The sequence below is a fragment of the Dasypus novemcinctus genome, chromosome 19, assembly GCF_030445035.2.
Source record: "Dasypus novemcinctus isolate mDasNov1 chromosome 19, mDasNov1.1.hap2, whole genome shotgun sequence".
NCBI lineage: Eukaryota > Metazoa > Chordata > Mammalia > Cingulata > Dasypodidae > Dasypus > Dasypus novemcinctus.
The window spans coordinates 79,414,274-79,558,452 of NC_080691.1; the positions used below are offsets into that span (position 1 = coordinate 79,414,274).

Here is a 144,179-nt window from a genome sequence, read left to right on the forward strand (position 1 = left end):
ACAAAGAACAATTTGACCCTTCCTCTCTATAAAAGGAACTCAAAATCCTTGTTCAGGGCTTGGGTTTGAAACAGAAAGGTCCCGAGTCTGGCCAGCCATCAATAAACCATTTTTCCTTTTCAAAATCATTCCTGAGTCCTGGCCTTTCTATATACAAATAATTGAACCTCTCTCAACTTCTGCAACATTTTGGGGGGCTCTCCTGGGATTGCAAACAAAGGGCAGAGACAGTAGCATTTTGTTGCCCCTTCCAAATCCCCAAGGAAGCTGTGAGGACTTGGGTGAACCCCAAATCTGGGCACCCCTGGATTAAATTTAATCCAGAAAAGATGTGGGCTCCACTAGAATCATCCTGATGAAAATCGAGGACAATGGAAGGTCTGAAGAGAAAGATTCTGGGAATGAAAAAGAACTTCAAACATGGAAGAAGGTAAGACTCCCCGAGGGAGCACAGTCTGGTGAACCCTAGCTTTAATTGCTAGGGAGGAAGGCTGATCACCTCCCAAGAGAACCCTGGTAGCCCCAGAAAATTGGGGGGAAGCCATTCTCTCTGGGTCTGGAAAAAGGAGAAAAATGGAAAAAGCCTGGTTGTTTGGCTTTGTCTAACTGCATGTTGGAATCTGGTATGGGTCTTACATCCACTGGGGAGTGGAGGCTTGATTATAATAGGAAGGGATGTTTATAGGTTTGAGTCCTAACGTCCTGGAAATTGGTCTGAATTTTTAAAAACTTGGTTACAGTAATATGGATCAGCTTTTCTAGTGAAGCTTGGTCTGGGTGTAAAGTTAAACAGTGAAAAAGGTCTAGCTGGAATCTTTTGTTATGGAGTTGAATTGTGAATGAATTTGCTTTATACCAGATGTTAAGTGTTCTCTCTAAGGTGTGGGGCAGCCATGCTGGGGAAAATATATATATATATATATATATATATATATATAACTTGTGGGTCAGATTAGTGACCTTTGTGCTTCTGTCTGTGTCAGCTCAATGCTAGTGTTGGAGTTGTATGGTTATGTGAAGTAGAATTTAGTTGAGCTGGAAACTTCCCTTGCCATTGGCAAGGGGGTGAATTGATTATGGGGCAAAACTGCGGAGTCTGGATGTTTGTGCATGCTCTGCTGCCTCATCTCTGGTCTGCCCCTTTACTGAGGCTTGGAGGCTATCTGTGTCTTCACCCCACACCGGGTTTGTTGGAGCTATCCCAGTCAGGATGGCTGGGTCCCCGGGAGAGGTGCCAAATTTGAGTAGGTTCTGTCTGCCCATTTTGGCAGAAAGCTGGAAAGGGGGGAGTGGTTGCCCCTTTCCAGTGAGTCCACACCTTCTATTCATAAGCCACATTCCTATTTAATCGCTGTTCACCTGACTGCCTGGAAGGGGGAAGGTGAAGGGGATGAAAAACAGGATCAAAATAAATGCAGTAAAGTTCCCTCCCTAGGGTGTCAAAGGCCAAAGTGCATTTGCATTCTGCCCAGGTTCTTTTACTTTTCTGAATCTCTCTGTGAGACTTTAGAAATACTTTGAAATGTTTTAGAACTGTAAACTTGTCTGAAGAAAGGAGGCTATGGCTTGAAACAATAGACCGCTAATCACTTGATAGCCTTTTCAATGGCCTGACTGGGAACTTCAGGGTTGTAAGACTACAGAGGGAAAAGAAAAAAAAGGAAGGAAATGCCACTTTAAAATCTATGTTTGGCTTTTGTCAGTTGCTGTTGCCTAAGAATTCATGGTAAAAAGCTGAATATGTAGTTTAAAATGAATCTTTAAATGCCAATACTCTCTTGCTGGTAAATTAAATGCATAAGTTGCAGATGAGAATTTGTTCCATTACTAAGAAAAGGCAGGACTTCACAGAATTGTTACTAATAAAATTCTTGTAGCTTAATTAATAGTCTAGGGAAAGGCGGACTGGGGGACATCTCTGTCTCCTGTCCTACTGGTATTAGTAACCCTGCTTTCTCTCATGAATCCAAGAGAAAACTAAATTGCTGCCTGGTTGAATTCTTAGCCCTCAGGGTTAAACAACCACTGGAGTTTTCTTATCTCCAAGGACTGGGGGGCAGGGGGAAGGAAGTCTCCTGCCTTAACTGTCAGTGTTCTTAAGAATGGCAATTCATGAGAGAAACCAGTCTGTCTCCCTGAGGTTTCAAATAGCCTCAGTAAATATACATAGAATCAATCTTGTTGCTTATCCAAAATTCTGCTAAATTCAAGGTAAAATATAAGGTTCTGAAACAAAAGAAAATGGTACTAAAGCATTGGGAACATTTTGTTTACAAGCCATTAGTTAAGAAACACAACTCTTGTGCAAAACTACACAGTCATAGTGCAAATTAAGAAAAAGTTTCAGGAGTCTTTGAAATGTTTTGCAGTCACATTTATTTTTAAAAAATGGAAGTTTAAAGTAACTAAAGTTATGTTTTTGTGTCAAACTATTCATGTCTGCCTATTTGCTCAAATTGTTGAGGTTAAATATGCAGTTATAAAGTAATATATATTTCTGGAACCCAAATTAAGCTGAACAGTATATAAAATAATGCAAATTATAGGTAACATCAATGAGTCGTGTTTCTGTGTCTAACTATTTGTGTCTGCTCATTTGCTCAGTGTATGTCTTCATACATCAGGATGATAATATCAAATTAACAAATGAAAATTCTTGAAAGAGGTCTATTCAAATCGTTAAACATTAAATATGCATTATATATGTGAATAAATATTCTTGGAGCCCAAATTAAACCAAGCAGAATGGAAAGGTCATATAGGAATCTGATTATAGGAACTATTGAGAAAGGGCCTCCTCTTTGCAAGAGCTTTGCGGGCAGGACTAGGTGTAGCAGATTAAACTTATCTACTAGGCTGGGAAATTAAGAATCAGTTTGCCCTGTAATTTCCCAGTTTAAACCTTTTGACAGCCATAAAATAAGGTTAGTTAGTAGTTCTATTGACAAATTTCAGTAAGTAAAGAAAAGTCCATAAAAACTACGGAGAGATCATTCCTGGATTATGATTAAACAAATTATGTAATTGTGTAATGTGTTTTGAAACCTGGTAGTCAGCGTGCTTTTAAAAATTATTCATTTTCATAACTTAAACAAAGAAAAGTTTTACCTTCCTGCAAAGAAAAAAAAGAGAACATTCCTTGCATAAACTATAATGGTTTCAATTTTATTTAGCTTGGGTGTAATCTCCCTTAGTTTATAAAATACTCATTAAATAAATTAACATTATATGTACAAAATATTTAGAGTAATAAAAATCATAAGTTCACATTAATGAAATTAAGCTAAAGGAGAAAGATTGAAATATGCTCTCTTAAATGAATTTCTTTAGTAGTAATTGTAATTTAAGAAGTTTATTTAAACATAAAGTAAGTAGTCAATGTGGTTGTAGTCAATTATAAAGAGTTTGTAAAGCATCTTCCAAACTGAAAACATTTAAATAGTTCTAGTTCTAGAAGTCATTGTTAACTCTAAAAACTTGGATTAGTATTGGTGGCAAAGAATAACTTCGTAATAATAAAACCTGTCTGAAGGCCACCATAAGGTGCATATTTAAGTAAATAGTAATAAAAAATTATCTTGATTCTATTGGGAATCTTCTGTTTTCATTTTAACAATGAAAAATAGTTTTTTTCCCCCTCTATTACTAAAGTAAAATACCTACTATTATCTTCATGGTAAAACTGTATAAGTAAACAGTCATTTGATATATGATGTGTTGCATTAAATTGTTTAAAATATACATAAAAACGAGGAATAAACTTTAACATTGTCAAACTCTTTTGTGCATTCAAACCAGGCCTTGAATACATTACAGGTTGCCTCTCCATGTGAGTTATTGGCTAGGCTGGTCCCTGACCCCTCATTTAGAAATATTTGCTATATCAGCCTCTGGCTCTGCTCCTGAAATCGATGGAAACTATGTTGTAGTTTCAAGCTCCTGCTGCAGCCAATGATGACTCAGTATAGCCAAGTGTGCAATGGATATCACCTCCAGACTGGCACTGTTTCATAGTGCCAGAGAACGCTATGCACCAGGCTGGTAGAATACTGGAAACTCTCTTTATGATCAACAATGCTGTGACTTGCTCACTGAGTGAAGAACATGCTAAGTGGAGCCATGATACCAGCATACTGTAAGTCAAACTTAAACACAATTGGCATTATGGCCTGCTCCCATGGACAGATAACATGGACAGATATTACAAATCTGAAACTTAAAACTATTAATTGCAACTCTGAATCCTTATGCATTAAGTAATACATTAATTAATATTAAAGTGCTGTACTTTTATCCTGTACTAAATATATGCCTAATAATTATAATGTTATCTTTTCTATTCTGGATCAGGTACAAAAGTATATTAGACATGTTAAATTCCTGGTAACTTTGTTTTCTAAATAATTAATAAACATGTCTATAAAATAAGGCAACAGTCTTAGCCAGGCTCAGCCAACTTACTATTCTAGTGTACTCTACTGTGTAGCAAAAATGAGGCTTGCTTGCTAATAATGGGTCACCTATTAAACAGTCAAAATTACCAAATTGTACAATTAAAACCAAAATGTAAAAAACTTTATTCTGTAGTTCTGATCCACTCCCACAGCTAAAAACTAAGAAAATTTCCATCTTAGCACACTGATCCTGAAAGAAACCAACTGTCCAAAAGGTGCCAGTTCACCAGGAGCATCTAACAGAACACATGAGTGCCAATTATTAAACAGCCTGAAATGCATCTTCAAAACAAAGTGAAGTATCTATTGCAATTTCTCTCTGAAAATACCTTAGAGAAAATATATATATACTGTTCCCACCAGCTTTTAAAAAGGAGTGCCATCTTTATAAGCACCTAATCTTGTTTACCTCTATAATCCAATGTCCTCTTTTAAAAATGGTTATTACAAAATTTTAATTGTTTGTTTCTTTCAGAATGAACATCTTATTAACCATATGAAAACTTCATCCAACTTCGTACAGAATGCCAGATCCATCTTTCTCCAGTTAAAAGAAAATAAAAGTTTTACACCTTGTTAGGTAATGACTACAGCCCATGGCCAGCAGGAAGCAGTTACAGAAAAGAGATCATCTCCCTTTAGCACCCCTTTAAGATTAAAGGTGTAAACTCTTTCAGGGTAAAACAAAATTAATAGATGGATCTGGAGCCTGACTGAAAATCCGCGTGAGCACCGGTGGCCCCAAAATGACTGCGGGGGGCCCTGCCCCAGGATTCTGCTGTCCAGAATGAAAACTTCTGAACTTCTAAAAACAGGATCCTGGATGCTACACTCAAAAATTAATAAGTAAAGTAATCAATCAAAACAACAAACAATTTAGCTAGTAAGGGATCCTGACATTATATTGGGCTTCAATTTTCAGGAAGTTCTGGATCACAGAGTGGTTCAACAATGGCAATGGAGGAATACTGGTATAGGATACTATTGACAGGTGATATATGGCTGACAGGGAGCTATACAGGACATATGTCCAGGGTGCATGGTAATATTTGGATATACTCATAGTGGCAACAATTAAAAACTACAGCTGGGGGGGTACTGGGTTCCTGGCCGGTGGTGCTCTGTCGTGGTCCCTAGGGGAGCAGCAACAGTCTCCCAGGTGCAGCAGCAAGGACCGGGAAGGAATGAGGGGTTTGCTGGCCTGGCAGGGGAGCGGCCGCAGTAGGCCTAATTCCGCTGCCCCCATAATAGGGTGGTTGGTCGGGCCCACCGCCACCCCTGAAGGAAGCTCGGCATGGGCGCAGAGTGCCCTCAGGTCTCCCCTTCTCGGCAGCCATGCTTCCGTGGCCGCCCCTCCTCCCAGATGGCGCCACCCGATGCCTTGTGGGGCAGCACCCTTCTTCCTTCTCCCTGTGCAGGCGCAGGGCAGAAAATTCCAGTCTGCCCTTTTCCCCTCCCCCGACAGCAGCAACAGCCAGGCGTGGGCGGAGAAATCCAGTCTGCCCTTTTCCCCTCCCCCGACAGCAGCAACAGCCAGGTGTGGGCGGAAAAATCCAGCCCGCCCTTTTCCCTTCCCCCGACAGCAGCAACAGCCAGGTGTGGGCGGGAAACTCAAGTCTGCCCTCCACCCCAGCAACAGCAGCCACCAATCCCTAAACCCTGCCCCTTCCCCCAGCAACAGCGACAGCCGATCCCTAACCACCACCCCTCCCCCGTCCAGTACCGCCCACTGACCTTTCGCCAGCAACCAATCAGAACAGGGCATGGCTTCAACCAATCAGCCTTCCCCAGCCCCTATAAAACTGTTGCCTCTCCCTCAGTAAAGTGGACTTGCGTGTTTACCTTGTCTCCGCGGTAGTTTTTCTGCCGTGCGCCCTCCAGTCCTGAGAGCCCCCGACAAGGGCCTGGCCTCCCTTGTCCCCAGTTCGTCGCCTGCTTCTCCGGGTGACCCCTTCGTCGCCTGCTTCTCTGGGCGACCCCTTCGTTGCCGGCTTCGCCGGGCGACCCCTTCGTCGCCAGCTTCGCCGGACGACCCCGTCAGCCAAACCGCGCAACCCCTTGTGAGACCGATCCCTCGTCTGCTGCCGGACCGACCCCTCGTCCCAAGTGGGACCGACCCCTCGTCCCAAGCGGGACCGACCCCTCGTCCAGAGCTGGACCGACCCCTCGTCCGCAGCCAGACCCCACCTCTACCGACCGAGCAAGCCGTCGCAGTTGGCGCCCAACGTGGGGCAAAGCAACCCCACCACAGCACAACGTGGGGCAAGGCAACTCCACCACAGCCTCACTCCATAACCTTGCGGCCCCCCCCCTCCTTTCTTCTCACCTTGGGACTTCTCTCGTGCAACATTGCTGCTACCTGAGCCTTGGCTACCTCATACGATCCACGGCGGTCTGGGAGAATCGCTGGATGGCTTTCTCCTTCTATGTCGGGGGCTTATACCGACCCGCTATGATTAAGAGGAGCCTTGGATTTCTCGGGAGCGTGCGCTTGCATGTCTGAAGTAATCCTACCACAGCCCTACCCCCTCCTCTCTTCTCACCTTGGGACTTCTCTCGTGCAACATTGCTGCTACCTGAGCCTTGGCTACCTCATACGATCCACGGCGGTCTGGGAGAATCGCTGGATGGCTTTCTCCTTCCATGTCGGGGGCTTATACCGACCCGCTATGATTAAGAGGAGCCTTGGATTTCTCGGGAGCGTGCGCTTGCACATCTGAAGTAATCCTACCACAGCCCTACCCCCTCCTCTCTTCTCACCTTGGGACTTCTCTCGTGCAACATTGCTGCTACCTGAGCCTTGGCTACCTCATACGATCCACGGCGGTCTGGGAGAATCGCTGGATGGCTTTCTCCTTCCATGTCGGGGGCTTATACCGACCCACTATGATTAAGAGGAGCCTTGGATTTCTCGGGAGCGCGCGCTTGCACGTCTGAAGTAACCCTACCATAGCCCTACGCTCTCCTCTCTTCTCACCCCTATCTTTTCGCTCTGCATTGCTGCTCCTGAACCTTGGTGACCTCATATGATCCACGGCAGTCTGGGAGAATCGCTGGATGGCTTTCTCCTTCCATGTCGGGGGCTTCTACTGACCCGCTATGATTAAGAGGTGCCAATAAAACTCTCAGGAGCGCGTGCCTGAGCACCTCCACCCCTGCCTTCACCTCTGCCTCCTCCCCTCCGTGCTTGCTCCCCTTTGCCTTGCTCCACTGCTCATCGTCCCGCCCTCCCCTCGTCGGGGCCTTCTTTTGGCCCGCGACCACCGTCGGAGCCCCACCAGCTCCGACCCCTCGTCTCACCGCGCACCTCGGCTCCCATCGCCGCGCTCTCAAGGATGCCGCTCAGCCAATCTGGGTCTGGGGAGATACGTCAAACCCGCCACCTCAGCAGCGGATGTCCCGCAGGGCACGGCGCCAGATGCGAGTGATCCAGCACCAAATGAGCCAGCTCACCCTCCACCCCGAGAGGCAACCATCCAACCCTGAAGTCTGTTCACTGCTCGCACTCTACCATCAGTGCAGACACCGCAACCCTCGCCATGCTGCCGAGCCAATTAACATAGTCTCTCTCCTTCTCCTTATGCTCTCCCTCGCCACCTCTGGCCAAGCTAACCCCTCTCACCAGCCCCGCTAAACGGCCCGCAACCCGCTTTCCCCGGCCCGCAGCTTGTGGAGCTTCCTCCTGTCTCGACCTCACTCCTCTTCTCAGCCATCCAAAGCGTCCTTTCTCGTCCCCCGCCCCCCTCCTTTTTTTGCTTGAACCCCTACTGCATTGCAGATTGGGCCGCCCCATGTCGGCCCGCCCCATTAACATCGGCCTCTCTCGCGCCCGTGAAGACTTTGGCCTTCTTATTGTCCTCGCCTACGTCTCCACCACTCCCGACACTGCCGCCACCACCGTCGCTGGTGCCCTGACGCGACTTGTCCTCACCGCTGCGATCCTCCAGACCATCACACAGTCTGCCTCTACCGCTCATCGCCGCCAAGAAGAGATCAACTACCTGTAACGCGCTGTCATCCTGGACTTTTAACAAGCAGATGGACCTTATAGCCACCGAGATCAACAAGAATTGGACATTGGCCACCCTTGCTTGCAACGGCAAGATACTGCCCCCCAAATTGTACATTTGTATCCCTGTCATACTCACCTCCCTCTTCAGCCCCGCTTCCCTCATTGCTTACTGCCTCTTGGACCTCGGCTACTTGTTGCTGCTGCCATCCTGGCCCTTATTTGAAAAGAAGGGGGAAATGCGGTCACCCCTCGCGCTGAAGTGTGGTTTGCTGGCCTGGCAGGGGAGCAGCCGCGGTAGGCCTAATTCCGCTGCCCCCATAATAGGGTGGTTGGTCGGGCCCACCGCCACCCCTGAAGGAAGCTCGGCATGGGCGCAGAGTGCCCTCGGGTCTCCCCTTCTTGGCAGCCATGCTTCCGTGGCCGCCCCTCCTCCCAGATGGCGCCACCCGATGCCTTGTGGGGCGGCACCCTTCTTCTTCCTTCTCCCTGCGCAGGCGCAGGGCAGAAAATTCCAGTCTGCCCTTTTCCCCTCCCCCGACAGCAGCAACAGCCAGGCGTGGGCAGAGAAATCCAGTCTGCCCTTTTCCCCTCCCCCGACAGCAGCAACAGCCAGGTGTGGGCAGAAAAATCCAGCCCGCCCTTTTCCCTTCCCCCGACAGCAGCAACAGCCAGGCGTGGGCGGGAAACTCAAGTCTGCCCTCCACCCCAGCAACAGCAGCCACCAATCCCTAAACCCTGCCCCTTCCCCCAGCAACAGCGACAGCCAATCCCTAACCACCACCCCCCCATCCAGTACCGCCCACTGACCTTTCGCCAGCAACCAATCAGAACAGGGCATGGCTTCGACCAATCAGCCTTCCCCAGCCCCTATAAAACTGTTGCCTCTCCCTCAGTAAAGTGGACTTGCGTGTTTACCTTGTCTCCGCGGTAGTTTTTCTGCTGTGCGCCCTCCAGTCCTGAGAGCCCCCGACAAGGGCCTGGCCTCCCTTGTCCCCAGTTCGTCACCTGCTTCTCCGGGTGACCCCTTCGTCGCCTGCTTCTCCGGGCGACCCCTTCGTCGCCGGCTTCGCTGGGCGACCCCGTCAGCCGAACCGCGCAACCCCTTGTGAGACCGATCCCTCGTCTGCTGCCGGACCGACCCCTTGTCCCAAGTGGGACCGACCCCTCGTCCCAAGCAGGACCGACCCCTCGTCCAGAGCTGGACCGACCCCTCGTCCGCAGCCAGACCCCACCTCTACCGACCAAGCAAGCCGTCGCAGTGCTCTGTCGTGGTCCCTAGGGGAGCAGCAACAGTCTCCCAGGTGCAGCAGCAAGGACCGGGAAGGAATGAGGGTCCAACAGTGAGCCCCTGACATTCATGACTATGCTTGTGAGCTGATATGCCTGAAATAAGAACAAGGCCTAGAGCAGCATTGTGCCTGGGAATTTCCTCCTGAGAGCCTTCATGTTACTCAAATGTGGCCAGTCTCGAAGCCAAACTCAGCATGTAAATACAATGCCTTCCCCCCAGCGTGGGACATGACACCCGGGGATGAGCCTCCCTGGCACCGAGGGATCACTATCAACTACCAACTGATGATGCAACTGGAAAATGACCTGGAAAGGAAGGTTCAATGTGGATCAGCAGAATATCCCTGTCTACATAAAATAACATGACTTTAAAATGCTGTTTGACCTAATGTAAGGGGGAAATGGAAAGGAGAAATGAGTTTATATGGCTACGAGTCTCTAAAAAAAAAAGAGTCTGGAGGCTTTCAGAAGGATTGCCCTTATGCACAACTGAGCAGAGTCTAAGAGACAGATAAAGTAGATACAACCCCCAGGTATTGGTTCCTTTGAGGGCTAAAGAGATCCATGGGTGCTATGGTCATGGCAGATGGGGTTAACTGCAATGTCAGATGGCCCTTCTTTGGAGCTGGTGTTTATGCGTGATCAATCTGGACTCAGATGGGATCTCTCTTCATAAGACTTTCATGCTATTGTGCTGGAGTTGTAGTTGGTGTTGGGGTTTAAGATATATTTAGGGGATCTGAATCTCTGGACTGACAATGTGATAGCCAGGCCCTGAGCCTCAACAGACTCCAGCACCTACAATCTGATTTATTGGACTCATCTCACTCAGCTAAGATGGAGTTGAAGAAGGACAACCACCACACCATGGAGCCTAGAGTGCCTACAACTGAAAGCGGGAGGATTGCATCCAGTATCCATGTGGAATCTGAGCCTCCTCTTGACATAGAGGTGCAATGGACACAACCAATCCAATGTCCACAGAGAAAAGGTGGCATTGGAGTGGGAAAAGTGGACATGGTGGCTAATGGGTATGGGGAATGGCAGGAAGAGACGAGATGTGAAGGCGTCTTTGGGACTTGGAGCTGCCCTGGATGGTGCTTCAGGGGCAATCACTGGACATTGTAAATCCTCACAGGGCCCACTGGATGGAATGGGGGAGAGTATGGGCCATGATGTGGACCATTGACCATGAGGTGCAGAGGTGCCCAGAGATGTACTTACCAAATGCAATGGATGTGTCATGATGATGGGAGTGAGTGTTGCTGGGCGGGGAGTGGTGGGGTGGGGGTGGTGGGGTTGAATGGGTCCTCATATATTTTTTCTAATGTAATATTTTTACAGAATCAATAATAAGATAAATAAATTTAAAAAAAATAAAAAAGAAAAAAAGAAAAAAAACACATTGTGTAGGTGTAATAAAACAGTGTCCCACCTAGAGAAAAAAAAAAAAACAACAACAAACAGCCACCACCTCATAGCTCCAACAATAATTATGCCAAAGCTTAGCAAGTTAAGCTTCGGCATAAGGGGGGAAAATGATGTGGGCTATGGGTGGGAGGCTCTTTGTCCCTTCATAGATAACCTAAGCTGTCTGTCCTGACTTGTGGGTGTGGGATGGTAAGAGGCTGCAGTTCTGCCCTTGGTAACCATGGCAATGACGCCAGTCCTGGGAGGCAATTTAGCAAAGCAAACTCTATATACATACCAGTCAGTCCAGGGAAACTCTGATGGTGGTGATGCTGAAACTTAAGGGAACTTGGACTTGGCCTCAAATGGGAAATATAATATGCATAAATTCAAAATCATCTAATTCTGTATCCAAGTGTGCCCAGGCTCTAGAAATCCAGTTAAGTGATATGGGCTTTGAATGTTCAGAAAGGATGTAAGACTAAATGTGTATTCAAGGTTGCATCCAGATAGAATGTGGGCAAGATGCTAATTCAGGCTCACCTGAAATGTGGGCGATATGTTAATTCAAAACCTATCTGATACTTGGGCAAAGACTTAACTAACAAAGAAAGTAGTTTTCTTTGATAAAAGCACCATTTGACTCCCCACCCTGTATAAAAGGAACTTGAAAATCTTGTTTGAGGTTCAGGTTTGAAACAGAAAGCTCCTAAGTCTGGCCAGCCATCAATAAACCATTTTTCCTTCTCAAAATCATTCCTGAGTCCTGGCCTTTCTATATGCAAATAATTGAACCTCTCTCAAATTCTACAACACTGAGAGCCATTGACTGTACCCTTTGGATGGATTGTTTGGTATGTAAATAAAACTATTTTTATTTTTTAAATGTGGCATAATATACAGACATACATTTAATGACTAGTAAATCTTGTCCTATCCTTTAGATTAACAGTAATATGTAAAATGTTCAAATTGAAGAAAGACTGTTTTAGCAAAAATGCTTTTTTTCCCATTACATTACAGTGCACTGCAAGGAATTTTAGAAAGGGTTGAATTATGGGGGCAGTCTCCAATTTCCATCTTCATAAAGGAGGAATAAACAGGAAGACAGTGGAGAGAAGAGGATGCCAACATCTTTTTCCCAAATTTCACACATGCAAAAAAACTATTTCTGAAAGAAGTATTACTTGAAATTCTAGGAAAGAGTCAGTGTCCTTACATAGGCAAGTACCAAATCTCCCACACCCTTTAAAAAAAAAAATCAGTGATTGTTTCAGGTACTAGAATCACTGGAATCACTGCTACTCAGAGAAGAAAGATTGTTTAATCAATTTTTTTCTTTTTTTTTTTTGGTACTGGGGCCAGGGGATTGAAACCAGGACTTTGCATGTGGGAAGCCAGTGCTCAACCACTGAGCTACACCAGCTCCCGATTGCTTACTACTTTTAATTACACTTTAGAGTGCGTACAAGCCAGTTTTTATCCATGTCACTTATCTATGTATACTACACAACCTGTCAAATAAGTGTGCAAATCAGCAATAATAATTTCTAAGATTTCAGAATCTAATGCCAATTATAGGAGGCTCTCAGAACAGAAATTACAGTATATAATGGGAAGTTCCTAGCAAAGGAGGACAGAAGAGAACACTTGGCAGTTGATATTGGCAGTTGATATTGATGTTTGTACTTCCAAAGCTTTCCCTGAGAAATTGAAACTTAGCCTAGTATTATATATTGCCTATGAGTTACCTCCAGAAATCTTCCTCATTGCTAAAATGTGGTCTCTCTCTAAGCCAAACTAAGCATATAAATGCACTCCTTTTACCAAAGATGGGACATGACTCCCAGGGACGAGTCTTCCTGACACCAAAAGATGAATCTCTGGACTGACCATGTGATAGCCAGGCCCTGAGCCTCAACAGACTTGCAACTCCTACACTCTGGTTTATTGGACTTACCACACTCAGCTAACATGGAGGTAAAAAAGGTCAACCACCACACCAGGGAGCCAAGAGTGCCTACAACTGAAAGCAGGAGAATTGCATCCAGCATCTATGTGGAATCTAAGCCCCCTCTTGATATAGATGTGGAGTGGACACAACCATTCTAAGGTCCACAGGATGGAGGAATAGAGTATGGATTAGAGTGGACTTACTGATATTCTATTCATGAACTACTGTGATTAGTAATCGAAGAAAATGTGGCATTGGTGTGGAGAAAGTGGCCATGGTGGCTGCTGGGGGTAGGGAATGGGAGGAAGAGATGTGATGTGGGGGCATTTTCAGGGGCTGGAGTTGTCCTGGGTGGTGCTGCAGGGACAGTTACCGGACATTGTATGTCCTCCCATGGCCCACTTGGTGGACTGTGGGAGAGTGTGGGATAAGGTGTGGACCATTGACCATGAGGTGCAGCAGTGCTCAGAGATGTATTCACCAAGTGCAATGAAAGTCTCATGATGATGGAGGAGTTTGTTGTTATGGGGGGAGGAGTGGGGTGAGGGGGGTGGGGGGTATATGGGGACCTCATATTTTTTAAATGTAACATTAAACAAAAAATAAAGACAAAAAATAAAAATAAATAAAAATATTATTACCAAGAGCCAAATAGCTATGCATTTGGAAAAAGAAAAGGGGGAAACATTAAATACAAATGAGTTTTTACGGCTAAGAGATTTCCAAGTGAGATGGGAGGTCATTCCAGAGGTTATGCTTATGCACATCTCAGCAGGATCTCATTGACCACAGTAAACAATGCCTCAAACAGCAGGGCTCCTGAGGGCTCTAGAGACATCTAGACACTATAGGCAGGGCAGACAATCACAAGAATTTGGCACTCTGTCAGTGGCCTTACTCTGGAATATATGCCCCACAATGTAACAGAGTTAAACTTATTTATAATTTCCCTACACATGACTCTTCTGCCCCTTTTATTTGAACCTAAAAACCTAAATAAGTGAACCAGAATCATAAAACTCCAAGAAGAAAATGTAAGGAAACATCGTCAAAATCTTGTGGTAGGAGGTGGTTTCTTAACCTTACACTCAAAGCACAAACAACAAAAGAAAAAAACAGAAAAATGGGACCTCCTTAAACCGACTAATTTTGTGCTTCAAAGAACTTTTCCAAGAGGGTAAAAAGGCAGCCTACCCAATGGGAAAAAATATTTGGAAATCACACATCTAGTAAGGGTTTAATATCCCTAATATATAAGTAAATCCTGTAACTCAACAGTAAAAAAACAACACAATTAAAAAAATGGGAAAAAGACTTGAAGAGACATTTTTCTAAAGAGGAAATACAAATGGCTAAAAAGCACATGAAAATGTGTTAGACATCACTACCTATTAGGGAAATGCAAATCAAACACTTATTCACTGTTGATGGGAATGTAAAATGATATATCCACTGTGGGAGACAGTTTGGCTCAGGAAGCTAAGTATAGAATTACCATATGATCCTACAATCCCACTACTAAGTATTATACTTGGAAGAACTGAAAACAGGGATAAGCAGACATTTGTACACTGATGTTCACAGCAGCATTATTCACAATTGCCAAGAGATGGAAACAGCCCAAGTGTTCAGTTGTAATACATAGAAATAATATCTAGACTATAAGTCAACAGAAGATAGAATGGGGGTAGAGAATGGGGAGCCAATGTTTAATTTCTACAGAATTTGTAATAAGATTGATTATAAATGTTTGGAAGTAGATAGAAGTGATATCACATTATTGTGAGAGTAATTAACAGTGCTGATATGCGATTGAATGGGAAACTTTAGTCTTGGTATGTCACTAGAATGAAAGCTAGCAGATGAAACATGGGACTGTATATCTATAGTGGACCCTGTTGGAAGGATAAGTGTGAACAAAAGTCCTAATTTATAAGAATGTTCTTCCATGAATTAGAACAAATATAAGTTTCTATTATAGTTAATACTACAAGAGTAAGAATGTTCTTTCATGAACTAGAACAAATGCGTGACACTAATTCAAGGTGATAATAAGAAGATGGCTTATGAAATAAATACACCTAATGAAAACTGCGGATGGTAGTTAATAGTACTATTTAATAATCTTTCATCAGTAGTAACCAAGGTAACCACTTAAAAAATAATACAACTACCAAAAACTGCTATCATCAATTGTAACAAATATTCCACACCAATTTAAGGTGATGGTGGTGGGGTAGTATGTGGGTGTGAAGCAGGCTAGTGAGACAGTAATCAATAGATGGATCTGGAACCTGGCAGAGAGTTCATGTGAACATCAGTAACCCCAAGATGGCAGCTGGAAGACCCCCACCCCCAAAATTCTGCTATCCAGAACAAAGACAAAGCCAGGAAAAGCCCCGGATATTCCCCAAGGACTTTACAATTGGGTCCTCACTGGGGGATAGATAGGTGGAGTGATCAATCAAAACAGCAAACAGCTGGAACCCCTCCCCTGCCATTAGCAAAGGAGTGGAATTATTAATAGTTTAGAAAGCAGACTGTGATGCCTGAACGCTCTCTGATGGGTTCTCTTGCATGTGGACCAATTCTGCCATCAGCACACCACTCTCACTGTTTTTCCTTTGCCACATGGCCACGCAAGTAAACCTGGGCATTTATCATCTACAGTGGGGAATTGTAGCCTGTAAATCAGCCCACTTTATCACTTCTCACCCCCTTCCTCTCTACCTGGGACCCCTGAGCTGTTATTTTCTCCCATTTCTCTTCCCTCCCTACCTGAATAAATTACTGGCCTAACTCACCCGTTGTGCTCTTGAAATGCATTTCTCCAGCTTAAGTCAAAGAACCTAAATGAAATCCAATAACAGGTGTCCTGTACTTTATTCATGATTGTTTCATAAACCCACACTTCTCTAATCAAAAAACAAAAAAACAAACAAAAAAAAAAAACTGTGATTATTAACATACAAAACTATATTTTTGTCAACACAAAACTACATTTCTGTGTATTTCTTTAGGTTAGGACCCTACAATGCAATTATTGGGTCAAGGAGGAAGAACATTTTAAAGCTCTGGATACAAGTCATCAGAAAGCTCTCTAGAAAGTAACACTCCATTGACCACCTACTCTGAATTCTGCAGAGCACACACCGGATTTCAGTGCTTTTAAATTTATTAGACAAAAAAAAAATCATACATCACTTTAATTTAGCTTTATGATTTATTTTAGAGTTGTAATTATTTGTGTTGTTGAAGAGTTTTACACATATTCATAAGTTATGGGTATTTGTCCATACTCTTAGTTTTTCTTTGGGGATCTTTGTGATCTATTTTATTGATCTCATGGACTCTTTCATAGAATAATATTAAGGTTTTCCATATTTGTGTCAAGTTCTTTGTAATTTGTTCTTTGCCTTATAACTTTGTTTTTCTAACATTAAGATTTAAATATACATTTAAAAACATAAAATCCGATTTTCCTTTGTGCTTTCTTCCATTACTCGTGTGCTGACATTTTTTTCCCCTATCCACAGATTAAATATTCATCTAAATATAAAAACAAAACAAAAACCTGAATGAGGTTCTTCTTAATCTTACTCATCAAAAGGTCCCTCTGAAATGGACTAACTTTGAAAACACATGTTGTGGAATACCTACTTCTTCAAAACATCACAGGGAAACGGAAACAAAGAAAGAAAAAACAAAAAACAAACCCTCCGTGAATCCGAGTCTCTGAGGACTCCAAGAGGGGCGGTAGTCAGGGGTGCACCCAATGCACCCCAAAGAAGGTCTCGTCGCTGTTGCGCGAAGGCAGCAGCGGCAGCGTGAGGTTGGCGCAGAGCACGTCGCCCCGGGCCAGGGGCGTCAGGCGCTGCGAGGCGACGGTGCAGCCGCGGTGGAAGCTGAGCCGCAGGAGGCTGACGCTGCGCGCGGCCGGCGAGCAGACGCCCACCGTCAGGGCGGCCGGGCGGTGCGCGCCCATCCGCCGGGACGAGCAGTTGGCCAGCGTCACCTGGATGTGCAGCCTGTAGACGCCGGCGCGCTGGACACGCAGCTGCCCGTGGTCCAGCTCTGGTCCGTGAAGGAAGGAGCGGCCCAGCGCCGGGCTCCCCTCCCAGCGCAGCCGAGGGTCCTGCCGAGAGCCTAGAGGCAGAGGATTAGGAGCAAGGGAGGACGGGCAGTTAGGGAACCTGAGGGTCAGGGGCTCCAAGGGACAGTGGGATAGGGATATAGGGAGCAGGGGTGAAGGGACAGACGGCGGGAGATCCAAAAGACCAGAGAGAGAGGAAAGATCGGTGCTGGGGGTGGAGCGGACGTTAAAGAAAGAGGATTGAGAGGGCCAGAGGGCCAAAGGACCAGAGAGAAGCTGGGGGAAGGGGTCATAGAGACAGAGGGATAGAGGGTCAGGACCCAAAGGACCAGAGAAACTGGGGGAGGAGGTCATAGAGACAGAGGGATAGAGGGTCTGGATCCAAAAGAGCGAGAGAGACGGGGGGGGGAGGAGCCGAGAAAAGAGGTATAGTCAGTCTCAGAGATCCAAAGGACCAGAGAGAAACTGGAATGGGGGTGGGGGTCAAGATCCAAAGGACTAGAGAGAGAGAAACTGAGAGAGGGGGCTCATAGAGGCAGAGAGATAGAGGGTCAAAATTCAAAGGACCAGAGAGAAACTGAGGGGGGGGGGGGTCATAGAGGCAGAGGGATAGAGGGCCAGGACCCAAAGGACCAGATAGAGAAACTGAGGGGGGGGGGGGGGGCATAGAGGCTGAAGGATAGAAGGTCAGGATCCAAAGGACCAGAGAGACTGAGAGACGGGGGGGGGGGGGGGGGGGGGGGGGGGGGGGGTGTCATAGAGACAGAGGGATAGAGGGTCAGGACCAGAGAGAGAAACTGGGTGGTGATGGGGGTCAAAGGGATAGAAGGTCAGAATTCAAAGGACCCCAGAGAGACACACAGAGAGGGGGGGGCCATAGAGGCAGAGGGATAGAAGGTCAGGATTCAAAGGACCCCAGAGAGACACTGAGAGGTGGGGGTCATAGAGACAGAGGAATAGAGGGTCAGGATGAGAGAGAGAAACTGGGTGGTGGGGGGGTCATAGAGGCAGAGGGATTAAAGGTCGGGATCCAAAGGACCAGAGAGAGAAACTGAGAGAGGGGGTCATAGAGAGAGAGGGTGGAGATCCAAAGGACCAGAGAGAGAGAAACTGGAGGTGGGGGATCATAGAGACAGAGGGATAGAGGGTCAGAGATCCAAAGGTGCAGAGAGACACATTCAGGAGACAGAGGGAAGAGGAGGCTGAGGTCTCCTCCATTACCAAAGGAAATGAGCACAACTCTCAAACTTCCTGGGACTCTGATCTCTGGTTCTGGGTGTGAGAGAGAGGCGAGGAAGAGGACTAGCTAGAGGTCTTCAAGTCTTAGCTCCAGTTGTCACTTTCTCAAGGAAGCCTCTTCTGATGCCTCCATTTTAAATCGGCATGCCTACTCCCCCTCCCTTACTATATTTTTCTCCAAAACACACTATGTGCATGTTTTACTGTATTTGACACGTTAAATACTTGGCTTGTTTGCTTATTTTGGAGGGTCTGCCTTCCCTAAGTAGAAGGGAAGCTTCCCAAGGGCAGGGATTTTTGTCTGTCTTGTTCATTTATTGCGGCACTTAGAATAATGCCTGGCTTACAATAGATGCTCAATTAATGTTTGCTGAAGGAAAAAAGGAATGCTCGCCATTACTATTCGTTTTGATGTTTTCTGTTTTCAGCCCTTCCAGGGGAGAAGATAAAATGTGAAAGAATGAGAATAAGTCAGTCTACACCTAGAAACACGTTGCCTCCCATTTCTCTCCCCTCCCTCCCTTCCTTCCTTCTCTCCCTCTAACTCCTCCCCCCCCCCCCCCCCCCTTTTTCTCTTGCAGCTGCCCCGCGGTACCTGTGTGATTCAACTGGAGCTCAGCTATGTCCCACTGGAAGAAAAGAACAAAGTTTTAAGGGTCCGCGAAGTCAGGAAATCTTTTCTCTGCCCACCTTTATCTTCAGATCCCCTTCCACTGGACCTCTGTGTATGTGTGTGTGTTTGAAGCCCTCATAAAGAGGAAGTAGGTCTGAAACAGCAGGGAACAGAAGTGCAAAGGAACTTCCTAGTTTCCTGGAGCTGACAGGGGTGTGAAGACGCGCAAGCCAGTGCCTGCAGGCTCGATGGCTGTGCTTCCTGCAAAGCAAAGCCTCCAAAGTGGACCGCCGTGGTATGCGTCCGGGGCTCCCAGGTGAGCAGCTGCCTTTCGCCCTACCCTAGGAGACCCCAGAATCTCCACTCCCAGCTCTGTGAAGCCCCCAGCAGGCTCTGAGTCAGCCTGCCAGCCGGGGGAACACCAGCGACAGGTCATCATCTTCTAGGCTCACATCGGATGCACCTTTCCCAGCCTCCCAGCCGCATCCTCCCCACTATGGGATCCCCCTTTGCTTCCTGGGTCCTGAGACACGAATGACTGTACCCGAGCCCCGGGCAGCCTGGCCGCTGCCTTGCCCCTGCGCGGGTCTCTTTCTTGCCCTCTGCCTTCCCAAATCAGCTCCTCCTCTCTGGCATTTTTTTAAAAATCCATCGCCGTCTGATTGTGTGTGTGTGTGTGTGTGTGTGTGTGTGTGTGTGTGTGTGTCCTTAGTCCTTCCGTCTGCTCTGTAGCTCGACGCCCCTCTGCCTCTCTCCGTTTCTCTCCTGCATTGCCCTCCCCTCCTCCAGGCTGCGCCCCACCCGGAGCTCCCCCAGGCTCGGGAGAGCAGGTGGCAAATCCGCTTCTCGCGCCCACCCTCCCTGCCCGACTCACCCCCCGGTGACTCCAGCTGCTGCGTCTGCGGGAGGCGCTGGCTGCAGAGGATGCTGTAAATCACCACCGCGCCGACCGCGCCCGCGAGTAACGGGAGCAACACGCTGCGCAAAAGAGAAGCCCAAGCCAAGCGGGGCACGGCGCAGCCGGAGCCCTCCTCGGCCATAACGGAATTCGGCCAACCCCGCATCCACTGTAAGGTGGCGAGGCGAGGGTGGGAGGAGGCGGCAGGGGGCCCCGGGCGGCGAGGAAATCCCGGCTCTCCGCGAGTTCTCAGGCCCAGCCGGCCCGGGGACTAGCCCGCCCCGCTCTGGGGATGTCCGTGAGACACAAAGGCTCTTGAGCATGATGCTGGCGAAGGGCAGTGGGAAATCCCCTTCAACTCCTGCCAGGCCCCACCTCCCCATGGGTGGGGTGGGGCGGGGCCAGCGAGTTGCCCCCCACAGGGCGGGCGCAGGTTACTTCGGTTTGGGCAGTCCCCCACCTCACCTTCCTCTGCTTATTCATTCGCTCCAGCAGGTCTTTACTGAGCATCTACTGCGGACCGAGACTGTGCCCGGCAACAGAAATACCGAAAGCTGCTAGGGTTTGGGGCTGCGCCCCCAAACCAGTCTCAGTGCTGGTCCCAGTCTTTCTTGCCTCCCTGGCAGTCAGGTGGGGCTCAGCAACCGACCTGCCCAAAGGAAGGAGAATGGAAAGAACGAACCGTTATCTCTTTTTTTTTTAACTATCTTTTTTTTTTTCACATACGTAGATCACAAAAAAAAGTCACGTTAGAAAATGTAAGAGGTTCCCATATACCCCACACCTCATCCCACCCCACTCCTTCCACATCAACAACCTCTTTCATCATCCTCGGACATTCACTGCATGTGGTGAATACATTTCAGAGCACTGCAGCACCACATGGATAATGGTTTACATTATAGTTTACACTCTCCCCCAGTCCACCCAGTGGGCCATGGCAGGACATGCAATGTCCAGCATCTGTCCTTGCAATATCATTTAGGACAACTCCAAATCCCGAAAATGCCCCCACATCACATCTCTTCTTCCCTCTCCCTCCCACTTCCCCCAGGGTTCACAGGGTGGCAGAATAAAAGATGGATTAGTGTGGACTCACTGGTGTTCTACTATAGAACTGTTGTGACCCTTGCAGTGGAAGAAGTTGTAGCGTTGATGTGGAGACAGGAGTCAAGCCTGATTCTTATAAACGTCTCACATCATCCTTCAGTTCTCTCTTCCCCTGTGCCGTTGGAAACCACCTGTTCTTGGTCGCACAAAAGAAAGATCAGTCGTTTAACATGGGCCTGAGACAGGACTTGTCCCAGCGAGTCAAACCATTTGCTAGCTGTCAGTCTGTGACAAGTAGGCGTGGCTGTGTTCTAAGAAACGCTGAAATTTAGATTTCATGTCCCTTTTCGCATGTTTCAAAGTCTCCTTTCGATTTTATCCCCACCCCCACCCACTGCGCCATTTTCTTAAAATAAAAATGTAAAAGCTTTTTAGCTTGCGGGCCGTGCTAAAACAGGAGAGCCGAGTTTGGCTTGCACTTGGTTGGAGTTTGCTGGGCTCTGGATTATAAAACCAGGGGCACCAAGGGAGGGAGGGACATGAGAGACTCAACTGCCAGGAGGAGAAGCCGGCCACGGGAGGAGGGGGTGAAGCAAAGGCCCTGAGGTAGGAATGAGCTGGGCACGCTTAGGATTATTCTGAGAAGGTCTGTGCGATTGGGGTTTGACAGGAGGTCTCGTCAGACTCTGTAGGCTTAACGAGGAGTTTCGATCTTATTTTAAATGCTGTAGAAGGCCTCTGGGGAATGATGGGCTCTGACTAGTTTCTGGAACCCTGAGGCCGCTGGTGTAGGGGGGAGGGTCTAATAATTTCCAGTATCTGTATGAGATAACAGCAGAGATTTCCGAGCCGACAGCATTTGCTGACATGGGGGAGGGTGACGGAGAAAGGGGCATCAGAGGTGTCCGGAATCCCTGGGATCCTGGGATTTCCCAAAGGAATTTCCTTCTCGAAAACCCTAGGATCCTCTAAAACATCTTAAAAGAAAAAAGAAGTAAAAAATAAATTTAAAAATTATGTCATCTAAGACATCTTTTAAAATAAAGGAAAAATAGTAATAAAGTTATGTCCATCTAAAGCTCTTTAAAAATAAATTGGGAGTGGGTGTGGCTCTATCCATCTGGGTTGGGTTCCAGCACCTCCTAAAGAAGACAAGAAAATGTGGGAACCATGGGGGAAGGAGGGGAATAAATAAATACACCTTTAAGAAAAAAATAAAAATAGTAAAAAAATTAAGTTATGCGATCTAAAACTTCTTTTGAAAATAAAGAAAAAAATAGTAAAATATAAAATAAAATAAATAAAATAAAGCCCTAGGACCCCAGACCTGCAGCATCCCCAGAAGGAGCCTCCGCGGCCACCCCAAAGCTCCCAGGCACGGTGGCTGATCCTAGCACCTTTCCTAACCTTCTCGCTTGTCGTTTGACACCTCCATGTGTCCCATGGTCTAGCATTGCCCACTGCACCCATCTCCAGAATCTTCCAGTATCCACTCGGTCATGGTCCCCTCTCCAGACCTTGGATGGTTCCATGCAGCTCATGCAGTGTCTCTTTCCATCTCCATCGTAACCGGATTCTGTCCAGAGTAAAAATAGTTGCTACCGGGGAGCGGATGGAGCTCAGTGGTTGAGCACCTGCTTCCCACATCCAGGGTCCTGGGTTCAATCCCTGGAGCCTCCATAATAATAATGTAATACTAATAATTGCTATGGAGGACGGTTTGCCATCTACAGCAGTTTGATATGGTTGCGAATTCCAAAAACAGATACTGGGTTATGTATGTAATCTGGTCTGTGCCTGGGCCTGATCGAGTTATGATTAGGGCTTTGATTGGGCCACGTCATTAGAGCATTGAGTCCTCACCCCTTGCTGGGTGGAGAGTCACAGATAAAAGGCATGGCAAGGGACAGAGCTGAGGGTTTTTAATGTTGGAGTTTTGATGATGGAGTTTGATGCTGAAGTAGAGCCGCAGGGAGAGAGACAAAACCGTTCACCTGATAGTCTACAGCTGACCTTGTGGAGGAAACAGAGGCGCTGAGCCCAGAGGACCCAGGAAGCCTGAGCCCTCGCAGACGTCGGCAGCCGTCTTGCTCCAACACGTGGAAATAGACTTTGGTGAGGAGAGTAACTTACGCTTTATGGCCTGGCATCTGTAACTCCTACCCCAAATAAGTACCCTTTATAAAAACCAGCCAATTTCTGGTATTTTGCATTAGCACCCTTTTTCTGACTAATACACCATCCCTCAACTCACTTCAGTGCTGATCTCAGGAATGCTGCTCATTGCCAGGTTTGTTTTTGTTTTACATAGCCTCAAAATTTATTACACAAAAATTGACAGATACCACTTATAAGAGACGACAAGAAATACCAAATTAGAGAGAGAATAGATCAGGCGGTAGCGCCCAACTGGCCCAGGGCGGTAGTGGCAGGCGGGCGAGGTGAGCTGCGCGCTGGCTTGTTGGCAGCGGGCTTGTACATGGCAGTACAAGCAGGCCATGGAACCAGGTGCACCGGCCGGCCACCCGCACAAGGTCGTCCCCGAAGGGAGGAGCCGACCAGGTGAATGAGACAGGAGCGAGGAGGATACGGGGTCCTAGATCAAAGGGAAGTTAGGTTGGGTGACCATATCAGGAGCCCCTAAGAGGCCAAGCCGTGAAGAAAGATACTGAGAAGAAAAGCTTTCTGGGGGATCTGAATGCCGGAGGAGATTAGGCAGTATTTTGGTGAGTTTGGACAGGTTGATGCCCCTGAGCTTCCAATGGATCCAAAGTATAGCAAAGAACGAGCCTCTGTTTTCATCACCTTGAAATGTCCTGAGGAAGTCCCACACAGTCAGTGGAAGCAAGAGAACAGGTAATGAAAATGAGAACAATTAACACCACCCAAAAAAAGAAGGCTAAACGACTGTGTTATTTTAATGACAGATGGAAGGACACATACAAATGGAGTAGGGTGGCAAATAACCTAAACAGAGCACACTGCACAATAGGCAGAAAAGAATTTGGGATTGAGCATGGTGGAGAAGGGGATGTGAATGCACATACGGAGACTGAATCTCACAAATCCAGGAGACAAAGAGTTCTGAACCAAACAAAAGTGGAGTTTTTTTTGTTTGTTTTCCCAAAAGCCACCAGTGCTCAATCAAATACAAAGAGGACTTGGTTCATCTACCTGTATATTCGACAGATAGCACACATATGTAAATTTTAGCAAATTCCATTTGACTATAAACTTCTTAAGAAAATAAAAATACCAGTTCAGGGTAGTGCACACACTGTAAACAACACTATTAAAAGGTGTGATGAGCTTAATTGTGATATTGAGACTTTCATAATGAAAGTTTTTGGTTTTCAGTTTCTTCAAAATATACCAAAGCACTTAGTGATATTTTTTACTTTATAGAAATGGAAGGAGGTAACCTCTTTAGACATGCCTACAAGATGGTTGTGATTGCTGCTAGGCATAGAAAAGATGTTAAGATGTTGGCCTGCCATAAAATCATATTTTGAAAGTGTGGGACAAGAAAAATGTCCTTTTATTTGGAAATACATTGAGGATGAGAATGGAGAAAAGGATTACGGTAAAAGAGAAACTTACATGCTATTTCTCCAAAACTATTTGATGATCTTTGATGAGACCGTAGCAGTCTAGAAAAGAATGAATAAAGGGCGCCTGAGTTGTTTGATGTTATGTATAAGTTGAGACAAAAACTCTTACCGCGAAGAACTGACTCTTTTTTTCTGGAAATAAGGCCATTTCGGAACTAAAAAAATAATGCCACCAGAAAAAGGCAGCCAAGTTAAACGGGACTTCCTCCACTTCTTTACTAAAATTATAACTTATTTGGAATCCAGCTTCGATTTCACCAGGTCAAATTACCTCTTTTTTTTTTTAAATGATAAGTGAAACTTTATTTTTTAGAAAACAATGGACGAATAGTTCTGTTCTCATTAAAAGGAAGCATTTCTTTCAAAAAGTGATAACCTTAAAAAATAATAGGATGATAAATTTGACAACCTAAACTTAGCAACCTCTGTTCATTAAAACATGCCTTAAAGAAAGTGAAAAATATATAACACATGGGAGAAGCTATTTACAGCATATATAACCAAATAACGGATTAGATAATATCAATAGTGCATCGATTCCTATAAATCAATAAGAAAAACAATCAATAGAAAAATGGGAATATTACTTCTCTAGACATTTTGCAGAAAATGAAGCACAGGTAGTTAATAAACATAGGAAAAGATCAATAGCACTAGCTACCAGAGAAATGAAATTAAGGCCATTATGGCATTCACACCCTTTTGATAAGCATTTATTTAAGAATCTGGCAATACCAAGAATTGGAAGTGTATGAATAATGAGGTTCTCGTATATTGGTGATAAAGAAGACAATTGACACAAAAGTTTTGGCAGTGTTACAGTGTAGAACATTGACATACTCTAAAACTCGGGGCATGTATATCCAAGGTAACTTTTAACACATGAGTACCAGATAATATATAAAAAAGTACATTCAACAGCACAATTTTAACTTAAAAGCAACCTGAAACAAACCTAATGCCCATTTTCTGGAGAATAGATAAATAAATCATAATATATTCAGTATGAAATATATAACAGTGAAAAATGATGGGTAAAAGCTATAAGGACATATGTGGGCAAGTTTAGTAACACAATTTTGAGTGAATAAAGGAAGTTTCAAAAGGCATCCTAGAGTATCATAATGTCATGTCCCCCATGCGCAAGGAGCGCACCCCACAAGGAGAATCCCCCCACGTGAAAAAAGTGCAGCCCACCCAGGAGTGGCACCACACACATGGAGAGCTGACACAGCAAGATGACGCAACAAAAAAAGAGACACAGTTTCCCAGTGCTGCAGGATAATGCAAGCAGATGCAGAAGAACACACAGCGAATGGACACAGCAGACAATGGGGGGGAGGGGGCGAGGAAGGGGAGAGGAATAAATAAAATAAATCTTTAAAATAAAAAAATAAAATTTCTCATTTTCACTTTGTGCCATCTGGAGGTAAGTAAAGGGGAAAAAGAATGTAATGAAACTGCTGAAAACTTGACTTTGTTGAGAGAACAAGGTGAAAATGGGAGGAAGAGTAGTTTCAGTGGATGTGAGGAAGCAGAAAAAAAGAAAGCAGGAGCATTTATTCAGTGATGGTAATTTCAGTTTGATACCTAGAGGTAAATCCTTACTCCTTGTGGCACTGAAGGCAAGGATGTGGCTACACAAATAGGTGACTAAAAATATCTTTGAGCAGAAGAGGCTCAAGACACTTAATGGGTCATTATTGTAGATCCCAGAAATGTTTTGTTTTTGTTTTGTTTTAAAATAAAAACTGTGTTTATTTCCCATGAACCTTATTTCACAATCTTTTTAAAGAGCTTGTCTCAGAACTCTTAAAATCATTCTGTGGCTGTGTCTACCCATTTAATTGCTGTACACCAGTGTTCTCTTGCAGGTTGATCACTCCAGTCTTCAGTAGCAGACTGCTTAAAAGGCACAAAGGGAAGGAAACGGACTTGGCCCAGTGGTTAGGGCATCTGTCTACCACATGGGAGGTCCACGGTTCAAACCCCAGGCCTCCTCGACCCGTGTGCAGCTGGCCCATGTGCGGTGCTGATGCATGCAAGGAGTGCTGTGCTACGCAGGGGTGTCCCCCGCGTAGGGGAGCCCCACGTGCAAGGAGAGCACGCTGTAAGGAGAGTGGCCCAGTGCGAGAGAAAGTGCAGCCTGCCTAGGAATGGCACCGAACAGACGGAGAGCTGATGCAACAAGACAACGCAACAAAAAGAAACACAGATTTCTGGTGCCGCTGATAAGGATAAAAGTGGTCACAGAAGAACATGCAGCGAATGGACACAGAGAACAGATGGCTGGGGCGGGTAGAGAAATTTTTTTAAAAAGACACAAAGGGAAATCTGCACACCCATAGAAGAGACACAATCTTGGTTGAACAGTAGAAAATGCAAGATCTGGGGTTGTCCATTCATCCTGAAATTCCTCCTAGACACAGCATTTTCATCAGGAACCTGTTCTTCTTTTCCATTCTCTTACATAAAACTCTCCATGTAACCTAAAGTTAGGCATGACTTCCATGAATACTCACAGGGAGTGATTCCACATGTGACTCCTAAGCCGGCATTAACCACACTAGACCCACTGAGTGAGCTTCCCAGTTGTGAAGGATGGCAAGCCCCAAATACTATGGGAGTTTATGTTACTTAGACCAATGGTGGGAAGAGTGAAATAAGAAGTCTTTCTGCAGAAATCACTCTAGATTTGAATAGTGAAATTTTCGGAAGTGAAGCACCCAACCAACGTCAGTACAGCATGCTGGTCAACGTTCAGACCCTGATATCAGCTTGATTTTCGTGCCAACAATGGTCATACCACCAGCAGAAACTTCTCCCAGGTAGTCTTCATAGTTACAATGTAAATATCATTACTTTCCTTCAGGCAGTCAAAATTGTGCCACTTAAGCAAGTTTCTGCAGCAAGGTATATGAGGATATTCTTATTCTGTGGGAAATTAAAGGCTTCCATCATTAACCAAGAAAACCAAGCTATTGACCCATCTCTGGGTGATGTAGAAAAATTGTAAAGTTTTGAAATCTCGTACTCCCATCTTGTTCTCTACCTCCTTCACAAGTTTGCCCTCTTTACCCAATGATTAAAATTTATGAATCTCCAGTTCTTTCCCCTAAACCTTCATCTCTTTTTATTCTGTATTCCTCACCTAGGCAGTCTTGTTCATACTCATCGTTTCAACTGGTGTACCTAAGATGATGATTTTTATATTTGTGCATTTATCTCAGAACTCTAACTCACACATATAAATTAAATTGCCTACATGAAATTTCCACTTGGATGTTTCAGAATTGTCTTAGTTCCCTAAATCTGCCTTCACAAAGTACCACAGCCTTAGTGGCCTTAAACAACAGAAATTTATGGTCTCACAGTTCTTGGAACTAGAAGACTTAAACCCTTTCAGCAAAGTCGTGCTTCCTCTCAAGTCTGCAGGAGAGAATCTGTTCCATGTGTCTTCTGCTTCTGGTAGTGGCTTGTTGATAATCCATGGCATTCTCTGTCTCAGTTATCACATGGTGTTCTCCCCTATGTCTGGGTCGAATTACCTCTTTAAAAGTTTCCCCTGAGAAGGAGATGTTCAGCTTATGATGACATTCGGTGTGCTTCAGAGTGCTATAGTTTACATTGTGGTTTATACTTTGCACTGCACAGTTGTATAGGTTCTGACAAAATATATAATGGCCTATAACTGTCATTGCAATATCATGCAGGACAATTCCAATGTGCCATGTTACACCTATTCTTCCCACTCCCCCTTCTCAGAACCTCTGGTGACCTCTGTCTTTATATCAATGTTACAAGTTCTTCCATTACCAGAATAATAGTAAGTCTACTTGGTCCATAATTTCATTGCCCCCTCATGTTTGTTCATTCTTCGATCTTGAGGTTTTTGGAATGGTGATGCCCGCTCTACTTCCAATTGAGGTGGGGGCTTAGATCCCATAGGGCAGATGGATGGAACTGTCTTGTTTGCAGCTGTCGACACTCTGCTTTTTGGGGTGGGCATTGTTCAACATCACCCTTTTGGTTTTTTTAAAGATTTATTTATTTCTTTCCCCTTCCCCCCCACCCTGGTTGTCTGTTCTCTGTGTCCATTTGCTGCGTGTTCTTTGTCCGCTTCTGTTGTCGTCAGCGGCACAGGAATCCGTGTTTCTTCTTGTTTCGTCATCTTTCTGAGTCAGCTCTCCGTGTGCGGCATCTCTCCTGGGCAGGCTGCACTTTCTTTCGTGCTGGCCTGCTCTCCTCACAGGGCGCACTCCTTGCGCGTGGGGTTCCCTTATGCGGGGACACCCCTGCATGGCAGGGCACTCCTGTGTGGCAGGGCACTCCTTGCACGCATCAGCACTGCACATGGGCCAGCTCCACACGGGTCAAGGAGGCCTGGGGTTTGAACCACGGACCTCCCATGTGGTAGATGGACGCCCTAACCACTGGGCCAAGTCCGCCACCACCCTTTTGTTAGTTGTCCTGTGTGAGTCTGTTGAACTGGAGAGTAGCTATTGGCTGCAACTCTGCTGAGATTCAGGGCTCAACTGGCACATGAGTGAAGATTTAAGTCTCTGGGACATATATGGGTATAGTGCTAATTGTAGGTGCAAATAAAAGAGGCAGTAGAACCATTGGTAGAAAAATTACAAATGAGTCTAACTCCAATACACTGGGGAGACAGATTAACATATATTTCAAGGTAAGGCCCAGTGATGGGGCGCCAATTTCCTGGTGTTGTCTTCTCTGCCTGTAGTCTCTAGAGCTCTCAGATGCACCCCTACTTGAGGCTCTGTTTACTGTGGCAGTTAGTGACATCATCCTGAGATATGTATAAATGTAACCTCTGGAATGACCTCCCAACTCATTTTGAAATCTCTTAGTCACAGAGGTTGTTGATGTGGGAGGAGTGGGGGGGTGGTGGTGGAGAATGGGGGATATGGGAACCTATAAATTTTAATGTAACATTTTGTGTGATCTATGTATCTTTAAAAAAAAGACAATAAAAAATTTCTTTTTCAAAAAATAAAAACTCATTTGTATTTAATATTTTCCCCTTTTGGTCAAGGGTTTTTTTTTCCCAATTGCATTGCTAGTTGGCTTTTGGTAATAATCCCTTGGTGCCAGGGAGGCCCATCCCCGGAAGTCATGCCAAGGGGAAGCTCTGAGCTCAGGTGCTGAGTTTTGCTCAGAGAGAGGCCACATTTGAGCAAGAAGGGGGTTTTCAGAAGGTGTATTAGTCAGCGAAAGGGGTGCTGATACAAAATACCAGAAATGGGTTGGCATTTATAAAGGGTATTTACTTGGGGTAGGAGCTTATAGATACCAGATACAGATAAAGCATAAGTTACTTCCCTCACCAAAGTCTATTTCCATGTGTTGGAGCAAGATGGCTGCCGACGTCTGTGAGGGTTCAGGCTTCCTGGGTTCCTTCCTTCCAGGGTCTTGCTTCTCTCTGGGCTCAAGATTCCCTTCTTTCCAGGGCTTGCTTCTTCCTGGGGCTGGTTTCACTTTCCTCTGTGAGCTTACTACCCAGGGCTCCAGCTTAAGGCTCCATCATCAAACTCCAACAGCAAAATTCCAACAGCAAAAACCCTCAACTCTGTTCTTCACTATACCTTTTATCTGTGGGTGGGGACTCAACACCCTAAGCATAACTCAATGCCCAGGTACAGATCAGATTACAAACATAATCCAATATTTCTTTTTGGATTTCAGCAATAATATCAAACTGCTACAGAAGGTAACACTTAGATATTAGTTGTTATTAGGCTAAGTTTCACTTTTTTCATAAAGTACAAGCATTAATATTGAAGGCTTGGCATACTGGTTTGTTTTTTTAAAATTAGACACTGCCTATATACTCCAGTGATTTTAGCCACTCTATTTGAGAAAGTAGTAAGACTCCCCAGGAGGGGAGTTTAATATTTTATTGTTTATTGTGTGGGCCTTCACTTACTGAGGAAATACTCCATGACACATAAGCACTTGTTTTCATTTTTTTCATTTTCCATAGGGGTATGCCTCAGGTACAAACCTCCCCACTAGATAAAAGTTTTACATTGTTAAGCTATCACAGTTCTCTTGGGAACTGAACTTTTATTTCTGAGGCTTTGGAATTGACGTCGTATTTGACTTTTCATGTAGTTATTGACATGTGCATGTGCAATGATGTATTGCAATCTACCCCCCAATGCAAGCATAATGGATAAATTTTGCTTGTACACTTATATAATGAAATAGTAGTCATTTGTTGTTAAATTCCCATCCAACGAGAGTACCAGATTCATTTAGCTAAACTGATCAGAAAGGGTAGAAGTGCATTGATCTCAACCAATTGGAAAATGCTTCTTTTTTGTTTCTGCCTATGTTAAACACTGTTTACAATTTCATAAATGATCTGCTTTGAAAGTAAATTTGGCAGGCCTTGATATTTAAAAGGCAAACATGAAGGAGCAAAAAAATAATGTAAATCCAGTATTTGGTAAGTGAAGACTGGAACCTATCCTGCATTAAATTCTCAAAATCTTTGATTACTGGATTGATCCAAGATGGCGGCATAGAGAATGGCAAGCTACAGTCTTCCTCCAGAAACTGTGGGAAGGTGGGCAGGTTTACCTGGCAGAAGAGAAGTCAAGGGACAGCAGGGGCCATTAGAGAGGAAAGTCAGAGAGGGGTACCCATTTGGCCAGGGGGAAGGAAAACTATAGGATATAGGACACATAAGGCAGCACACAATTGGTTCAAAGGAAGAGGGAAGTTGGGGAAGTGATTTGACTGGAAGATCAGCACTCAGCCAGCTCCAAGAGTGAGGAAAACCCCAGGGGCACATCCCAATAGCCATCAGGCTATTGGGGGGTTGCTGCAGGGAAAACAGGTGTGGAGCAGGCACCCAGTCAGTTCAGGGGGTGAGAGAGTAAAGGGGAGGGGGAAAGAGCAGGCAGACCAAAAAGAAAAAAAGGAAAGAAGCCAACCATCTCTGAAGCAGCTCCAGGGAAAAGGGAGAGGAAGGCTGTCACACCCACCCACCATGGGAAAGAGAGGAACTGGGTCAGGAGAGAGAATAGCCCAGGAAAGAGAGAAGCTAGGAGAGACGGCCAGTCAAATATCCCAAGTCCAACTGCCCTGAGGGAAAAGTGGGTGGGAGAGAAGAAGACAAGCCCTCAGAAGCCCACCTAACTAGTGGAGCAAGTGTAACTGAGTGGTTGAACACCTGCTTCACGTATATGAGGTTCTGGGTTCAATCCACTATACCTCCGAAAAAGTTTAACTGGCCTGAGGAATAGGAGGGTGGAGAAAGGCAGCCCAGTTGCTGTAAGGTGACCAATTAGTGCTGAAGATAAGGAATCCAGAGAGTGATCCAGTTGGTTGTCGGTCACCCAGCCTAATGGGAATTAAGAGACAAATAGCCCTGAGATGAGAGCTTACAGACTGAGGGTTTGTTTTTGTTTGTTTGTTTGTTTCTAGTCTTTTTTTTTTTGTTATTTTATGTATGTTATTTTTTATGCTTAATTTTCTTCTCTACACCCAGGTGTCTTACCTGTGAAGGGAGGGCTGCAGGGTGATTGATAGGTGAGCACAAGCAGCCTGAGAGAGTTGCTAGTGTCCTAAGAGGGAAGTTTGTTTTTCCTGTTTTTATTTTCCTTTCTTTATTTTTCTTTTTTTCTTTTTACTTCTTCTTTCTCCTTAGTCTCTTTCTTTATTTTCTTCTTTAATTCCCCCTTCTCTTGTTTAGTCTTCATTTTCTTTCTTCTCATCTTTTTAGGCTTTTATTTTATTCAATTTTTTCCTGTTTCATTTTATTTGTTTATTCTTATTCCTTTGCATTTTTAAATGATTTTTCACTCTTATTAATTATGTTTTCTTTTATGGTTCCTTTTCCACTTTACTATTATTACTATTTTCCTCTTCTTTCCTTCCTTTCCTATGTCTTAATATGTTTTCAGGGGAACACAAACAACTAAAAGAATATAGAATAAGTAGAACTAAATGCCAAAGAGGGCCCTTAACACTAAATGAAATGAAATACAACCCCATAGTAGAAAGAGAAGCTAGCCAACTGAATAAGCCCATCAAGATAAACAGATGTCTAGACACCAGCAAAAAATTACAAGCCATACTAAGAAACAGGAAGACATGGCCGAGTCTAATGAACAAAGTAAAAACAGGAAGAGACACAGAGTGTGGAACAACTAATCAAGGATGTCCAAACAAATATCATGAATCAACTTAATGAAGTAAAGGAAGAGATAAAAGATATTAAGATGACCTGGGGGAATATATGGAAGATATTGTTAACATACATAAAATGATAACAGATCTGATGGTGATGAAATTCACAAGCAAGAAATTAAAAGTACCCTGGAAGCACATAACAGCAGACTTCAACAGGCAGATGAAAGAAATAGTGAACACATAGATGAAATCACACAGATAGTAGAACACATAGATGAAAAAGATAGAAAAAAATTCAGCAGGCACTCAGGGAATTAAATGACAACATGAAGCACACAAATATATGAATTATAGGCCTCCCAGGGGAGAAGAAAAGAGAAAGGGGGCAGAAGCAGTGTTGGAGGAAATAATGACTGAAAATCTCCCAACTCTTTTGAGGGACATGGATGTACATGTCTGGGAAGTGCAGTGCACTCCAAACAGTATATATCCTAACAGACCTATCCCAAGATACAAATTATCAAACACTCAAGACAAAGAGAGAATTCTGAAAGTAGCAAGAGAAAAGAGGTCCATGACACATGGGAAGTTTGATAAGATGATGTCCTGATTTCTCATCTGAAATGACAGAGATAAGAAAATAGTGGTATGACTTAGTTAAGGTGCTAAAAGAAAAAAATTCCAGGCAAGAATTCTGTATCCAGCAACACTGGCATTAAAAAATGAGGGAGAGTTTAAAATATTCACAGATAAACAGAAATTAAGAGAGTTTGTCAACAAGAGATCTTCAAGAAATACTAAAGGGAAGTCTGCAGGTTGAAAGGAAAAAATCAGGGGAGACAGGGTTGGAGGAGAGTGTAAAAAGGAAAATTATTAGAAAAAATAACTAAAAGAATAAAAAGGAAATAAAAACAATATATGACATATATAAACCTAAAGAAAAATTGGCTAATGTAAGTACTGCCTTGACTGTGATAACATTGAATGTTAATGGAATAAACTCTCCAATCAAAAGACACAGTTTATTAGAATGGACAAGGAAATATGACCCATCTATATCCTATCTACAAGAAACTCAACTTAGACCCAGGGATGCAAGAAGGTTGCAAGTGGAAGGTTGGAAAATGATTTTGCATGTATCCAATAACCAAAAAAAGTGCAGGAGTAGCTATAATAATATCAGACAAAATAGACTTTAATGCAATACTGTTGCAAGAGACAAAGAAGGACACTATATATAAATAAAAAGGATAATCTATCAAGAAGGAAAAACAATCATAAATATTTATGCACCTAACCATGGTGCCCCAAAATACATGAGGCAAAAAATGGTAAAACAATTATAGTGGGGGACTTTAATACACCATTATCACCATTAGACAGAACATCTCAACAGAGGGTTAATAAAAAAAAAAGAAACCTTGAATAATTCATTAAAGGATCTTGATCTAATAAAGATACACAGAATATTTCACCCAAATACAGCAGGATATACATTTTTCTCTAGCACACATGAATCATTTTCCAGGATAGACCACATGCTATGCCATAGAGCAAGTCTCAATGAATTTAGAAAGATTGAAATTATAAGAGTAATTTCTCTGACCACAATGGAATGAAGTTGGAAATTAATAAGGGTCAGAGAACCATAATAGGCACAAAAATATGGAAGTTAAAAAACACTTTTAAACAATCCATGGGTCAAGGAGGAAATTGCAAATGAAATTAGTAACTACCTTGAAATGAATGAAAATGAGAACATCATTTATCAAAATGTATGGGATGCAGCAAAAGCAGTTCTGAGGGAAATTTATAACCATAAATGCCTATATTAAAAAAAAAACAGAGCTAAAATCAAAGATGTAACTGCATACATGGAGGAACTAGGAAAAGAACAACAAACTAATACCAAAGCAAGCAGAAGAAAGGAAATAACAAAGAGAAGAATTAACTGAAATTAAGAATAAAGGAAAATAGTAGAAAATTTTAACAAAACCAAAAGCCAGTTTTTTGAGATGATTAACAAAATAGGCAAACCCTTAGCTAAACAAAGAAGAGGAAATATGCAAATAAATAAAATAAAAAATGAGAGAGGTGATATTACCACTGATCCCACAGAAATAAAGAGTATCATATGAGGATACTTCGGAAAATTGTATGTCAACAAGATGCATAACTTAGATGAAATGGAAAAATTTCTAGAAACACACAAGCCACCTCCATTGACAAAGAAGAAACTGATGAGCTTGACAGACCAATCACAAGTAATATTATTGAATTAGTAATCAAAAAGCTCCCAAACAAGAAAAACACAGGACCAGATGGCTTTACAGGTGAAGTCTATCAATCATTCTGGGGGGAAAAAAACTAATACCAATTCTGTTTAAACTCTTCCAAAAATAGAAGTCAAAGGCGCAGTGTCTAACTCATTCTATGATGCCAACATCACCCTAATACCAAAGCCATGTAAGGATGCCAGAAGAAAAAGAAAACTACAGACCAATATCTGTAATGAACTTAGATGTTAAAATCCTCAACAAAATATTTACAAATCATATTGAACAACACATAAAATGAATTATACACCATGATCAAGTGGATTTTATACCTGGTATGCAAGGATGATTCAACATAAGAAAATCAATGAAATACATCCTTTAATAGACTGAAAGGGAAAAAAATCATATGACCATCTCTATTGACATAGAAAAAGCATTTGACAAGATATAGCAGCCTTTTTTTTTTTAAGATTTATGTATTTATTACCACCACCACCCCATTGTTTTGCACTCACTCTCTGCTCTCTGTGTTCGTTCACTGTGTGTTCTGTGCCTGCTTGTCACTGGGAACTGATCCTGGGACCTTCTGGAGTGGGAGAGAGGTGCTCAGTCATTCGCATCACCTCAGCTCCATGGTCTGCTGCATCTCTTGTTGTCTCTCCTTTGTGTCTCTTTTTGTTGCCTCCTCTTGCCATGCCAGCTCTCCACAGGGGCCAGTATTCCAAGTGGGCCAGCTCTTCGCTTGGGCCAGCTTGCCATGCAGGCCAGCACTTCTGCATGGGCCAGTACTCCTATGCCGGCCAGCTCACTGTGTGGGCCAGCTTGCATTCACCTGGGAATTGAACCCTGGACCTCCTCTGTGGTCAACAGGAGCCCAATCGCTTGGCCACATCCACTTCCCTGGCATTCTTTCTTGATAAAAAATATTCAAAAGATAGGAAGAGAAGGAAACTTCTGCAACATGATAAAATGTATTTATGAAAAACCCACAGCTAACATTATACTCAATGGTGAAATCCTAAAGGCTTTCCCTCTAAGTTCTGGAATAAGACAAAATAGCCCACTGCCACCACTCTTATTTAAAATTGTGTTAGAAATACTATCTTGAGCACTTAGGCAAGAAAAAGAAATAAAACACATCCAAACTGGAAAGGAAGATATAAAATTTTCACTATTTGCAAATGACGTGATCCTATACATAGAAAGCCAACAAAAATCTACAACAAAGCTTGTAGACCTGATAAACAAGTTCAGTAAAGGGGCAGGATATAAGATCAACATGAAAAATCAGTAGCATTTCTGTACACTAATATTGAGCAATCTGAGGAAGAAAGCAAGAAAATAATTCCATTTACAATAGCAACTAAAAGAATCAAATATCTAAAAATAATCTTAACTAAAGATGTAAAGAACCTGTACACAGAAAACTACACAAGGTTGCTTAAGGAAAGTAAAGAAGAATAAATAAATGAAAGAATATTTCATGTTCTTGGATTGGAAGACTAAACATCATTAAGATGTGTCCTACCCAAATTGATTTACAGATTTAATGTAATCCCAATAAAAATTACAACAGTATTTTTTACTGAGTTGGAAAAGTCAGTTATGAAATTTATTTGGTAGGGCAAAAACATATGAAAAAGAAAAATGAAATTGGAGGAACCACACTACCTTATTTTAAAACATACTACAAAGCTGTAGTGGTCAAGACTGCATGTTATTGGCACAATAATAGACATACTGACCTACAGATCCAAATTGAGAATTTTGATATAGATTTTTGCATACACAGTCAGCTGATATTCAACAAGGCCACCAAACCCACTCAACTGGGACAGAATGGCCTCTTCAACAAATGGTGCTTGGAGAACTGGATATCCATATCCAAAAGAATGAGAGGGATCACCATCTCATACCCTATACAAAAATTAACTTAGGATGGATCAAAGACCTAAATATAAGAGCCCAGACCATAAGCTCCTAGAAGATAGTGTACAGAGACATCTACAAGATCTAATAGTAGGAAATGTTTTTTATAAACTTTATATCCAAAGCATGAGTAATGAAAGAAAAAATAAGTGGTACCTCCTCAAAAATAAAAACTTTTGCGCTTTGAAGGAGTTTGTCCAGAAAGTGAAAAGACAGCCTACTCAATGGGAGAAAATATTTGGGAACCACTTATCTAATAAGGGTTTACTATCCAGCACATATTTTTAAAATCCTACATCTCAAAATTAAGATGACAACCCATTTAAAAATGGACAAGAGATTTTAGGAAACACTTTTCCAAAGAGGAAATACAAATGACTAAAAAGATATGAAAAGGGAAGTGGCTGTGGCTCAAGGATTTGCACTCCCATTTACCATATGGAGGACCTGGACTTGATCCCCAGGACCTCCCAGTAAAAAAAGAAAATAGATGTCCCTGACCTGTGCGGAGATGTGCTGCATCATGACCCACGTGGCAAAGCGATGCACCAAAAAGATGATGCAACCAGAAAGAAAAATAAAGCATATGAAAAGATGGTCAAGATTACTAATTATTATGGAAATGCAAATCAAATCTACAATGAGAAATCATCTTCCATCTATTAGACTGGCAGCTATTAAAAAAAACAAGAGAACTGCATGTGTTGGAAAAGATGTGAAGTAATGGGAATACTCACCCATTGTTGGTTGGAATAAAGAATGGTGCAGCCATTGTGGAGAGCAGTTTGGCAGTTTCTCAGGAAGCTAACTACAGAATTGCCATAATATCCAGAAATCCCACTGATGGGTAGATATCCAAAAGAATTGAAAGCAGGAACACAAACAGACATACGTACACCAATGTTCATAGCAGCATTATTCACTATTGCCAAAAGTTGGAAGCAATCCATGTCCATCTGTAAAAAGGAATAAAGTATTTTTTTCTTTTGTTTTGTTTTTATATTTTTAGATGGTACCAGGGATTAAACCTGGGATCTCATATATGCTAAGCATATGCTCAACCACTGAGCTACACCTGCTCCTCAGAAGAAATGAAGTATTGACACATGAGACAATTTTGGATGAATCTTGAAGACCTTATGTTGAGTGAAGTAAGCCAGTCACTAAAGGACAAATATTGGATGACCTCACTGATATGAACTAAGCAAATTGATCAGACTCACAGAGCTAGAGTCTGGAAGATAGGTTATCAGGAGACAGAAAGGTAGTGGATTGTGTTGAGTCAGTGCTCAATATGGGCAAAACCTATGATAAGGTGGAAGGGGGTAGTTTTGCAGTGGAGGGGGGATGAAGGTGGTGCTGGGATGTGAGTGAGGTTGACAGTGCTGCAGTGTGAAGGTGAGCAGGGTGGGGGTTTGTGTTGGACTATTCATGGTACTGAGGGAGGGCTAGAGGAAGGAATAGGTTTCACTCTGGGGATTTGTAGGTTGGTGGTTAAAACTATAATGGTGGGAATGTTCTGTTGGCAAATATGGCAGGGGAGGGTCACTGGTGCAGGCTTTCAGTGGTGGGGGGATGAGTGGGGAGGGGTGAACCTGGGACACGTCTCTATGGAATGTGAATATGTTCAAGTGGTCATGTGGTGTTGTCTTGGTGGGTTGAGACACACTCAATAACCAATGGAATATTAAATTCCCATCCTGAGGAGTCCTGCTACATTCTCTAACAGAGTAGTAAGAATCTTTAGAGTACATGGGCAGTGCCTAGCAGGGAGGACAGATCAATATGCCAAGCCCTTGGTATTGATGCTTGTACTTATGAACCTTGTTCTTGTGAAATTGAAACTTAGCTTAGTAATATATATTGCTTCAGAGTTATCTCCTGAAAGGCTCCTTGTTGCTCAAATGTGGCCTCTCTCTGAGCTAAATTCAGACTATAAACTCACTACCTTCCCATGGCATAGGACATGACTCTCAGGGATGGGCCTCCCTGGCACTGAAGGATTCTTACAAAGCACCAAGTAGTGATACATTTGGAAAAAGATGTAGACCAATAAAGAGGAATATTAAATACAAAATTTTTATGTCTAAGAGATTTCAAAGTTAGTCAAGACATCATTCCAGAGGTTATGCTTACGCACATCTCAGGGGGATCTCACTGCCACAGTAAATAGTGCCTCATGCAGAGGTTCTCCTAAGGGCTCTAGAGACATCTGGACACTATAGGTAGTGGCCAAGAAATTGGCACCCCATCAACAGTCCTTACCTTGGAATATAGGTTAATCTGTCTCCCCAATGTATTAGAGTTAGACTCATTTATAATTTTCCTACAAATGGTTCTTCTGCCTCTTTTATTTGAACCTATAATTAGCACTATACCCATTAAATATATGCCCTAGAAACTGAAATCTTCCAACTGTCCATGTGCTGGTTGAGCCCTGAATCTCAGCAGAATTGCAGCCAACACCTACTCTCCAGTTCATTGGATTCACCCACGAAAACTAACAAGAGGATGATAATGGAAAATGCCCATTCCCCCCCCCCAAAAAAAAAACAGAATATCTGTAACTTCAAGCAAGACAGTTCCATCCATATGCCCCATGGGATCTAAGCCCCCTCTTAATCAGAAGCAGAGTGGACATCAATATCCCAAAAGCCTCAAGATTGAAGAATGAACAAACGTAACAGGGGAATGCAACTATGGACCAAAGTAGACTTACTAGTATTCTAGTAATGGAAGAACTTGTAACACTGATAGAGATACAGTGGTCACCAAAGTTTCTGAAAGGTGGTAGAGGGAAGAATATGTGTAACATTGAGCATTTGGGGGACTCTGGAATTGTTCTGCATGACATTGCAATGATGGATGCAGGCCATTATACATTTTGTCAAAACCAATAAAATTTTGCAGGACAGAGAGAGAACCATAATGTAAACTATAGACCCTTAGTAGCACTGCTTCAAAATGTGTTCTCCAATTATAACTTGTACCACAGTAACAAAAGATGTTGTTAATGAGGGAAAGTGTGGGGATGAGGTATATGGTAATCCCCTATATTTCTGATGTGACATTTATGTAACCTAAAGCTTCTTTAAAAATAAACAAATTCGCAAAAGTTTTATACTCTTTTTGTACATACTTTTTTATCTTTATGAATCAGAATGTACACATTTGGAACACTTCCTCCATCAGTTAATATTTTTAGATCATTGGAACTTAGTCCTCAGTCTAAAGTCGGCTTGATACTTGGAAGTAAATCTTTTACAATTGCCTCAATGCACAGAAAAGCTTTTAAAAAAAAACACCCATGAAGTATTTTTGTTTGCATGGTTACACACTGACTCTTAGATGTTCCAGTGCCTAATATGGCTACAGTACTCTTGATAGCCAGTCATTATTTTCTATCTTTAGAAACTACTGTGTGTGAATGAAAACTACCTTTTGCTTCATATCTGAATATTATTCTTCTGTTTTGAATTGTATATTGTATTTGTGTATTTATGCTTTGAGTCATAGTAATTCATATTATGGGATTGATTTGCATCAAACACAAACTGTAAATTAAAAATGACTGCGTGGCTCTGGAGTTCAGTGCCTTGTCAGGGGGCTCTCCTTTGGAATTTGTGTTCCTGAGTGTGATGGAGTTGGACCCAGATGCGACCTTTCTACACATGCCTCTTCTGTCACTTTTACTGAATCTGTGGCTGGCGCTGGAGTTGGTGATTACCCAGGAGACTTCAATCTCTGAACTGGCCATGTGCCAGCTGTGCCCTGAGCCTCAGCAGAGTTGCAGCTTCTACTCTCCAGTTTGTTGGACTTGCACAGGTTGGCTAACAGGGAGGTGATGATGGTCAACCACCACACCTGGGAACTGAGAGTGCCTACAACTCCAAGGAGGAGAATCGCATCCATCAGCGATGTGGAATCTAAGCCCCATCTTGACAAGGAGGTAGAGTGGACATCACCAACCCAGGGCCCACAGGATGGAGGGATAAAATATGGATTAGAGTGAACTTACTGGCATTCTACTATAGAACTATTGTGACTAGTAATGGAAGAAACTGTAGCATTGATCTGGAGAAAGTGGCCATGGTATTTGCTGAGGGCAGGGGGAGGGAAAAAGAGATGTGATGTAGAGACATTTTGGGGACCTGGGGTTGTCCTAAATTATATCGCAGAGACAGATGCTGGACATTATATATCCTGCCATAACCCACTGAATGGACTGGGGGAGTGTGTAAACTACAATGTAAACTATTATCCATGCGGTGCGGCATGCTCTAAAATACATTCACCAAATGCAGTGAATGTGCCACAATGATGAAAGAGGTTGTTGATATGGGAGGAGTCGGGGTGTGGGGTGTGGGGTATGTGGGAACGTATTATATTTTTTAACGTAACATTTTTTGTGATCTAAATTCCTTATAAAAAATACAATTTAATGAAAAAATGAAAATTAAAATTTTTTAAATGGCTGGGGGTTCAATGGGAGAAAATATTTGGAAACCACATATCTGATAAGGTTTTAATTTTCATCCTATATAAAGAGATCATACCATTCAACAATAAAAGAGCAAGCAATCCAATTTAAAAATGGGCAAAAGATTTAAATACACATTTCTACAAAGAGGAAGTATAAATGGCCAAAAAGCACATGAAATAATGTTCCATATCACTAGGTATTAGGGAAATGCAAATTAAAACAATGAGATATCATCTCACACAGCATAGAATGACCTTTATTTAAAAAAAAACAAAACAGAAAACAATAAGTGCTGGAGAGGATGTGGAGAAATAGGAACACTCCATCACTGTTGGTGGAATTGTAAAATGGTGCAGCCTCTATGGAAGACAGCTTGGCGATTCCTCAGGAACCTAAATATAGAACTGCTATATGATCCAGCAATTCCTCTACTAGGAATATATCCAGGAGAACCGAAAATTGTGGCATGCACAGACATCTTCACACTGATGTTCATAGCAGCATTATTCACATTTGCCAAAAGGTGGAAACGACCCAAGTGTCCATCAACCAATGAGTGGATAAACAAAATGTGGATTACTGTGGAATACTGTACTGTAGTAAGAAGAGATGAAACTGGGACACATGATAGCAGGATGAATCTTGAAGACATTATGTTATGTGAAGTAAGCCAGACACAAAAGAACAAATATTGCATGGTCTAAATGATATGAACTAAATATGAAGAATAATTGTGTCAAAACCTAGAGTATAGGTTATTAGGAGATAAGAGAAGGCTGACAAAGACAACTAATGCTTAATGGATGTGGAAGTTTTAATTAACTTGGCTGTAAAATTGTGGAAATTGATATAATTGATGGTAACGCATTATATAGTGAGTAGCACTATAAATAATGGGATTTATAGTAGCACTGTAAATGGGATCATGGCTGAAAAGGGTAGTCTAAGGATGTAAATGTCCACTGAAAGAAAGCTAGAGAACAATCCAGGGACTGAATAACACAGTGAACCCAGAGGTGGATAAGAATTGTGGTTGATGGTACAGATACATGAGTGTCCTTTGTGAGCTAAAGCAGATTTACATCACTATTGCAGGGTGGTGGAATGTGGAGAAGCATGGGAAAATACAAGTGGAGTGATCTACGGACTGTGGTTATCAATATTCTTACATCAATGCCAATGACGTACTGTGTTGATATTGGGGGAGTATGGAAAAAGTGTGCCAAACGTATACTGTGGACCATGGTTGGTGGTATTAGTCTGATGATATTATCTCATAATCTGGAGCAAATGTTCCACCACAGTGTGGTGTGTTGGTGAAGGGGTGTTGTATGAGAATTCTATACACATGCATGATTGTTTTTTAAGTTCACAACTTCTGTAATAAAAATATATTTTAAAAAATAATAATAGGGTGGGTTGGGGGGAAATACACCTAATGTAAGATGTGGACTATAGTTAGTAAAAATATATATATTTAGGTACTAGGGACTGGACCACGAATGTGGGAAGCCAGCACTCAACCACTGAGCCACATCAGCTTCCCCGAGTTGCTGTGTAGGCACTAGGAACCGAACCCAGGAACTCCCATGTGGGAAGTAGGCAGGCAGCAGTTTGAACCACATTGGCTCCCCTGATGATATTTCTCCATAATTTATAACAAATGTTTCACAACATCACTAGGTGTTGGTGGTGGGGTAATATTATGGGACCCCTGTATGATGTTATGCATGTTTGCTTTGTAAGTTCACAACTTTTACTATACATGTTAGATATCAGGGTGAGACAATTGGGACACGGAGACCAGCGATTGCAGGCAAGGATTTATTGGGAAGCAGGGGTCTGAAGAATAAACTTCAGCCCTCCCACACACACCAGCATGACAAGGTCTGAAGAGAAACTTCAGCCAGCTCCTAGTAGAGGCAGGTATGAATTTATACCATACATCTACAGGCAGGAACATGCTTAATTAGAGGGAGTAGGTTTGGACTTAGGTAAGACCCAAGGCTAGGGGGTGGTGGGCTAGGGGCAGTGAATTCTAGGGTGCAGGAGGGGTTGGTGAGGTCATATGGCTTCTTTGTCTAGTCATGTGAGGAAATGGACTGTACCTGGACACATAGCCTCAGGATGGGGGGCTTTTCTATGTCATAGGGCTTGGCTCCTTCTGAGTAAATGACTAGTCAATTTCCACAATGGGGCAGGCTAATAATTAACTTGCAGCTTCTGCAAGTTGTGGCTGTTATGGGGGCTAGGGATAGGACCTAGTCCTGTCATTCCTGGGTATTGATTATAATAATAAAAAAATAAAGTAGGTCTGAGAGTGGACAGACAGGTTCACACGTGAAGGGTGGAGAAAGGGTATTGACTCATTCTGGCTGCTTCCTGCTGTCAGGGAGCAGAGGGGGTTTCCTTCTCATGCTGCTCAGCTGGTGGGGTTTTGCATTCTGAGGTGGTCATTGATTGTTTTTCTCGTAACAGGAAGGCCCCATTTACATTTTTTTTTTTTGTCTAATACATTCTCTAATTAACATATTTTTCTTTTTTTCCCTATGATAGTTTTCCCCCTTTTTTCTTTTTTTTCCACATACCCCACCCCCTCACACACCCACATCAACAACCTCTTTCATCATCGTGGCATATTCATTGCATTTGGTGAATACATTTTGGAGCACTGCTACAATGCATGGGTTATAGTTTACATTGTAGTTTACCCTCTCCCCCAGAACATTCCGTGGGTTATGGCAGGATATGTAATGTCCAGCAGGTGTCCCTGCAATATCATTTAGGACAACTCCAAGTCCCAAAAATGCCCCCATATCACATCTCTTCTTCCTTCTCCTTTTTAGGGTGACTTTTACAGGGGAGAGGTGTGAGGCCATTGAAGGAGAATCGGTGTTCCAGACTTGGGGATTTACTTCCTGTTGTAAGATAGGAGGGATGTCAGCAGGAGGGGAAGTAGGAGTTAAGGCTGGGCTGGGGACAAAAGGAGAAGGAAGCTAGCTTGCGGGGGAGGGTAGTGAAAAGGAAATAGAGGAATGCAGTTTGGATAGAATGTCTCATCTAGGAGTGGGGAGGCGTATGAAGGCATAACTAGGAATTGGTGTGAGAATGTGAGATTTTCCATAGTGCAAGGAAGGGGGCATGTAATTAAGGGAGAAGAAGGAATACCGTCAATCCCCACAGCCCACCCCTGTGTCAATTAAACAGGAGATCCCTTTCCTCCAACCTGGATGCTAATCCTCGGTTCAGACTCACTGATGGAGATGCAGGGCCTCTCCGAACTCAGGACCCGTCGGTCTTCTGTTGTTATTTCAAGTAGGTCAGGAAGAGAAGATGATTTAGGTTCTAGGCCAGTGAGGCGTGTTAGAGGGATTTCCGTAGAAACTGTGCTTTCAGGACAATCAATTCATTTCTTTGTATGCTAGTAACAGGGAGAGAAACAAGTTACTTTCTGCTATTCAGTCATCCTGCATCCATCAATTCCCTCCTTCTAGTTTTTGGCAATATTCTTATCACAGGGGAAAGGGACGAAGCTCCGATCTTCTGTAACTACTTCCTGCTGACACTATGGGCATTGAGCTCTTAGGAAACTATTATAAGAAGGTGGTCTAAGGAGGAAAAGTCGGTCTGTTAAAATATGCCATTGCTTCTGAATAAAGTGTTGCACGCATGATATATGTAAATGTACAAAGGCTAAAAGAATTAAGATAATAATTAATGGTTTTACGTAGGGGAGCAGCCATTTGGTAAGGTTACAGGGGTTCAAAAAAGAAACATTACTTTCCCCGGCCATGAGGTCACTGGCTTTGCTCTTTAGTTCCTCAGGACTCTCAAGGACTTTACGTGATTCATTTACATAATAACAGCACTCTTCTGTGAGGAGTAAACATGTTCCTCCTTGTGCAGCTGTTACCAAATCAAGTGCTCAGTGGTTTTGCAGCACTACTGCAGTTAAGGAGTTTATTTGCCTTTGCACTGCTAAGATAGTGTCTGCTTTCTGAGCTGTTTGCTCCCACTTCTTTGGAGAGATCAGTAGCTAGGTACAAAGATGCAGCTGCAGTTCAGTGGATGCTGCTATTCCTAAGGAGGTAAACAAGGGGATTAATGGGATTGCTCTCTTTGTTCTGGGGCTAAATTGTGTTGCTACAGGGAAGGGTAAGGTGGTGCTGTAATTCATTGCAAATACCGCAGGGAAAACATATCCAAGAAATACAAAGTCCTTTCTAATACAGCAGAAGGGATAGATAAACAGTTTCCACAAAGAAAATATATTTCTAATTTGGAATTTAAGCTAGCAGCAAAAGCTACATTTCATTTTTTTTTTAAGATTTATTTATTTATTTATTTCTCTCCCCTTCCCCCCCACCCTGGTTGTCTGTTCTCTGTGTCCATTTGCTGCGTCTTCTTTGTCCGCTTCTATTGTTGTCAGTGGCACGGGAATCTGTGTTTCTTTTTGCTGCATCATCTTGTTATGTCAGCTCTCCGTGTGTGCAGCACCATTCCTGGGCAGGCTGCACTTTCTTTCACGTTGGGCGCACTCCTTGCACGTGGGGCTCCCCTACTTGGGGGACAACCCCGTGTGGCACGGCACTCCTTGTGTGCATAAGCACTGCACATGGGCCAGCTCCACATGGGTCAAGGAGGCCCAGGGTTTGAACCGCGGACCTCCCATGTGGTAGACGGACACCCTAACCGCTGGGCCAAGTCTGCTTCCCAAAGGCTATATTTCTTACAACTTGTTTCCATTCTTACTTGCTTGACTGCCAAGAGTGTGATATTAAAAGGGAAATTTGGGAAGAGGATTTGGCCCAATGGATAGGGCTCCTGCCTACTACATGGGAGGTCCAAGGCTCAAACCCAGGGCCTCCTGACCTGTGTGATGAGCTGGCCCACACGCAGTGTTGATGCACACAAGGAGTGCCGTGCCATGTGGGGGTGTCCCCCATGTAAGGGAGCCCCACGTGCAAGGAGTGTGCCCTGTAAGGAGAGCCACCCAGTGCAAAAAAAGTACAGCCTGCCCAGGAATGTACCACACACATGGAGAGCTGACAGCTAGATGACGCAACAAAAATGAGACACAGATTCTGGGTGCCACTGACAAGAATCCAAGTGGATGCAGAGGAACACACAGCAAATGGACAGAGAGAGCAGACAACTGGGGAGGGGGGGAGCATGGGGAAGGGGAGAGAAATAAATAAAAATAAATAAATAAATCTTTAAAAAGGGAAACTTCTCCTTGGGTTAGGGCAGCACTTGTTGTAGCAGAGAGAAGTCGGGTGTATGCTGTATTGAAGGCCAGAATGTGAGAAGTTGAGAAGGAAGATTTATTAACAGCTGGCTGGGCTCAGCAGACTCCTGCCCTAATAAAAAAAACAAGCTCTGAATAGGATTTTTGGGTCCCTTTTGTACAGAGGATGTAGGAGTGGGGAGTCTAATGGCACTTATATGTAAAAGGACCTTTTTTGTTAGTTTCTTAGAGTTTCAAGTGTTTTACCTGAGTACTAGATAGGTCTTGCAATAATACATATCCCCCACATTCCAGGTAAGCTTGAATTAACACATACCCTCCTACATTCCAGATGAACTTCAGTTAACACATTTAGTTTATATCCTCCCTGAATATCCAAAGCCTATAGAGCTTATACCTCTCAATTGGCTTTCCAGGAACTAGGCATACTTGGATATAGAATAAGTTTGAATTTATGCACAGGCCATATTACTTCCCCCCTTTGATGCATGCTTAAGGTTATTAAGCTTCAGTATCACTAGGTCAGAGTCTCTCTGGACTGACTGGTATGTATATAGAGCCATGAGATGGGCAACTGTCTGTGTTTTTTTTTTTAATATTTATTTATTTATTTCTCCCCTCCTCATTATCCCCCCCTCCATTATCTGTTCTCTGTGTCTATTTGCTGCATCATCTTTTGTCTGCTTCTGTTGTTGTCAGCGGCACAGGAATCTGTTTCTTTTTGTTGCGTCATCTTGTTTCATCAGCTCTCCATGTGTATGGCACCATTCATGGGCTGGCTGCACTTTCTTTCACGCTGGGCGGCTCTCTCCCTATGGGGTGCACTCCTTGCACGTGGGGCTCCCCTATGTGGGGGCCCCCCCTGTGTAGCACAGCACTCCTTGCATGCATCAGCACTGCACATGGGCCAGCTCCACACGGGTCAAGGAGGCCTGGGGTTTGAACCGCGGACCTCTCATGTGGTAGACGGACACCCTGACCACTGGGCCAAGTCCGCCGCCTCTGTGTTTTTACTATACCATTTATTAGGGTGCATATCCTGTTTATGATGAAAGGAAGGAGGCAAGGAATTATGGTGCATTCTCCTATGAGGAAGCCAATTATTCCCACTAGATGCTTGAAATTGTCTGCTATTGACTGCCAGCTTCCAAAGGGATTACTTAAATCCCAGCCAGTCTAGGTCTGCATTGGAACATGAGCAATTTTTACCATTTTGCTCGTACTTTCATCAATAACCATTCCAGTGCTGTCTAGTTCAAGGCAACAATTAGAGACTGAATTTTCTGCAAACTCCCCCTTCAGCTGCCAGGAGATAGTCTAGGGCAAGATGGTTTTGATAGATAGTATTTCTGAATTTAGTTTGCTGTTGGGCTAGTAAGTTTAGAGCATGAGTGGTTTCATTAGTTATTTCTACCATGGCTTGCAAGCAAATGATTCAGTTTAGCATATAGATAGGGGTTTGATAACTCCACATGTCATCCTCCACCCAAGTCACTGGCCCATACATAGTACTGAATTATATGCTCAGGGGGTCATTCTCCACCTCCCCAGGTAATGACAGCCCTTTTTTCTCTTATGTTTTGATATACTGGTTGGCTTAGCTCTTTCCCTTCTACTAAGGGAATGAGGAAGAAGAAGAGTTTTATTGTATCGAGCATGCAAGTACCACACCAGTTTTGGGGAAGTTCTCAGAATGTGACTTTTCCACAAATCCAGTACAGACAGTCTGGGGCAGAAAAGGGGCCCTTTGTGGTGGAGTTCCACGTTGCAATTAATTTGGGGAAAGTACAGTTTATGAGCATGAGGTTAGATTCATTCCATGTTTCCCAAGGCTCTGTTGTATTGGTGGGGTAATTTTGGAATTTTCCCCTTGTACATGTTAGGTTTCCAGCGGATATAGAGGAGTTTAGGCAGGTCCTTGAAGCACAATATTTTCCTATGACAGAAATTTGCAAGGGCCACGTACTATCTTGAGAGATGACCAGAAGGTCAGTTTCATTATATGGTTGGCTGTGATTGTATTCTCTAGTTTCCCAGGGTCATTGGTCTCCCATATTAGTACCTCCATATACATACCATGAGGAGACATTTAAGGCTGCCCCTACTATTTCAGCTAGGTTTATAAAGAGGTTTTTTGCTGCTTGCAGACTGGAAAAGGGCTTTTCCATTTCTCCACAGAAGGAGTGGAACACAGAGTGGGCTTTATTTGTGAATGGGTGTTCCTGATACCTAACCCAGATGTAGGCTCCTGGGTCTATTCTTCTACCATCAAGGTGGAGGCTCATTTGGACTCCCTGAGTTTGCCAGGATTCAGGTTTAAGGATGGTGAGGTTTAAGGGGTTACATTGACCATGTGGGCAGTTAGTCAGAGCCATTCCTTTGGTGAGGACGACTGTTTGTTTAGTCATGTCTATATTCCAGGTGGCCCAGGTGACACAGGACCAGTAGTGGCAGTAGTATGCACCTATGTATTTGCACCAGAAACCTCCTCCTCAGGCTGCACTTTTCATTTCTGTAGCACACATATACTTATTTTTATGAGTATATTTCTGCTCCCAGCTGAGCCCTCCACATTTGTTATTTAATGGTATCCCAGAGTCTATAACTTCACATGTGTCAAATAGGAGGGACACTCATTGGTTCCAGCTATTCACTGGGGTGGAGTTAAGTAGCTCCCATTTTTATTAAATGCTCTTATTTCCCATTTACAGGAAACTGTTGGGGGCTTGGGGTCATAGCAGGTTATTTGGCCAGATACATTACAGACACTATAGGAGATTCCCTGAAACTGGCAGGTGGTTATATGGCCCTTGCAGGTGTAATGGCTATGATATATTGAAGTGATATTGGCATGGGCCCCCGTTCATACTTCTTGGATACATTGCTTACACTTTGTGGTGCCGACCTGGGACCAGGGGAGGGTTAGGGCTAGGAGCAGGGAAAATTACCAAAGGGGATTAAACCAAATTCCTATTCTTTGTCTATGCATAGACCAATCAGCTTCTGGGGTGTGACTGAAGCAGGGCTCAGTGTTCCGTCCTCAATCTTTGGCCACACATGGACCACTCAGCTTCCAGGGTGTGACTGGAGCAGGGCTTGGTGTTTTCTTCTTTCACAAGATGAATTCGGTTGAGTTGTGGGTATCTGGAATACAGGTCCAGGACTCTGGGGCAGCTCGCTTGACCCAGGTATGGTGTATCCACAGGGTGATTTCAGCTATTTTAACTGCACTGGGAGTGGATGAAATGACAAGATAGGGTCCTCGCCATCAAGGGGTTAGTGGACCTGATTTCCAGTCTTTGACCCAGACTGCATCTCCTGGCTTGCACAGGTGTATGGAGCTGCTTAAGCTAATGGGGTCCCTTTCTTGGACCCAGTGATGTAGGTTCTGTAGGGCTTTTCCTAAGCTGATCATTTGCTGAGCTATTGATAAGTTTCCTCTTCCTCTGAGATCTCCTTCTATATTTCAGATAAAAGGGGGGGGGGAGGGGAAGACTCCCAAAAAGGATTTCATAAGGGGTTAGGCTTAGCTTTCAGCTTGGGCTGACTCAAACTTGGAGGACCCTCTGGGGTACTCAGACCCATGTTAGCCCAGTTTCTTGGCAGATCTTGGCAATATAAGTTTTTATTGCGGTTCATTCGCTCTGCCTTTCCTGAGCAATGAGTTCAGCTTTTTGTGCTGATGTGTTATCTGGGAGGCAGTGGGCCTCCACTGTGGTTTCAGAGGTTGCTACTGCGTATCTTGCTCGCCAGTCACTGCCCTGAACAAAGTTACTCCCGTTCCTGAAGAACTCAGGATGTTGTAGTGGCTGGCCTTGGAGGTCTGGCCAGCTGGAATACACTTCTTACAATGTTTCCAGGCAATTATGGGTTGGAACCCCCAGCTCAATGGGTAGCAGGTTTGCAGGATTCAGGGTTTTTTATGAGTTCCAGTCAGAAGGATGGATTTTCACATAATAGGGTTTGATATTCAACCAGGAGTCTGTTAGTAAGCCAGTCTGTTCCTTTGGCTTCTAAGATTGTGATTACTGCATGCAGAACCCAAGCAATTACAGGTTGCCCAAGAGTTAAGTTTATGGCTTCTAGTGATAGCATTGCTGCAGCTGCTACAGCTTGCAGGCATGAGGGCCATCTCTGGGATACAGTGTCCAGTTTAGATAGATAGGCCACAGGTCTTTGCCAGGAACCCAGGTATTGAGTGAGTACTCTTACTGCAATGCCTTGGCAATTATGAACATATAGATAGAATGATTTACTGAGATCTGGAAGCCCAAGGCTCGGTGCTTCCATCAGAGCCTGCTTGAGAGCAGTGAAAGCATCTTTCTGTGGGCTTTCCCAGAGCAGGGGATCATGATCTCCCTTCATAAAAAGGGCGTGTGAGGACCCCAAAATTGGGGATCCAAATGCAGCAAAATCCAGCCACTCTGAGGAATTATCACAACTTTTGGCTAGTGCTGGGTTCAGGGAGGCTACAGATTGCTTTCTTTCTTTCAAGTCCCAATTCACAGAGCCCCTGTGCTATTTTATAACCTAGATATTTGACCTGAGGTAGGCAGATTTGGGCTTTTTTCTTGGACACCCAATACCCCTTTTGTTGCAGATGTTTTAAGAGAGCATGGGATTTGCTAGCACAGTCTTGGTAGGTGGGACTTCCAAGGATGAGGTCATCTACATATTGGAGGAGAAAACAATCATGGCTTTCTGGTTTAAAGGATTTGAGATCACTGGCCAGGGCTTGTCCAAAAATAGTGGGTGCATTTTTGAATCCCTGAGGGAGCCATGTCCAGGTTAGCTGTCGCTTTTCACTGGAGCTTGGATTGTCCAACATAAAGCGAAAATCAGTTGACTCCGGGGTACTATCCGAATGCAAAAGAAGGCGTCTTTAAGATCCAGGAATGAAAAGTAGACTTCCAATGAGGGTATCAAGCTGAGGAGAGTGTAAGGATTGGGGACCGCCAGGCGTAGGGTCAGTATCGCTTAGTTGACTGCTCACAAGTCCTGGACTGGGCAGTAATCCTCATCAGTCTTTTTAACTGGGAAGAGTGGGGTATTCCATGGAGACTGGCACAGTTGTAGTTTGCCTTCATTCAGCAATCTCTGAATATGTAGCTGGATTTTTTCTTGCACTTCACGTGGAACTGGATATTGCTTTACGCTCACTGGGCTGGTTGTGGGCTTTATTTCAACAATAATTGGAGGAACATCATGTGCCATCCCCGTTGCATTGCCCTCTGCCCATACTTCGGGTCCATCTTTGAAGGGGAACTGTGCACCCATGGATTGGCCAGCTTCGCCGAGGCAGAACAGTCTCCCTTCCTTCTGCAGAGGGAGGGTGGGCACTATTTTTGGAGGGTTTGGTGGGCCTAGTGTTAATGTGGATTGCCCTGTGGCATTACAGGTAATTTGAGCCTGTAGTTTAGACAGCAGGTGCTGACCCAGGAGGGGGACTGGACATTCTGGAAGATACAGGAGCTCTGGCTTGGAGGAAGGGCTGCTGGGTGCTTTCACCAGGTGCCCCTATGATAGTGGCTTGTCTTTGTAATAATGGTCTGACTGGCTTGGTCATTACAGAGTGTTGAGCCCCAGTGTCGACCATCATATGTATGGTGTGCCCCCAATTTGGACTCTGGCCATAGGCTCCGCAGGGCAGAGTGAATAGGAGCCTGGTCTGTCCTAATAATCTCCATCGGAGTCCTCGTTCCCACAAGTCCGATGAGCTGATTTGCAGGTTTTCCTTCTGAATTTTTGCAAACCCAGGGTTTAGTTTGTGATGCTTCGCTTGCTCTCCTGGCTGGTGCTTTGGCTCCTTTCTTGGGGGCCATGCGGTTGGGTGGCCCGTTGGGGCACTCCTGCTTCCTGTGCCCCTCCTTCTTGCAGTACATGCACTGATTTTGCCCTAGGGGTGGGCCCCCCTCCTCGGGGCAGGGGCTTCCCAGTTTATTTTCCTAGACACAGGATTGCTTCTTTTGACTACTGCTGCTGTGAGAAGGTCTGCTTTCTTTTTCATTTTCTGGTTGTCTTCTCTCCTGGTTTCCACATCATGGTTGACATAAATCTTGGTGGCTACCTCCACGAGCTGGAAAATAATCATATCAGCAAACCCATCTAATTTCTGTAGGTTTCTTTGGATGTCAGCCTGTGCTTGGGCAATGAATGCTGCATTGACAATTGTTTGGCTTTTGGGAGCATCTGGGTTAAAGGGCATGTTTATATGAAATGCCTCACACAATCTCTCATAGAATGAGCCAGACTTTCATCAAAAGTCTGTAGGACTTGGGTGGTTTTTGCCATGTTTACTGCTTTTCAGCTCCCAGCTCTGAACCCTTCGACTAAGGCCCTATGGAAAGTTTCTAGTCGGTTGAGCCTGATCGTGTCACTGGGATCCCATTGGGGGGTCCTCTTCTGGGAACTGTGTGTGGGCATATTGGTCACTGTCCAGGGTCCCCTCGGGTGGGCTCTCTTTGAGCCAGGTTAGAGCCCCTTATGCAACTCATGTTCTCTCCTCGAAGTTGAGTAAGGTCATGATGAGTTGTTTACAATCAGCCCAGCTGGGTTGGGGGGTCTGCATGATGAACTGGAAGAGATCCATCATGGCTTGAATCTTCTCCAAATATGGTGGAGTGTGACTTTTCCAGATAAAGAGGTCGGTGGTAGTGAAGGGCTGGTATACGAATGTTCGGTTTCCTCCTTGAATCTGACCATCTGCATCATAATAAATTGGAGCCCAGGTTTCTCAGGGAGGTAACTGTAGGGCGGCGCTCCTCCCTTCTCCACCTGTCCTTGGGGGTCCCTGTGGTCTGAGTTGTCATCTTTCAGGGACTCCTTCCTGACTGATGGTCGGCACTACGCTGCCAGGGGCAAACAGCTGTGGGGATGGCCGGGATGTACTTCCCAGTGCAGATGGTGACACAAAGGCAGCTGCGCGGATGGTGTGGATGCAATTCCTAGGGGGGGATGGTGATGGGGGAGCTCTGCTCAGGGAAATTGGCTCATCCCCACTCCTCAGCACTGGCATGGTAGGAGCAATCGTGTAGGCTGGCAGGAGGTCACTTTTGCTTGGCCCTTCTAGAATGGGTGAGTGAGCAGTGGATTTGGGGCTCACTTTTTCTGGAAACTTTGCATGGCACTTGTTTGGCCTGGTTCCTGAGACAGCACTTCTGGGCTTCTGTATCAGGCAAATCCTGGCTTCTTTAGCCATACGCTCTCCTAACCAGGGTGGACCTTGACTCACAGCATCCTGCCAGACATCGATGTAGGGGAACTGATCAGGGTGCCCTGGTTTTCCAGTTACTATGTCATGGACTTTACAGATGCTCTGGGGGTCAGAGCCCACACGGAAAGTCGGCCATTCTAATTCACAAAGCATTCTAAGCTTTCCTGGCTGGAACTTTATGCCATATACATCTCCATGGAATGCTCAGGGAAAGTTTTTCAGCATATAACCAAATGCAGTCCTACTTTGTGTGTTTCCTGTGTTTCCACCCTGTGTCGGTGCTGCACAACACTCACTCAGCCTTTTGCTTCATCCATTTCTGGCCACATCACTCGCATGGGTTTATGGCACCTCTTAGCCTTAGTGGGTTGGTACAAGGCCCCAGCTCAGAAGAGGGTCCCTTTGCAGGAGCCCCTCCAGACCGCCCTTGACCAGATGAGGTTGCCACGGAACCATGGATCGGAACTCCTCATTCACCCCACAGAAATGTGTCTCTGCCTCTCACTCAGTCTCCACAGTCACATGCACACAACCACCCTCCTTCTTTTCCTTTCTCGGACCTAGAGAAGACAGCTTCCTCCCTTTTCCTCAGGAGAACTGGGGTCTTCTTTGGGAATTGATCAGACTCCCCTCCTTGATTTTCAGAATTAGACTTTTCCTGTACTATGCTCCCAGGAGGTCTTACCTGTCTGGCATGAGGAGCTCCTTACTTCATTCTCAGGGTCTCTTTTGAACTCTCTGGTGCCTCTGGTTTCTCCAGGAGGGTTCGGGCAGAGTCCGCAACGTCTTTCTGGACTAAGGGGAGTGCAGGGGTGCCCAGGGCTGGGGTTCACCTGGGCGCTTCCAGCCTTCTCTGAGACTTCATGGAGGGGCACTCAACTGTTGCTGCCTCTGGCTTTATCAGTGTATCCTGGACAAGCCCCTGAGATGCTGTAGCAGAGAGAAGACAGGTGTACACAATATTGAAGGCCAGGATGCGAGAAGCTGAGAAGGAAGATTTATTAACAGCTGGCTGGGCTCAGAGGTCTCCTGTCCTAATAAAAAACTGAGACCTGAATAGGATTTTTGGGTCCCTTTTATACAGAGGATGTAGAAGTATAAAGTAGAAGCCAGGAGTCAAATGGTGCTTATATGTAAAAGGACTTTTTTGTTCATTTCTTAGAGTTTCAAGTGTTTTATCTGAGTACCAGATAGGTCTTGCATTAACAAATATCTCCCACATTCCAGGTAAGTTTGAACTAACATGTATCTTCCAGGTGAACTTGAATTAACACATACTCCCCACATTCCAGGTAAGCTTGAATTAACACATATAGTTTATATCCTCCCTGAATATCCAAGGCCTATAGAGCTCACACCTCTCAATTGGTTTTCTGGGAACTAGGCATACTTGGATATAGAATGAGTTTGAATTTATGCACAGGCCATATTACACTAAGCAATAGGTCTATATTTGGATGATGGGGTTGCTTTTCACTAGGAGTTCCAAAAAAGAATATGGATTTAGCTTCATTGTAATACATTTTAGGGTGATTTACATAGGAAGAGTTCAGTCGCCTGCAACTTCAGTAGTTTGTGGTGTTAATGAGGATGTTGTACATACCTTGGGGACTGCCTTTACAAAAGCTTTTTGGATTTTGTTCGAAATTTCCTATGAAAGCATGAGTATATGGTTGTTTTTTAAGAATTTGAGACCCCAATTAGAGATGCAATGTAAGATGGTAATTTGTCGAGCTGGCAGTTATAGTATAGACATTTGCACTTCTGCTTTTAACAGTTCGGGGGGATACCCGGGCAGTCAAGTTACATTGATTTGTTGCAGTGAACCAAGTTGGGGTCCAGACCTTGTAGAGTTGGGTAAAATGCACATGCTATATCTATGATTACTATTATTTACTGTAAACATTTCTCCAATTATTGGAGGTATTGCAACAATCTGATGTGAACATTTAGGTGCTGCACAAGTGGGATAAATGAACTTTGTTTAAATGGGCCTTCCTGACTGCTGCTTTCAAGGTATAGATTGAAGCATTCCATAATATAGTTGGCCCAGGCATTGCTTGATATTGAGGTTGCAAATTTATACAGTACCAACACTTGGTTCTATTGCAGAGGTTTTGGATGATCTGCAAACTATGTGTGAGGGTAAGTGATATTTTCCCTCAGGGCTAGTTATTGACAGGTTCTGTGGAAGAAAGAACAAGATTAGTATTTGGTAGAGTTTTTTTCTTCCTGAACAGGAACCACAGGCTCTCAACTGGCCCCATCTCATATTTTGCTTCATGCTCTGGTGTGTTCTCCAGCTCAGGACCTCCTTTGTCTGCTGGTTCTGATAAGTAGTAAGGTTTTGCTCTGGTATGATGGACCCAGGGCTTGATTCCCTGTAACTTAAGAGAAGAATGAGAGGTTAACAGTACTGTGTAAGGTCCCTCCCATTTGGGTTTAAGCTGATCTTCAGGATGTTTGTTTTTCCAGACTTTTAAAAGAACCTGATCCCCGACTGAGAAGGGGTGGAGAGGCTGGTCAGTGGGGTATTTTAGTGCATATTTGCATATGCACGCATGGTGGTAAGGAGCTCTCCTAACTGCAAAGCCCACTTATGGAGGGCTCCCTCGATGGTCACTGGGAAATTGGGTTTTTCCCTCAGGTTACTTATAAAGGGCCTTCTGTACATAAGCTTGAAAGGACTTAATTTCTGTTCTAGGGGCCACCCTAACCCAAAGGAGAGCTAGGTTAAGTGCTTCCATCCATTTCAACTGTGTTTCTTGACAAATTTTACTTAAGGTTTTCTTTAAAGTATAGTTTATTCTTTCCACCTTTCCTGATGACTCAAGTCTCCAGGCTGCCTGCAATTCTGCTTAATTCCAAGACAATGATTGACACCCTCTACCACAGCTGAAATAAAAGCAGGTCCATTATCTGACTGAAGTATTTAGGGCACTCCAACCCTTGGGATTTCCTGGGGGAGGAATTTAGTTACAATGGAAAGCAGCAGGGAAAGGCTTCCACCCACCCTGAAAAGGTATTTACAAATACCAAAAGATACCTAAAATTTTCTGCGGTTTTTGGCATTACTGTGAAGTTTACTTGCCAGTCTGTGGCCGGAGTAAGTCCTTGACTTTGTGTCCCAAAAGAAGTCCACGATGTTCCCTCTGGGTTATTTTTCTGGCAAGGGAGACACTGGTTAGAGACTCTCTGCACTGCTAGAGCAAGGTGAGGTCCCACCACCAGTCGATGAAGAAGGCTCAGCAGTGCTTGCTGTCCCAAATGTGTGGTTTGGTGATAATAAGAGACTAGGGGATATACTATATTTTTATGCAGATAAAATTGTCCTTGGCTGTTTTTCAGCCACTTACCCCCTTTTTCTAGTTTCTCTGAATTTTCTTGAAAACCCCATTCTCTTCTGTGTTTGAGGTCTGCGGGGGTATAGACTGGACAGAAAACTTCCTCTATATGAAGAATCTGAGGTTTAATGAGTGCAGCCACTTGACTTGGAGAGTAGCCTTTTCTCATGACCTCTTTTGCCACTTGGTCTCCTTCCCTGTTCATTAGGGCTACATGGAAGTCTCCCTTTTGGTGTCCCCAGCAGTGCATTACAGCTCCTTCTGCAGGGAGTTTTACTGCTTCTAAAAGTTCAGTTATTTGTGTAGCATGCTTAATGTCTTTCCGCCCAGATGACAAAAGTCCTCTCTCCTTCCAAATGGCCCCATGTGCATGCAAGATAAGAAAAGCGTATTTTGAACCAGTGTAAATGTTCACTCTTTTTCCATCCCCTCTTTGGAGGGCTCTAAGAAGAACAACAAGGTCAGCTTTCTGTGCAGAGCTCCCTGAGAGAAGTGGTTCAGTCTCTAGTACTTCTCCCACAGGTACAAGAGCATATTCAGCTTTTCCAGCACCTCCTTCAATGAAGCTCCTTCCATCAGTGAAGATTTCTAAATCTGGATTTAGTAAAGGGGCAGCCTGCAAGTCTTTCCTAGAAGAAAAGACTTCCTCTAGTGTTTCTATACAATCATGAATAGGTATTTCCTCAGTACTTGATGGGAGTAGAGAAGCTGGATTTAAGGTTGCACGAACTTTTCATTTAACTTCTGGGTTGTCTAGGAGTGCTGCTTGATATTTTCCAAGCCTTCTTTGGGTTAGATTGGTCACACTGCCTGAAGGAAAAGATTTTCTTTTCCTTCAAGCAGTGTGAGCACTTGATGGGGGATATGAATGGTGAGAGGCTCTCCTAATGTAAAATTTTCAGCTTCCTGTAGTAAGACACAGGTTGCAGCAACAGCTCCTAAACATGCTGGCCACCCTTTTGCAGTATTGTCTAGCAATTTTGAGAAGTACACTACCGGACAATGGTCACCTCCCAATTTCTGGGTTAATACTCCAGGGGCTACAGTTTGTTTTTCATGGACAAATAAATCAAAAGGTTTTCTGAGATCTGGCAATTCCAGGGCAGGGGCACTCATTAGCTGCTGCTTCAGGTGGCGAAAGGCTTGCTCACATTCAGAGGTCCACTGGAGGGGCCCTACGTCCCCACCAACCAAAGCTGTGTGCAGGGGTTTAGCTATTAGCCCAAAATTTGGAATCCAGACTCTGCAGAACCTAGCTGTGCCTAAAAATCCCCACAGCTGGCAACCGGCTCTTTTGGCTTTTTATATCTAAAACAGCTTTTACTCCAGCAGTAGTCAGGATGCTTGTTCCTTTCCTTAGTTTAAACCCAAGATGGCAGACTGATTTCTGAACTAACTGCACATTACTCTTTAAGACTTTGTACCCTAAGGTTGCTAAGCTATTTAGCATTTCAATTGTATCTTTAACACATTCTTCTTGGGTTGGTCTTGCAATTAAAATGTCATCTACATACTGAAGATACTGTCTCACGCAACGTAACTGTCTCTCGCAAATCCAACCATTTCACCAAAAATGGTTGGGGAGTTTTTGAACCCTTGGGGCAGCACAGTCCAGGTATATTGTTGTTTATTGTCCTGCACTTGGTTCTTCCCACTCAAAGGCTAAAATTTGTTGAGAGGAGCTATCCAGAGGCATGCAAAAGAAGGCATCTTTTAAATCTAATACTGAAAAACATTCATTTTCTGCATTGAGATTAGTAAGCAAGGTATATGGGTTTGGCACCACTGGGTGGACATCTTCAACTCTTTTATTTATAGCCCTTAAATCTTGGACAAACGGGTACTCTCCACTTGTACCAGGCTCTAACACAGGTAGAACCAGAGTATTACACAGTGATCTGCTGTTGTAGGATTTGAGAGAGGTTCAATTATTTGTGTATAGAGAGGCCAGGACTCAGGAATGATTTTGAGAAGGAAAAATGGTTTATTGACGGCCTGCCGGACTCGGGAGGTTTCTGTTTGAATCCCGAGCCCCAAACAAGATTTTTGAATCCCTTTTATACAGAGAGGACAGGCCAAATGGTCCCTTTGTTTCAGTTCTCAATAGGCTTCAATTAGCATATATATCTTCCACATCTTAGGTAAGCTTTTAGCATGGACTTCAGACATTCTAGGTAAGCTTTTAGCATATTTAGTTTGCATTTCCCCTAAATACTTAAAGTTTATAGACCTTGCATTGTTAAACTGTTTCCTGGGACTGGAGTCCTTGCCATTGTCACTAAGGGCAGGACTGTAGCCTCTTACTGTCACACCCACAAGTCATAGAGCTTAGGTTATCTCTGAAGAGACAAAGAGCCTCCCACCCACAGCCCACATCATTTCCCCCCTTTGCCAAAGTTTAACTTGTTAAGCTTTGGCATAATTATTGTTGGAGCTATGAAGTGGACGGCTGTTTGTTGTTTTGATTGATTATTTATCAGTCTTTAGTGCAGCATCCAGGACTGTTTTTAAGAATTTAGAAGTTTTTATTCTGGACAGCAGAATCCTGGGGTGGGGGCCTCCTGCAGTCATCCTGCGGCCACCGGTGTTCACGTGGATTTCCAGTCAGGTTCCAGATCCATCTATTAATTTTATTTTACCTTTGAAGAGTTTACACCTTTAATTTAAAAGGGGTGCTGAAGGGAGATGAACTCTTTTCTGTAACTGCTTCCTGCTGGCCATGGGCTGTAGTCATTGCCTAATAAGGTGTAAAACTCTTAATTTATTTTAACTGGAGGAAGATGGATCTGGCCTTCTGTACGAAGTTGGATGAAGTTTTCATATGGTTAATAAGATGTTCACTTTGAAAGAAACAAACTTAATTAAAAATTTGGAATACCCATTTTTAAAAGAGAACATTGGATTACAGAGGTAGACAAGGTTAGGTGCCTATAAAGATGACACTCCTGATATAGGGAGGGGGCAAGATGGCGGCTGAGTGAACATCCCTGTTAGAGTCTTCTGCAGGGAATCGGCTGGGCGGCGTTGGAGACTCTTTGGGACCGGATTGTTTCGGGATTTTTGCTGGTCCGGAGGTGTCTGGACATCGATTTGGAGGGAAGTTTGTTTGTTTTTTTTTTTTTTTTCGGTTTTCTCTTTCCCTCTTGTCCCTCATCTTCCACTTATTTTTACTTTAATTCAAGTATACAATAGGTGCTACAGGGAACACCTCACATTTGCTGGGTTTTCCCATCCTCCACTGCCTCATTTCTGTGTGAACTGATTTAGGCTACCTACACTATCCCCCTTCCCCTGCATCTTGATATCCACTATCATCTACTGTCTCTCCTATATTCCACCCCCCACCTCCCGCTCTTTGATCCACAAAGTGTCTAACTCTTAATTTCTAATACCTTTGTTCTGTTTTCTGTCTATTATCCACTCTTGAAACTATTACCTTTCTTTTCTTTTTCCCTCTCTCATGAAAACAATAGCTGTGTAGTTCATACCATATTCCTCCCAAATTCAGTCATCAACTTCATAAAAGGTACTCTACCTACAGCTATAACTCTATACAATCTACATGAATCTAACCTCCATCCTTCCAGATCTCATATTCCTGCTTTATTAACATACATCACCAATACAACTTTACACTTTTCCCTTGCTTACACAATTGCCTTTCCCCAACACTAATACTTTCCTCTAAAGTGAACTTAACCAACAACAAGTAACTAGAATAAGAAGAAAAAAGTGACAAAGAGAAGATATAACACCTGTGCAAAAATAACAACTAATTAACCTCCAAGAGCAGACAAAGAAGCTAAGGAACTGATTAAATTCGTCAAAATAAAGAGATGACCAGAAAGCAACAAAAATCTACGAACCAAACCAATAATCAGGAAAACATGGCTGAATCCAATCAACAAACCAATAATCACGAAGGGGAGCAAAACTTGGCACAAGCAATGAAAGATCTCAGAACATTTATCACCGACAAATTTGATGCAGTAATGAAAGAGGTTAACAACATGAAGACATCACTTGGAGGGGAAATTGCAGACATACGCAAAAACATAACAGATATGATGGGAATGAACACCACAGTTCAAGAAATCAAAAATACACTTGCAGCAAATATCAGCAGACTAGAAGAGACAGAGCAGAGAATTAGCGATGTGGAAGACAGTACATCAGAAATCAAACAGAGAGTAGAAGGGGTCAATAAGAAGATAGAAAAAATCCAATTAGGATTTAGGGACCTGAATGACAATGCAAAACGCTCAAACATACGTATTATAGGCATTCCAGAAGGTGAAGAGAAGGGAAAGGGGTCAGAAAGAGTGTTGCAGGAAATAATGGCTGAAAACTTCCCAAATCTACTGAAAGAGACAGATGTACATATCCAAGAAGCACAGCGCACTCCACAAGTCATAAACCCCAACAGGCCCACCCCAAGACATATACTTGTCAAATTATCCAATGCTCAAGACAAAGAGAAAATCCTAAAAGCAGCAAGAGAAAAGAAAACCATCACATACAAGGGAAGCTCAATTAGATTAAGTGCTGATTTCTCTTCTGAAACCATGGAGGCAAGAAGACAGTGGTATGATATAGTCAAGGTACTAAAGGAAAAAAATTTCCAACCAAGAATACTCTATCCAGCTAAACTAGCATTCAAACATGATGGAGAGTTCAAAATATTCGCAGACAAACAGAAACTGAAAGAGTATACCAACAAGAAACCTCCCCTTCAAGAAATTCTAAAGGGAGTTCTGCAGGAAGAAAGGAAAAAACAGGAAAGGCAAAGTTGGAGGAGAGTATAAGACCAACAACAACAACAAAAAAGACAAAAAAAAAATATACAAACAAAATATGACAAACACAAATCCAATCAAAATATGGCTAACACAAATAATTCCTTGATAGTAATAACACTGAATGTCAATGGATTAAACTCACCTATCAAAAGATTCAGACTGGGACACTGGATAAGGAAATATGACCCATCCATATGCTGTCTACAAGAGACACATCTTAGACCCAGAGACGCATGGAGATTGAAAGTGAAAGGCTGGAAAACAATCATACAAGCTAACAATAACCAAAAAAAGGCAGGAGTAGCTATATTAATATCAGACAAAATAGACTTTAAATGTGAAACAATTGTGAGAGACAAAGAAGGATACTACATTTTAGTCAAAGGGAAAATCTGTCAAGAAGATCGAACAATCATAAATATCTATGCCCCTAACAAGGGTGCCTCTAAATACGTCAGGCAAACGCTGGAAAAACTAAGTGAAAGAATAGATACATCTACAATTATAGTGGGGGATTTTAATACACCACTATCAACTCTGGACAGAACATCTCAAAAGAGAATCACCAAAGAAACAAAACATCTGAATAGTATATTAGAGGAGCTCGATCTAATAGACATATATAGATCGCTACACCCAAACACAGCAGGATATACATTTTTCTCAAGTGCACATGGATCATTCTCCAAGATAGATCATATGCTAGGCCACAAAGAAAGGCTGAACGAATTCAGAAAGATTGAAATCATACAAAACATTATCTCTGACCACAGTGGAGTCAAGCTGGAGATTTGCAAGGGAAAGAAGCCCAGATTTCACACCACGATTTGGAAATTAAACAACACACTCTTAGAAAAACAGTGGGTCAAAGAGGAAATCTCAAAAGAAATCAATGACTACCTTGAAACAAATGATAATGATAACACAACATACCAAAATTTATGGGATGCAGCAAAAGCAGTACTGAGAGGGAAGTTTATAGCCATAAATTCATATATCAAAAAAGAAGAAAGAGCAAAAATTGAAGAACTAACTGCACATTTGAAGGAATTAGAAAAACAACAACAAAGTAACCCAACAGGAAGAAGAAGGAAGGAAATAACAAAGATAAGAGCAGAACTAAATGAAATAGAAAATAAGAAAGCACTTGAACAGATAAACAAGACCAAGAGCTGGTTTTTTGAGAAGATTAACAAAATTGACAAACCTTTAGCAACACTAACAAAGAAAAAAAGAGAGAAGATGCAAATACACAAAATAAGAAATGAGAAAGGCGATATCACCACTGACCCCACAGAAATAAAGACTATCATAAGAGGATATTTTGAAAAACTATATTCCAACAAAAATGACAATCTAGAGGAAATGGACAAATTCCTAGAAACACATAAACAGCCCATATTGACAAAAGAAGAAATTGATGATCTTAACAAACCAATCACAAGCAGAGAGATAGAATCAGTTATTAAAAATCTCCCAACTAAGAAGAGCCCAGGGCCAGATGGCTTCACAGGTGAATTCTATAAAACATCCCGGAAAGAACTGACACCAATCCTGCTGAAACTATTCCAAACCATCGAAACAGAAAGAACATTACCCAACTCCTTCTATGATGCCAACATTACCCTAGTACCAAAGCCAAACAAAGACATCACAAGAAAGGAAAATTACAGACCAATTTCTCTAATGAACCTAGACGCAAAAATACTTAACAAAATACTTGCTAATCGTATTCAACAACACATTAAACGAATTATACACCACGACCAAGTGGGATTCATCCCAGGTATGCAAGGATGGTTCAACATAAGAAAATCAATCAACGTAATACACCATATAAACAGATTGAAGGAAAAAAATCACATGATTATATCTATTGATGCAGAAAAAGCATTTGACAAAATACAGCACCCTTTCTTGATAAAAACACTCCAAATGATTGGAATACAAGGAAATTTTTTGAACATGATAAAGAGTATATATGAAAAACCTAAAGCCAATATTGTTTACAATGGAGAAATCCTAGACTCCTTCCCTCTAAACTCAGGAACAAGACAAGGATGCCCACTGTCGCCGCTCCTATTTAACATTGTCTTAGAAGTACTTGCGCGAGCACTGAGGCAAGAACCAGAAATAAAAGGCATTCAAATTGGAAAGGAAGAAGTCAAAATTTCATTATTTGCAGATGACATGATCCTATACATAGAAAACCCTGAGAGATCTACAACGAAGATTCTAGAACTCATAAATGAGTTTAGTAAAGTCGCAGGTTATAAGATCAATGCGCAAAAATCAGTAGCATTTCTGTACACCAATAATGAGCAAGATCAGGAGGAAATCAAGAAACAAATACCATTCACAATAGTAAATAAAAAAATCAAATACTTAGGAATAAATTTAACTAAAGAGGTAAAGAACTTATACACTGAGAACTATACAAGATTGTTCAAGGAAATCAAAGAAGACCTAAATAAATGGAAGACTATTCCTTGTTCATGGATAGGAAGACTGAACATTATTAAGATGTCTATCCTACCAAAATTGATCTACACATTCAATGCAATCCCAATAAAAATCAATGCAGCCTTCTTTAAGGAACTAGAAAAACTAACTATGAAATTTATTTGGAAAGGAAAGAGACCCCGAATAGCCAAAGACATACTGAAAAAGAAAAACGAAATTGGAGGAATCACACTACCTGACTTCAAAACATACTATAAAGCTACGGTGGTGAAAACAGCATGGTATTGGCATAAGGAGAGACATATAGACCAATGGAATCGAATTGAAAGCTCTGATATAGAACCTCACATATACAACCACATAATATTCGATAAAGCCACCAAACCCTCTCAACTGGGAGAGAGTGGCCTATTCAACAAATGGTGTCTGGAGAACTGGATAGCCATATGTAGAAGAATGAAAGAGGATTACCATCTCACACCTTATACAAAGATCAACTCAAGATGGATCAAAGACCTAAATATAAGAGCCAAGACCATAAAAACCTTAGAAAGCAGTGTAGGGAAACATCTACAGGACCTTGTAATAGGTAATGGATTTATGAATATCTCACCAAAAGCACGAGCAGCAAAAGAACTAATAGATAAATGGGACTTCCTCAAAATTAAAGCCTTCTGCACCTCAAAGGAGTTTGTCAAGAAAGTAAAAAGGGAGCCCACACAGTGGGAGAAAATATTTGGCAATCATATATCTGATAAGAAACTTATAACTTGCATATATAAAGAACTCCTACATCTTGAAAATAAAAAGATAAACAATCCATTTAAAAAATGGGAAAAAGACTTAAACAGACACTTCTCCGAAGAAGAAATACAAATGGCAAGAAAGCACATGAAAAAATGTTCCAAATCTCTAGCTATCAGGGAAATGCAAATCAAAACCACAATGAGATACCATCTTACACCCATAAGATTGGCAGCTATGAAAAAAACAGAAGAATACAAGTGCTGGAGAGGATGTGAAGGAAGGGGAACACTCATCCACTGCTGGTGGGAATGCAGAAGGATCCAACCATTCTGGAGAACAGTATGGCGGTTTCTCAAAGAACTAGCCATAGATTTGCCATATGACCCAGCAATACCACTGCTGGGAATATACCCAGCAGAACTGAAAACAAGAACACAAACCAATATATGTACACCAATGTTCATAGCAGCATTGTTCACTATTGCCAAAAGTTGGAATCAACCCAAATGCCCATCAACAGACGAGTGGATCAATAAAATGTGGTATATACACACAATGGAATACTACTCGGCTGTAAGAACAAACACACTACAAACACATGTGATAACATGGATGAATCTTGAGAACCTTATGTTGAGTGAAGCAACCCAGACATTGAAGGACAAATACTACATGACCTCAATGATATGAAATAAACAAGCTGCCCTAGATAGCAAGAGACTGAACGATAGGCTTGCAGGAAATCGGAGGGTGGAGGAAGGATATGAGCCGATGTCTGCAGGGGTGGAATTTAAGACGAGATGGTGGTAAGTATGAACACAAAGAAGAGATAAAAGGGGGGCAAGGGGTTGCCTTTGCTTGGGGCTTTGCGGGTTTGAGGGTGGCTGGGGAGGGACGGGTGGGTAACGTTGCCCAAAAGTGGGGGGAGGGAGGGGTAGCATACGAACCAGGAGAGGGTCAGGTGTTGGTGGAGAGTAAAATGCCGAGAAAATCATATCAAAATATAATAAAGAGGGTTACCTGTTTAGAATGCTCGGAGGGGAGGGTCTGATGCAGGACGGGCTCCTGGGGAATGTCTAAATGCTCATTCTGCCAGAGTGGGTGACACCATGGGGTAGAAACCCAAGTAGTGAGAGTGGGGGTGGACCCACATCCTGGGGAGGACTAATGCCATCCAATAGAGGGAACTGTATCCCTCGAGAGAAAGGGTGGCTCCCAGGGCATTGGGGCAGTTGAGCAAGTTAGGCCCTGAACACTATTCCATCTATCTCTGGAAGTGGCTCCTCAGGAAACGGAGGTTGGCTATCACTGAGGGCACCAAGGTGGAAGGGAAAATGGACGTTAAATGTGTGGAACCAAAGTAAATGGGGGGTAAGAGAGGAGTTTCTTGAGAGTACACAAGGATGGATATAAAACATGTAATATTACACCATAACATATAGGAGATGACAGACTGATAATGTAAACCATAATGTAAAACATAGGATAACTAAAAATGTAAAGAACTGTGTATCCTAAAGTATGCACCATAATGTAAACACAGATGTCACCTTGTTAGAAAGCTAATGTCTCAGACTCTGTACATCACTTTAAGTAAATATGATATGAATAGGGCGTAAGAGTATCACTGTGGAAGGGAAAAGGTTTTCTGGTGGATGTGTGGGAGTGCTGTATATTATATATATACATTGCTGTGGTCTAGGACTCCTGTGAAGAAAAGCTGAATAATTAGGGGGGGGGGGGGGGGAAAAAAAAAAAAAGAAAAAAATAGGATGTGGAATTTTTTCAAGTCAACATTCTTTATCTAAGTTCTTTATCTAACTTTATCCAAGTTCTTTATCTATCCTTTAAACTCATCGCTATATGCCATTCCCTAGTAAGGGACCATGACATTATATTGGGCTTCAAATTTCGGGGAGTTCTGGATCACAGAGTGTTTCAACAATGGCAATGGAGGGATACTGGTATGGGATACCAATGACAGGTGATATATGACTGACAGGGAGCTGTACAGAACATATGTCCAGGGTGCATGGTAATGTTTGGATATACTCATAGTGGCAACAATTAAAAACCACAGTAGGGGGGGGTACTGGGTTCCTGGCCAGTGGTGCTCTGTCGTGGTCCCTAGGGGAGCAGCGACAGTCTCCCAGGTACAGTGGTGGGGACCGGGAGGGAGTGAGGGTTCAACAGTGAGCCCCTGATACTAATGACTATGCTTGTGAGCTGATAAACCCAAAATAAGAACAAGGCCTAGAGCAACTTTGTGCCTGGGAATTTCCTTCTGTCAGCCTTCATGTTACTCAAATGTGGCCAGTCTTGAAGCCAAACTCAGCATGTAAATGCAATGCCTTCCCCCCAGCGTGGGACATGACACCCGGGGATGAGCCTCCCTGGCAACGAGGGACCACTATCAACTACCAACTGATGATGCAACTGGAAAATGACCTTATACGGAAGGTTCAATGCGGATCAGCAGAATATCCATGTCTACATAAAATACCATGACTTTAAAATGCTGTTTGACCTAAAGTAAGGGGGAAATGGAAAGGAGAAATGAGTTTATATGGCTACGAGTTTCTAAAAAAGAGTCTGGAGGCTGGCAGAAGGTTTGCCCTCATGCACAACTGAGCAGAGTCAGAGAGACAGATAAAGCAGATACAACCCCCAGATATTGGTTCCTTTGAGGGCTAAAGAGACCCATGGGAGTTATGGTCATGGCCGATGGGGTTAACTACCAGGGCAGATGGCCCCTCTTTGGAAATGGTGTTTATGTGTGATGAATCTGGACTCAGATGGGATCTCCCTTCATAAGACTTTCATGCTAATGTGCTGGAGGTGCAGTTAATGTTGGGGTTTAAGATATATTTAGGGGATTTGAATCTCTGGACTGACAATGTGATAGCCAGATCCTGAGCCTCAACAGACTCCAGCACCTACAATCTGATTTATTGGACTTACCACACTCAGCTAAGATGGAGGTGAAGAAGGACAACCACCACACCATGGAGCCTAGAGTGATTACAACTGAAAATGGGAGGATTGCATCCAGCATCCAGGTGGAATCTGAGCCTCCTCTTGACATAAAGGTGCAATGGACACAACCAATCCAGTGTCCACATAGAAGAGGTGGCATTGGATTGGGAAAAGTGGACATAATGGACAAAGGGTATGGGGAAAGGCAGGAAGAGATGAGAGGTGGAGGCGTCTTCGGGACATGGAGCTGCCCTGGATGGTGCTTCAGAGGTAATCACCGGACATTGTAAATCCTCACAGGGCCTACATGATGGAATAGAGGAGAGTATGGGCCATGATGTGAACCAATGTATATGAGGTGCAGAGGTGCCCAAAGATGTACTTACCAAATCCAATGGATGTGTCATGATGATGGGAACGAGTGTTGTTGGGGGGGGGGAGAGGGGGGTGGGGGGGTGGGGTTGAATGGGACCTCACATATATATTTTTAATGTAATATTATTACAAAGTCAATAAAAAATAAAAAAATTAAAAAAAAAAAAAAAAAGATGACACTCCTTAAGAGCTGGTGGGGACAGCATATATATTCTTTTTTAAGTTATTCATCTTCAGAGAGAAATTGCAATAGACACTTAGCTTTGTCTGAAGACACATTCAAAGCTGTTCAATGATTGGCACTCATTCACTCTGTCAGATGCTCCTGGTCAACTGGCACTCCTTGGGCAACTGGCTTCATTCAGGATTAGAACACTAAGTTGGAAATTCTCTTAGTTTTCCCCTGTGGGAGTGATCAGAACTACAGAATAAAGGTTTTTTACACCTTGGTTTTAAATGTACAATTTCTAGCAATTTTGACTTGTTCAATAGGTGACTCACCATCAGCAAGCAAGCCTCACCTTTGCTACACAGCAGAGTACAGTAGAATATAGTAAGTTGACTGAGACTGGCTGAGACTGCCACCTTATTCTATAGACATGTTTATTAACTGTTTAGAAAATGATTTTACCAGGAATTTAACATGTCTAATATACTTCTGCACTTGATCCAAAATAGAAAAGATAATGTTATAATTATTAGGCATATATTTAGTACAGGATAAAAGTACAGCACTTAATATTAACTAATGTATTACTTAATGCATAAGGATTCAGAGTTGCAATTATCAGTTTTGAGTTTCAGGTTCGTAATACTTTACATGTTATCTCTCCATGAGAGCAGGCCATAATGCCAATTGTGTTTAAGTTTCACTTACAGTATCCTGGTATCATGGCTTCACTTAGCATGTTCTTCAACGCAGTGAGCAAGTCGCAGCATCCTTGATCTTAGAGAGATTTTCCAGTATTCTACTAGCCCGGTGCATAGTGCTCTCTGGCACCATGGAACAGTGCCAGTCTGGAGGCGATATCCATTGTACACTTGGCTGTACTGAGTCATTATTGGCTGCTGCAGGAGCTTGAAACTGCAACGTAGTTTCCATCGACTTCAGGAGCAGAACCAGAGGCTGATATATCAAATATTTTTAATTGAGGGGTCAGTGACCAGCCTAGCCAATAACTCACATGGAGAGGCCACCTGTAATGTATTCAAGGCCTGGTTTGAATGCACAAGAGTTTGATAATGTTAAAGTTTATTCCTTGTTTTTATATATATTTTAAACAATTTAATGCAACACATATATCAAATGACTGTTTACTTACACAATTTTACTATGAAGATAACAGTAGGTACTTTACTTTAGTAATAGAGGAAAAATATTATTTTTCATTGTTAAAATGAAAACAGAAGATTTCCAATAGAATCAAGATAACTTTTTATTACCATTTACTTAAATATATACTTTGCAGTGGCCTTCAGACAGGTTTTATTATCATTAGGTTATTTCTGCTACCAATACCAATCTAAGTTTTAGTTAACAATGACTTCTAGAACTAGAACTATTTAAACATTTTCAGTTTGGCAGATATTTTACAAACTCCTTATAATTGACTATAACCACATTGACTAGACACCTCATGTTTAAATAAACTTATTAAATTACAATTACCAAAGAAATTTACTCTATTTATTTAAGAGAGTATATCTACAATCTTTTTCCTTTAGCCTAATTTCACCAATGTGAACTTACAATTTTCATTACTCTAAAGGTTTCATACATAATGTTAATTTAGTTTATGAATTAACTATAGGAGATTACACTCAAGTTAAATAAAATTGAAACCATTATAGTTTATGCAAGGAATGTTCTTTTTTTCCCTTACAGGAAGCTAAAAACTTTTCTTTGTTTAAGTTATGAAAATGAATAATTTAAAAGCATACTGACTACCAGGTTTTAAAACACATTACACCATTACTTAATTTGTTTAATCATAACCCAGGAAAGATCTCTCCATAGTTTTTACGGACTTTTCTTTACTTACTGAAATTTGTTAATAGAGCCACTAATTACCTTTATTTTTTTTGGAAAGAAATCTTCTGGAAGTAAATAAGGCTCACCAGATTGTGGAGAAGAAAATAATTTATTCTCAATCTTGCAAGAAGGGCACAGAGCCAGATATGGCTGGTGCCCCGAACAAAGAAAAATGATACAATTTATACCCCTAAGCCTAGCACACAAGCTCTTCCTCTGTTTTTCCACAGATTGGATACTTCAGAAGTTACAGCTTATCTGAGATCTAACTTTCCTGTGCAAAAGTTTGTGATTTAACTGCTTCCTCTATCACATTCCAACCATTTTAGTTTTTACCTGTTCTCCTTTGTTAAATAAGGAATAGAATTTAGTGCTGAAATGGCACTGACCTAGCTCCTTCCTGGGCATCCTTTCACTGCCCATAGGACTGGCCTTAGATGGTCTCCTCCACTGCTGTCCAACCCGGAAGTGGGAGACTGAGGCAGCAGGCCACCAGTTTACAAAAATCAACTTTTTTTTTTCCTTTATGTGAAAACTAACCTAATCCTTGTTTGTTTGTTTGTTTTTAACATTTTATGGCTGACAAAAGGTTTAAACTGAGAAATTACCGGGCAAACTGATTTTTATTTCCCTAGCCTAGTAGATAGGTTTAATCTGCCACACCTAGTCTTGCCTTTAAAGCTTTTGCAAAGAGGAGGCCCTTTCCCAATTGTTTCTATAATCAAATTTCTATGACTTTTTCATCATGTTTAGTTTAATTTGGGCTTTAAGAATATTTATTTACATATATAACTGCATACTTAATTTTTAACAATTTGAGCAAATAGGCAGACATGAATAGTTTGACACAAAAACATAACTTTAAACTTCTAATTTTTACAAAACAAGTGTGACTACAAAACATTTCAAAGACTCCTGAAACTTATTTTAATTTGTACTATGACTGTGCAGTTTTACACTATGACCATGCAGTTTTACACAAGAATTTTTTAAATAATGGATTGTAACCAAAGTGTTCTCAATGCTTTAGCACTATTTTTTGTTTCAGAACTTTATATTTTACTTTGAAATTAGCAGAATTTTGGATAAGCAACAAGATTAATATATATTTACTGAGGCTATTTGAAGCCTCAAGGGAGACAGATTGGTTTCTCTCATGAATTACTACTCTTAGGAACCGTCAGGGCAGGAGACTTCTCCCCCTCCACCCCCCCCCCTTTTTTTTTATTTTGGAGATAATAAAACTCCAGTGGTCATTTAACCTTATTCTATCAGGCAGCAATTTATTTAGTTTACACTTGAATTCATGAGAGAAAGGATTACTAATACCAGGAGAGGAGACAGTGATGTCCCAGCTCTTCTCAATTATGAAATAACCATAGGCAAAGGCAAGGGGTGAGGTTAGGCTTGAAGTAACCATAAACAAAGGAAAGGTTAGTTTAGAATTTACACTTAAATAATAGTTTCAGGCTAAATTCACTCAGCTATAATTTCAGTTATTATCTTTTCACTGTTTTATAATATAAATGCATTTATAAATGATTTTAACTCTTAGTTACAGTTTTTATTAATTTTTTAAAAACCTGTTAATTTTATAACACCTTTAAATACCTTTCATTTGACTTATAACATATTAAGTGAACTTAACCATTACTTTAATTTTTCCTTTAAAGTAAAAGAATAAATCTCTTGCAGTTAGTTTGAAATAAAAAGCTACTTTTCAGGATTTGATTTCTAGAACATTATGTTCTTTTAAAAGAGGTAAGACTCTTCTTCAAACACTGAGGAAATGATGAGGTTAAAGCACAAGAAGCTATTTTGCTGAAACAGATTTTCTTTGTATACTGATCTTACTCAATTTTAATCATAAAATTTTCCTTCCACAAACCTTCTACACTTTCAGTATCCATTCAGGTTTTGTCCCACACTCTACTCTTTCCAATAATCAATCATTTTATCTTAGGACAAAATCATCTTCTGTTTCCTTAACAATAAAAACACATTCCATATATCCCACATACTAAGTTACCAGGCAAACTTCTTACAACATATAATTGCCATTAATACTAAACAAGCTTGTTAAAATAATTAACTTTTCTTCACTTTAAATACTTAGTAGCATGTAATACCAGAAACAGTTTTTTGGAAGCAAGTTGGCAGGGGACACTGGCTGCCGAATAAGTTTGTTATAAAATTACCTTTTATTATTATTATTATCAATTCAGTTTTTGTTTAATAATGACTTTCTGCAATTAGTCATTTAAATACCTTAATTTAAACAATGCTTTGTAAAACTTTTATAATTATTTATACCCTTAAGACAAATTTTACCTTCACAGAACACATTCTCTTACTTAAAGTTACTACAATACCTTCTAAGAACCTGGGCAGAATGCAAACGCATTTTGGCTTTTTTTTTGACACCCTATGGAGGGAACTTTACTGCATTTATTCTGATTCTGCTTTTCACCCCCTTCACTTCCCCCTCTTCCAGGCAGTCGGGTGCACAACAATCAAACAGGAATGCGGCTTATAAATAGAAGGTGTGGACTCACTGGAAAGGGGCAAGCCGCTCCCCCCTTTCCAGCTTTCAGCCAAAATGGGCAGACAGAACCTACTCAAATTTGGCAACTCTCCCAGGGACCCAGCCACCCTGACTGGGACATCCCCAACAAACTTGGGTGTGTGGCGCGGACACAGATGGCCTCCAAGCCCTGGCAAAGGGCCAGACCAGAGACAAGACAGCAGAGCATGCACAAACATCTAGACTCCGCAAACATCCAGACTCCTCAGTTTTGCCCCATAATCATTTCACTCCCTTGCCAATGGCAAGGGAGGGCTCCAGCTCAGCTGTAATTCTACTTTACATAAAGACACAACTCCAACACTAGCATTGAGCTGACACAGACAGAAGCACAAAGGTCACTAATCTGACCAACAAGTTTATATATATATTTTCAGCATGGCTGCCCCCACAGCCATCACAAACCTTGGAACACTTAACATTTGGTATGAAGTGAATTCATTCACAATTTAGCACCATAATAAAAGATTTCAGCTAGACTTTTTCCACTGTTTAAACTTTACACCCAGACCAAGCTCCACCAGAAAGGCCGATCCATTTTCCTGTAACCAAGTTTTGTTTTGTTTTGTTTTTTTAATCTAGACCAATTTCCAGGATGTTAGGACTTGAACCTATAAACCGCCCTTTTTATTAAAATCAAGCCTCCACTCCTTTAGTGGATATAAGACTAGTACCAGATTCTAACATGCAGTTAGACAAACCCAAAACACCAGGGCTTTTCCTGGTTTTTCTCCAGGACATTAGGACTCGAACCTATAAACAACCCTTCCTATTAAAATCAAGACTCCACTCCTTCAGTGGATGTGAGACCAGTACCAGATTCTAACATGCAGTTAGACAAACCTAAAACACCAGGGCTTTCCCCCGGTTTTTCTCCTTTTCCCAAGCCTAGAGAGAATGGCTTCCCCCCAATTTTCTGGGGCTACTAGGGTTCTCTCAGGAGGTGATCAGCCTCCCCTTCCTAGCAATTAAAGCTAGGGCTTTCCAGACTTTGCTCACCCGGGGAGTCTTACCTTCTTCCATGTTCAGAGTTCTTTTTCATTCCCAGAATCTTTCTCTTCAGGCCTTCCATTGCCCTCGATTTTTGTCAGGAAGATTCTGGTGGAGCCCACATCCTTTCTGGATTAAATTTAATCCAGGGGCGCCCAGATTTGGGGTTCACCTGAGTCCTCCCAGCTTCCTCGGGGATTTGGAAGGGGCAGCAAAATGCTACCGTCTCTGGCCTTCATTTGTTATCCCTTCGTGGTTGCCAAAAATGTTGTAGAATTTGAGAGAGGTTCAATTATTTGTGTATTGAGAGGCCAGGACTCAGGAATGATTTTGAGAAGGAAAAATGGTTTATTGGTGGCCTGCCAGACTCGGGAGCTTTCTGTTTGAATCCTGAGCCCCAAACAAGATTTTTGAATCCCTTTTATACAGAGAGGAAAGGCCAAATGGTCCCTTTGTTTCAGTTCTCAATAGGCTTCAATTAGCATATATATCTTCCACATCTTAGGCAAGCTTTTAGCATGGACTTCAGACATTCTAGGTAAGCTTTTAGCATATTTAGTTTGCATTTCCCCTAAATACTTAAAGTTTATAGACCTTGCATTGTTAAACTGTTTCCTGGGACTGGAGTCCTTGCCATTGTTACCAAGGGCAGGACTGTAGCCTCTTACTGTCACACCCACAAGTCAGAGAGCTTAGGTTATCTCTGAAGAGACAAAGAGCCTCCCACCCATAGCCCACATCACTGCAAGTTCAGATCAGTCCCACGGCCAATAGCCATCAATTATCTGAGCTAACCGTATTTTTGTTTTAAAAGAAATCAGGTATTGCTTGATGTGAATTGGCTGGGAATGAGGTTTTAATTGTATTTCTACTGGATTTGCACATACAGCATGACTGGGGAGTCCTGTTGCCCAAACCACTGCATTTACCTGAGAGTCTATTTGAAAGGGATAGTTATTATCCTCTTCATGCTCTCCTCCTGCTTAAGAGAAGAGTACAGCCTGGAGGGCCCATGCTTGGTTTGTTGGGACTCTCACACTCAGACATCCTTTTTTAAAAGTGATTTCTGCTTGAAGTTTAGCTAAAAGGTCCCTTCCTAAAATGGGGTTTGGACACTCAGGCACATAGAAAAATTGGTGATAAACCTGGCCTTTCCCAATCTGGCAGCTTAAAGGGGCTAAAACTCACAGCTGTGAAGTTTTTGCTATAGCTCCAGAAATGGTGGTTTCCTGTTTTGTAAGAGGGCCTAGTTGTTCATTAACTACTGAGTCAGTAGCTCCTGTATGCAGGAGAAACTCGACTTGCTTCCCTCCCACTGTTGCAATTACCTGGGGCTCTTGTTCCGAGATGGGGATACTGTGTGGGAGGCTCCAGTCCCTGAGCTCCCATTATTCAGTCAGTGTGGGTTTCCCCGGCCCATCATTTGGGGTTTTCCTGCTTTTAGCCTGGGGCACTCCTTTTTCCAGTGGCCTTTACCTTTGCAATAGGCACACTGTTGTGGTCCTAAGGCTGGGTGCTCAGAACCCTTCTGCCGTCCTGGCTTTGCATACCCAAGATCGCCCACACGCCTTGGCCTTCCCATGCCAATAGTGCCGCTTGCTGTTTCATCTGCTTCTGCTGTGGCTTGGTCCCAATTTGTGTACACTTTAAAGGCAATTTCAACTAATTGCGAGATAGGCCTACCAAGCCCTCCATCTAACTTCCACAATTTCTGACGAATATCGGGGACACTTTGACTAAAATCAAGGTTAAATTTACCATACGTGCATTTTTGGCTTCTTTTGGGTCTCTCTCTGTATATCTGCAGAAAGCATTAAAGAAACACTCAAGAAATGCAGAGGGATTTTCCTGCAGTTTCTGTCGGACCTCTTGTAATTTAGTGATTGGTTTTTTTGTCTTGAAGCACCTTTCCACAGCCCAGCAAGAAGGCAGACTTTATAGTGGTCAAGGAGGTTCACGTGGCCTTGGTCATTAAGATTCCAATGAGGATCAGCTTCAGGGACTGCCTCATTTGGGGAGCTGTAAATAGGATTTTGAGGTGCTGCCTGCCGCAATGCCTCAGCTTCTTCTTGCGCTTTTTCGAGGGTGTGAGGAGGACATTCATAAGGTCTTGTACATCACCCCAGGTTGGATTGTGTGCGGCAAAATGGAAACAAACAGGGTAGTAGCTTTCTTGGGATCTGCACGATAAGCTGGGGTGTTATTTTTCTGATTAAACAAATCAGAGGTGGTGAAAGGAGTGTGGACGAAAAGAAAGCCTCGAGATCGTCCTTGATTATCAAAATTTCCATTTGGAACTTGCCACAGCAGAAACTGACCTACAGTCTCCTTTGGGTAGGGGGGGCTACCCTGGCCAAAAACAGCTCCACTCCGAGTATGGGAGGGAGATTGAAGGAAAGGCCCTTGTGGGAGGGAAAAGGGGCCTGATAGCACTAAGGGAAGAGTGGGTTTTGGCGGTGGCCCTGGTAGGGGAGGAGGCAGGGGGGTCTAGAATAATGAGGGGGTGGGGTACTTAAGTCAAGGAGTTCATCAATGGGTCCTAAGAGAGGGGATCCCAGGACCTCAACAGTTTTTGTAACCAGGGCTGAAGGGGGCCTACACACCGTTAATTCACACTCTCTGGAGTTTCCTTATCTTTCCACAACTCAAAGAAGACTTGAACATATGGGATTTCTACCCATTTCTCTTGCTGTTTACAAAATAAGTCCAATTGCAAGATAGTATTAAAATTCAAAGACCCATTTTCTGGCCAAATTGCTCTGTCATCTAATCTATATGTAGGCCAAGCCTCATTGCAAAAAATAATTAAGTTATTTTTCTGTAACCCAGATCCCCCAAATTTAGACCAATTTTTCAGGTTGCATCTTAGTTTGGAGCACTCGTGTACCGGCATCTTGTTCCCCATGGCAGCAGAAAGAGAGAGAGAACAGCCCCAAACAAAGGCACAAAAGGCAGCAGGCTTCCCCTTAAAGGGAGTGAGGGAGTGGGACTCAAACCCACGAAACCTCTCCCACTCCCAATTCACACTACCTTAGTGAAGGTAAACCAAATACTAACTTGCAGTTAGCTAAACGAAAAAGAACAATGAATAAAGGAACCAACTCACCTGCCAGGGGAAGGAGACAACCCGGTCCTCCGTCCTAACCCCATGAGCCCTGGTTCCTTTGGTGGCTGGAAAGGGGCTCTGCCCCGGGGAACCCCCAAGTCCTTGGGAAAATCCTGAGTGGCTGCGGGAGTCAGGCATGCCTCGTGCAGACAGCCCTCTTTGCAGTTCACACTGGAAGCATTCTCTGGTTACTGTTTTTATTTATTTATTTTAGTCCCTTCGTGGTCACCAATTTGTCAGGCTTCAAGGCAGGGCCTTTATGGATAACCAGAGATGGCATGAAGAAAACTTGAACACGAGAGTTAGGCAAACTCACATTTATTACGTCTGCAGAGGTCAGGAGCCAAGGCCAGTCCAAAGTGACTCAGACCCGACTCCCCACGCTGCAGTTTCACTCTTGCTTAAATACCCAAGTTACTACTCAGCATTTCTTTAATGATGCATTAGTTTTTATGCATATGAATGAACACACATAGCTGGTTATATAATTATAAGTTTAGTATGTTCAGGAAATCACTCTTGCACATACATTGCATGATCAAGAAAGGGGCGGATAACTCCACCCCTGGGTGGGAATTTTACTATGTTAATTAAGCAAGTTGAAGTGAGGACAGCAAGGGGCTGCTTCTGCGCAGGTCTGGCCAACTGGTTGAAGCTGGTTTTCATACTTCATTGCTTCAACAGGATATTCTTGACCACCAAAAGCGGAATTTGTCACAAAGAGAGGGTTGCATCTCATTACCTTCTGATTTACATTCAATTCTTTTCTTTGTATCCTAGCAACAGGGAGAGAAACAAGTTACTTTCAGGTATTCGGTCATCTTACATCCATCAAGGGCAGCAGCAAGGAGGCAGGCTTTAGCTTGGTCTCGTTTGTGTTTTTCTATTTTGGCTTCCTCCTCCCTATTGTTAAAGACCTTGAAGGCTATTTTAATTAGGTCTTTCTGAGGGATTTGAGGGCCCTCCTCTAACTTCCACAGTTTTTTTCTGGTATCTGGGTATGCGTGAGGGATAAAGTGAGTATGTAAGTATGGTCATCTGGATTCAGAATCCGGGTCTAAATTAGTGTATTTGAGGAATGATTCTGTTAATCTATTCATAAAGGCAACAGGGTTTTCATCTGATCTTTGGGAAATTTTTTTGATCTTGTCATGATTTACCGCTTTGAAGGCTTCCTTTTCCATGCCTTCTATTTTGCAGGTTAGAAAGTGTGCTATGCAATCTAAATCTCTAGAGCCTGCCTGATGTTGTCACGGAGGGGAGGCTGCGGGAACTGCACTGGTGCCAGGGGCGTGTCGGGGAGGTCCTGTGTGTGTAGGGAATTGGCAAAGGCAGTGGCTGCAGCCCAAATGCGGCTTTTTTCCTCAGGGGTGGTAGAAGTTATTGTGACATAGACATTGTGATATGTGAGATGATAGGAGCGAGTGAGCTGTTGGAATTCTTTAATGGATGTAGCAGGATTTTCTGAAAAGGAGCCTAATCGTTCTTCTATCTGACTAAGATCTGAGAGTGAGGAGAGAATGTGTATTTTAACTATTCCATTTTTCTGAGAGGTAGGAGGAAAGTTGATGTTTGTGTGGAATTAAGAGGTGGAGAGTGTTAGAAAGAAAGCTGCACCTGCAACAAAACAAAAATTCACCCGATTGTGGAGGAGAAAAGAATTTTACTAACGATCTTGCAAGAATGGGCGCATGACCTGGATAAAATGGCCGGCAGCCACACAGCAAGAAACCCTGACGTTTATACCCTAAAGCTCACACGCAGATCCCTCCCCTGTTCGCCACTGATTGGGTACTTCAGGGGTTACAGCCTATCTGAATTGTCTAAGCTCCACGGTTCTGCTCTGTACACCCTGAGGGGCTGGGCGGGCTCAGTGCTGCTGTCACCCCTGGCGCACTTTTCAAATTTGGCGCCGTTTCACTCTTGGCCCCGCCCCCGCTTCTCACCATTGGCCCTTCTCGCTCTGACCCCGCCCCCAGCACTCACCATACGCCCCCCCTCGTTTTGGCGCCACTTTTCAAATTCCTGGCGCACCAAAGCCGTTAGGACCGCTCTCCATCCTCCTCAGTGGCAGAGCCAGCTCTGGCTTCTGCTTTGTGAAAATTAAACTTAACCCTTTCCCACAAGAGGGGTTAACTTCTGTGTTTACAGAGGTGGAGCTGGACGCGGGGAACGGGAGGACGTAGTCCTCTTGGCGAGCTTGAGGAGGGGAGAAAGGAGGGGCAGAAGATGGTGTGGCGGGGGCTGAGGGGCAGGAGGTGGTGGCGAGGATTAGGACTGAGGCGAAGTAGGAGGCATATAGGGAGGGGGTGCATGAGGACCTGGGCTTGCTGGGTCAAAGTTGAGATTTTCAGACGATTTGGGAGATGGGTGAGAGGGAGGTGAAAGTATCTGATTGAGCAACAGGATTTGGTAAGAGGAGTATGACTGACAGAGAAGGACGGTTTTGGAGAAATAAGACGGCTGAACGTAAGAGACCTCTAGCCGCTTGCCATGCTGTTGGATGAAGATTTCCAGACCTCTAAGGGTCTGTATGTCAAAGGTACCATGTTCCAGCCATTGACTTTCATGTTCTAATTTGTACCGGGGCCAAATGGTACTGGAGTAATTGAGAGGAGCTGAAGGAGTGTTTCCCATGTTTGGAAGCTGGGATGAGGTCAGGGACTCTCAAAGGTTAACCGAGCAAGTCAGGCGTCCCCGAGTTAGTCAGAGAGCCTGATCAGCAGGAAGTCCACACCCAGGACCGGACATCTCTGATTCCTGAGAGGCTTCTGGGGATGCAGGTCAGGCACCTGCCGTGGTCCCCGAAAATGGAGAGGATCTCTGACCTAGCTAGGATTTGCAGAGTTGTCTGAAACAATGGGGGAGAGAACAGGATCCTCCAGAGAAGAATTCCCTTAACTCACCCAGTTAATCAGAGTCCAGTGTTGGATGGAGTTACAGCAGCGGCAAAGGCAGCTCTCACAATCTGTGGCCTCAGCGCAATCTCAAGTGTCTCTGGGGTTCACTCTGGGGAGTTCCGGGAGAGGGTGAAAGTGAGGATAGGACCCAGAGTTTCATGATCAGGATCCAAGAGTAAGCCTGGGTGAGCTGCCACTGCCCATTGCTTCCTCTTTCCAAGATCAGGCAACCAGATCACCGACCAGGATCTGGGAGTAAGACGGAGTGAGCTGCCACTGCTCGCTGATTCCCAGGTTGCAAGGTATGGTGGCGGGGGTCTCCTCTTCTGAGATCCCAGGTTTCAACACCGTATGTTAGATGCTGGGGTGAGACCATTGGGGTGAGACAACACCGTATGTTAGATGCTGGGGACACAGAGACCAGTGATTGGAGGCAAGGATTTACTGGGAAGCTCTCCCAATGGACGGGGTCTGAAGAATAAACTTCAGCCCTGCCCCCTGCCAGCATGGTGGGGGCCTGAAGAGAAACTTCAGCCCACTTCTGGCAGAGGTAGTCATGAATTTATACAGTACACCTATAGGCGGAAACATGGTAGTGGGTTTGGGATCAGGTAAGACCTGAGGGCCTATAGGGATGGCTAAGGGGTGGTGGGCTAGGGGCAGTGAATTTTAGGGGTGTGGGAGGGTTGGTGAGGTCATGTGGCTTCTTTGTCTGTTTTGTGAGGAAATAAACTGTATCTGGACATGTAGGCTCAGGATGGGGGCTGTTCTATGTCATGAAACATCTGAGTAAACAGCTGGTTGCCTTTCAATAATGGGGCAGGTTAATAATAAACTTTCAGCTTCTGCAAGCTGGGGCTCTTATGGGGACTAGGGATGGTGCCTAGTCCTGTCTATACACTTATTGTTTGTATATGTTCATGTATGAATAATATACCTCAATAATTTTTTTTAGTATAAAAAAAAATGACTGGGGAGTGGATATGGCTCAAGTGGCTGAGCACCTGTTTCCCACATGGGAGGTCCTGGGTTAAGTTCCCAGTGCCTCCTAAAAACAAAAACAAACAGCAATCAAACAAATGAAAAAACTAACTTAGGGGACCTGATGTGGCTCAGGGGTTGAGTGCCAGCTTCCCACATAAATGTCCCAGGTTCATTATTCCCTTGCCCCAGTACCTCAAACAAACAAACAAAAAAAGCCTGATAGAGTAGAGCAGAAAGAAAGCAGTAGAGCAAAAGAAAAACCTAAGGAGGCATAAAAGAAATGATTTATGTATTTTACATTTAAATTAATAATTTATCCATTGAAGATTCCATTAAATTAAAAGACACATACAGAAAACAGATGGCAAGTTGAAGGAAAATATTTGTAAGATTGATGACAGAATAAAATGCTGATTTCTTTAAGAGGTAAATAACTTAGAAGTTAAGTCATTGAGAAAAAACTGACACTCACTAGAAAGATGAAAAAAAGAATATGTGCAGACTTCATAAAAATAAATACTCAGAATAAGCAAACTCATAGAGTCAGAATCTAGAATATAGGTTACCAGGAGATGGGAAGGAAATAGGGAATGGGAAGTTAACATTTAAAATGTACAGGGTTTCTATTCGGAATGGTGGAAATATTTTGGTAGTGGATGGTGGTGATGGTAATGCAACATTGTGAGCACAATTAATAGCACTAAAATATAAATCTGACTATGATTAAAAGAAGAAGTGTTAGATTGTACATATGGTAACAGAATAATTTTTTTATAATTCACTGAGCTGCACTACACAAAAAGTGAAACACAAATTAAACCATGAGTTATAGTTGAATATAATTATAAAAAATGTGCTACCATCAATTGTAGCAAATGTCCCAGACCAATGCAAGGTGTTAATAATGATCTGGTGTGTAGGAATCCTGTATTTTATGCATGATTGCTCTGCCAACACACAATTTCTCTGAAAAAGAGAAAGAAAGAAAGAGAGAGAGAGAGAAAAGAAATACAAATGCAAATGCTCATGAAAGGAACTCAGGGGAAGCATACTTGGCCCAGTGGTTAGGGCATCCCTCTATCACATGGGAGGTCCACGGTTCAAACCCCGGGCCTCCTTGACCCATGTGGAGCTGGCCCATGCGCAGTGCTGATGCGTGCAAGGAGTGCCATGCCAAGCAGGGGTGTCCCCCGCGTAGGGGAGCCCCATGCGCAAGGAGTGCACCCCATAAGGAGAGCCGCCCAGCACGACAGAAAGTGCAGCCTGCCTAAGAATGGTGCTGCTGACACAACAAAATGATGCAACAAAAAGAAACACAGATTCCTGTGCTGCTGACAGCAACAGAAGGAGACAAAGAAGAAGATGCAGCAAATAGACACAGAGAACAACCGGGCTGGGAGGGAAGGGAAGAGAAATAAATAAATAAATAAATAAATCTTAAAAAAAAGAAAAAGAAAGGAACTCAGTCATTGTAAGAGAACTGGAATAGTAAAATATACTTTCTTATTATTTAGTAAAAAATTAAAATGTTCAATGAGTCCCCTCGTTGCAAGTGTGTTGGGGGGAAGAAGTATCCCCATATTTGGCTCCTGGGATTTGAAATGGATCCAGTCTTTGGAGGGACAGTTTGGGAAAAAACTATGAAGATATCAAAATATGCCTCTCCTTCATTATTTTATTTTTACAAACACTCCACTTTCCCCCTCTCCTTATCCCCCTAGTTAATCTCTAATCTACTTTCTAATCTCTGAATTTTCTATTTCTAGTCATCTCTCATGGGTGACATCATTCAATTTTGTCTTTAGGTGCCTTGCTTGTTTCACTGAGCGTGTCTTCAAGGTCCTTCCATGTTATCGCATATCTCATGTCATCATTCTTTTTTATGGCCAAATGATATTCCACTGTGTTTATATACCACATTTTGTTTATTCATTCATTCGTTGATGGACACTTGGGTTGTTTTCAGTTTTGGACTATTGTGAGTAATGCTGCTATGAACATTGGTGTACAACTATCTGTTAGAGACCCTGTTTCACTGTCTTTGGTATATAATTGGAAGTGGGATGAATGGGTCATACAGTAATTCTATATTTAACTTTTTGAAGAACAACCATATTGCTTTCCACAGTGGCTGCCCCATTTTATATTCTCACCAAGAAGGCACTAGAGTTCCAATTTCTCTGCATCCTCTCCAACACTTATTTTCCATTTTTTAAATAATAATCACCCTCATGGGTATGAAGTAGTATGTCACTGTGGTTTTAATTTGCATTTCCCTAATGACTAATGATGTCGACCATCCTTTCATGTGTTTAGTGGTCATTTGTATATCTTCTGTGGAGAAATGTCTATTCAAGTCCTTTGCCTGTTTCTTAATTGTCTTTTTGCCATTGCATTGTAAAAGTTCTTGATACATTATGACTACTAAGCCCTTATATATGGTTTGAAACTATTTTCTCCCACTCTGTAGGTTGTCTTTTCACTTTCCTGATAATTTCCTTCAATACACAAAGATTTTTAATTTTGACAAAATCAAATATACCTATTTCTTTAGTTGACCATTATTTTGGTATCATATCTAAGAATCCATTGCTAAATCCCAGGTCCTGAAGATTTGCCCTTATGTTATTTTCTAAGCATTTTATAGTTTTGGCTCTTATATTTATGTCCTTGATTTTGTTTTATCACATGGTATGATGTAAAGGACTAGCTTCATGCTTCTACATGTGTATACTCAGTTTTCCCAACACTATTTTCTTAAAATTTTTAAAAGATATTTAGATTATATAAATATTGCATTAAAAATATAGGGGATTCCATATGCTCCCCACACTGCCCATATTTACCCAAATTAACAATATCCTTCATTAATGTGGTATATTCATTGCAATTGATGAACACATTTTGAAGCATTGCCACTAAGCATGGATTATAGTTTACATTGTCATTTACACACTCTCTCACACAATTCTGTAGGTTATGTCAAGATATATAATGACCTGTATCTGTCATTGCAGTGTCATTCAGGACAATTCCCAAGTCCTGAAAATGCTCCCCTATTACACCTGTTTTCCCTCTCCCTCTCCTCAGAACCTCCAGTGGCCACTGCCTCCACATCAATAATATAAGTTCTTCCATTGCTAGAATCACAATAAGTCTATAGTAGAATACAAGTAAGTCCAAGATAGTCCATATTTCATTCCCCAATCCTGAGGATTCTGGGATGGTAATGCCCACTCCACTTCTAAAGGGGGGGCCTCAATCCCATATGGCTGATGGATGGGACTCCCTAGCTTGCAGTTGTAGACTCTCTTGGTTCCTTGGAATGGTAGTTGTCCATCTTCACCTCCTTGTTTGTTGTCCTGGGTGAGTCCAAGGAACTGGAGGCTAGGTGTTGCAACTCTGTTGAGGCTCAAGGCCCAGCTGGCACATGGACAGCCCAGAGATTCAAGTCCAGCACCAACTAAGTCAATGTCATTTTGCCAGAACTCTCCTCCCAACACTATGTTTTGAAGAAACTATTCTTTTCCCATGGCACATACTTGGCACTTTTCTAAAAAAAATAAGTTGTCCACACAAATATATGGATTTATTTCTGGACCTTCAATTCTGTTCCACTGATTTATTTGTCTATGTTTGTACCGCACGCTCTTTTGATCACTGTTGCATTGTAGTACAATGTGAATTCAGGAAGTTTGAGATTTCCAAACCTATTTTTTCCCCTTTATTTTTTTTAAATGTTACATTCAAAAAATATAAGAGGTCCCACATACCCCCCACCCTGCTCACCCCACTCCTCCCAAATCAGCAACTTCTTTCATCATCATGGGACATTCATTGCATTTGGTGAATATATTTTGGAGCACTGTTGCCCTACATGGATAAATGGTTTACATTGTAGTTTACACTCTCCCCAGTCCACCCAGTGGGCCATGGCAGGACATACATTGTCCAACATCTGTCCCTGCAGTACCATCCAGGACAACCCCAAGTCCTGAAAATGCCCCCACATCATATCTCTTCTTCCCTCTCCCTACCTTCAGCAGCTACCATGGCCACTTTCTCCACATCAATGCTACAATTTCTTCCATTACCGATCACAATATTTCCATAGTAGAATATCAGTAAGTTCACTCTAATCCATACTCTATTCCTCCATCCTATTCTTTTTGTTCAAGATTGTTTTGGCTATTTAGGGCCACTTCCACTTCCGTATGAATTTGAGGGTTGGTCTTTCCATTTCTTCAAAATATCTTTTGGAATTTTGATAGAGATTGCATTGAGTTTTAATAACTCTTAGGGTAATATTTACACTATTACTCTAATAATTCTTAGGGTATTATTAACAATATTAACTCTTGCCATTTAAGTCTTCCTTAATTTCATTCACAAGTGTTTCATAAATGTCAGTATACAGATCTTTTATATCCCTGGTTGTTAAATTTATTCCTAGATATTTTATTCTTTTAGGTGCTATTGTGAATGAAATTATTTTTCTTAATTTCCTCCTAGCATTATTCATTGCTAGTGTACAGGAACACAATTGGGTTTTATTTGGGGGGGGGGGGGATGTGTACCCTGCCACATTGCTGAATTCATTTATTAGCTCTAATAGTTTCCTTGTGAATTCCTTTGGATTTTCTGTTGGAAACTGAGGTATAGTGGCCTCACAAGGAGAGACGTGCTGTCTCCATGGCTATGCTTGCAACCTAAGGAATGCAGTAATTAAGAGTTCCTGGTAAATGGGATGAAGCTGTTAAAGGCTGAAAGAAAAGATAAGCACATACCTTTTGTAGAGAATAGAACACTTAGACTTTGTACCTTGAGATAAGGTTTTTTTAAATTCCTTAGACTATGGGTAATGCTGATAGTTAACCACATGTTGCTGCTTGATGTCACGTAGGCTATGTTTTACTGCTTATTGTCACGAGGCTACGTGTTCCTGCTTGTTGTCACATAGGTTACATGTTCCTGCTTGTTGTCACGTAGACTACATGTTCCTGCTTGTTGTCACGTAGACTGGGGTATATAGAGAGCCCCTTGTAAACAATAAAGTTGTCTGAGGAGTCTCTACTCACAGACCCCCTGATCCCAGCTCTCGTTCTTTTTCTCTCACTCTTTCTTTCTCTTTGTTTCCTTCTCCCTTTTCTCTTTCTTTCATTCCTGATACCCTTCGAGTCCAAATCTCCAATGATTTTCTATATATAAAATTTTATCATCTGCACTAGAGACAGTTTTACTTCTTTCTTTCAAAATTGGATACATTTTATGTCTTTCTTGTGTAATTGCTCTGGCAAGAAATTCAAATACAATGTTGAAAAAATGAAGAGAAAAAATGCTTAATTATATTCATATTTCACGAAACCAAACCCAATATTCTTTTTTTTTTTACCTTTGGCACTCATATAGTACCAACTTTGCTTTTGCTATAAGAACATTACAATGTTATTAACTGTAGTCCATAATTTACATTAGTTATATTATATATTAGTTATATTTTCCCATGTATCACCACATTCTTAACACTTTATGGTAGAAGAAATTCCTGTATTTATATTATTAACCCCGATCCTCATCTACTGCCAAAATCATTGTTATAAATTCCCTATATTATCCTTCAGCTCTCCTCCAACTAACAATAATCTCCCTAGACTACTTATTTCAGCCACAATTACATCCTTATATCAACATGTTTGTTACATTCATTATACTGTGCTACCATCAAGTCCAACATTACATTTGACCTTATTAAACATTCTACATACATCCAGCATCATCTACCCCTTCTCATTCCACCTTCCATCTCTCACCAACCTACACTGCCTAGCCCAACTCCATAAGTCTACTCATTGTATTTAGTCCATATCAGTGAGACCAATACAATAATTCTCCTTTTGTGTCTGGCTTATTTCACTCAACATAATATCCTCAAGGTTCCTCCATGTTGTCTTGTGCTTCCCCAGTTGATTTCTTCTTACAGCTGAATAATATTCCATTGTGGGAATATACCACATCTTGTTTATCCATTCATCAGGTAATGGACACTTAGGTTGTTTCCATCTTTTAGCAATTGTGAATAATGCCACTATGAACATTGGTGTGCAAATATCTGTTCACATCCTTGCTTTAACTTCCTCTGAACATTTTCCTAGTTGAGGGATTGCTGAATCATATGGCCATTCTATATTTCATTTCCTGAGGAACCACCAAATCATCTTCCGCTGAGGCTGCACCATTTCACACTCCCACTAGCAATAAAGTAGTTTTCCTGTTTATCCACATTCTCTCCTGCATTTATAGTTTTTTTTTTTTTAAATAATGGTCATTCTGTATGGGGTATTAGTCAGGGTTCTCTAGGGAAACAGAATCAACAAGAGATACCTATCAATTCAGTGCCATGTCAGTCGGCCCTACTTTGGAGTTTGTGTTTCTGTGTGATGGAGCTGGACTCAGATGTGATCTTTGTCCACAAGTCTCTCCTGTTTCTTTTACTGGAACTGTAGTTGGTGCTGGGGTTTAATGTATACCCAGGGGACCTGAATCTCTGGACTAACCATGTGATAGCCAGACCCTGAGCCTCAACAGACTTGCAACCCCTACACTCTGGTTTGTTGGACTTACCCCACTCAGCTAACATGGAGGTGAAGAAGGTCAACCACCAAACCAGGGAGCCAAGAGTGCCTACAACTGAAAGCAGGAGAATTGCATCCAGCATTCATGTGGAATCTAAGCCCCCTCTTGATATAGATGTGGAGTGGACACAACATTCTAAGGCCCACAGGATGGAGGACTAGAGTATGGATTAGAGTGGACTTACTGATATTCTATTCATGAACTATTGTGATTAGTAATAGAAGAAAATGTGGCATTGGTGTGGAGAAAGTGGCCATGGTGGCTGCTGGGGGTAGGGAATGGGAGGAAGAGATGTGATGTGAGGGCATTTTCAGGGGTTGGAGTTGTCCTGGGTGGTGCTGCAGGGACAGTTACCAGACATTGTATGTCCTCCCATGGCCCACTGGGTGGACTGTGGGAGAGTGTGGGCTATGGTGTGGACCATTGACCATGAGGTGCAGCGGTGCTCAGAGATGTATTCACCAAATGCAATGAATGTCTCATGATGATGGAGGAGGTTGTTATTATGGGGGGAAGAATGGAGTGAGGGGAGTGGGGAGTATATAGGGACTTCATATTTTTTTAATGTAACATTAAAAAAATAAATAAAGACAAAAAAATTAACTTGGAAAAAAAAAAGAGATACCTGTCAATAATATGCGATTATATAAGAGTCTCTTACACAACCATGGGGATGCACAAGTCCAGGTTCCACAGACAGGCAATGTAAGTCCAATGAAGGTTCTTGACAAGTTCTGGGAGATGTTGGCTGTCCAAAGATGAGCTGGGAAATTCTCTCTCAATGCTGGAATCACTTCCCCTTTTAAGGCATTTAACTGACTGGGTTAAGCATTACTCATTGTTGATGGCAATCTCCCTGACGTAATTATAACCACCTATCTATGACTTACCACTGCGGTAAAATCAATGGTGACTAAAGTCCATAAATGTCTTTGTATTACAGTTACCCCAGTGCTTGCTTGACAAAACAACTGGGCACAGTTACCTGGCCGAGTTGACACAATAGCCTAACCATCACAGTCCACCCCTTGTCAAATCAGCAACCCTACACGTTACATTAAACCATACTTAGTCTCTAAGTAAAAATAATAACAGACATGCATATATATATATATTTCTGCCTAACAATAATCAACTTTCCTGCGTACAACCAGAAACACATCAATTCCATACAGAATAGGGTGCAATTTTTTGGGTAATATTCACTCTCAAACTTGACATCCTCAAATATTATGACATGAAATGGATATAACTTGTTATATAAGGGGAAAGTTTGAGGAAGAAGGCAAAGAAATTTGTTTTGTGTACATATACAATCATCATCATAATGAAACAAGGAAAAAAGATTCATGACCATTATAGGCCTTGTTTCTGTTCTTGGTCACATGGTCAAAGTTCAAATTTATTACTACTTTCTTCCTCTACCCACTCCATGTTTCCATTACCCTCAGCAAGCACTGCAGCTGGCCATGGTTCTTTCCTTGTTGGGATGACCTGAAGATTCTGGGCCATTTGTTAGACCTGCTTGGATTGGGTTGTTGCAATTTTCCATTGACTTTAGTCATAGGACATGGCAGTACTAGGAAATGCCCTAAAGGATCTCCTGTATTCCAGGCAAAACTCTTCTTTACCCCCATCATGTAGATGCAGTCCTATTGCCCCTTAATAATCAGGATCAATCACCCCAGCCAGTACAGTAATTCCCTTCTTTGACTGTTGATTCAGTTGTAAAAGGAGCCCAAAGTGGCCAGGTGGCAGTTTTAACTTCCAGTTCAATGAAATCATTGTTGTGTTCCCTGGTAACAGCACTCCTCCTTTTGAGACTAAAACCTGCAGACCAACAGAGTTTGAGGTAGCAGGGACAGGAAGCAAAAATTTTCCTAGTGGGTCACTAGGGGTAATAGTGAGTGATTCCACTCCCATTTCCACCCCTTGATTCCTGGACCCATGGATCCTGGTTATGGGAGAAACAGAACCAAAGAGTGGATGCTGTTTTAAAGCATACACAGCCTCCTAGAGAACATTTCCCCAGCCCTGTAAGGTATTGCCACCTAGTTGGCACTGTAATTGAGTCTTCAAAAGGCCATCCCACTGTTCTATCAATCCAGCAGCTTCAGGGTGATAGGGAATGTAGTAAGACCAGTGAATTCCATGGGCACGTGGAATTCCCACACATCATTTGCAGTGAAATGGGTTCCTTGATTGGAAGTGATGCTGGGTGGAATGCCATGGTGGTAGATAAGACAGTCAGTAAGTCCACAGATGGTAATTTTGGAGGAAGCATTGCATGTGGGAAATGCAAACCCATATCCAGAGCATGTGTCTATTCCAGTTAAAACAAATCACTGCCCCTTCCACGGTGGAAGTGGTCCAATATAGTCAATCTGCCACCAGGTAGCAGGCTGGTCACCTTGAGAAATGGTGCCATATGGGGGGCTGAGTGCGGGTCTCTGCTGCTGGCAGATTGGGCACTCAGCAGTGGCTGTAGCCAAGTCAGCCTTGGTAAGGGGAAATCCGTGTTGCTGAGCCCATGCACAGCCTCCATCCCTACCTCCATGGTCACTTTGCTCATGAGCCCACTGGGCAATGACAGGAGTGGCTGGGGAAAGAGGCTGAGCATTAGCCACAGAGCAGGTCATCTTATCCACTTGATTATTAAAATCTTCCTCTGCTGAAGTCACCCTCTAATGAGCATTCATGTGGGACACAAAAATTTTCATGTTTTTTGCCCTCTCAAAAAGGTCAATCCACATACCTCTTCCCCAGACCTCCTTGTCACCAATTTTCCTATCATGTTCCTTCCAAGTCCCTGACCATCCAGCCAAACCATTGGCAACAGCCCATGAATCAGTGTACAAATGCACCTCTGGCCATTTCTTCTTCCAAGCAAAATGACCAACCAGGTGCATTGCACAAAGTTCTGCCCACTGGGAGAATTTTCCCTCACCACTGTCCTTCAGGGATGTCCCAGAAAGGGCCTGCAGTGCTGCAGCTGTCCACTTTTGGGTAGTACCTGCATAACATGCAGGACTATCTGTAAACCAATTCTGAGTTTTCTCTTCCTCAGTCAAATAATTGTAAGGGACTCCCCAAGAGGCCAAAGCTGTGGGCTGGGAAAGAGAAGGTAACTTGCAGGGGTGGTGACCAAGGGCATTTGGGCTACTTCCTCATGTAACTTACTCATGCCTTCAGGACCCACTTGAGCCCTATCTCATGTATACCACTTCCAGTTCATTATGGAGTGCTGCTGTGCATGCCCAACTTTCTGGTTTGGTGGGTCAGACAATACCCCAGTTCATGATAGGCCACTCAGGTCTCATGGTAACTTTATGGCCCATGGTTATGGTTAAGAGTTCAGTGTCTGCGAAGGCCCAGTAGCAGGTCAAAAGCTGTTTCTCAAGAGGGGAGTAGTTATCTGAACAGGACGGCAGGACTTTGCTCCAAAATCCTAAGGGTCTGCATTTTGATTCTCCTACAGAGGCCTGCCAAAGGCTCCAGACAGCTGACCTTGTGGAGAGAGACAAAGCCTAGAGTGCCTCAGTCTACAGCTGACTTTGTGGAGAAAATAGAGGACCTAAGCCCAGAAAGAAGCAATATCAGGGAAGGTCTGAACCCTCTCAGACCTTGGCATCCATCTTGCTCCAGCACATGGAAATAGTCTTTGGTGAGGGAAGTAACTTATGCTTTTATGGCCTGGTATCTGTAAGCTCCTACCCCAAATAAATATTCTTTGTAAAAACCAACCAATTTCCGGTATTTTGCATCAATTCCCCTTTGGGGAAACTGACTTGGCCCAGTGGTTTGGGCGTCCGTCTACCACATGGGAGGTCCGCGGTTCAAACCCCAGGCCTCCTTCTCCCGTGTGGAGCTGGCCCATGCGCAGTGCTGATGCGCACAAGGAGTGCCCTGCCATGCAGGGGTGGTCCCCGCGTAGGGGAGCCCCAAGGAGAGCCACCCACCGCGAAAGAAAGTGCAGCCTGCCCAGGAATGGCGCCGCCCACACTTCCCGTGCCGCTGACGACAACAGAAGCGGACAAAGAAACAAGACGCAGCAAATAGACACCAAGAACAGACAACCAGGGGAGGGGGGGGAATTAAATAAATAAATAAATCTTTAAAAAAAAAAAAAAAGAAACAAGACGCAGCAAATAGACACAGAGAACAGACAACCGGGGGGGGGGGGGAATTAAATAAATAAAATAAAATAAAAATAAAAAATAAAACACCCCTTTGGATGACTAATACAGGTGTATTTCTAAGAATTTTTCTATTTCTTTTAGATTATCTGGTCTGTTGGCATACAATTGTTCAGAGTAGTCTCTGACAATAATCTTTATTTCTGTAAGGTTAGCAGTAATATTACAATTTTCCTTTCTGATGTTAGCTTTTTGCCTCTTTTTTCTTCTTTTCTTTACCAGTCTAGCTAATTCTATTGAAGAATCAACTGATGGATTTTTCTAAGAACCACTTTTTGTTTATTTTCTCAATTGCTTTTTATTCTCTTTTTCATTTATGTCTGTTTTAATCTTAATTATTTCCTTTTTTCTGCTAACTTTGGCTCTTCTCTTTCTAGTTCCTCAAGATATAAAGTTATATTATTAGTTTGAAATCTTTTTTCTTTTTTAGTATAGACAGCCATAGCTATAAGCTTCCCTCTCAGTAGGACCTTCACTTTATCCCATACATTTTGGTATGTTGTATTTTTTTCATTTGTCTCTTAAGTATTTTCTAATTTCTTTCATATTTATTCTTTAACCAATTGGTTGATTAAGAGTTTGCTGTTTAATTCCCACATATTTGTGGATTTTCCAGTTTTCCTTCTGTTATTAATGTCTAGTTTCATTGTGATCAGAGGAGTTACTTTTTTATTATTTCAATCATTTTAAGTTTATTGACACCTCTTGTGCCTTAGCATATGATCTATCCTAAAGAAAGATTCATGTACACTTGAAAGGAATATATATTCTGCTGTTTTGGGGTAAAGTGTTGTATAAATGTTGGTTAGATCTAGTTGTTTTATAGTGTTTTCAGGTCCTCTACTTCCTTATTAATCTTCTGTTCAATATGTTCTACAGTATTGAAATCTCCACTATTATTGCTGAACTATTTCTCCCTTCAGTTTTATCAATCTTTGCTTCACATATTTATATATTTTGGCATATGTATATATTTAAGTATATATATAGAGAGAGATTTATAATTATCTTCTTGTTGAATTGACCCTTTATTGATATATAATGTCCTTTTTCTCTTGTAGCAGTTTCTTACTTAAAGCCTTTTTTATGTGATAATATAACCACTCCTGCTCTCGTTTGATGACTATTTGCATGAAATATTCTTTCCATCCTTTAAAGTTCAACCTATTTGTATCTATGTATCTAAGATGGGTCTCTTGTAAACAGCATATAGTTGGTCATGTTTCTTTATCCATTCTGCCAATCTCTGTCTTTTGATTGGAGAGCTGAATCCGTTTACATTTAAGGTAATTACTGATAAGGCAAGATTTACTTCTATTTTGTTCATTGTTGTTTTGTAAGTCATTCCACTTTGTTCTTCCTTTCCACTATTGCTGCCTTCCTTTTTGTTTAGATGGTCTTTTATAATGAGCCATTTTGAACTACTCTTTCTTTTGTATGGAATTTTAAGACAGTTTCTTTATAGTTACTGTAGGAATTATATTTAGCATCCTAGACCTATTACAGTTTAGTTTGTAATACAGTTTAGTTGAACCTAATTTGACTTCAAAATCCCACACATACACTGTACCTATAACCCTCTGACCCTCCCTTTTATGTTGTTCTTGTCTCAAATTACATCTTCATGCATTGTGTGCCCACAAAATGGTTTTTAAGAAATTTGAAGTTTAAGACCTAAGAGGTAAAAGGCAGTATTACAAATGAAAAAATGTTGAATACTGACATTATATTTACCCACTGTGGTGGTTTAGAGCTGCATGTACCCCCAGAACAGCCTGTTCTTCAAGTTAATCCATTCCCGTGGATGTAAACCCCTTATAAGTAAGACCTTTTTTTGAGGCTCCTTTAATTAAGGTATGACCCACCTCATTCAGGATGGGGCTTAATCTTATTAGAGTGCTTTATAAACAGAACAACAGAAAGAGTTAGGAATCTATGGAGATGGGAGCAGATGTAGCTTGGTGGTTGAGTGCCTGCTTCCCATATATGAAGGTCCTGGGTTCAATCCCCAGTACCACCTTTAAAAAAATCCATGAAGAGGAAAACCTGGAAGCAAGAAGCTGAAATCAATGAAACCCAGAAGAAAAGGGAGAGACTAGCAGATGCTGTCATGTGCTCTGCCATGTGACAGAGAGCCCAGGATTGCCGGCAGCCAGGCTTCAGGAAGAAAGTATCACTTTGATGATGCCTTAATTTGGACATTTTCACAGCCTCAAAACTGTAAGCTCGTAAACTATTAAATCCCTATTATTTAAGCTGGAACCATTTCCTGGTATTGTTTTAATCAGCCTAAGAAATGAAAGCACCCATATCATTATTTACGCTGGAGGTTTGCATTTCCTCAAACAGCATCGAGTTTCTGCCTGGGGTTCTTTCCTTTCAACACAAAGGACTCCTTTTACCATTTCCTATAAGGCAAATCTAGTGGTAATGCACTCCCCAATGTTTTGTTTGTCTGTAAATGTCTTAATTTCTCCCTCAATTTTGAAGGACAGCTTTGCCAGGTATATTATTCTTGGGTTACAATTTTTTCTCAGTGCTTTAAATATGTCCTCCCTCTTCCTTTTGGTCTCCATGGTTTCTATGGAAAAATCAGTGTTAATCTTATTAAGGATTCCTTTTTTATCTTTTGCTGTTTTTAAGATTCTGTCTTTGTCCTTGGCATTCGAAGGTTGATTGTAATGTGTCTCAGGATAGGCATTTTGGGTTCATCCTGCTTGGTGTTCATTGAGCATCTTAGATTTGTATCTATCATCAGATTTGGGGATTTTTCAGCCATTACTTCGCAAATATTTTTTCTGACCCTTTCTCTCCTTCTCCTTCTGGGAATCCAATGATATTGGTAAAATTGATAGTGTCACATAGATTTGTCAGGTTCTGTTCACTTGTTTTTCATTCTTTTCTAATTTATGCTCTTTGTTTTAGTTTGCCAAAGGGCTGCCAATACACAGTACCACAAATCTGTTGGCTTTTATAATGGGGATTTATTTGGGGTAAAAGCTTACAGTTCCAAGGCCCTGAAAAGTCCAACCCAAGGCACCATAAGAGATGCATCTTCACCAAAATCAGCTGCCACGTGTTTGAAGCAAGATGGCAGGCAATCTCTGCCTGGTCTCTGACTTCCCCCTCCAGGCTTTCTTTCTCAGGCTCAGCTGCTCCACATTCTTTCCAATTTCAGCTGCAAGCTGGCATAGAACTTTTCTCTTTCCAGGCCTCCTATATCAGCTTCAGCTGTTCCACTCTTCCCCAAGTTCAGTTGCAAGCTATCAGGCAAATGGCTCATCTCTCCCCAGGGCCTCAGCTGTTTGAGTCTTTCCTTTCTGTCTCATGGCAGGAAAAAATGGCAGATTTCTCTCTCTCTTCCTGTGTCTGCCTGAGTGAATGTCCATTTATATCAGACCCAGGAAGGGAATGGGGACTCAATCTGAGTCCCACCTCATTGACATAGTCCAATAAAAAACCCTATAGCAATCTTAACAGGCAATCTAATCAAAGGGACTTTAGCTGAATTTAATGAAATCAAAGGGTATCACACCAGGAAATAGATTGGTTTTCAGACATAATTTTTCTTTTTGGGGGAGTCATAATATAATCTCATACTGCCATACTCTTCAACCTGGAAAATTTGAATAGTCTTGTCTTCAAGTTGACTGATCCTTTCTTTGTCCAGTCTGCTTTTGAACTCTTATATTGAAATTTTCCACTAAAGTTATTGCAGATTTGAGTTTCAGGCTTTTCCTTTTGTTGTTCTTATCATTTCTATCTCGTTATTTTCTTTCTGTTCACATATTGTTTTCCTGATTTCCTTTAGTTCATTGATCCTACTGATGAGAGTTGTTCTAAGATCTTTCATTAGTAATTCCAAAGACTAAGTTTACTCCAGAATATTTTCAGTTGAATTCCTTTTTTTTTTTCCTGTGACTGGGCCATACTGTCCTGTCTCCTTGTATATTTTAATTTTTTTTGTTGAGAACTGGACATTCCGAGTGCTATGTTGTGTTGTGGTTTCTCTTGAAATCTAGTACTCCCATTCTTCAGTCTGCCAAGCTAAAAACAAGAAGAAAAAGGAAATAAAGAAAAAGAAGGGAAAGGAAAAGAGACTAACAGACAAAACACCTCTTCACAGTCAAAAAAAAAAACCAAACAAACAAACAAGAAAAATGTGTTATGGGAAATCAGAAGCTGCTTCTGCTGAGGTCTAAACTTAAGTCAGTGTCCCTGCTCATTGCTCAGGAATCCAATGGGCCCCAAAACACAAAACAGAGAAATAAAATAACAACTGAGACACAGAGAAGGAGGAAAGGAGGCTGATATCTGTGCTGGGCACACAGGACTCCACTAGGCTAAGCAATACAAGGAAGAGAGAGGAGAAACCCAAGTAACAAAAAGTACAGAGCAGTGCTCTTTACATCCTGGTGAATGCTGGTAGAAGGCTACAAGTGCTACACCCAGAGGGCTGAAAGGAAGGCAGCTTCCATGCTGGTCCCTCTGGAATTCCCCAAACCAACCTCAACTTTCAACCTCAAACTTTGTAAGAGGAGGTTTTCCTGACCTCAGCCAGCTGCTCATGGAATCCAAGCCTTATTGCTTCAGCTTCCATCCTTTCCACAGCCACTGCAGCAGTGAGTGAAGAGAGGCTGGTTACTGGATCATGCTTTCAATTTCAAAATCTGTACGCTCCACAGCCTCTTGCTTCTTCCGAACACTCTTGTAGTTTTCTAAATATCCATTCTGTTTCCAGGATTACCACCTAGTTCATTCCAATCTCCTCCATTTCATTCATTTTACTAGTGGAAGGAGTGATTTCTAAATTTTCCTATCCACTATTTTGTTCCTGCATCCTGATCATGCTCTTTCAGCTCAACCATTTTACTTCAAGGATTTTATTTCATAAGCGTATTGCACATGTCACCGAGGCAGAGGTGCACATGTAAACTCAATGTGCCATTGTGTGCAGTAGCAAAGGGACAAAACTCCATGACAGAGGGCTTATCCCCCTGCTAAGCACCAAAAGACCTGGGAGGTCTTGCCTCCTCTTACTTTCACAAAAGCCCCAGGATCTGAGTCATACTCTTATTTCCATTTTTTATATGAGCTCAGAGAGGGAGGGTTCCAGTGAACTCACACTTGAAAGGAGTTAGAGGAGAACACCTGGGTTTGAAGCCAGATTTTAATAATCTGCCCAACATCTGGGGTTTCCTAGTGTGTCAGCCACGGGTTTTGTGAGCTCAGGATGGCCACAAATCGATTACATTCACTCTGCACCCAAGTGTTGTTAACGGTGGAACGCATCTTTGTCATGCTGAGGTTATCTGAAAGCAGGGTTTCTTGGGCTGATGACTCTACATCTGAAGCCACAGGAAGGAGACATGATAAACACCGCATCCCTTGCCCCTTGCCCCACCACTTCTCTTCTGAGAAGTCAAGGAAATCAGGGGTACAGTCTGAGGAGTTGAGTAGAAATCCAGAGGCACTCTGGATGCAGAAGTTGTAACCGAGAGCCAACAAGTATAATTATAATCAAATCATTATCTAGGTGCTGTTTAACTTTCTGAAATATTGGAGTGTAGTGGAAAGTTAACACCTAAAACTGCTCTAACTCACTGAACTGCAACCCAGATGCCTTGATGTTTTAGTACTGATGATTTATTTTGTGACCATATAATCTTTACTTTGTAGCTGTGTGGCCTCTTGTAGCTGTATAACTTTGGCTAGCCCAGCAGGGATCCCCTTATCTTGTTTTGCCACTTGAAAGTCTTGTGAAGGGAGTCCAAGCTGTTGGGCACCTCCCTCCCACATGGGAGGTCCCAGGTTCAGTTCCCGGTTCCTCCTAAAGATGAGCAGACAATGAGCTGACACAATGAGCTGATGCAATGAGCAGACACAACTAGCAGACACAATGAGCAGGGAGCAGTGTGGCTTAAGCAGTTGGGCACCTGCCTCCCACATGGAAGGTCCCAGGTTTGGTTCCCAGTGCCTCCAGAAGAAAACAAAAACAAACAACAAGCAAAAGAAATTATAAAACCAGTTCAGGGAAGCCTACATGGCTCAGTGGCTGAGTGCTGGTTTCCCACATATGAGGTCCCTCCAGGGACCAATGGTTCAATCCCTGAACCCCAGTACCTCAAAAGAAAAATGTACTAGCATAAAGTTGTTCATATTCATAATACCATATTCCTTTATTATCTTTTTAATGTCTATAAGATATGTAGTGATATACCTCTTATTCCTGATGTTGGTAATTTGCGTCTTTTTATTTTTTTCTTAACAGTCAGACTGGAGGTTTATCTATTTTATTGACCTTTTCAAAGAATCTTTTTGTATGTGTTCATTTTAAAGTATCTTTATTTAAGTATAAGTAATGTACAATAAAATGCATACATTTTAAAGCATGCAATTTGATGTACTTTGATACATGTACACACCTGTAAAACCATCACCACAATCAAAATAATGAACCTATCCTGTCTTTTGACACATTGTCGGCAAATTTTCTTTTACTTTACTGTGGATAGTTAAAAGTCTCCTGTAATATCCTTGTCTGCTATTTTCAACATCTGGGTCATCTCAGATGATTGCTCTTGCTTGGTTTTCTTTTCTCTTGAGAATGTGTTCAATTTTCTTGGTTCAACATTTGTTGATTATTTTAAATTATATTTTGGACATTAGAATGTTAAGGCCTGGATTTAGTTATTTTTCTCTGATGAGTGCTGTTTCCTTTGTTGTAGCAGTGGATTATTTGACTAGACTTGAACTGCAAACTCTGTTTCTTGGGCAGCAACTCTATTGTCATTTCAGATCTTCTATCTCTAGCTGAACTTCTTTGACTCTAATCCATTCAAATATGATTCAAAGGCTAGCTAGATATATGGGTAGACAATACTTGGGGATTCTCCTCTCTAATACTTTCCCTTTTGAAATCACCCCTGTCTCCAGTGGATGGGGTTTCATGGATCCAATCTTGGTTTCCCAAGTCAGAAAGGCTGCTATATTTTCACCAGGAAGTCTCCTGCTCCACTTGATGCCCTTACTATGCTTGAGCTTAGACTAAAGGCGTGAAATTGGAAACTCACTTCATACATCTCCCTCCTCCAAGTATAGATTTCCCACTAGAATCTGCCTACTTCTGTTCACTCTCCATTATCTTCAGGTAGCTGATTTCTATATTACATTCAGAGTTTATAGTTATTATTCAGAGAATGGTTTGTCTGGTACAATCAGAGCCAGAAATTTCCAGAAGAAAAATATTCAGATGACTTATCATATATTGAATTTTTTTATTCCCACCCACATTATACAACGACAGTACTACAGGTTGGAAAAACCTTTGTAAAGTAAAACAAAACAAAACAAAATGAGATTCCTTTTTAAACGTCAACTATTATGGTTGAAATGTTTATTTCACACTTTGATTTTGCTTGGTTTTACTTCATTTATTTTGTTTTTGTTTGTTTGTTGTTGTTGTTTTATTTATTTCTCTCCCCTTCCCTGCCCTCACCTCCAGTTGTCTGCTCTCTGTGTCCATTCACTGTGTGTTCTTCTCCCTGACCACTTCTATCCTTATCAGTGGTACCAGGAATCCGTGTTTCTTTTATGTTGCATCATCTTGTTGTGTCAGCTCTCCGTGTGTGCAGCACCATTCCTGGGCAGGCTGCACTTTCTTTCACGCTGGGCGGCTCTCCTTATGGGGCACACTCCTTGCACGTGGGGCTCCCCTACGTGGTGGACACCCCTGCGTGGCAGGGCACTCCCTGCATGCATCAGCACTGCGCATTGGCCAGCTCCACATGGGTCAAGGAGGCCCAGGGTCTGAACCTTGGACTTCCCATGTGGTAGGTGGACGCCCCATCCACTGGGCTCTGACATTAAGTGTACATGTCTATAATTGTTATGTCTTTCTGTTAGATTGGCCCTTTTGTCATTATAAAATATTCTTCTTTGTCTCAGTAAATGATTTTTGTATTAAGTCAATTTTTTTTTTATATTTGTATAGTTACTCAAACACTCCTTTTTATATCCTTTTACTTTCTACTTGTGCCTTTCAGTCTAAAGTGTATCTCATGAAGATAGTACAGTAGATAGTGGCATTATATTTTTTACCCATTATGACAATTTCAACTCTTTTTTATTTTATTATTTTTTAAAGATATATGGATTGCACCAAAAGTTACATTAAAAAATATAAGAGGTTCCCATTCCCCCACTCCCAACACCCCCACTCCTCCCACATCAATAACTTCTTTCATTAGTGTAGTACATTCATTGCATTTGATGGGCACATTTTGGAGCATTGCTACACAGCCTGGATTATCGTTTATGTTGTAGTCTACACTCTCTCCCAATCCATTCAGTGGATTATGGCAGGATATATAGTGTCCTGCATCTGTCCCTGCAATATTATTTACGACAACTCCAAGTTCCGAAAATGCCCCAATATCACACTTCCCTCTCCCTGCCTTCAGCAACTCCCATGGCCACTGTCTCCACATCAGTGATATAATTTCTCCCATTACTAGAGTCACAATAGTTCTATAGTAGAATACCAGTAAGCTCACTCTAATCCATATTTTATTCCTCCATCCTGAAGACCCTGGGATAGTGATGTCCACTCCACCTCTATATTGAGAAGGAGCTTAGATCCCACATGGCTGATGGATGGAATTCTCCTGCTTGCAGCTGTAGGCTTTCTTGGTTCCCTGGTGTGGTGGTTGACCATCCTCACTTCCCTGTTAGCTGACCTGAGTAAGTCCAACATACCAGAGAGTAGGTGCTTCAACTCTGCTGAGGCTCAGGACCCAGCTGGTACATAGACAATCCAGAGATTCAAGTCTCCTGAGCATACACCAGCCCCAGCACCAACCACAGGCTCAGTAAAAGTGACAGAAGAAGCATGCATAGAGAGGTCACATCTGAATCTCACTCTATTACACTCAGGAGCACAAATTCCAAAGTAGGGCCCACTGGCAAGGCACTGAACTCCAGAGCCATCCATCATGACTGTAGGACCTGGATGTCTCCGCAGCCCTAAGGAGCACCACTAACTGGGGTTGTATCTACTTTTACTATCTCTGAGGTCCTGCTGAGATGTGCATAAGCGTGATCCCTCTGATGACCTCCTGACTCATTTTGAAGTCTCTAAGCCATATAAATTCATTTGTCTTTAACATTTCCCCCTTTTATTCAAGTTCTTTTTCTAGTTGCATCACCAGCTGGTGCTTGGTAGTAATCCTTCAGTGCCAGGGAGGCTCATCCCTGGGAGTCATGCTCCATGCTTGGAGGAAAGGTAATGTATTTACATGCTGAGTTTGGTTTATAGAGAGTGGCCACATTTGAGCAACATGGAGGCTCTCAGGAGGTAACTCTTAGGCACCATGCAGCTCAAGGCCTAGTTGAAATTTCAAGCACACAGGCTCATAAACATAATAATCTGTATCAAGATCCATCATTGGACCTTCCTTCCTCACTGGTCTTTGCCCTTGTACTTTGGGAATTGTTGCTGCTCCATTGGGGATTGTGACAGAGTTTCCAAGAATGGGAACTCAGCACTCCCTCAGTTGTCATGTGAAAATTCTATCCCCTATGTCAATACCCAATGAACATCCGAACATGTCTATATACCTTATATGAATGCCCTGGAGAACTCCTTCCCACCCATGCATCTCCCATCAATGATACCCCACATCAGTGCTCCTCCCCTGCTATAGTTGAACCCCTCTGTGATCCAAAACTTCTTTAAAAATGAAGTCTAATATATTGCCAAATTCAATTAATAGGAAACTGAAATAGTAATGACAGGTTTAAATATTAGAAATAGAATATATAATAGTTTAGAAAAACTAAAGTAAAAAATAAATTGGAGTATTTAAAAAATTGAAAAATATCATAAGAAAATTTTTTTTGACATTTTGCCTTTCATCACTATAATATGTGTTGCCTTGTATGTACAGAAGCAAGGAATTTCAACCTTTTAATTAGAATGTTCAATTCACTTACATTTAATGTAACTACTACTAAGAATTTATGTCTGTCATTTTGCTATTTGTTTTTTCTATGTTTTATGTCTTTTGTGTTCCACTATAGCTCCATCATTGCATTCTTTTTGTTAAATAGATATTTTCTAGTGTACTATTTTAATTCCCTCATTTCTTTTATTATATATATTTTTAGTTATTTTCTCAGCAGTTGCCTTGGGATTACAATTAACATCTTAATTTAGATCAAGCTAGTTTGGATTGATGAGAATTTAATTCCAATAGTATAAAAAAACTTACTCCTGTGTAGCTCTGTTCTTTTCCATCTCCTTTGGGCCATTATTGTATAAACTACATCTTAATACACTACCAGCCTATCAGTACAGTTTTATAATTATTGCTTTATGTGGTTGTCTTTTTTTTTTTTTGTCTTTATTTTTTTAATGCTACATTAAAAAAATATGAGGTCCCCATATACCCCCTACCCCCCTCACCCCACTCCTCCCATAACAACCTCCTCCATCATCATGGGACACTCATTGCTCTTGGTGAATTCATCTATGAGCTCTGCTGCATCACATAGTCAATGGTCCACATTATAGTTTACACTCTCCCCAGTCCACCCAGTGGGCCATGGGAGGACATACAATGTCCGGTAACTGTCCCTGCAGTAACACCCAGGACAGCTCCAAGTCCTGAAAATGCCCCCACAATCACATCTCTTCTTTCCACTCCCTACCCTCAGCAGCTACCATGGCCACTTCCTACAAATCAATGCCACATTGTCTTCAATTACTAATCACAATAGTTCATGAATAGAATATCAGTAAGGCCACTCTAATCCATACTCTATTCCTCCATCCTGTGGACCCTGGAATGGTTGTGTCCTCTCCACATCTATATAAAGAGGGGGCTTAGACTCCATATGAATGATGGATGCAATTCTCCTGCTTTCATTGTAGGCACTCTTGGCTCCCTGGTGTGGTGGTTGACCTTCTTCACCTATGTGGTTGTCTTTTAAGTCAGAACTATCTAATACACTACACTCTCCGAAGAATTACAAACAAAAGAAAATCCACGTATCCTGTCTTTTATATTTAACTATTACACCTCTACTGGTGATTTTTATTGCTTCCTGTGGATTTGAGTTACTGTCTGCTTTGTGTCCTTTCATTTTAGTTGGAAGGTTGGAAGGACTCCCTTTGGTATTTCTTCTACAGAAGGTCGAATAGTAACAAAGTCTTTCAATTTTTATTTATCTAAAAATGTATTATTTCTCCTTTGATTTTCTATTATGGAGATACAATTCACATAACATAAAATTTCACATAACAATCATCACAATTTTGGTGGTTTTTAGTAAATTCACAAAGTTGTAAGGCAATCACCTTACCCAATTCCAGAATATTTCCATCACCACAAAAAGAAATTTTGTACCCATTAGCAGTCACTCCCCATTTCTCCCACCATCCCTGAAAATTACTAATCTACTTTCTGTCTCAATAGATTCGTTTATTCTGGACATTCCATATAAATGGAATCACACAATATGTGCAATATGTGCTCTTTTGTGAGTGGCTTCTTCACTAGTTTAATGATTTCAAGATTCATCCATGTTGTATTTATATCAGTGCTTAATTTCTTTTTATTGCAAATAATATGCCACTGTGTGTGTGTATATCACATTTGTTGATTCATTAAATAGTTTATAACCATTTGTACTTCATTTAATTCTGTCCTAATATTTCATATTCTATTCCTTCTTGCTTTCTCTCTTTAATTTTTTAAAGGATAATTTTTGCTGGATATAGAATTCTTGTCTGATAGCCATTTTTCTTTCAGCACATTGACTATTTCATCTCAGTGCCCTTTGGCTTTCATGGTTTCTAATGAGAAGTCAGTTGTTAATCCCGTTGAAGGTCATTTGTATGTGATGAGCTGCTTCTCTCTTGTTACTTTCAAGAATATTCTTTTTCCCCTGGCCTTTAACAGTTTAGTTATGATGGATTTAGGAGTGGATCTCTTTGAGTTCACTCTATTTGGACTTCATTGAGCTTGTTGGACATGTAATATTTTCCTTCAAATTTGGGAAGTTTTTGGCAAATATTTCTTCAAGTATTCTTTTTGCCCCTTTCTCTTTTCTATTCCTGGGACTCCACTTGGCATGTGTTGGTATGCTTGATGACGTTCTATAGGTCTCCGAGGTCTGTTATTTTTATTCATTTTTCTTTCACTTCCTTAATATGGATAATCTTAACTGACCTATCTTCAAGTTTGTTTACTCCTTCTGCCAGAGTTGAGCTAGGTAAGCTCTCTAGTGAACGTTTCATTTCAGTTCTTGTACTTTTAAACTCTGGAGTTTCTATTTGATTAAGTTAAAAATAATTTGTAACTATTTATTGGTATTCTGTATTTGATAAGAAATCATTCTCATGCTTTGTTTTAGTTTGTTAGACACAATTTGCTTAATTCTTTGAAATATTCAGTTGATTTACCCAATGGATAGTCCAGCTTCATATGGGTCAAGGAGGCCCAGGGTTTGAACTAGCGGAACTCCCATGTGGTAGGCAGATGCCCTATCCATTGGGCCAAGTCCGCTTCCCTCCCCAGGCTTTTTGTTGTTGCTGTTTGTTATTATTGTTGCTGTTTGTTTAATTAATTTTCTGACCTAATTCCCCAAAGTTTGTATTCTTTGTTGTGTGGAGTCACTGACGTCTGCCCCAGTTTGCTTTCGGTCCAGCTAATGATTGAACAGAGAGTTTATATTAGTAGGCTACTGTAACAAACCACCACAAAGGGTGGCTCAAAACAAGAGATATTTATTGTCTCGCATTTCTGACCATCTTATTCTGGTAACCTGTATCTACTTTCTGTCTCTATGAATTTGCTTACTCTAGATATTTCTGTCTGGTGAATCATGCAATAGCTGTCCTTTTGGGTCTGTCTTATTTTACTTAGCATGTTTCCAAGGTTCACTCATGTTGTAGCATGCATCAGAACTATGACTGAATACTATTCCATCGTATGTATACAACACATTTTGTTTATCCACTAGTCTGTTGATGGACACTTGGTTGCTTCCACCTTTTGGCTATTGTGAATAATGCTGCTATGAATATTGGTGTACAAATAAGTATTTGAGTTCCTGTTTTCAATTTTTGGGGGGGTGTAGAACTAGAAATGGGTTTGGCAAGTGTTGGGGATTTAATCATGCCCCCAACAAAAGACATGTTCAGTCCCAAACCCTGAACCTGTGGGTGTGAAACCATTTGTAATAGACCCTTTGAAGAGGTTATTAGTTAAGTTGTTCCCAAACTGAATGAGGGTGGGCATTAACCCAATATTACTGAAGTCATTATAAGCAAGGGAAATTGGACACAGAAGAAGAAAGACACAGAGAGGAGCCAGAAGCTGGAATCAACAGAACCCAGAAGAGAAAGAAGAAGACACCACCATGTGCATGGCTTTGTGAAAGATAAGCTAAGGAACATCAAAGATTGCTAACCAGCCAGGATATACCAACCTCAAGGGGAAACAATCATTCCAGCCTCTAAATATGTGAGTCCATAATTGCTTGTTGTTAAGCCATACATAGTATGGTACTTGTAACAGGTCCCAGGATCAGTTCCCAGAGCTGCCTAATAAGAATACAAGTATACACAGAAGAACACACAGAGAATGGATAGAGAGAGCAGCCAAGAGGGGGAACAGGAGCAGGGAGAAATAAATAAAATAAATCCTTTAAAAAAAAACAATTAACAATAAAAATCCTAGTTGAGAAGGGGAAACTGACCTTCAGAGTCAACTCATCAAAATAAACAGATGCCCAGACATCCATAAAAACTTATAAGCCATACTAAGAAAGAGGAAGCTATGGTTCAGTCAAGGGAATTAAAACGTCAAAGGAGACACAGAATTTAGAACAACTAATCCAAAGAAGTTCAAACAAACTTAAATCAATTCAAGGAGCTGAAGGAAAACTATGGATGTATATTAAGAAGACAATGTGTGATCATAAGGAAAGACTGCAGAGAATGTGCGATGGTGATGGAAGGGGTTGTTGATGTGGGAGCAGTGGGGTGAGGGGGGTGGGTGGTGTATGGGGACCTCATATTTCTTTAATGTAACAGTCGAAAGAAAATAAAGAAGAAAAATAAAAAATAAAACTTATGTCAAGACGAAAAAAAAGAAACATAACAAATTACGGGGATGAAAAGCACAATAACGGAGATTAAAAACATTCTAGAGAGGATTGTGGGAAGATGGAGACAGGGAGAGCTGAATGCGCTCACAAAAACAATGGAGATGGATGTGATTCTCGTGCTTGGGGTTGTAGGTACTCTTGGTTCCCTGGGGTGGTGGTTGACCATCTTCACCTTCCTGTTAGCCGACCTGTGCAAGTCCAACAAACCAGAGAGTAGGAGCTGGAGCTCTGCTGAGGCTCAGGACCAAGCTGGCACATGGACAGTCCAGAGATTGGAGTCTCCTGGGTCTACAGCAACCCCAGCATGAACCACACGTTCAGTAAAAGTGACAGAAGAGGCATGTGTAGAAAGTTCACATTTGAGTCCAGCTCCATCACACTCAGGATACAAATTCCAACGTACGGCCCACTGACAAGGCACTGAACTCCAGAGCCATCTGCCATGACCATAGAACCTGTGTGTCTCCATAGCCCTCAGGAGCACCAGTACCTGGGGTTGTATCTACTTTGGCTGTCTCTGGGATCCTGCTGAGATGTGCATAAGCACGACCCTTCTGATAAACTCCCTACTGATGTGGGAGAAGTAGGGGGGTGGGGGGGGTGTATGTGGGAACTTCTTATATTTTTTAATGTAACACATTTTGTGATCTATGTACCTTTTTTAAAAAAGACAATTTAATAAAAATATAAATTTAAAAAATAAAATTAAAAACTGAAGAAAAAAAAAACAGAGAAAGAACTGAAACCTGTCCAGGGATCTGTTTTGGGGGTGAGCAGACATGGACAATGCTACACAACTCCCAGGAGGGCAAGGGGCTGAGAGATGAAGAAGCCAAAAAGACAAACATGAGTTTCCAAGTCCTCACGGCAACCCGGAAGAGCTCCCCTCCCCCACCCTGAGCTATTAAGCTGGGGTAAAACCCCTGTCTCACTGCAGTTGACTGAGAGCAGAACAGACGTCTTCCTCCCTGTAAGCTGTTTCAAAGGAAGAAGGAGGGGAGGTTGAAATGTTTTCTTCACTGAATTCAGCCAGCAGAGCCCACTTTGAATCTCCGATATCGAGATTCAACACCCCGGCATCAAGGGATTACTACCAATCACCAGCTGGTGGTGCAACTAGAAAAAGACCTTGAATAAAAGGGGGAAATGGTAAAGACAAATGACCTTATGTGGCTAAGAGACTTCAAAATGAGTCAGGAGGTCATCAGAGGAGTAGCACTTAATGCACGTCTCAGCAGGATCCCAGAGACAGCCAAAGTAGATACAACTTCAGGTACTGGTTCTCCTGAGGGCTATGGAGACACACAGGTTCTACAGTCATGGCAGATGGCTCTGGAGTTCAGTGCCTTGTCCATGGGCCCCACTTTGGAGTTTGTGCTCCTGAGCGTGATGGAATTGGACTCATATGTGACCTTTCTACACATGCCTCTTCTGTCACTTTTACTGAACCTGTGGTTTGTGCTGGGGTTGGAGTATGCTCAGGAGACTTGAGTCTCTGGACTGTCCATGTGCCAGCTGGACCCTGAGCCTCAGCAGAGTTGTGACTCTTACTCTCTGGTTTGTTGGATTGACCCAGGTAAACTAACACGGAGTTGAAGATGGTCAACCATCCCACCAGGGAACTGAGTGTCTACAACTGCAAGCAGGAGAACCGCATCCATCAGCCATGTGGGATCTATGCCACCTCTCAATTTTGAAGTGGAGTAGACATCACCATCCCAGGGTCCACAGGATGGAGGAATAAAATATGGATTAGAGTGGACTTACTGGTATTCTACTATAGAAATATTGTAAGTCTAGCAATGGAAAAAATTGTATCATTGATGTGGAGACACATCAATGGCCATGGGAGTTGCTGAGGGCAGGGGAAGGGAAGAAGAAGTGTGATGTGGGGGCATTTTGGGGACTTGGAGTTGTCCTGAATGAAATTGCAGGGACAGATGCAGGACATTATATATCCTGCCATAACCCACTGAATGGACTGGGGGAGAGTGTAAACTACAATGTGAACTATAATCCATACGGTGCAGCAGTGCTCCAAAAGGTATTCACCAAAGGCAGTGAATGTGCCACAATGAAGAAAGAGATTGTTGATGTGGAAGGAATGTGGGGAGGGGTGGGGTATATGGGAACCTCTTTTATTTTTAATGTAACATTTTTTTGTGATCTATGTATCTTCAAAAAAAAAAGACAAATAAAAATTTAAAAATTAAAAAAAAAAGCTCAGAAAGAAACACCTCCATGGACAGGTGCTCTGACTAGCGCCATCTACTGGCCTGTCTGGAAACTGCATGACTAAAAGTGCTCGCGCCCTCTGTATCCAACCCCTGGGAGAAATCTGTGCCCTATAGTGAGTCCCTGGCCTAATTTTGGAAACATAAGCTGGACAATTTTAAAGACTGAGAATAAGTTCAACCAAATATCAGAGAAGAGCTATGGGGGAGAAAAGCAATAGGCAAGAGGGAGAAATTAGCCATCAGAGTAAATACACCAAAATACTTAGATGTGGGCGGTGGACTTGGCCCAGTGGTTAGGGGGTTCATCTACCACATGGGAGGTCCGCGGTTCAAACCCCGGGCCTCCTTGACCCATGTGGAGCTGGCCCGTGTGCAGTGCTGATGCACACAAGGAGTGCCGTGCCACGCAGCGGTGTCCCCAGCGTAGGGGAGCCCCACGCACAAGGAGTGCGCCCTGTAAGGAGAGCCGCCCAGCGCCAAAGAAAATTCAGCCTGCCCAGGAATGGTGCTGCACACACGGAGAGCTGACACAAGATGATGCAACATAAAAGAAACACAGATTCCTGTGCTGCTGACAACAACAGAAGCGGACGAAAATGATGCATCAAATAGACACAGAGAACAGACAACCAGGGTTGGGGGGATGGGGAGAGAAATAAATAAATAAGTAAATCTTTTTTTAAAAAATACTTAGATGCCTAGATATCAGCAAAAAAATTATAAGCCATACTAGGAAACAGGAAAGGGTAGTTCGGACAGAAAAACAAACCAAATATCCTAAAGAAGTACAGGATTTAATAAAATTAATCAGTGATAATCACACAACTCTCCTAAATCACTTCAAAGAATTTAAAGAAAATATGACTAAAGAAATAAAGGCTAGTAAGAAGACACTGGGAGAGCATAAAGAACACTTTGAAAGCCTGCAAAAAAAAAAGTAACAGACCTTATGGGAATGAAGGACACATGGATGAGATTAGAAATACATTAGAGGCACATAAGAGCAGATTTGAATTGCTTGAGGGCAAAATTAGTGATTTTGAGGACAGAACATCTGAACTGGAAAAGAGAGGAGAACAGAAAGAGAAGAGAATGAAAAAAAAAAATGGAACGGAGGCTCAGAGAATTGAATGACAACGCAAAATGCACAAACATTCTCATTATAGGTGCACCAGAAGAAGAGAATGGAAAGGGGGCAGAAAGAATATTTGAGAAAATAGTGACTGAGAACTTCCCAACCTTATAAAGGACATAAATATCAATATCCAAGAAGGACAATGCACCCCACACTGAATAAATCTTCATGGACCTCCTACCAGATACCTACTATTCAGAATTACAAATATCAAAGATAAAGAGAGGATTCTGAAATCAGCAAGAGAAAAGCAAAGCATCACATACAAGGGAAATTCAATAAGATTAAGTGCTGACCTCTCATCAGAAACCATGGAGGAAAGAAGAAAGTGGTAAGATGCATTTGAAATACTGAAAGAGAAAAACTTGCCAGCCAAGAATTCTGTATCTGGCAAAGCTGTCCTTCAGAAATGAGGGTGAGTTCAAAGTCTTCACAGACAAATAAAAACTAATAGAATATGTTACCAAAAGACCAGCTTTGCAAGAGATACTAAAGGGGGTACTGCAGCCTGAAAGGAAAAGACAAGGATGAGAGATTTGGAGAAAGGTTTATCAATGATGAGGGAAGTGGCTGTGGCTCAATCAGATGAGCTCCCATCTACCATATGGGAGGCCCTCAGTTCATGTCCCAGGGCCTCCTTGTGAAGGCAGTCTCACCTGCATGCACCACGGAGCACTGCCCAGCCTGCAGTCGCTGTGGAGAGCTGACTCAGAAAAAAAAAAAAGGTGCTGCAACAAAAAGAAGGGAGATAAGCAAGAACACAGAAGCGCTAGCAGCGAATGAACACAGAATGCAGACAGCATGCAAGCTGCAAGGGGGGGAGGGAAATAAATAAATACATATACAGAAGAATGTACAGGGAAATGGACACAGAAAACAGACAGCACACAAAAAAAGTTGCAAGGGGGGGATGAAAACAAAATTTGTTAAGCCTGATGAAGGAAAATGCATCACATGAATCATTTGAATCTGCCTTTTTTTATTATCATTTCAAGTTTTAGACACAGGAACATTTATTCTGGAGAAACAGGGCAAAACTATTTGGAAGATAAGTCTTTCAGATGAAGTATATAAATCTAAATGGTAGAATTATTGTATAGTATTTGGACTATGCTTTGATAACTTACAGTTTATATGTAAGATTAGAATTCTGAGCATATTTTTGGTGTATAAATTTAATTTAATCCAAATATATGGATGGATACATTTTTTAATTATTTATTTATTTTTAAAAATTACATTCAAAAAATATGAGGTCCCATTCAACCCCACCGCCCCCACCCCCCACTCCCCCCACAGCAACACTCTCTCCCATCATCGTGACACATCCATTGCACCTGGTAAGTACATCTCTGAGCATCACTGCACCCCATAGTCAATGGTCCACATCATAGCCCACACTCTCCCACATTCCATCCAGTGGGCCCTGGGGAGATCTACAATGTCCCGTAATTGTCCGTGAAGCACCACCCAGGACAACTCCACGTCCTGAAAATGCCTCCACATCTCATCTCTTCCTCCCATTCCCCAAACCCAGCAGCCACCATGGCTAACCTTCCCACACCCATTCCACATTTTCTCTGTGGACATTGGATTGGTTGTGTCCATTGCACATCTATGTCAAGTGGGGGCTTAGATTCCACATGGATACTGGATGCACTCCTCCTGCTTTCAGTTGTAGACACTCTAGACTCCATGGTGTGGTGGTTGACCTTCTTCAACTCCATGTTAGCTGAGTGGGGTAAGTCCAATAAATCAAAGTCTAGGAGCTGAAGTCTGTTGAGGCTCTGGGCCTGGGTGTCATATTATCAGTCCAGAGATTCAAATCCCCTAAATATATCTTAAACCCCAGCACCAACTACAATTTCAATAAAGTAGCATGCAAGTCTTGTGAAAATGAGTCCAATTCCATCACGCAGAAACACCAGCGGATGGATACATTTTAAAGACACAACTTGAAAAGCAAATTCTTGAATAGAAAATAATTTGGTCAATGTAATTAAAATGTTGATTCATTGACTTTTGTTTTTGATAAAGGAAATAAGTGATTGCTTTCTCTTCTAGAAATATACTGCTGTTACTATTCCATTTTTCTTGCTTCTGTAGAGTAAGTTTGTTACTTTTGGTTTTGATAAAGGAAATAAGTGATTGCTTTCTCTTCTAGAAATATACTGCTGTTACTATTCAGTTTTTCTTGCTTCTGTAGAGTAAGTTTGTCGTAGAACTTAAATGATTTTAATATTCATTTTGATTCAGAGTTGTGGTTTTGTTACATACGGAATCTGAAGCGTCAACCAAAAATGCATGCAAATGTGAACAATCTGAAGTTTCTCTTAATTCTGATTTGTGCTTAAGTTTTTGGCTTTAAAGAAATTATAACAATGATCGTTGCCTCCTCCAGTGTTGGTTAGATGTGTGAAGTACTGATAAATATCACAATGATGGTTTTATTTTTTAGATTATCACTGTAGTTAAGTTAGTCCTTACCACAAGTGAGTCATTTTTTTAAATGTACATTTTTTAAATGAGCAGATTTTACAGATCCATTGTAATAAAGTATACTGCTAAATTTTAAAAAATAAGGGATGATGTGGAAGAGGGAAGGGGGTACATGGGAATCCCTAATAATTTTGATGTGACTTTTCTGTAATCTAAAACCTCTTTAGGGAAGTGGATGTGACACAAGTGATTGGGCTCCTGTCTACCATATAGAAGGTCCAGAGGTCGATCCCCAGGGCCTCCTGGTGAAGGCAAGCTGGCCTGCATGGCATGCTGGCCAGTGCAGAAAGCTGGCATAGCAAGATGATGCAACAAAAAGAGACAAGGAGAGACAATAAGAGATGCAGCAGACCAGGGAGGTGAGATGGTGCAAGGGACTGAGCATCTCTCACCCACTCTGGGAGGTCCCAAGTCAGTTCCTGGTGCCACTTAAAGAGAAGATAAGCAGACACAGAAGAACACACAGCAAATGGACACAGAAAGCAGACAGTGAGTGCAAAACAATGAGGGGAGGGGAGAAATAAATAAAATAAATCTTAAAAAATAAAAAATAAATAAAACCTCTTTTAAAATAAAATTTATTATATTAAAAAAAGAAAACCTAAAAACTATTAGCACTATTAACCTCTATTAACATTTTCTTCATTTACTTTCAAGTCTGTTCAGGCTTATTTAAAATTTGCATGCAAATGCAAATATGTACTATGTTTATAGCTTTGTTTCCATAATACTTCACATTATATTGTTAGCGTTTTCTCATACCATTCAAAATACTTAAAACCACTTAAATATCTATATGATATTCCATCCTATGACCATTATTTAAATGTTCTCCTACTTGGGTATATTTAGATTGCTTCCACTTTTCCACAATTAAAATGTGGCTCAACTGATAGAGCATCCACCTACCATATAGGAAGTCCAGGGTTCGATACCCAGGGCCTCCTGGCCCATGTGGTGAGCTGGTCCACACTCAGTCCTGCCATGTGCAAGGAGTGCCATGCCATGCAGGGGTGCCCCCCATGTAGGGGTGGCCCATGTGCAAGGAGTGCACCCCACAAGGAGAGCCACCCCACATGAAAAGCACAGCCTGCCTAGGAGAGGCACTGCACACACAGAGAGTTGATGCAGCAAGATGACACAACAAAAAAGAGACACAGATTCCCAGTGCCACCTGACAAGAATGCAAGAGAACACAGAAGAACATGCAGTGAATTGACAAAGAGAGCAGACAATGGGGTTGAGGGGAGAGGAGAGATATAAATAAAAAATAAATCTTTTTAAAAAGTGATAAAGCATCTTTATAGATTAATCTTTAGCCACATTTCTGGTTATTTAAGCTTCATACCTACATTTCAAATTACTGGATCAATGAACATGTATATTTTGTCTTTTGATATATTAACAAATTACTTTCCCCAAAGATTGTACTAACACATTGTTATACTACTCACTACTGAATTCTCACCAATATTGAGATTTATAATTAAAAAGTCTTTATCATTTTGAAAAAAAATACACTAGAGGCACAAATAGCAGATTTGAACAAGTAGAAGAAAGAATCAGCAAACAAGACAGGACAATCAAAATCTTACAGGTGGGAAGCAGATTTGGCTCACCTCATAGAGTGTTCACCTAACACATGGGAGGTCCAGGGTTCAAACCCAGGACCTCCTGTCCTGTGTGGAGCTGGCCCATGTGCAGAGCTGATGTGCACAGGAGTGCCCTGCCATGCAAGGGTGTCCCCCACATAGGAGAGCCCCAAAGTGCAGGGAGTGTCCCGTAAAGAGAGCCACCCCATGCAAAAAAAGTGCAGCCTGCCCAGAAGTGACACTGCACACACGGAGAGCTGATGCAGCAAGATGATGCAACAAAAAAGAAACACAGTTTCCCAGTGCCACCGACAAGAATACAAGCACGGAAGAACACACAGCAAATGGACAGAGAGAGACAACTGATGGGGGTGGGGGAAAGGGGAGAGAAATAAAAATAAATAAATCTTTTTTAAAAATCTTACAGACAGAAGAACAGGTAGAGAAAAGAATGGAAAAAATTGAGCAGAGTTTCATGGATTTGAATGAAAGCACGAAGCACTCAAATATATATATCATGGTGTCCCAGAAGTAGAAAAGAAAGGAAAAGGGACAGAAAGAATATTTGAAGAAATAATGGCTGAAAAGTTCCCAATTCTAATGAAAGATATAAATATACATATCCAAGAAGCACAATGTACTCCAACAGAATAAATCCAAATAGGCCTACTCTGAGACATATACTAATCAGAATGTCAAATCTTAAATGTCAAAGACATTGCTGAAAGCAGCAAGAGGAAAGTGACTCATCACATATAAGAGATCCTCAATAAAACTAAGTGCCAATTTCTCACTGGAAACCATAGAGGTGAGAAGGCAGTGGTATGATATATTTAAGGTACTAAAAGAGAAAAACTGCCAGTCAAAAGTTCTTTATCCAGAAAAACTGTCCTTCAAAACTGAGGGAGAGTCATAAATATTCACAAATAAAAAGAAACTGAGAAAGCTCATCCTGCTCTCCAAGAATTACTAGACAGAGTTCTGCAGGTTGAAAGGAAAAGACAGGAGAGAGTGGCTTGGAGTAGCATGAAGAAGTGAAGATTACCAAAAACAGTAACTGAAAGGGTGAGTGCAAAACCCAAAGTATTGCACCCTCACTGTACAACTATTCTCTTTAATTCATATAAGAATCAGACACAATTGAACAAGATAAAGACATATTTCTTGATAAATGACATGCAAAATATAAAGTGGGACAAAAACAAGACAAAGAAGGGAAGCAGAGGGTTTAGGAGAGCAGAGAGCATGTAGGCTATTGAGCTTAAGTGGGTATCTTTTCAAATTCATAGGTTGGGCGGCGGACTTGGCTCAGTGGTTAGGGCGCCCGTTTACCACATGTGAAGTCTGCAGTTCAAACCCCAGGCCTCCTTGACCCATGTTGAGCTGACCCATGCACAGTGCTGATGCGCGCAAGGAGAGCCCTGCCACACAGGGGTGTCCCGGTGTAGGGAGCCCCGTGCACAAGGAGTGCGCCCCGTAAGGAGAGCTGCCCAGCACGAAAGAAAGTGCAGCCTTCCCAGGAATGGCACCACACACATGGAGAGCTGACACAAAAAGATGACACAATGAAAAGAAACACAGATTCCCGTGCTGCTGACGACAACAAAAATGGACAAAGACGCAGCAAATAGACACAGAGAACAGACAACCATGGTGAAGGGTGGAGGGTGGAGGGTGGAGGGGAGAGAAATAAATAAATAAATAATCTCTTTTAAAAAATTCATAGGTTGTATAATATAAACCCCAGGGTAACCAAAATACAAATAAAGTATTTTTTTAATTATACAGAAACAGAAATAAGAAAGTGATCAGTCAGATATATCATGAAAAGATCAAGTATACAGAAAAGAAGGTTACAATAAAGGAAAAGAGAGACCAAAAACGATGGGACTTATAAAAACCAAAGGACAAAATGGCTTTAACTTTTATTTTGTTTTATTTTTATCTTTTTTTTAAAGATACATAAACTATAAAAAAATGTTACATTAAAAAATATAAGAAGTTCCCAGAGAGAGAACCAGCAAGATGGTGGCAGAGTAAGGATGTCCTAGAGTCAGCTCCTGCTACAGGGCAGTTAGCAAATACCCAGAGCTCTTGCAGCTACCTGAAGTGCCTGTCTGGGGGCTCCAGGAGACCAGAAGAGCATCCTGCAACATCCTTGAAGGAATGGAAGGAGGAGACTGCCCATCTGCAGAGAAAATTCATAAGTAGAGAGCTCCATGCCATGGAGGCTGGTGCCCATCCTCCACAGGAGGCATGAGCCACCTCAGCAGCTGTTCTGTGGCTGGAATTGAAAGCTCCACTCCCCAAAAAATGGGGGAAGAAGAGATGGTTGGGCACCAACTTCAGCTACTGATGAGTAAATTCAGTGGGCTAAAGTATAATCCTGAGAACAGCTAAAGTTTGAACCTGTCCAAGTCAGGAAGAGGCTGGGAGCTGCCATTTTAACTCTGCGCCTGGCACAAGGGGAAGCAAGGCAGACTAAAAATTACGGTGCTGGTGGGAACTGGCTTCTTTCCATCCAGATCTAATTGCAGGTCTAGCCTAAGCCCCAGTCCCACCTCTGGGAGGGAGGAAGCTGGGGGGACCTGCGCCAGCCTCTGGGAAATTACTAGCCAAGCTGCAGAGGCTGGTGATTGTCCTACTTTGGCAGCACAAGCTGCCCTAGGAGCTATTCTGTGACTGGAATTGGAAGCTCCATTTCCCAAAAACAGGGGAGAAGGAGACAGTTGGCCACTGATTTTGGCTACTGATTACTAGACTCATCTAGCTAAGGTATAACCATAGGAACAGCTAGGGTATGAATCTGTCCAAGTCTGAAAGAAGCTGGTAGCTGCCATTTTGACTCCATCCCCAGCCAGAGGGGAAGCCAGAACCAAAAACCACAGTGACAATGGGAAATGGTTTCTTTTATCCAGATCAGCCTGCAGCCTCACCTCTGACAGGGAGGAGGCTGGTGGACCAGCCTATCCAGGTAAATGCAGGTACCTTTGGCTGACACAGACTGAATAATCGGAAGTCTACTAGGGCAACTGGAGTCATTGGACCCACACTGCATAGACTGCTGCCCACACCTGCAGCTCCATCCCTGTCCCAGGCAGGGGAGAAAAGGGCATGAAGCCTCATCAGTCTCTCTGGGCAACTACAATCTAGACCTGCATGACTTGGATTATTCCACAGAGCTGTGACTCTGTCCTACCCCTGGCAAAGGAAAAAGTTGGGGGAAGCTTCCTCGGTCCCTGGGACAATTAGGGCAACTTGAGACTCCACAGCTTATAGCACCAACTACATCCTTGGCTCCTACTACACAATCAGCAAGGAAGAAAGGGCAGGAAGCCCTAAACTAAAGAGAAAAACTGCACCCAGAAAAAATACTCTAGGAATCCAGATGCCAAGACATCAACAAAAAATTACAATCCACACCAAGAAACAGGAAGATATGGCCCAGTTAAAGGAACAAGATAAGCCTCCAGATGACATAAAGGAGTTGAGGCAATTAATTGTAGATGTTCAAACAAATCTCCTTAATAAATTCAGTGAGATGGCTAAAGAGATTAAGGATACTAAGAAGACACTGGATGAGCACAAAGAAGAATCTGAAAGCATACATAGAAAAATAGCAGATCTTATGGGAATGAAAGGTGCAATAAATGAAATTTTAAAAAATATTGGAATCATATAATAGCAGATTTGAGGAGGTTGAAGAAAGGGTTAGTGAACTTGAAGAAATGCCCTCTGAAAGCAAACATACAAAAGAACAGATGAAGAAAAGAATGGAAAAAATTGAACAAGGTCTCAGGGAACTTAAGGACAGCAAAAGACATGCAAACATGTGTGTCATGGGTGTTCCAGAAGAAGAAGAGAAGGGAAAAGGGGCAGAAGGAATATTTGACAAAATAATGGTAGAAAATTTCCCAACCTTATTGAAGGACATAGATATCCATGTTCAAGAAGCACAACATACTCTCATCCAAAAAAATCCAAATAGACCAACTCCAAGACACATACTAATCAGAATGTTAAATGCCAAAGACAAAGAGAGAATTTGAGAACAGCAAGAGAAAAGCAATGCATAACCTATAAGGGATACCCAATACGTTTAAGTGCTCATTTCTCATCAGAAACCATGGAGGCAAGAAGACAGTGGTAAGATATATTTAAGATACTGCAAGAGAAAACTTCCAGTCAAGAATCTTATATCTGGCAAGATTGTCTTTCAAAAATGAGGGCAAGATTAGAATATTCACAGATAAACAGAAACTGGGAGAATTTCTAACCAAGAGACCTGATTTTCAGAAATGCTAAAGTGTCTGCTAGAGCCTGAAAAGATAAGGCAGGAGAGAAAGGCCTGGAAGAGAATCTATTTTTTTAAAGATTTATTTATTTATTTATTTATTTATTTATTTATTTATTTCCTTCCCCTTCTACCCCGCCCCCCCCCCCCCCCGGGTTGTCTATTTTGCTGTGTCTTCTTTGTCCACTTCTGTTGTTGTCAGCGGTATGGAATCTGTGTTTCTTTTTTTGTTACGTCATCTTGTTGTGTCAGCTCTCTGTGTGTGCGGCACCATTCTTGGGCAGGCTGCACTTTCTTTCACACTGGGTGGCTCTCCTTACAGGGCGCCCTCCTTGTGCGTGGGGCTCCCCTACATGGGGGACACCCCTGCATGACATGGTACTCCTTGCGCACATCAGCACTGCACATGGGCCGGTTCCACATGGATCAAGGAGGCCCGGGGTTTGAACTGCAGACCTCCCATGTGGTAGACAGATGCCCTAACCACTGGGCCAAGTCCACCACCTGGAAGAGAATCTAGAAATGAAGATTATATCAACAAAAGTAACCAAAAGTGTCAAACGAGTGGGGAAAATAAAATATGACAGATGAAACTCAAGTAGGAATAAACTTAACCAATGATGCAAAGCACTTGTATTCAGAAAATTGCAACTCAATGTTAAAATAAATGTTAAAAGTCCTAAATAACTGGAAAAACATTCCATGCTCATGGATTGAAAGACTAAATATCATAACGATGTCAATTCTACTCAAATTGATATACAGATTCAATGTAATTCTGATAAAAATTCCACCAGCATTTTTTAATTGAAAACATGATTATCAAATTTATTTGAAAGGATAAAGGGTCCTGAATAGCCAGAAACATCTTAAAAAGGAAAAGTAAACTCTCATCTCCAGACTTTAAATTATATTACCTAGCTATAGTGGTAAAAACAGCATGGGACTGGCATAAAGACAGACACATAGACCAATGGAACCAAACTTATGGTTCAGAAATAGACCCTCACATGTATGGTCAAGTGATTTTTGACTGGCCTGTCAAACCCACACAGCTCAGGCAGAACAGCCCATTCAACAAATGGTGCTGAAAGAACTGGTTATCCATACCCAAAAGAAAGAGATCGGACCCCTATCTCACACCTTATCCAAAAACTAACTCAAAATGGATCAAAAACCCAAACATAAAAGCAAGAACCATAATGCTTCTAGAAGAAATTGTAGGAAAATATCTTCAGCCTTGGTGGTAGGTGGTAGATTCTTAAAAGAGATGAGGAAGACTGAGATGAACTACTTATACTTAATGTACGTAGAGGTTTTAATTAGCTTTAATGTAAAAGTGTGGAAATGGATAGAGTGGATGGTAATACATAGTGAGTAACAGATAGTTTATAAATGGGGATGTTGCTGAAAATGGTAGTCTAGGGAAGTAAATGCCAACTGACAGAATGCTAGAGAATAATCCAGGAACTGGATAGCACAGTAAACCAAGAGATGGATGAGAATTGTGGTTGATGATACAGATGCAAGAGTGTCCTTTGTGAGCTAGAGCAAATGTACATCTCTACTGCATCATGGTGGGTATGTGGAGAAGCGTGGGTAAAATAAAACTGAAGTGACCTATGGACTGTGGTTAGCAGTCATAATTAATATGCTTGCATTTATGCCAAAGATGTACTGTGTTAATAACAGGGCAATATGGAGAATGTGTTCCAAATGTACACTATGGACATGGTAACCATCAGATTATATTATTTTATCAGTAACAAACATTCCACCACAGTGTGATATGTTGGTAGATGAATGTTGTTTGGGAATTCTGCACATGTGCATGATTATTTCATAGGTTTACAACTTCTGTCATAAAAATATATATTTAAAAAATAATTTTAGGGTGGGTTGGGAGAAAGTACATCAAATGTAAGATAAGGACTATAATTAGTAGTAAGATTTTGACAATATTATTTCATAATCTGTAACAAATGTCTCACGACAATGCAAGGTGTTGGTGGAGGGTTGATGTATGGGACCCCTGTATAATGTTATGCATGTTTGCTTTTTAAGTCCACAATTTTTACTATATACTTATTGTTTATATATGTTCATATATAAATGTTATACAGATAATAATAGGGTAGGGTGATGGTTAGGCTAATGTGTCAACTCAGCCAGGTAATTGTGCCCAATTGTTTGGTCAAGCAAGAACTAGGCTAACTGTTATACAAGGGCATTTATGGACTTTAGTCACCATTGACTTTACTGCAGTGGAAAATCATGTATAGCTGATTACAATTACATCAGTCAGGGAGATTGCCATCAGCAATGAGTGATGTTTTATCCAATCAGTTGAATGCCTTAAAAGGGGAAGTGATTCCAGCATTGAGTGAGAATTTCACAGCTCGTCTTTGCACGGCCAACATCTCCCAGAACTCATCAAGGACCTTCGCTGGACTTTCTTTGGAGCCCCTGGTTGCAGCCTGCCTGCAGAACCTGGACTTATGCATCCTCACGGTCATGTGAGAGATTCTGATAAAATCTCTTACTATTAACAGATATCTCTTGTTGATTCTGTTTCCCTAGAGAACCCTGACTAATACAGGTGGGTTGGGGGAACATATTGTGGTTAGTAGTAATGTTTTGACAATGCTCTTTAATCATTAGTTTAAAATGTTTAACAACAATCAAGGTATTAGTAGTAGGGTGCATTATGAGAGTCCTGTATGATGCTATGTATGTTTGTTTTGTTAGTTCACACCTATTACCATACACTTATTGTTGTTTATGTATGTTTATGTTTGAGTGATATACTTCAATAAATTTATGTATATATATAAAAGAGGTCCCCATATATCCCTCTCTCCACACTCCCCACCCCTTCCACATAAACAACTTCTTTCATTAGTGTGGTACATTAATTGCATTTGATGAGTACATTTTGGAGCATTACTACACAGCATGAATTATAGTTTATGTTGTAGTTCACATTCTCTCCCAGTCTATTCAGTGGGTTATGGCAGCATATATAATGTCCTGCATCTGTCCCTGCAATATCATTGAGGACAACTCCAAGTCCTGAAAATGCCTCTATACTACACCTTTTTTTCCCTCTCCCTGCCTTCAGCAACTCCCAAGGCCACTGTCTCCCCATCAATGATATAATTTATTCCATTGTTAGAGTCATAATATTTCAATAGGGGCCTTTACTTTTAAAAAGCATCATCCAGATATATGTTGTTTACAAGACTTGCCTTAGACACAAAGACACAAACAGATTGAAAGTGAAAAGCTGAAAAAATATATTCCATGCAAACAACAACCAAAGAAAACTTGGGTAGCTATACTAATATTGGACAAAATAGACTTTAAATCAAAAGCTGTTATAAGAGACAAAGGACACTCTATGTTGATAAAAGGGTTACCAATATGAAATAACAATCATAAATATTTATGCATCTAACCAGGGTGCCCCAAAATACATGAGACAAACACTGGCAAAACTGAAGGGAGAAACAGATACCTCTACAATAATAGTTGGAGACTTCAATACACTATTCTCACCAATAGAATATCTAGACAGAAGATCAATAAGGAAACAGAAAAGTTGGATATGATAAATGAACTAGACCTAAAAGGCATATACAGAATATTGCTTCCCCAAATCAGCAGGTTATACTTTCTTTTCAAGTGCACATGGATCATTCTCTACAATAGAACACATATTGAGTCACAAAACAAGTCTCAAGAAATTTTAAAACATTGAAATTATGCAAACTATCTTCTCTGACCATAATGGAATAAAGCTGGAAATCAATAAGAGACAGAACTGGAAAATCCACGAATATATGGAAATTAAATAACACAGTTAAACAATCAGTGGGTCAAAGAAGAAATTACAAGAGAAATCAATAAATATCTTGAAACAAATGAAAACAAGAGCACAATATATCAAAACTTATGAGACGCAATGAAGGCAATGGTAAGAGGAAAATGTATAGCCCCAATTGCTTACATTAAAAAAGAAGAAAGCTAAAATCAAAGACCTAAGTGCACATCTAGAAGAACTAGAAAAAGAACAGAAAACTAAACACAAAGCAAGCAGAAGGAAAGAAATAACAAAGATTAGGGCAGAAAAACATTAAATAGAAAATTTAAAACTAACTTGACCAAAAGTTGGTTCTTTCAAAAGGTCAATGAAATTGACAAATCCTTAGCCAGACTGACATAGAAAAAATGAGAGAAGATGCAAATAAACAAAAACAGAAATGAGGAGGTGACATTACCACTGATTATTATCTAAATTATTATGAATTCTATTTCTAATCTTCAAACCTATCATTACTATTTCATTCTCCTATTAATTGAATTTGGCTGTATTAGGCTCCATTTTTTAAGAAGTTTTGAATCACAGAGGGATTCAACTATGGCAGGGAAGGAGCACTTATGTGGGATGTCATTGATGAGGGATGCATGAGTGGGACGGAGTTCTCTAGGGCATGCATATAGGGTATATAGATATGTTCAGATGTTTATTGGGTATTGACATAGGGAGTAGAGTTTCACATGACAACTGAGAGAGTACTGAGTTCACATTCTAGGAAACTCTGTCACACTCCCCAGTGGAGCAGCAATAATCCCCCAAGTACAAAGGCAAAGACCAGTGAGAAAGGATGATCCAATAATGGGCCCTTGGTACTGATAACTATGCTTATGAGCCTGTGTGCTTGAATTTCAACTAGGCCTAGAGCTGCAGGGTGCCTAAGAGTTACCTCCTGAGCCTCCATGTTGTTCAAATGTGGCCACTCTAAGCCAAACTCAGCATGTAAATGCATTACCTACCCCTCGGCATGGGACATGACTCCTGGGAATGAGCCTCCCTGGCACCAAGGGATTACTACCAAGCACCAGCTAGTGGTGCAACTAGAAATAGACCTCAAATAAAAGGGGGAAATGGTAAAGATAAATGAGTTTATATGGCTAAGAGACTTCAAAATGAGTCAGGAGGTCATCAGAGGAGTCACACTTATGCACATCTTAGCAGGATCTCATAGACAGCCAAAGTAGATACTACCCCAGGTACTGGTGCTCCTGAGGGCTATGGAGACACTCAGGTCCTACAGTCATGACAGATGGCTCTGAAGTTTGGTGCTTTGCCAGTGGACCCTACTTTGGAATTTGTGCTCCTCAGTGTGAGGGAGTTGGGCTCAGATGTGACGTCTCTATGCATGCCTCTTCTGTCACTTTTACTGAACCTGTGGTTGGTGCTCAGGTTGAAGTATGCTCAGGAGACTTGAATCTCTGGACTATGTAGCAGCTGTGACCTGAGCCTCAGCAGAGTTGCAACTCCTACTCTCTGGTTCATTGGACTTACCCAGGTCAACTAACAGGGAGGTGAGGATGGTCAACCACTACACCAGTGAACTGAGAGAGTCTACAGCTGCAAGCAGGAGAATTCCATCCATCAGCCATATGGGATCTAAGCCCCTCTCAATTTAGAGGTGGAGAGGACATTGCCATCCCAAAGTCCTCAGGATGGAAGAATAAAATATGAATTAGAGTGGACTTACTGGTATTCTACTATGGAAGTATTGTGACTAGCAATGGAAGAAATTATATCATTGATGTGGAGACAGTGGCCAAGGGAGTTGCTGATGGCCGGGAGAGGGAAAAAGAGGTGTGATATTGGGGCATTTTCAGGACTTGGAGTTGTCCTCAATGATATTGCAGGGACAGATGCAGGATATTATATGTGCTGCTATAACCACTGAATGGACTGGGAGAGAGTGTAAACTACAACATAAACTATAATTCATGCTGTGTAGCAATGCTCCAAAGTGTACTTATTAAATGCAATGATTGTACCACACTAATGAAAGAAGTTGTCAATGTGGAAGGAATAGGGGGTGTGGGGAGTGGGATAAATGAGAACGTCTTACATTTTTAATGTAACATTTTGTATGATTTGTGTATCTTTTTAAAAAGATAATAAAAATAAAAAGTATAGTATTATTTATTACATTAACATAATAATTATATTTCTACAATTCAAAACAATAAGTGTATTGCTATAATTCATAGCATTTTACTGTAATATTGTATATATTACATTAACATAATAAATGTATTGCTATGATATATAACACTGATATAATAAATGTATTGCCATAAATCATTTAATTACCAAAATAAAATCACCTTGAAAGATGAAGAAGAAGCGCTAGGGTGAAACTTTTCTATCTAAGTGAAATTTCTAAAACCACTTCTAGTCAACATTGTATTGGAGGTTGTAGTCAAACAGTAAGGAAAGAGAAAGAAGCAAAAGAATTGGAAAAGGGAAAAAAAAGTCATGACAGGCAGATTACACAATTGTATATGTAGAATACTAAAAAAAAATCTGCACATAGATTTAATATATGAATTTATCAAGGTCACTAGAGACAAAGTAAAAGCAAAGACAAAAATCAGTTGCAACCAGAAATTTCAAATAAACAAGATCATAGAGATAGATGATAGAAGGTATTAATAGGTTACCAAGGACTGGGAGGTGAGGAGAATGGGGACTTACGGTTTATTGGGTGCAGAGGTGATGAAAATGTTTGTGTAATGGATATGGGTGATGGTAATACAATACGGTGAATGTAATTAATACCACAGAATTGTACACTTGAAAGTGGTTAAAGGGAAGCGGACTTGGCCCAATGGATAGGGCGTCCGCCTACCACATGGGAGGTCCAAGGTTCAGACCCTAGGCCTCCTTGACCCGTGTGGAGCTGGCCCATGCGCAGTGCTGATGCACCCAAGGAGTGCCCTGCCACGCAGGGATGTCCTCCATGTAGGGGAGCCCCACGCGCAAGGAGTGCGCCCCGTAAGGAGAGCCACCCAGTGCGAAAGAAAGTGCAGCCTTCCCAAGAATGGCACCGCACACATGGAGAGCTGACAGAACAAGATGACGCAACAAGAAGAAACACAGATTCCCCGTGCTGTTGAGAAGAATGCAAGCGGGCACAGAAGAACACACCGCGAGTAGACACAGAGAACAGACAACTGGGAGGGGGGAAGAGAAACAAATAAATAAATAACTCTTTTTTTAAAAAAAGAAAGTGGTTAAAATGAGAACTGTTGTGTTGTATATATGTTACTACAATAATTTTTAAAATCTATTTCATTTCTATATGTCAACAATGGCTAGAAAAGGACATTTAAAAACTATGCCATTTATGATAGTATCAAAAAACATCAAATGCCTAGGACTAAATATAATAAAACTAGTGCAAGAATTCTAGAAAGACTACAAAATATTATTGAGAAAATTAAGGACTCATATGTAAATAGAAGACCATACCATAGTCAGGGATTGGAAGACTTAATATTCTAAAAACAACCATTGTCCTAAAATTGATCTATACATTTACTGCATCCCAATTCATCTTCCAGGAGAAGTGTGTGTGTGTGTGTGTGTGTGTGTGTGTGGTTGTGGGTGTGTGTGAAACTGATACTAAAAAATATGGAAATGCAAAGGACCAAGAATAACGAAGATAATCTTAAAGAAGAACAAAATGGGAAGACTTAATGCAGAAGATATTAAGATTTATTATAAGGCTACAGTAATATAGACCATGTGGCAATAGTGCAAGGATAGACTATAATCTAGGTTAATTGTATATATAAAAGGGCAAGGTTAAATAATAAAGCTTCTAGACAATAATACAGGAGAATATTTATTTACTTTGTGATAAGTCAAATTTTTAAAAAAATGGAATGCAAAGTTATGAACTATAAAGGAAAAGGCTCTTTCATGAAATGGAAATGTAATCCACAGAGTGGAAGAAGGTTTTTGCAAAAATAAAGTGACAGGGGCCTAATTTCCACGTTATATAAAGAATTTGCACAAATCAGAAAGAAAAGACAACTAATGATAAAAGAGGGCAAAAGAGATCATCAGAAGAACCATACGCAAATGTGCCCAGCCAACAGGAAAAATGCAAATTAAGTGGCCACGGTAGTTGCTGAGGGCAGGGAGAGGGAAGAAGAGATGTGATGTGGGGGCATTTTTGGGCCTTGGAGCTGTCCTGAATGATATTGCAGGGACAGATGCTGGACATTATATACCCTGCCATAACCCACTGAAAGTACTAGGGCATAGTGTAAGCTACAACGTAAACTATAATCCATGAAATGTAGCAGTGCTCCAAAACATATTCACCAAATGTGATGAATGTGCCACAATGATGAAAGAGGTTGTTGATGTGGGAGGAGTAGGGGGGTGTGGTGTGGGGTGGGGTGTATGGGAACATCTTACATTTTTTAATGTAACATTTTTTGTGATCTATGTATCTTTAAAAAAAACAATAAAAATTAAAATTAAAAAAACCTGAGGGTATCCTGTTCCAGTTTTAGACTACCAAAAGCAATAATCAGAAATGAGCTGGACTTTACAGTCGGGGTGTATTAACTTACAAGCTCTTACAGTTTTGAGGCTGAGAAAAATGTCCAAATCAAGTCATCATCAAGGCCATGCTTTCTTCCCAAAGACTGGCTGCCAGTGTTCCTGGACTCCTCTGTCACGTGGCAAGGCGCATGGTGGCATCTGTTGGTCATTTCTTTCTCTTGCCATTTCCATTGCTTTTGATTTTTTACTTCTGTGGCTTTCTCTTGTCTTTGTCTGAACTTCATTCTCTTATAAAGGACTCCAGTAAAAGGATAAACTTAAGATCCTACTCACCAAAAGATCCTACTGGTCCACACAACAGGAATGGAAGAACCCTAAACAAACTCTTCTTGGGTGCATCCACCATCAAACCACCACAACTCCTCCAAGTTACTTTGTGAGGTCAACATAACCTTCAAACCAAGTCTTGACAAGCACAGCATGAGTCTGGAAAATTAGAGGACAACCTCATTCTTAAACTCATATACAAAGGTTCTATTGAAAATATTAGCAAACACCCTTAGTAGGTAAACAGGATAATAAATGACCAAACTGGTCATTTATTTCACATTGACTCCACATTCAAAAACGTAGTACTATAATTCATTACTTTAACATAATAAAATAGTGCTATAATTTAAAACATTGGCATAATAAATGTATTGCTATAACTCATTACACTAATACAATAAATGGGTTGCTATAATTCATTTCATTAGCAAAATTAGATCATCTCAAAAGATGCAGAGGAAGCACTTGACAAATTCGACATCTTTTAATGATGAAAACATGTAGCAAACTAGAAATACAGTACAGCATCCTTAATCTGCTAAAGGATATCCAAAAAATACCTATAAGTAACAACACACTTAAGGATGAAATTTTTCTGAGTGGAATTTTTTTTTGGGGGGAGGGACGAGGGATTGAAACCAGGACCTGGTACATGGGAAGCAGGCACTCAACCACTGAGCTACGTCCGGTCCCCAGTGAGAGTTGGCTTTTACATCTGTTTGTTTGTGTTCAGGAGGTTCATGGAAATCGAACCCGGGACTTCATACGTGGGAAGCAGGCACTCAACCACTTGAGCTACATCTACTCCCTGAATGGAATTTCTATCACCACTTCTAATCAGCATAGTACTGGAAGTTGTAGCCATGCCGTAATGCACAAGAAAGAAACAAAAGATTGGAGAGGAGAAATAAAAGTCATTTGCAGATTGCATTATTGTGTATGTAGAACACAAAAAACTATACATAGACTTAACATATGAATTTTTCAAGGTCATTGATCACAAAGCGAAAACATAAACAAAAATTGGCTGCATCTAGGCATTTCATATAAGCAAGATCATAGAGACAGATTGTAGAATACAGGTTTCCAGGGGCTGAGAGTTGAGGGAAACAGGAACTTTATGGTTTAAGGGTTGCAGAGGTGATAAAAATGTTTGTGCAATGGATACGGGTGATGGTAGCACAAAATACTTAATGTAATTAATACCACTGAATTCTATACTTGAAAGTGATTTAAATGAGAAATTTTGAGTTGTATATGTTGGTACAATAATTTTTTTAAAAATCAATTGCATTTCTGTATATCAACAATGGCTAAAAAAAAAAAGGACTTTTAAAACTATGCCATTTATGATAGCATCAAAAAAACATGAAGTACCCACAACTACATATAATGGAAGATGTGCAAGAATTCTACACAGATGACTGTAAAGCATTATTGAGAAAATTAAAGAAAACATAAATAAACAGAAGAAAATACCATAGTCAAGCACTGGAAAACTTAAAAAACATCAGTTCTCCTGAAACTGATCTGTACATTCATTGCATCCCAGTCAATATTCCATGATGTGAGAGTGTGTTTGTGTCTGGGTGGGTAGGTGGGAAAATGTAAAACTGATTCTTAAAAAAATATGGAAATTCAAAGGACCAAAAAGCCAAGATGATCTTTAAGAAAAAAGAACCAAATGGAGAAACTTACTATACGAGACAGTAAGACTTATTGTAAGGCTGTAGTAATATAGACAGCATGACAAAGAATGAGCTCTAATCCAGGCCAATTGTAGATACAAGGGGCAAAGTGAAATAGTAAAGTTTCTAGACAGTAATATAGGAGAATATTTACTTGGTGGTATGCAAAAAAAAATTTAAACACAACTCAAAAATATGAACTGTAAAGGGAAAGACTCTCTTTTTCAGAGAAGAGAAAGGCAATCCACAGAGTAGACAAACATATTTGCAAAGATACAATTAACAAGGGGCTAAATTCCACATCATATAAAGAACCCCGATAAATCAGAAAGAAAAAGAGAACTGGCGTTTGAAAGGGGCAAAATATATGAAACAACACTTCACAAGAAACAACAAGCAAATGTGCGCAGCCAACAGGAAAAAATGCAAATTAAAACCACAAGGAGGGAAGCAGATGTGGCTCAAGTGATAAGCCCTCTGCCTACCATAAGAACCCAGGTTTGATCCCTGGGACCTCCTGGTAAAAAAGAAGAGAAAGCGTGCCTGCACAGTGAGCCACTGCCCACGTGCTGTGCTAGTGCCCATACTTGTGCCCACGTGGTGAGCCAGTGCCTGTGCAAGTGAGTCACGCAGCAAGATGATGGCAAAACAAAAGAGAGAGGAAGGGAAGAGTCAAAGTGAAGCGCAGCAGAGACCAGGAAATGAGGTGGCCCAATTGACAGGGAACCTCTCTCCACATCAGAGGTCCCCAGGATCGAATCCCTCTGAATCCTAGAAGAGAAAGATGAGAAGACAAAAAAGAGAAATAGATACAGAAGATCACACAGCGAATGAACACAGCAAAAAAACAGCAGGGTGGGGGCAGGGAAAATAAATAAATCTTAAAAAAAAAAACCCACAAGGAGATCGTGTTCTAGCTGCTAGACTGCAGTAAGCAATATACCAGAAATGGGTTGGCATTTACAATGGGACTTTATTAACTTACAAGCTTACAGTTTTGAGGCTGAGAAAAATGTCCAAATCAAGGCATCATTAAGGTGATGCTTTTTCATGAAGACCAGCTGCTGGTGATCCTTGGCTTCTCTGCCACGTGGCAAGGCACGTGGCAGCATCTGCTGGTCTCTCCCTTGTCTTTCCAATTCTATTGCTTTCAGCTTCTTCCTTCTGTGGCATGCTTTTCTCTTCATAGGAATACCATTTTCTTAGGAAGGACTCCAGTAAGAGGATTAACCTAAGATCGTACTCACCAATAAAGCCTGCTTACAATGGGTCCACACCCACAGGAATGGATTAACTTTAAGAACATACTTTTCTGGGATCTATCCACCTTCAAACCAAACTCCACTTTCTGGACCCCAAAACTACGTTCATTCCATTGCAATATCCCCAAAGCCTTAAATCATTTCAGTAACTATGTTGAGTACAAAGTCTCATCAAAATCGGTTACAGATATGGTCTGTCCCGGAGCACAATTCCCTTCAATCTGTGAAATTTAGAGAACAAGTTATCTGCTTCCAAAATCCACTGTATTTTTGGGATTAAAATTCCCATTCCCACTGGGAGAAATTGGAAGGAAATCAGGGGTCTGTGCCCCAAACAATTCCAAAACCCCGTGCAGCATTACTCCATTAGATTTCAAGGTCTGAGTCATCTTGTCCTCCGGGCTTGATGGAAGGGAGTTCCCACCCTTTCCAAGGGTTTGCACAGCAGCCATGCTCTCCCCAAACATGGGGTGAAGATGCCAAGGACACCAAGCGTTGGACTTTTGGCTCCACCTTCACCAACACTGGAGGGGCAGCCCGACTCCCTGCAAATCACCCTGGCATCTGAGAAACCTGGGGTGATACTTCTCATGACAAATGGGGTGGAAGGTACATCCTCTCCAAACTCTGGGGCATGCTCACCCTTGGTGGGTCTGATGTTTTGGCCCCAGGAAGATGTCTTCAGTCCAAGCTTCAACTTCCATGGTTCTGCCTTTGAAGTCATTTTCCCTTCAACCTTTCCATGCTGTGTCCCTTTTTGGTCCACATTGGCAGTGGTTCTGTTAATACAGATCTCACAAAAAAAACATGCAGTGGGGAAGCAGATGTGGCTCAAGCAATTGAGCTCCCACCTACCACATGGGAAGTCCCAGGTTTGGTTCCTGATGCCTCCTAAAGCAGACAAGCAAGACAGCGAGCTGGCAAGATGAGCTGGTGCAGCAAGCTGATGCAACAAGATGACACAACAAGGTGGTGCAACAAGAGACACAAGGAGGAAAACGTAATGAGAGACACAACAAAGCAGGAAGAAGAGGTGGCTCAAGCAATTAGGTGCCTTCCTCCCACATGGGAGGTCCTGGGTTCGGTTCCTGGTATCTCCTAAAAAAAAGATGGGCACACAATGAACAGACACAGCAAATGCAAACAACAAGGGGGTGTAGAGATATAAACAAAATAAATCTTTAAAAAACAAAAACAAAAAACATGTAGTACACAGGGGTCCAACCCATCAACCAGTAGGATTTTCCACAGGTCCTTCCTGGACATCTGCATCTCCAATCCTAACTTGCACTGAAATAGCTAACTGGTTCCATGTTCAGTTAAACCCTCACATGGAGCACTAGTCTCTGGGAACTCGCTTTCTGGGAGCTCAAAATATTCCAAATCATCAATTTCTGGTTTCTTTGTGAAATTCAGTTCTCAGCTTATCCCTTTCCTCTTGCATTTTACTGTGAGGTGCGAGGTGAAGCCAGCCTGCACGTTCCACATTTAGTTTGGAAACCTCCTCATGTAAATATCCAAGCTCGTCACTTTCAAATTCTGCCTTCCAATTTTGCCAAGCTGTCTGCCACTTTAAAACAAGGGTCGCTCTGCTCTCCCCTTCCTCCGCTGTGAATGGCGTGGGGGAGACTTGCACTGACATGCTTTCATCGCTGGTTTGCGGAGAAGTTCCTCAAAATCATAGACTGGAGGTTGCCTTTCAAGGTAGTGGCTTCATTTACTTTTCCTATTTGGAACCGTTTTATAGTCTTCCCCCCTCTCCCAGTAAGAACGAAATTAAGTCATTTTGAGATAAAGTTACAGTATAATTAGATTTTTCTGTTTTTGTCTTATATTTGGATCTCACTGTTATGTTTATTAAAATTGAGTTATGTTGTAAAAAAAAAAAAAAAGGGAAGCTCCGGGGACCCCTGCACCTACCTCTTCAAGCGCTACCAGCAGGGTGTTCACAAAGCAATAAAGGAGGAAGAGATTGCTGTTGAAGGGCTGGAGTTCATGGGCCGCAGCAAAGAAAAACCTGAAAGCTCTCTTGACCTCAACAGTCACCCTGAAAAGGGACTACTCAAATCAGGAAACTGAAGACCCTGGATTTTGTGAAATAAGGCTGCAAAGATAGCCATCTGTTTGATGAGGAGTTTTATTTCCTCCTTGATGTTTCCTCTCACCTGGACGCTTTGCTTTGGGGGTGATTTCCACTTCCCCTGGCATCTTGCAGGAACTGTGTATGCTAAAACTGAATAATTTCTTGGGGTTGTGGTTGCAATACTTGGTCTGTCATCAGCTTTAAATATACCATGTATGTAAATAACGGTGAACTAGTCAGGATGTTCTTCAGCTGTTCTTAAACTGTTCTATGAAGGATATTCGAGACACCACACTGGAATCTTTGTGCATGGAAATAATTGGTTAAGATTTCTCTTTCCTTTCAGGGAGATGGTGTGAATGCTGGGGAGAATAATTTTATTTTTTTTATAGTAACAACGATTAAAATTGTTGTGACCTGGGTTAGCCCAGAAGAAGACAGTTTTTAACAGTTCCTTGTCTTAACAAGAGATGTCAGGTTGACTGGAAATCTGTGCTGTGCAGCAGTGCTCCAAAATGTATTCATCAAATGCAGTCATTGTGCCGCATTGATGAAAGAGGTTGTTGATGTGGGAAGAGTGGGCGGGGTGGGGAGTGGGGGTACATGGGAACCTCATATTTTTTAATGTAACATGTTGTGTGATCTGTGTATCTTTTTAAAAAGATGATAAAAAATAATGAAAAAAAAAGTGTTGCCGTGAACATCATCTCAGAGCTCACAGTGTAGTCCAGGAATTAAGATACTTGGAGTAACTTTGGAGGAAGATCCTAAATTGCAGAGAATTGTTTTTGTCGACTTCCAACCCAAGGCAGTGAATTAAGCCAAACTGCATATCATAAAATGCTGCATCTGGTTAAATGAGGGAAAAAAGAGTTTGATTTACTTCATCCTTTCCTGTAAAATCTATAATCATGAAGATGGAATAAATCATATTTAGATTCTAAAAAACAAAAATTTAAAAACCAATGTAGGGAACCGGACTTGGCCCAGTGGTTAGGGCATCTGTCTGCCACACGGGAGGTCCGCAGTTCAAACCCCAGGCCTCCGTGACCCTTGTGGAGCTGGCCCATGCACAGTGCTGATGCGCGCAAGGAGTGCCCTGCCACGCAGGGGTGTCCCCCGCGTAGGGGAGCCCCACGCGCAAGGAGTGCGCCCTGTAAGGAGAGCCGCCCAGCATAAAAGAAAGTGTAGCCCGCCCAGGAATGGCACCACCCACACAGAGAGCTGATGCAGCAAGATGACGCAACAAAAAGAAACACAGATTCCCGGTGCCACTGACAACAACAGAAGTGGACAAAGAAGACACAGCAAATAGACACAGAGAACAGACAACTGGGGCAGGGGAAGGGGAGAGAAATAAATAAATAAATCTTTTTTAAAAATAAAAAATAAAAATAAATAAAAACCAATGTATCCTTTCTCCCAGGTTGCAATGACACATTCATCATTTCTGTCACCAGAAGTACCCTTAGCATCCATAGTTCTACCAACAGTCTCTTCAAAGCAATCTAGGCCTTTTCTATCAAGCATCTCACAATTCTGATAGCTGGAAAATGTGCTTATTAAAAATGTCTTTACCTAAGCAGTTCTGGATCTTCCCAGACATAACTGATCTTAATGGTTTACTCTTTGCACTTAGTTTCCAGAAGAACACTAAGCAGACCTTCCCTGTTCTGTTTACAGGAATAAAATAGCACCTCAAAGCAAAACCACAGAATAGATCAGAAGCACCAGTATCTCCATCTAATCTGTGACTGATAAATTGCTGAAACTGGAACATCAGGAATAAATATTTTTTGTGTTTTAACGAAATAATTTTACTGATACATTTTAATAAAGCATACCAGTCATCCAAAGTGCACAATCAATGATATTTGGTATAATCACATAGTTTTGCATTTATCACCTCAATCATCATTAGAGCATCTTCATTATATTAATAATAATAATAATAATAAACAAACAAGAAAATTCTTCACTTCTCAATCTCTCTATACTTCTCTAGCTGTACATAACTTATTTCTGGCTATTCTTTTTTTTTTTTTTGAGCTGGTGTTTCTGCGTGATGGAGCTGGACACAGATGGGATCTCTTTTCACAAGACTTTCATGCTACTTGACTGGAATTGTAGTTGGTGCTGGGGCTTGAGATATATCTAGGGGATTTGAATCTCTGGACTGACAATATGATAGCCAGGCCCTGAGCCTCAACAGACTTCAATTCCTACACTCTGATTTATTGGACTTACCCCACTCAGCTAACATGGAGTTGAAGAATGTCAACCACCACACCATGGAGCCTAGAGTGCCTACAACTGAAAGCAGGAGGATTGCATCCAGTATCCATGTGGAATCTAAGCCCCCTCTTGACATAGAAGTGCAATGAACACAACCAATCCAATGTCCACAGAGAAAATGTGGCATTGGTGTGGGAAAAGTGGCCATGGTGGCTGCTGGGTGCGGGGAATGGGAGGAAGAGATGAGATGTGGAGGCATTTTCAGGACGTGGAGTTGTCCTGGGTGGTGCTTCAGGGACAATTACCGGACATTGTAAATCCTCCCAGGGCCCACTGGATGGTACATGGGAGAGTGTGGGCTATGATGTGGACCATTGACCATGAGGTGCAGCGATGCCCAGAGATGTACTTACCAAATGCAATGGATGTGTTATGATGATGGGAGAGAGTGTTGCTGTGGGGGGAGTGGTGAGGTGGGGACGGTGGGGTTGAATGGGACCTCATATTTTTTGAATGTAATATTTTTTAAAAATGAATAAAAAAATTTTTTTTTAAAATTTATTTGATTTATTTCTCTCCCCTTCCCCGCCCCCATTGTCTGCTCTCTGTGTCCATTCGCTGTGTGTTCTTCTGTGTCCACTAGCATTCTTGTCATGCAGCACAGGAAACTGTGTCAATTTTTTTTGTTGCGCATCTTGCTGTATCAGCTCTCTGTGTGTGTGGCACCAGTCCTGGATGAGCTGCACTTTTTTCACACGGGGTGACCCTCCTTGCGGGGCACACTCCTTGCGCGTGGGGCACCCCTACACGGGGACACCCCTGCATGGCATGGCACTCCTTGTGCATGGCAGAACTGCATGTGGGCCAGCTCTACACGGGTCAGGAGGCCCTGGGTATTGAACCTCTGGACCCTCCATATGGTAGGTGGATGCTCTATCAGTTGAGCCACAACTGCTTCCCATTTCTGGCTACTCTTGCACAATTACTTCTTTATTTATTAAGCAGTTTTATTGAGATATATTCATATACCATGCCATCTATCCAAAGTGTATCATCAATGGCTTTTAGTATAATCACAAGGCTGTGCATTCATTACCACAAAAAATTTTAGAACAATTTCATTACTCCAAAAAGAAAAGCTCCACACCTTTTAGCAGTCTTTCCCCAGCCCTATACAACCACTAATCTAACTTTATAAATTGATTTGTGTTTACATTTTATAGAAATGGAATCATACAACACGTAGTACTTTGTGTCTGGTTTCTTTCACTTAGCATAACGGGTATTTGGGGTTTTTTTTTTTTTTTGCCTGATATTAGCATCTTGTGACATTAGCATACATTTGTTCAATTTCAAAGAAAAACAATCGTATATGCAATTGAACCCATATTCATATTTCACATGTGATACTGTTATGCTATATAATTCCGTGTTACATTTTCTGGCTTTCCTTTTAGCAATATACATGACTTTAGGCTTTCCTTTTAAATCCCTTTCATACCCATGAAATAGTACTGCCAGGTACAGACATTATGTGTGCTTTCGCTTTTTCTGTTCATTATCAGGAATAAGTTGGACATGCTCGAGGCAACGCGGGGACTGAGAAATTGCACATCGCCTCCTCACAAGACTGCTGGAAGCTCTAACGTCTTCACTTGCTATTTTACTTTTCTTCTCCCCTACACCTCTCCTTTGCCTATCAAAACCCTAACCCCCTTTCTCACTTTGAAGAGTTTGGGGGAAGACTCCTCCAGTTCCTTGCTTGTGCACTCTCAATAGATCACCTTCTCACTGAAAGATGGGTTTCTCCTTGATTGTGCCTTAGCAGGCAGATGCTTCTCTTGGAGATAGCCATGGTTAGGTAACAGATTTGGCTAACCAGCCAGGAACTGTACTGCTCTGGAACGCAGCCCCCAGAGTTCCCCAGAGCCTCCCAATCCATGTCTCCTTGGCTGTGGGGCTTTCCCAGCTCTGTACCTAACAGCTGCCTGGGGATTTCCCTGCAGGACCGAGGCTGGTTCTTCCAGGCAAGATTTCTGCAGTGAGCAGATACTGAGGGCTTTGTGTGAGGGTGGTTCTGAAGCTGGGGTTTTCCCTGTGCCGGATGAGTGTGCGAAATTCTTTCTTCTGTTCTGATCTGTGCTTACTTGAACTTTGTTCGTTGGCTCCTGCCAAGGAAACCGTTGGATTGGCTTTGTCAGTCTGCTCGTGCCTTGGGGACCGCTGAATGTTGAGTCAACCTGAGCTTGTGAAGACCAACCCGGTGGGTCTGAGCCCCATTATCTGTGGTCTCAGATTTGGGTTTTGCCTGTTGATTTTTGTAATTGCATTTTTTCTTTGACATTGGGGAAACTGTTGACTTTGAGGAGCTTCTGTTCTTGATATTTTGTCTTCGTGATTTTGTTGGTGCTGCCTAGCTGAGGGAAACTCTCAGAATGTGGCATTTTGGAAAATTGGTCTAAACTTGGAAGGGATCCCCTTAAGAAAAATGAAATTATTTTCTATTGCAACATTGCCTGGCCATAGAATAAACTGGATGACAGTGAAAAGTAACTGTAGTAGTCAGCCAAAAGGAGTACTGATGCAAAGCACCAGAACTCTGTTGGCTGCTATGGTAGAAGCTTACAGCCACAAGGTCCTAAAGAGTCCAACTCAAGGTACCATAGGAGGTACTTCTTCACCCAAAGTCTCTTGCCACATGTTGACTCAAGATGGCGGGCAATGTCTGTGAGGGTTCAGCCTTCCTCTTTCCACTTAAGGCTCCATGGTGCCAGCCTCTTCAATCTCAGCTGTAGTTTGGCATAGGGCTCATCTCTATTCTTCTGGGGCTCGTTTCTTTCTGGGTTCACCTGCTCTGATCTCTTCATAAGGTCAGCTGTAAACTGTCAGACTCATCTTTCTTCCCAGGGCTGCAGGATCCTCTGTGGATCTTCTCTGTGGATCTAATTTTGACTTCTTGATTGAGCATCCATTTTAACAGCCCACCAAGGGAGCAGGGACTCAAACCTTGCAAGCCCTAATGATGTGGTTAAACCAAAGTCCTAATATTACTATAATTTAATCAAAGCCATCTCAGATGAACCACACCCAGAGGAACAGACCAGTTTAAAAACATAATCAATATCTCTTTTTGGAATTCATAAATAATATCAAACTGCCACAGTAAGCTAAAAATGAGTCTTTAAATTTCAATGCTAGCTTGCAATTGGATTCGTTTTGTAAAAGAAATCACAAATGGAATTATTTTAACTGCGGGAGAAGTGGAAAAACCTAGCAACATTAATGTTCTCTGTTCTACATTAATTCTAATTGGATCTAGAGAGCCACATTGATAAAATTGGTGCTGTTAAAGTTTAGTAACTTTTGAACTGGTTAACTCTATAAAAGAAAAAAAAAGGTGAAAAAAATAGAAAAAGCTAACTGCTTTTGTAAGCCTGCAATTCAATCATGACTTAGCCCTAATAACAACCAGCCCCCTAACTTGCCTCCAGAAAGCGATTTCAGAAATTTGTCCTTGTAAATGTTTCATAATATAACTCTCTAAAATACTGATAAAATAGACCCCGATGAGCTATCAATGTTCTAGTATTGCATACTACTAGGTTTTTGAAATGAAGAGAAGTTATGTTTGTATATAACCAAACAATCATTATTCTGAGAAGTTTGTTTAATATTGATGGTAATTGTATGTTGGAAGAGATTTGCTTGGAGACAGTTTCTTTATCAGTCTGCCAAAGGGGTGCCAATGCAAAGTACCAGAAATCCGTTGACTCTTATAACGGGTCCCAAGATCAAAAATGATAGAGGTCTCTTTTCCAGAGTGTCTTCTGGAGTAAATGTCCATTTATATCAGCCCACCATGGGAGTGGGGACTCAGACTGAGTCATGCTTTACTGACCTGGTCAAATCAAAGAAAGCCCACAAAACAAACTTAACAGTTAATCCAACCAAGGGCTCCTAAATTTAATGTAATGAAAAGGCTACCACACGCAGAGGAATAGATTAATTTACATTTGTCTTTTGGCGATTCGCTAAAATAATCTCAAATTGTTTCAGTTTCCAAACTCCTTTTGGTAACTTAAGTATGTAAGATATATAGAACGTGGTTTTTTAATTATTATTAAGGAAAAAGAAAGTAATTTTGCCCTAAGATAAAAAGACTGGTTATTAAGAAAGAGAAAAATGTGGGACAAAACCTGGGTGATTACAGAAAGTGCAGAAGGTTCACAGAAAAGGAATTTTTGTGGTCAAAATTGGGTAAGATTTAACAGGTCTATCTATAAAGTTTTAAAGGCCTTACTATGAAATAGGATACTGATGCAAAACTAAACTTTCATTCTTTTTCTGTTAAAGTGACAAAGTTTCCTAAATCATTAGTCCATTTTAGTAAAAGGTTTTATAAAGAGTTTTTCTCCTGAATAACCTGTATACAAAACAGGAAGTCTGTTTTATCAAAATACCTTCTTGCACTTTACCTATATAGTGTCCTTGGTTTAAGGCAAACAAGTCTTCTCATTTTTAAAAGAGCACTGCTAAAGTCAATTAGAGTTATGGGAGACATTCTCAAGTCATTAGAAAGCACCAAGGACAGATGGACAATAATGGACAGAGACCTGGAATGAAAGTTCCTGGTGGGGAGGGGAGCCTGACTATTGAATTAAAACCAAATTATCTAAAGCATTGCCTCCTGACTATATATCTCCTTTGTTAAAAAGCCATTAACCAAATAATGCCCAGATAACTTTTTCTAGATTTGGAATGATGGAAAACCCAAAAACAGACCTTGTCGAAATAGTGAGAATTATGAGTCAAATTAGTAAAGTTTATGTTTTTCCATTTATATGCCTACCTATTTATGCCTGTTTATTCAAATATATACATATTTGTAAATGAGTACAAAAGCCAATCAGAATGGAAAGGTTATATGGAAATCTGAATATAGATGGAAGAAGAAAAAGTTTTCCCTAAGCTGCTTGACCTACCCTGTGCCCCCGCAGACCATCTCTTTGAGAGAGCTATGAGGGAATTTCTAAGCTTAGAGGTAAGTTTAGCTTAGAACTCTGCTAGGCTGGGAAAGTAAGAATGATAGGGCCAGAGGAAATGTTACAGAATAAACCTTGGCTTGCCTAGTTTGACCTGTAACTCCCCAATTTAAGCCTTTTAACAGCCTTGGGATTAGAGTAATTAATAATCTAATTGCCAAAATTCAGTAAGTAAAGAAAAAGTCCTTGAAAGCTACAGAGAGAGTTTTCTAAATTGAAACAAATTAAACAATTATAATATATTCCAGAGCCTGACAGTCAGGATGCTTTTGAGGTTGTTCACAATTTTAGAATATTATGAAAAAGAGGTTTTAGCCTCCTGCAGAGGAAGGAGAAAAACATTTCTTGCATAATCTATAATTGTTTCAGTTTTATTTGACTTGCGTGTAATCTCCCTAAGTTTATAAAATACTAATAAAATCAATTCACATTACATTTATTAGATCTTTAAGATGATAAAAATTGTAAATTTGTGTTTAATGAAATTAAGTTAAAGAAGAAAATGTAGATCTGTCTGAAAATGAAATGACTAGTTTTCACAGAACAGAGTAAGGGATTGACTTTAGTGTTGTCAAACTTTCTTGTGCATTTAAACCAGACCCCCAGCGTTGTGCTTGATGCCATTTGAGCTATTGGCTGGATAAGTCACTTCAACCCCTAAAACAATAAAGGTATCTACCACATCTCCTGGTCCTGCTCCTGAAATAGATGGAAATATGTTGCTGCTTCAGACTCCTGCAACTTTGTCAGCTGGCAATGGCTTGATATTGCTAGATCTATGATGAACATTGCCTCCAGACTAGCTCTGTTTCGTAGTGCCAGAGGATGCTATGCACCAGACTGTGGAACACTGAAACCTATCTTCCTGTTCTTTCCAGGATACAGTGCTGCAGTATGCGCTCATATTATATATGAGTTCAAAAAAAAAAAAAGGAGATTTTGTTTGTAAATTAGTCTGTTCCTCTGGTAACAACAACCCTTTGACTATATTAGATTCAGCTGAGATGTCTGATTAAATTATGTTAAGGATGGGGCTTTGATTCAACCATGTCATTAGAGTGCAACTCAGCATTGAGTCCCAGCCCCCTTGTTGGGCTGATAAAACAGACTCTCATACAGAAGTAGACACAGAGCGAAGAAGAACATAGAGGAAGAGAGACAGCTCATTAGACATGGCAGAGGTCCTGGGAAGAGAGATAAGCCTGATATCTACAGCTGATCTTGTGAAGGGAACAGGGCAGCTGAACCCAGAGGAAGAGAAATGAACTCCAGGGAGAGAGAGAACTCTTATGCCAGCCTACAGTTGAGATTAGAAGAAGCTGGGACCATGGAGCCTTAAGAGAAAGAAGGAGGGCTGAACCCTCACAGATATTGCCTACTATCTTGCTTCAACATGTGGTCAATGACTTTGAGTGAGAAAGCACTTCCTATGATACCTTGAGTTGGACTCTTTAGGGCCTTGTGACTGTAAGCGTCTACCCCAAATAAATACCCTTTACAACAGCCAGCAGAGTTCTGGTACTTGGCATCAGCACCCCTTTGGCTGACTATTACAAAGGCTATACCAATAATCACCAGAGTATTGTGAGTAGAACCTAACCAAACACAATTGGCATTAAGGCTTGTTCCCATGGAGGGGTAACATGCATGGAATTGCAAATCTAGAGCTTAGATATATTAACTGCAGCTCAAAGAGAAACTTGTGCATTGAGTAGTATTAAGTACTGCAACTGATGAATATGATAATATCTCCTCTATACTGGATCATATGCAAATTGATATTGAGCATGTTAAAGATCTTGGCAGACTTACTCATTTTCTAAGCAGTTAATGAACTTGCCCATGAGATTTTTTTTAAATGACTCTCTTAAGTACTGTATTTTGCTTGTCTTGCTGTTACCTATATTGTCTTTGTGGGTTTAGTTTATGTCTAGAGCATCCTCCAAAATTATATAAAGATTTTATTCACCCATGATCAGAAGGAAGTAACTACAAAACATGAGACCATCAACAATTTTCTTTATTTAAAAAATGCTCAAAATATACCTTCTTAAGAATAAGAAGAGTACAAACACAAGGGGGGACTTGATAGCTGGTAAATGTACTTATTAAAAATTTCTTGGCGGCAGACATGGCCCAGTGGTTAGGGCGTCCATCTACCACATGGGAGGTCCATAGTTCAAACCCCGGGCCTCCTTGACCCATGTGGAGCTGGCCCATGCGCAGTGCTGATGTGCGCAAGGAGTGCCATGCCACGCGGGGGTGTCCCCCATGTAGGGGAGTCCCACGTACAAGGAGTGCACCCCATAAGGAGAGCCACCCAGCGTGAAAGAAAGTGCAGCCTGGGAAACGGACTTTGGCCCAGTGGTTAGGGCGTCCGTCTACCATATGGGAAGTCCCTGGTTCAAACCCCGGGCCTCCTTGACCCGTGTGGAGCTGGCCATGCGCAGTGCTGATGCGCGCAAGGAGTGCCGTGCCACGCAAGGGTATCCCCCGCGTGGGGGAGCCCCACGCGCAAGGAGTACGCGCCCGTGAGGAAAGCCGCCCAGCGTGAAAAAGAAAGTGCAGCCTGCCCAGGAATGGCGCCGCCCACACTTCCCGTGCTGCTGACGACAACAGAAGCGGACAAAGAAACAAGACGCAGCAAATAGACACCAAGAACAGACAACCAGGGGAGGGGGGGAATTAAATAAATAAATAAATCTTTAAAAAAAAAAAAAGTGCAGCGTGCCCAGGAATGGTGCCACACACACGGAGAGCTGACACAGCAAGATGACGCAACAACAACAACAAAAAAAGCACAGATTCTCATGCCACTGACAACAACAGAAGCGGACAAAAGAAGACGCAGCAAATAGACACAGAGAACAGACAACTGGGGTGGGGGAGGGAGGGGAGAGAAATAAATAAATAAATAAATGTTAAAAAAAAAATTTCTTCACATGCACAGTTCTGGATCTCCCCAGAATAGAAAACTGAAATAGTTTTCTATTAATCTAATCTTAGTAGTTTACTCTTTGTTCTTAGTTCCCAGAAGGACAGTAACCAGACCTTCCCAGTTCTGCGTATAAGAATAAAAGGAAGAAAATAACATTGCAAAGCAAAACCACAGAATAGCATCAGAAGCACCAACATCTAAATCTAAACTGTGACTGATAAATCATTGCAAGTGGGACAAGAGGAATAAGTTTGACATTGATGAAGCAATGCAGTACTGAGAAATTGCATGTAGCCTCCTCAAAGGACCCCTGGAAGAGCTAACGTCATCACTTGTTTTGTTTTGTTTTTTACTTATTTTTCTTCTCTCCTAGCCCTCTCTTTTGCCTATAAAAACCCTAACTCCCATTCTCACTTGGAATGGGTTTTGGGATGATTTCCCCCATTCCTTGCTTGTACATTCACAATAAATCATCTTCTCACTGAGAGATGGGTTTATCCTTGGTGGCACTGGATTGGACAGGCCAGTCTATTGGAGACAGCCATGCTTACAGTAACAATTCTTCCCATCTCTACTCATTACCTGATTTAAAAGCCTTTTCAACATTTTTGGCCATTTGCAATAACAGCACCCCACTTTCCTGATACCTCTGTTTTAGTTTTCTAGACTGCCAAAAGCAATATACCTGAAATAGGTTGGCTTTTACAATGAGAATTTGTTAACTTACAAGCTTACAGTTTTGAGGCTGTGAAAAAATGTCCAAATCAAGACATCAGGTGATGCTTTCTTCCCAAAGACTGGCAGCTAGCAATCCTGGACTCCTCTATCACACAGCAAGGCACATGGTGGCATTTCCTCTTCTCTCCCTTCTCTTCTGGGTTTCATTCTTTCTGCAACTGGTGTCTGTGGCTTTCTCTTTTCTTTGTCTGAATTTCATTCTTTTATAAAGGACTCTAGGAAGAAGATTAAGACTTATCCTGAATGAGGTGGGTCACATCTTAACTTATATTAAGATCCTACTCACCCAAAGATCCTACTTATAATGGGTCCACAACAAAAGGAATGGATTAACTTTAAGAACATTCTTTTCTGGGGTCCATACAGCATCAAGCCATCACAGATCCCATTATAGAATGGTTAAAATTTAAGACCGACAACAAGAAATGTTGATAGATTGTGGAGCAAAGGGAATTCTCACATTTAGCTGGTAAAATTACATAATTGCAAATTCTTAAGAAAACTGTTTGGTATTATCTAATATAGTCAAGCACATACAAATCTACTCCTAGATATATATACCCAACAGAAATGCACATGTAAGACCACCAAAATATGCTTACAAGAATAGTACCACCATTCAGCATATAAATGCATTACCTTCCCCCCAGTGTGGGACATGACTCCCAGGGATGAGCCTCCCTCGCACCAAAGGATTACTACCAAGCACCAGCTGGTGATGCAACTGGAAAAAGACCTTGAATAAAAGGGGAAACTAATAAAGACAAATGAGGTTATATGGCTAAGAGACTTCAAAATGTGTTGGGAGGTTATCAGAGGGGTTGCACTTATACACATCTCAGCAGGATCTCATAGACAGCCAAAGTAGATACTACCCCAATTAGTGGTGCTCCTAAGGGCTATGGAGACACCCAGGTCCTATGGTCATGGCAGATGGCTCCAGAGTTTGGTGCCTTGCCAGTGGGCCCTACTTTGGAATTTGTGCTCCTGAGTGTGATGGAGTTGGACTCAGATGTGACCTATCTAGCATGCCTCTTCTGTCACTTTTATTGAACCTATGGTTGGCACTGGGCTTGGTGTATGCCCAGAAGCCTTGAGTTTCTGGGCCATCCATGTGCCAGCTGGGCCCTGAGCCTCAGCCTCAGCAGAGTTGCAGCACCTACTCTCCAGTTCATTGGACTTACCCAGGTCAGCTAACAGGGAGGTGAGAATGAATAACCACCATACCAAGGAACTGAGAGAGTCTACAGCTGCAGGCAGGAGAATCCCACCCATCAGCCATGTGGGATTGAAACCCCCTCTCAACTGAGAGGTAGAGTGGGCATTGCCAACCCAGGGTCCTTAGGACTGGGGAATAAAATATGGACTAGAGTGGACTTACTGGTATTCTACTATAGAATTATTGTGACTCTAGTAATGGAAGAAATTATGTCATTGATATGGAGACAGTGGCCACTGGAGTTGTTGAGGACAGGGA

At 41.9% G+C, this 144,179-nt stretch overlaps 1 protein-coding gene across 3 annotated transcripts; it reads right to left on the minus strand.

The window, feature by feature from the left end:
* Nucleotides 1-15,984: 15,984 nt before the first annotated feature.
* CD70 (CD70 molecule) lies at nucleotides 15,985-77,702 on the minus strand. 3 transcript variants are annotated; one of them, XM_058281981.1, is made up of 10 exons: nucleotides 77,356-77,702; nucleotides 54,625-54,869; nucleotides 44,705-44,899; nucleotides 37,733-37,951; nucleotides 24,614-24,663; nucleotides 22,421-22,589; nucleotides 21,063-21,204; nucleotides 19,942-20,612; nucleotides 19,048-19,082; nucleotides 15,985-17,266 (listed from the first exon to the last, which is right to left on the minus strand). In XM_058281981.1, the coding sequence occupies exons 8-10, from the start codon at nucleotides 20,127-20,129 to the stop codon at nucleotides 16,881-16,883; spliced, it is 609 nt and encodes a 202-aa protein (XP_058137964.1). In that variant the 5' UTR covers nucleotides 20,130-20,612; nucleotides 21,063-21,204; nucleotides 22,421-22,589; nucleotides 24,614-24,663; nucleotides 37,733-37,951; nucleotides 44,705-44,899; nucleotides 54,625-54,869; nucleotides 77,356-77,702; the 3' UTR covers nucleotides 15,985-16,880. The 3 variants fall into 3 exon arrangements, 1 of the variants encoding a protein (XP_058137964.1); XR_009181930.1 differs by lacking the exons at nucleotides 15,985-17,266; nucleotides 19,048-19,082 and having other exon boundaries at nucleotides 20,015-20,612; nucleotides 44,734-44,899; XR_009181929.1 differs by lacking the exons at nucleotides 15,985-17,266; nucleotides 19,048-19,082 and having other exon boundaries at nucleotides 20,015-20,612; nucleotides 21,063-21,209.
* Between the last annotated feature and the right edge of the window lie 66,477 nt (nucleotides 77,703-144,179).

Excerpts from the sequence above, each read along its gene's own strand:
- CD70 (XM_058281981.1), bottom strand. The coding sequence starts at position 20,129 with ATGCGGGGTTGGCCGAATTCCGTTATGGCCGAGGAGGGCTCCGGCTGC. Across the intron at positions 19,083-19,941 it reads CAGCAGCTGGAGTCACCGGG|GTGGGACATAGCTGAGCTCC; the intron begins GGGTGAGTCGGG and ends TCTTTTCTTCCA. Across the intron at positions 17,267-19,047 it reads GCTCCAGTTGAATCACACAG|GCTCTCGGCAGGACCCTCGG; the intron begins GTACCGCGGGGC and ends CTCTGCCTCTAG.